This window comes from Somniosus microcephalus, chromosome 9, assembly GCF_052327205.1.
Source record: "Somniosus microcephalus isolate GS21.2 chromosome 9, FLI_Smic_1.0, whole genome shotgun sequence".
NCBI classification, from domain to species: domain Eukaryota; kingdom Metazoa; phylum Chordata; class Chondrichthyes; order Squaliformes; family Somniosidae; genus Somniosus; species Somniosus microcephalus.
The window spans coordinates 33,032,664-33,176,842 of record NC_140995.1 but is presented as its reverse complement, the minus strand read 5'-3'; the positions used below and the strand labels follow the sequence as shown (position 1 = coordinate 33,176,842).

The 144,179-nt window shown below is 46.7% G+C and overlaps 1 protein-coding gene across 2 annotated transcripts; it reads left to right on the top strand.

Moving 5' to 3' along the window:
- Nucleotides 1-55,289: 55,289 nt before the first annotated feature.
- Nucleotides 55,290-118,537, top strand: elovl5 (ELOVL fatty acid elongase 5). Of its 2 annotated transcripts, XM_085996474.1 has the most exons (8): nt 55,309-55,377; nt 60,051-60,165; nt 86,536-86,723; nt 95,416-95,493; nt 101,916-102,087; nt 103,895-104,019; nt 110,492-110,626; nt 114,776-118,537. In XM_085996474.1, exons 3-8 carry the CDS (start codon nt 86,634-86,636, stop codon nt 114,899-114,901), a joined length of 726 nt encoding a protein of 241 aa, XP_085852600.1. In that variant the 5' UTR covers nt 55,309-55,377; nt 60,051-60,165; nt 86,536-86,633; the 3' UTR covers nt 114,902-118,537. The 2 variants fall into 2 exon arrangements, with proteins under 2 accessions (XP_085852599.1, XP_085852600.1); XM_085996473.1 differs by lacking the exon at nt 60,051-60,165 and having other exon boundaries at nt 55,290-55,377.
- The last annotated feature ends 25,642 nt before the right edge of the window (nt 118,538-144,179 follow it).

Sequence of the window (144,179 nt, the reverse complement as noted above, 5' to 3'; positions counted from 1 at the left end):
ACTGACATAAAAAACTTCTACAGTAATAGTACTGTTTTCCTTTGGGTATCTAATAATGTCTTTCAGGAGTTAGGACTGAGGGGTCTAGAAATTTGTTTGTGCTCGGATTCAGGAACGAACCTAGCGATGGCAAAACCACGCCGCACCTGATACACAGGAGGACCACACAAAATATGGTCCCTTGCGTCATCAGTAAGCGACCGGCGGGCTGGGTGGTGCCGGTGGCGAAGAGGAGGAAGGTTGTTCGGTAGGGATGCTGGCACCGGGCCCACAGTAAGTCCGTTGGGGGGAGGGAGGGGTTGGCGATCGGGTAGGGGTGAGCTGTGGCAGGCAGCGGGCCGCAGTTTCAATGTTGAGCCAGGAGGAGCACTCCCGCTTCACCTGGCTCCACATTCAGGCCAGTAAAATATTTTTGCTGGCAGCCTCCGGCGGTCCCATTAAGGACCTCTGCTTTTGCTGCTTTATGTCTGAGAATACTGACGTGCACGGCGCATACTGCGGTCAGTCCCCATCCAGATTTGCAAAGGGACCTGAAATGGGCGTTAGGCCCCCCGTAACATAGGCAATGGGCCTAACACTAGTTTCAGACGGTTGCCCTCGACAACTCCAGTTGGGCCCAACCAATTTGACATGCAGTGACCTCGCAGTGAGGATTGAGTGCATACACACACCGCACACCATTTGATCTCCCAGTGAGGATTGAGTGCACACACACACACCATTTCATCACCCAGTGAGGATTGAGTGCACACACTGCACACCATTTGATCACCCAGTGAGGATTGAGTGCGCACACACACCGCACACCATTTGATCTCCCAGTGAGGATTGCGTGCGCACACACACCGCACACCATTTGATCTCCCAGTGAGGATTGAGTGCACACACACACTGCACACCATTTGATCTCCCAGTGAGGATTGAGTGCGCACACACACCGCACACCATTTGATCTCCCAGTGAGGATTGAGTGCACACACTGCACACCATTTCATCACCCAGTGAGGATTGAGTGCACACACTGCACACCATTTAATCACCCAGTGAGGATTGAGTGCGCACACACACCGCACACCATTTGATCACCCAGTGAGGATTGAGTGCGCACACACACCGCACACCATTTGATCTCCCAGTGAGGATTGAGTGCACACACACACTGCACACCATTTGATCTCCCAGTGAGGATTGAGTGCGCACACACACCGCACACCATTTGATCTCCCAGTGAGGATTGAGTGCACACAGCGCACACCATTTGATCACCCAGTGAGGATTGAGTGCACACACACACTGCACACCATTTGATCACCCAGTGAGGATTGAGTGCACACACACACACCGCACACCATTTGATCACCCAGTGAGGATTGAGTGCACACACACACACCGTACACCATTTGATCACCCAGTGAGGATTGAGTGCACACACACACACTGCACACCATTTGATCACCCAGTGAGGATTGAGTGCGCACACCACACACCATTTGATCACCTGGTGCGCACACCATTTGAACCTTTACTGCCTGTTTTTCTAGGCCCTGGGAGTGTGTCAATATTTTTAGAAGTCCCCACAAAGAAAGCTTGAGAATCATTTGTCTTTGTGCATCAGTCTGCCTTTGTGTGCATGTATCTTTATTGTCTCTCCCTTTTTGTTTAAGAGCAAGCTTTTTTTCTTGTTTCCTTTATTGCTCCATCCTTTTTCTTCATCTCTCTTTTTTCTCTCTCTATTTTGTCTATTTTGTTCACTTTTTGTCCTTGTTCATATCCTTCTAATCTTTCTCCCTCTGCTTTGTCTCTTTTTCTGTCCTTACCTCACATTTTGTCCTAATTTTCTGTTGCTATCTCACACTATTCAGTTTTCACATTCTTCCTGTCTCTTGCATCTCCAGCTTTGACTCTTTGCCTTTTCCATGTGCTTTCCAGCTCTTTTTCTCACATTTCTCTCTCCTTGTTTGTCACTCGTTAATCCCAGCCTCTTGCTCTTTTTAACCTTTTTCCTCTGTCACACTTTATCTTATACCCATTATCACTTGTTTATCAAACTTTTTTCCTTTCTCTGTTTTCTTCCTCTCCCTACTTAAAGTCATAGAATGGTTACAGCACAGAAGGAGGCCATTCAGCCTGTCGAGCTCGTGCCTGCTCTTTGCAAGAGCACTTCAGCTAGTCCCACTCCCCCGCCCTTTCCCTGTAGCCCTGCAAATTGTCTTTCTTTCAGGTACTTATCCAATTCCCTTTTGAAAGACACGATTGAATCTGCCTCCACCACCCTAGGCAGTGCATTCCAGAACCTAACCACTCGCTGTGTATACAAAGTTTCTCCATCTCAAGCTTTCTTTCTCTCTACCTCGGTGTTTCTTTAGATCTCTTTCTGCTTTTCTCTCTTTCACCGTTCTCTTTTTTTTCTAATTCTACATTTCTTTCACTGTCTTCTCTTTGTCTCCCGCTATCTGTTTTACTGTCTCCTCTATCTCACACTTTTTCCTTCAGCCTCCATATTTTTCTTTCTCTCTTGCTGTCTTATCCCTTATTTTGCACGCTATAATGCAAGCTATCACTTTCTCTTTCTGTGATCCTAAATTAGGGGCCTTCTGGTTTCCCCACTGTACCAAGATTGGATCTTTGGGTTCGATATTTTCGATCGTAACTGCAGCTGATGTGAATGGAAAATAAATTTGTGTTGTAGTAGTCAAGCAGCTTTAAACAAAAGGGAGTTTTCTGCCTGTGGAAAGATTATACTTCAGTATTGATCAGGATTACTGGAACGTGATTTAGGCTATGGCTATTCACTGAATCGCGCTGTCAGCGCCCAGTACAAATTTATTTGTGGTTACATGCTTTCAGCAATGGTAATGGCCAGATTTGTGAGCTATCATTCTTTGTAGTAGGTGCATCTGGCCTTGTTGTTTGGCATCTAACAACAACAACACCAACAACTTGTATTTATCTTTTGCCTTTAACATAGTAAAATGTCCCAAAGTGCTTCACAGGAGCGTTATCAAACAAAATTTGACATCGAGCTACACAAGGAGACATTTGGGCACGTGTGGTCAAAGAGGTAGGTTTTACGTAGCGTCTTAAAGGAAGAGAGAGAGGTAGAGAGGCAGAGAGGTTTAGGGAGGGAATTCCAGAGCTTAGGGCTTAGGCAGCTGAAAGCACGGCCGCCAAGGCTGGAGCAATTAAAATCAGGGATGGGCAAATGGCCAGAATTGCAGGAGCGCCGGTATCTCGGAGGGTTGTGGGGCTGGAGGAGGTTACGGAGATCGGGAGGGGTGAGGCCACAGAGGGAATTGAAAACAAGGATGAGACTAGGGTAGTTTGTTTTGGTTTGAGGAATAATACCATTAATTGGGCTTAATTGAGGATTTTTCAGATGTGTTGCAGTCATCACTCCACAAAGTTCAGTCTGTCAGTGATCTAATGACCCTGATGCTTGCTATAAGGGGGCAAAGGCTGCATTAGAAATGCAAGTAGTGCCTCTCTCCCTAGGCTCCATATTCAAGGAAAGACCTTTAAGGCTGAGCTATGAGCTTGCCTCAATTTAAAGCTGAGTTGTGGGCTTGTCTCAATCTGCTACTTTAATCATTATTTTTACAGAATTCTTTGTTTTTTTCTTCTCCCCTCAGGGTGTGCCCCAAAATCTAGTGTCTGGTTTAGGTCTGTAAATTTGGAAGTTACCTGGACTGGAGGGCATATATCCAAAATTCTTCAAAGAAACGAGAGGTTGTGATTAGTATTTTCCAGCATTTCCATAGATACAGAGGATAAGCATGTTAGAAATATTATCCCAAGACTTTTTAAAAAAAGGATGAAGCACCAACCCAGGAATTAAAGATCCAGGAATTACAGACCAACTAGCCTAATGTAAGTGCTGGAACATGTGATTGAGAGCACTTTAAGGAACGCTATCATTAATCAGTGAAAGAAAGCAGAGGCCACAAGGAGTAGTCACCATGGATTTACAGAATAATTGGGTGCTTAACAAATCTAGAAGATTTTTGAGGAGTTAATTAACTAGGTTAGCGAACAGCCCAACAACATATAAAGTAAAGAACTTGCATTTATGTAATGCCTTTCACGATGTCCCAAAACGCTTCATAACCAATGAAATACCTCTGAAGTATAGCCACCATTGTAATGTAGGTAAATACAACAGCCATTTTGTGCAAGGTCCTGCAAACAGCAGTGAGATAAATGACTAGATTATCTGTTTTAGTGAGGCTGGTTGAGGGATAAATGTTGGCCAGGATACTGGGAGAACTTCCTGCTCTTCTTTAGACAGTTCTATGGAATCTTTTACATCCACCTGAGAGGGCGGACGGGACTTTGTTTTAAGCACCCTAAGTGAATAAGACCATATAAAAGCTCATGAAATACTGCGTTTTATCACGAGGTATAGAATATAAAAACTGAGATGTAATGGGGAATCTATGTAAAACCTTAGCAAGACCACAGTTGGTCGACACTTTGCCATTTTGGGCTCTATAGTATAGAGCAAAACTGCAAACAGTACTCCAAATGTTGAGGCAATAGAGAGGGTACAGCACAGATTCACTAGGATGCTGCCTGGTAGGAGGAAATACATGTATGAAGAAAAATTGGGCTCGTTTTTATTAGAACGATGATTACAGGATGATTTGATAGAGGTGTTTAAAATTATGAAGGAATGAGTCAGAGTAGAGAGAATAGACTCTTTCTGGAAGGGACATAGATATAAGATTAAAACGAAGAGATTTAGGACATAGCAGGAGAAATGTTTTGACATAGAGGGCTATAAGGCTGTGGAATGCACTACTGGAGTTAGGAATTGAAACAGAGACCATGTCAACATTTAAGAATAGGTTAGATAGTTGGTTGAAGGAAAGGGGGGATAAAGGGATATGGGATTAGGACTTCTGCTCGTGTAGTGGGTCGATACCAGCATGGACTGATTGGGTCGAACAGCGTGTTTCCATGTTGTAAATTTTAAGTAATTCCGTAACATCTCACCAGAAAGACGACACCTCTGACAGTGCAGCACTCCCTCAGTACTGCACTGAAATGTCAGCCAGATTATGTGCTCGAGTCTCTGGAGTGGTGCTTGAACCCATGTTCTTCTGAGAGCCACCACAAAGCCAAGGCTGACAGTTATAAGGGTAAATTTAGCAATCCTGCACTCCCAGTGGAGAGCATCACTCGAAGGGCAGGTTGGAGAATCAGCGTTACGATGTCGCAGTCTTATCTCCGACTTGCGTACTAGCAACGCAGGATTGCTGAAATTATCAATAATCCACTTGAACTTTTGGAAGGTATTTCATAACATTTCACTTACAAATAATGTGGAGTAGGATATCGCTTGTAACATTATAATATTATAACATTTGCTATGTGGCTAGATGTGTATGAGATATTGATAGCATTCAAGTCCCACTCCAGAGACTTGAGCACCATAAAATCTCGGCTGACACTCCAGTGCAGTACTGAGGGAGTGCTGCACTGTTGGAGGTGCCGTCTTTCGGATGAGACGTCAAACCGAGGTCCCATCTGCTCTCTCAGGTGGATGTAAAAGATCCCATGGCACTATTTGGAAGAAGAGCAGGGGGAGTTATCCCCGGTGTCCTGGCCAATATTTATCCCTCAATCAACATAACAAAAACAGATGATCTGGTTGTTATCACATTGCTATTTGTGGGAGCTTGCTGTGCGCAAATTGGCTGCCGCGTTTCCTACATTACAACAGTGACTACACTTCAAAAAGTACTTCATTGGCTGTAAAGCGCTTTGGGATGCCCGGTGGTCGTGAAGGGCGCTATATAAATGCAAGTTTTTCTTTTTTTTATTTAAAGAGATCTGGGCCAATTAGATGGATAGGATAAGGAATGACAGACTTTAATGCAGTGAAATATTATATGCATTGCAACATGGAATGTGAAACATGGCCATAATAAGCGTGTGCATCAGCAAAGATGGGAAATGAAATGGGTAAGATAATTGGCCATTCACCAAAAGCATTCAGTCAATGTGAAATTGTTATAAAGGAGATTAATCATGTACCAGGATGGACCTCAAGAACATGTGTTTGTAGGTGAAACAAGTTATTCTAATCTTGTCCTAGGAGAGTGAACCATTCTATTGAGCTGTACAAAGAAATGTGATTTTATTTCATCCATTTATACATTCGTCATGACGTGTGTTCTGTTTAGGCACACGACCTTGTACATTGTAGAGAGGTCAGGGAAGATTTAGGATTCTAATTTGTGAGCAGAGATTCTTAGAACGGAGACAAAAAATTCAGAGAAGACATAACCCAGGTTTTTAGAATGCTTGCACTCTGCTGTCTTAATTTTGCCGGAGGTGCGGTGGAAACCCCATTTACTGTATAAGAAAAGAAAGACTTGCATTTATATAGCTCCTTTCATGACCACCGGATGTCTCAAAGCGCTTTACAGCCAATGAAGTACTTTTGGAGTGTAGCCACTGTTGTAATGAAGGAAACGTTGCAGCCAATTTGCGCACAGCAAGCTCCCACAAACAGCAATGTGATGATGACCAGATAATCTGTTTTTTTTTTTAGTGATGTTGGTTGAGGGATAAATATTGGCCAAGATACTGGGGAGAACGCCCCTGCTCTTTTTCGAATAGTGCCATGGGAGCTTTTACTCCCACCTGAGAGGGCAGATGGAGCCTCGGTTTAACGTCTCATCCGAAAGACGATACCTCCGATGGTGCAGCACTCTCTCAATACCGCACTGGAGTGTCAGTCAAGTTTTTGTGTTCAGGTCTCTGGAGTGGGACTTGAACCCACAACTTTCTGACTCGGACGCGAGAGTGCTACCCGCTGAGCCACGGCTGGCTTGAATGTAAACAGGGTTTTCACCACATTTCTGGTGAAGCGTGGGTGATAGAGGTGAAGCAGCTCCGAGGATTTCCCAACCTATGAGGCCAATCAACGCTCACCCTCTCCATTCGATGGTGCACCCTTTCACTAATGGGTGTCTTCCCAAGTCAGTTTTGGTAATCTCTAGTTTGTATAACAGATCCAGTCACAGAAGGAAGGATAGTGCCATCATTAAGTGAGGAGGAGGGCAGGCTCTGCTCCTTACAAGGCCAAGCGGGTAATCCCAATTCGGGTCGTGATACAGCGTATCTGTGTCTTGGCCTTTGGCCTTCTGCTTGACTCCTGCTGGAGTAAGGGTAGGAGTCTGGCAGAATTGCTGAGGAAATTCAGCTGCCTTATGTTCAGATTGCCCAGACAAGTGCCTAAACTAACAAAAAGCAAATCATTGGAGTTTCTAAGAACAGGAAAAGGCCATTAGGCCTAACAAGCCATTTGTTTCTGACTGCTCTTCATGTCAGCTACATGCCTTCTTCCCTTCTCTTTCACTCCCTGTTCTCTGTTGCAGCACATAAGTGTCAGCTTGCTTCAGTTGCCACTGAGTCATAATATTCTGGATTGGAACGTCACTCAGGACTTGAGCACATAATCTAGGCTGATATTTCAGTGTAGTACTAAGGGAATACAACATTGTCAGTGGTGCTGTTTTTTCGATTGGGCATTCAACCAAGGCCCTATCTACCTATTCAGGTGAACATAAATGATCATATGGTACTATTCGAATTGCAGGGTGATATCCTAGCTAACATTCCTCCCTCAACCAAAATCGGATTAACTGGTCATTCATCTCATTTGTATTTTGGGATCTTGGTGTATGCAAATTAACTGCCATCTTTGCCTACTTAACAACAATGACTATTTGGGACATAGGAGCAGGAGGAGGCCATTCTGCCCCCCGAGCCTGTTTCGCCATTCAGTTAGATCATGGCTGATCTGTACCTTAACTCCATTTACCCATCTTTGTTCCCTATCCCTTGCTATCCTTACCCAACAAAAATCTATCGATCTCAGTCTTGAAAATTTCAATTGACCCTCAACATTCACAGCCTTTTGAGGGAGCGAGTTCCAGATTTTCACTACACTTTGTATAAAAAAGTGCTTTCTGATTTCACTCCTGAATGACCTAACTCTAATTTTACAATTATGCTTGCTTGTTTTGGATTCCCCCACCAGTGGAAATAGTTTCTCTGTATCTACCCTATTGAATCCATTTACAGGGTATTATTTTCAAGACCTTCATTCTGAATATGTGATTAGCACTAAATAAATGCCTTTTTTTAAATTCTAGTTGCTGTTGGAATCCAGTTACAATCACAGATTCTTGATTTATTTTGTGTTTACTCCTTGGCCTTCCCTGCAAACCAGGCCTACGTACCCTTCAGCATTTGCTGGAGGTCTCCCAGGGTAGATTGTGACCTCCTGCCTTACTTTGGGGGTTGTAGTCTTGCATATTGTTACAACTTTCATGGGTCTACAGTGGACATTCTCTAGGGTTTAGTGTCACTAGTCACTCCTGTAATGCAACCTTGCATCCCCTGACAGATGACGTGAGATTGCTAAAAAGACAGGACTATTTTAGCATTCATATTGTTAATGAAAGCTATTTAATGGAACTATAGGATCTCTGTTTGCATATCCGACAAACAGGTTCACTCGGTTGATTCCGGAGATGAGGGGGTTGACTTATGAGGAAAGGTTGAGTAGGTTGGGCCTCTACTCATTGGAATTCAGAAGAATGAGAGGCGATCTTATCGAAACATATAAGATTGTGAGGGGGCTTGATCGGGTGGATGCGGGGAGGATGTTTCCATTGATGGGTGAGACTAGAACTAGGGGGCATAATCTTAGAATAAGCTGCTGTTTCAAAACTGAGATGAAGAGAAACTTCTTCACTCAGAGGGTAGTAAATCTATGGAATTTGCCACCTCAGGGAGCTGTGGAAGCTGCGACATTAAATAAATTTAAAACGGAGATAGACAGTTTCCTAGCTGATAAGGGAATTAAGGGTTATGGGGAGTGGGCAGGGAAGTGGATGTGAGTCTAGGTTCGGATCAGCCATGATCCTATTGAATGGCGGAGCAGGCCCGAGGGGCCGTATGGCCTACTCCTGCTCCTACTTCTTATGTTCTTATGTGTCTAAAGAGAAATGCAGAGAAAGAAGATGGAGATGATAGTATAAGACGAGAGGAGGAGAATACATTAATGCTATTGCGGGATCCTGATAGCCTATGTGACAGTCACAGCTTGCTGCATTTAAGTATGCTTGATGTATTTGGCACAACTGGATGTATGGATTTGTTGTTCTGATAAACCTTTCACCCTGTTTGCAGGAGCATTATTAACAGAAGTTGTTTTGGCCTCTTACTTCATCTTTACCAAAAATGTTGAGCGAATGTTAAAAAAACAAAAGCAAATTAAGCCCCATTAAATGTGCATTTCTTCCTAAATAGCTTCTGAGATCAGTATTGCAACAATTCCAAATCTGAAGCCTGATTCACAGTCACCTGCACTGGGTGCTATATTTGTCAGTCATTTAAGCCAACATTGTAAAAGCTGCTAGCTTCTTGTTGACAAGTCACTTTGAATATGACATATTCCGTATGAATATGCCGTAGCTGTTCATGCACGGATGTCATCTCGTGATACTTAATGTAAGAGAAGAATATGTAGGAATCAGAGTAAAAAGGACATTTCGCCCAACAAATTTGACCCTTAACGATTGATTTGAACCCTCACCTGCCGTTACTATAGTAACTGAGGATGGTTGCAGCCTTCAAGCCACCTCTGGCTCCAGTTGGCAATGATCCAAGGTTTCAGAATGTGTGGCTTGAGTATACTGTAGTTAACAGCTGCTGGATATTCAGAGGAGGCTGCTTTCGTTATTCTGTCCTGTCTTCTGGAGGAAATTCCTATATGGAGCAACTTAGTCTCAAGGGCTAATTCTTTCTCTTTTCTTTCCCTCTCCCTACTCAAAGAATTTTTATTTTTGGTAAAGTCATAAGTTCACTCTTTTAGAGACTATTTTAAATTGATACACAACTCAAAAGATTAGGTGGTGATTTGCCGTTATATTTAAATCTGGCGACTAGGTGATGCGCTTGGACAACCCGGGTTGATTCATCCTCTGATCTTCCCTGCTGCCCTGTGGGAAGTACCTCACCTCTTCTCAGCACCTCACCCACAGTGATATATCTGAGATCGGTGTTCCAACTTGTGGGAGAATGACAAATATAAATCCCTGGGCTGGTGCTAATTTACTGTGCCTTTCAGAATTCTTCAAGAACCAGGGCCCAAATGGATTGATGTGGCCTCTAACATCCTTGACACTGGGATAATCCCATAAATCTGGCACCATTCCAAGGTCATTGCCACCCTTAAGCCAGGAAAACCACCAACGATCCCAAAAGCTACCACGCCATTGTCCTTCTGTCTTTTTGGCTTATAAGGTGGTCAACTGGCTCATCCTTAACCGGATAAAACCAGCTTTAGAAGCTGCCCTCTCAAACGAGCATGTGGGCTTTAGAGAGGGAAGAAGCTGCTCTGACCAGGTCCTTGCACTCACTACCAACACTGAGGCAGGGTTCTGTTACGTCCATGTATAATAAGAAACGGACTGCGGAGAACGGTACAGCAGGTGTTTACTCAACGTGGTTCAAACTGCAACTGATCTGTACAGATCACTACTCAGCGTTATGTACAGGTGTGGTCACTGCCGGTACTACAGTATACATGAGCTGTACAAAGTAGTTCCCCCCTTAAAGGTACATACATTACAATTCCTCCCCTTTTAGATTAACAGTACCATAACACTCATTTAACAATTAAATATCAAACTAATTACAATTAACACTTTTAACATGCAACATTAGCTGAAAATAGTCTATTTATATATTCAGTCTTTGGGGAGGCTTCCTGATCCTTTCTGGATAGCGCCTTTCCCGAGTGTCTTGCTCTTGGTGCGGAGGCGATTCTGGCCCCCTGTCGTCGGTTGGTTCATCAGCTTCCGATGCTACTGTTTCTGGGGTAGATGCTACCTGTACGTCGGGTTCATCACCAGGTACGTATGGGCGAGGCATGGGGTTGACTTGTTTCTGTGACTCTAGGATCTGGTCAGCATGGCGTCTCACGATGCTCTCCCCAACATCCACTGTGTACATTAGTGGGCCCTGCCGTGTGCATATCGTTCCTGGCTGCCATTTTTCTGTTCGGTAGTCGCGGGCCAAGACTGGTTGCCCTGCATTGAAGCTCCTTTTTGGCTTCTCATGGATGTGCTGGAATTGCTTACTCTCAACATCTCTTCGTACGTTTGGTCTGAGCAAATCCAGGCGAGATCTTAACCTTCGGTTAAAGAACATCATGGCTGGGGCCTGGTTGGTGACTGCATGTGTCGCATTCCGGTAGGCGAACAGGAAATTGTCCACCTTGTGCTGCAGCGGAATGTTGTCATTGTACATAGCCTTTATTGCCTTCTTAAAGGTTTGTACGAACCTCTCAGCCAATCCATTTGTGGCTGGATGATATGGGGCGGATGTGTAATGCCTTACCCCATTCTTTTTCAAGAACCTCTGGAACTCTTCGTACACAAACTGTGGTCCGTTGTCGCAGCAAATCTGTTCTGGCAAGCCATTCCTGGCAAAAATGGTCCGTAGGACTGCAGTAGTTTTCTCCGTGGTGGTGGAGGACATTTTGATGACCTCAGGCCATTTCGAGTGCGCATCCACGGCTATTAAAAACATTGAGTCCATGAATGGACCAGCAAAATCAATATGCACCTGTTGCCATGGAGATGAGGGCCACTCCCATGGGTGTAGAGGGGCCTGTGGTGGTGCATTTTGGACTTTCTGGCATCCTGAGCAGCTCTTGGTCAGGTCCTCGATTTGTTTATCGATTCCCGGCCACCACACATAAGCCCTGGCTAGGCTTTTCATTTTTACCCCTCCCAGATGACCCTCATGAAGCTCATTGAGCACTCCATCCCTTAACTTGGGTGGAATTACCACTCGGGATCCACACATCAAGGTCCCCCGGCACACTGACAGCTGTTCTCTCCTTGTCGAGAATGCTGGCAACAGTGAGTCGCCATGTGCTGGCCATCCCTTCACCGTCAAATCATATACCCGAGATAGTGTCGGGTCATTTCGGGTTTCCTTTTCGATACAAGCGTTAGTTACCGGTAGGTATTCAACTATAGTCGAATGGAATATTTCGACAGGATCCACTGCTGGTGCTTCCTCCGCAGTAGGCAGTGGCAGGCGTGATAGCCCATCAGCATTTCCATGCTGTTTCGTGCCCTTGTATTCAATCTCATAGTGGTGCGCCCCTAGAAAAAGTGACCATCTTTGTAGTCGTTGCGCAGTCATCACCGGAACGCCCTTCTTCGGATTAAAAATGGAGACAAGAGGCTGGTGATCAGCCAGCAAGGTGAATTTCTGCCCGTGCAGATAGTGATTGAACTTTTTCACTCCCCACACTAGGCTGAGGGCCTCCCTGTCAATATGGGCGTAGTTACGCTCGGCTGAGGTTAGTGATCGTGACGCAAAGGCTATTGGCCTCTCTGAGCCGTCCAAGAATTTGTGCGACAGCACCGCTCCAATGCTGTAGGGTGACGCATCACATGCCAACTGAATTGGTAATGCTGGGTTGTAATGGGCCAATACCTCTTTCAATGTGATTAGTGTTTTGCTCTTCTGGAAAGCTCGTCTACATTTGTCACTCCACTTCCATGGCACCCCAGTTTGCAGTAAGGTGTTCAGTGGGTGTAGTATTGTAGACAAATTTGGCAAGAACTCATGGTAGTAGTTTACCAGCCCGAGGAACGACCTCAGTTGTGACACATTTTCCGGTGCTGGAGCCTTGACTACTGCCTCAATCTTCTCTGGGGACTTATGTAACCCCTCTTTATCGATAACGTGGCCACAATACGAGATCTGTTTTCTAAAAAACTCGCATTTGGGGCGGTTAGCTCGGAGCCCATATTCCTGCAATCTAGTGAGCACCTGCTCCAGGTTGGCAAGGTGATCACTGTCATTTTTGCCCGTGACCAGGATGTCGTCCAAATAACACTGGGTCCCTGGGATCCCTTGCAGGACTTGTTCCATTGCCCTCTGCCAAATAGCCGGAGCTGATGCTACCCCGAATACCAGCCGGTTGTATTGGTAGAGACCTTTATGGGTGTTGATTGTGAGGTATTTTTTTGATGCTTCTTCTACCTCCATTTGCAGATACGCCTGGGCCAGATCAATCTTAGTGAAGCGTTTCCCTCCAGATAGCGAGGCGAAAATATCTTCAATCCGCGGAAGTGGATATTGTACGGTGTGAAGGACCGGGTTCACTGTTACCTTAAAGTCCCCACAGATGCGAACCTTCCTTGGTTCCCCAGGCGTGCTGCTCAACGACTTTTTCATCACAGGGACGATGAGTGTAGCCCACTCGCTCCAGTCTACTTTGGACAGTACACCTGAACGTTCCAGACTCTCCAGCTCTGCTTCGACGGCTGGGCGGATCGCATAAGGTACTGGTCTGGCCTTAAAACATTTTGGGCTTGCGTTTTCTTCAATTTTAATCGTCGCTGTCATGCCTTTTAGTGTTCCGAGTCCTTGCTGGAACACTTCTTTCGCGTCAGTTAGGATCTTTGACAGTCGCCCAGGTGTGACGTCGTCATCCTTTTTGTCAGCCACAGTCAGTGCCTGTATGGAATGCCAATCAGTTGTATTTTCCGGATCCATTCACGTCCCAGTAATGGTGGTCCTCCATCTTGCAATACATACAGGTCTAGCTTTGGTGCTTCCTTACCGTTATATATAACGGTCACCCTTATTTTTCCTTTGGGGTAGACTTTTTGCCCCGTGTACGTCTTCAGAATAATTTTTGTGTCTCTCTGTGTGAGAATAGCTGCTCGTAGTCCCGTTGGTTTATGACTGTTAGGGCTGATTCTGTGTCCAATTCCATCTTTACCTGGACTCCTGCTATCTTGAGAGTGACCCAGATGGTTCGGTGATCCTCCGTTGTGATCACATTATGTAGTTTCAGACAACTCAGTTCCCTGCTTCCGGAGTCGTTATCACTCTTTTGTTCGTCTGAACTATTCTCCGTTATCTTATGTATCTTCTTGTACTTCCCTTTGGTCGGTTTCTTATTGCTGGTTTTCTTTCCCGACCTGCAGACTCGTGCTATGTGTCCTACTTTTCCACACTGTCTGCACACTTTGTCTTTGAACCAGCAATCATTCTGGTCGTGTGTTGTTCTGCCGCAGCGATAGCACTTCTCTGTTCCATATGACATTTCGTTTGTGCCATATTCTTGCGGTCTCTGTTGTATCTCTGCAGCGCCCTGTGCTGCTGCTTCATATGATACCGCAATGCTGAAAGCCTTTTCCAGCGTAAGGTCCTTTTCAGATAAAAGCCGTTTCTGGGTTCCTTCACTTTGAAGCCCACACACAAACTTGTCCCTTAAGGTATCTGCCAGTCCCGCTCCAAACTGGCAGTGTTTTGATAGTTTGCGCAGTTCTGTTAAATAATCAGCATTGCTTTCATCCTTATGCTGGTTCCGTTTGTGAAACTTGAATCTTTCTGCTATCAGCAGCGGTGTGGGGTTTAAATGTTCCTTTAGTATCGTTACTATGTCTTCAAAGCTCTTTTCCATTGGCTTCGTTGGGGTTACTAGATTTCGTAATAAACCCATTAAATTTAACAATACCGACGCTTTCTTGTCATCTAACACCTCATTTGCCTTGCAGTACACCTCTATTTGTTCGACATATGTAGTCCAATCTTCGACTTCATTGTCAAATGCGATGATACTGCCACTCTTCGGCATTTTGGGTGTGGTTTAAAATGGCGTCTCCCAATGGCTTGAAATGGCGTCTCCCGCGCTTTCCTTCCTCCCCCGCTGCTGTCGACGCCGCTCCCGGCGGTCCTCGTGGCAATGGTGGCGCCTCGCGGGTTTCTGCGCGTCTCTCTCTCTCTCTCTCCGTCGACGCTGCTCGGCCCTTTGCTGTGCCGCTCGGTCGGGATCTAGCCGACCGCCGTCCGGGAAGGGTCTGCGCACTACCTGTTGCCAGCCCGTTTCGCCTGACCACCTCGACTGGAAAGCCAAGCCTGGCTCTCGACAGCCTCCCCTGCAATTCTCGAGTCTCTGCTGGATGACTGGGCGGTTGCCCGTGGTCGACGCCCGAGTCTCTGGCCATGACCTCCAATCCACTGATCTCCAGGAATGAATCCCCGGGAGGTGATGCAGAGTTGCAGGTAGGTTCGAAGCTGCCTCGTGGCCAATGTTACGTCCGTGTATAATAAGAAACGGACTGCGGAGAACGGTACAACAGGTGTTTACTCAACGTGGTTCAAACTGCAACTGATCTGTACAGGTCACTACTCAGCGTTATATACAGGTGTGGTCACTGCCGGTACTACAGTATACATGAGCTGTACAAAGTAGTTCCCCCCTTAAAGGTACATACATTACAGGTTCCAGAAACAGCTGAAGACTGGAGCTGCCTTCATAGACTTGCCATCGACAAGCGACACTGTCTGGCGCGAAGGCCTGCTACTGAAGCTTTCAATAATCATCCAATGCCGCAAGACTCTCAGGCTTATCAACACCCTAATGAGCAACCGGAAGTTCCGCGTCTATCTTGGTGACAAGGCCAGCCGAACACGGGCGCTCAACAGCGGTCTGCTGCAGGGGTTGGTGCTCGCACTGGCCTTTTTCAACATCTACACGGCAGACAAGCCCTTTACCAAATCCTGGAAGTTAGCCTCTGCCGAGGACGCAGGCGTCAACACTGGAGGAAGCAAGTCGGACGCTCACAAGCGACCTGGACCTCCTGGAATACTACAGCCTGACCTGGCGCCTCCGCCTCAATCCAGAGAAGACAATTGTGTCAGCGTTCCATCTGAACAAAAACGTCGCTGGGAAAGAACTCCACGTTTCCTTCTGCGAAAGGCCACTTACCCATGAACCCCACTCAAAATACCTGGGGGTCGCCCTGGACAAGACTCTTACCTATCGGTCTCATCTCACCAACACCAGCCAAAAATAAAAACCAGGGTGATCCTGGTCCGGAAACTCGCTGGAACGTGATGGGGGAGCACAGCCAGAAATCTTCACACCGCAACAGTGGCCCTAGTCTATTCGGCTGTAGAATACTGCTCTGCCTCATGGTCCTGTAGGCGCCACACAAAGATCGTGGACGTGCAGCTAAACACCGCCATGAGGACAGTGTCAGGGACGCTTAAGTCCACTCCAGCTGAGTGGCTCCTGGTGCTGTCCCACATTGCCCCGCCTGCCATTCGCCATAATGCCACCGTGCACCGAGAGATGGGAAATATCATGAACAACATCGACCTTCCCGTTCACAAAGACTCGAAAAACCCACCACGAAACTGCTTAAAATTGCGCCGGCCTTTCTGGGAAACAGCAGCCAATATTCATGCAGCTGGTATCGACCCAATATCCAGATGGATGGCATCGTGGGACACATGCAACATAAAGAACCAACACCCCATCACTGACCCAACAGCAGAGGTGCCTGGCTTTGACCTCCCTCGAATATAGTGGACAGCGCTCAACCGAATCCACATGCCTGCTCCACAAGTGCAAGATGAAGGATGACCCAAAGTGCAAGTATGGCCATGAGTATCAGACCATGGAACACATCACACTAAGATCTGTTGCGGGAGGCACTTCATTTCTCCACTCGCCATCGAATGGTTAGACAAACTAGACATCCCATTGTAAGCTTTTCCCGCCATATGAAAATAGTAGTAAAGGAAACTCTCTTAACCGGCAAAATTCCGGAGTAGGTTCAGGTAAGTTTGACTATATATTAGTGGCCGTGTAACCGGGGCTCCTGGATCTGTGGCCGTGTAACCGGAGCTCCTGCACCTGTGGCCGTGTACGGGGCTCTCGTACCTTGGTAAGTATACCTCTCTGTAATCTGGACTTTTTGATCAACCGGCACCACGCTGGTCCCGTCGGTGCCGGATAAAAAAGAGTTTCCTGTACTGTGCCTTTTTATTTCCACCTTCTCCCCAGATTTTCTTCAATCTCTATATCGTCCCCTTGTAAAATGATCTCCTTTTACATATGGAGCTGGCTATAATGCATGTTTTTTGTTGTTGCTGAGCGAATTAGCAGCATCTATGTCACTTGCTAACCCCACCAAAACTGCAGTGGACCTTTTAACCAGTTGTGCCAGCTTGATTGCAATGTAGTGCCGATACTGTGTCAGAAAGCAAAATTCATGATGTGTTCAAAAGGATAATTATGCAGATGTTACCTTGTGTTGTGCATACAGTGTATTGCAATTAAGTAACTTGGTGTGTATGTCTTTGCTGTTTTGTACAGGAAGATAGGAAAGTAATTATGAATAGACTCTTTTATTCTGTTCATTAGCAGTGCTGTATAATCTTTCAGATGCTTTCCACATGTAACTTTTTACTGTAAATTTATATGTCCTTCAAAATGCATTTGGCAACATTTGTTGATAAGAGCATTGTTGGTGTGTCTTTATTTTATATTACATATTAGGAACCGATAGGAAAAAAATGAAAAGTTTATAGGGTGAAGTAGGTTATAGTTTTTTTTAGTTAAGGTACCTGGCAGGAGATAGTCTGTGGTGCTGTATGTTACCGTACTAATTGTTGTGTATGTAACCTGTTCCACCTTAAGAGATGTACTACTTTCTCAGGCTGCTGTAGACGTAATACCGGGGGTGAACACACCGGTATATAAGCACTGTGCAGTAATCTTGTATTCAGAATAGTCCCTACCTCCAACCAGTAAAGACCTGTTTTTGATTGTTATTAATTAGTCTGTGTCTTAATTAACTAGATAACTCACAGATTTAACACTGGCGACGAGTCTGATTCGGACCCTACGGCAGTCACTCCACGGCAGCTTCGTCCACAGCCAGGACGTTGCAGAGAGGTTTCCACCCTCTCCACCCCACTGGAAGACATCCTGACCTCGGAGCCTCCATCGGCGACCGTCAGGTTCTTCTCCAGCTTGGTGGTGGGTAAGCCGTTGTCTGAGCCGGGCAGCGACGCGACAGGCAGTCGACCGCGTTGGCCGCACGAACGGGGCTGGGGGAGCCGGAGGAATAGGGCGCGAGAGCCGCTTCGAGCGGGAGGCGTTTCAACAGAGCGATCGCATCTCCTGATAAGGGCCGAGAGCCGCGAGAGCGATCGCATCTCCAGATAAGGGCCGAGAGCCGCTTCGGTCGGGAGCCACTTCGCGATCCAGCGATCGCATCCGCTGATAAGGGCCGCACTCGGGCGATCGCGGCGAAGATAAGGGCCGCACTCGGGGGCTGAAGGGAGACGGCGTCGGGGGACGGGTGAAGACCGCCAAGCGCGGGAAAACCGCCATTTTGTGGGCGGAGGACGACGGCAAGAGCGGGAAGCCGCCATCTTGGATAGCAGTAAAAAAAAAAAAAATCTGAGAAATTGCAAATCTGATAAAGTACTACAATGCCTAAACACGGGAATATTAGCAACTTTGATAGTGACATCGAAGATTGGGCCATATACGTTGAACGAGTTAAAAATTATTGTAAGGCCAATAAAATTCGTGAGGCTGATAAAGCACTAACATTATTAAATTTAATGGGTGCGAAGACATACGGGCAATTGAAACACCTGTTATCACCAGATGAACCGGCGGATAAGACGTTCGATGAGATTGTTACTGTCCTGAAAGATCATCTAAACCCCACGCCGCTGATGCTAGCGGAACGATTTAAATTTTACGACAGAAGGCAGCTACAGCATGAAAGCAATGCTGAATATTTGCTGGAATTGCGTAAATTAGCGAAATATTGCCAGTTTGGAACGGGACTGACAGATGCACTACGAGACAAATTTGTGTGTGGTTTATTTAAACAGGATACACAAAAGCGACTGCTCGAGGAGAATGAGCTGACGCTTGAGAAGGCGGTCACTATGGCAGCAGCACACGAAGCCGCAGCGAGAGGCACGGCAGTAATGCAGCTACGGTCACCGGAGCTCAGTGCACACAAATTGGGTGTGAGTTCTGGCAAATGTTATTGTTGTGGAAAGACAACGCATGATCAGAACCAGTGTTGGTTTAAAAACCAAGAATGTAGAACTTGTGGTAGGCTTGGACACATAGCTAGAGTATGCAGGTCAGGGAAGAAGACCAGCAACAAGAAGTCACCGCAAGGAAAATACGCAAAAGTACACAAGGTGGCCGAACAGGAGTCCGATTCAGACGCTAGCAGTAATGAACTGGCTGGCTTAAGCAGTATTGAACTGGCTAGCTTAAGGGTACTCAACGTTGGTAAGGGTGCAGACCTCCAGACAATTTGGGTTACTCTTCAGATAGAAGGAGTCCAAGTAAAAATGGAATTGGACACTGGATCGGCATTGTCGGTCATGAATAAGAAAGATTACAGAAGGTTATTCCAACATATTCCCCTACAGGATACGGAGATTATATTGACAACCTACACGGGGCAGAGAGTGTACCCCATCGGGACAATAAAGGTTGCAGTGGCCAACAAGGGCGAAGGAAGTCAAATAATGGACTTATATGTGCTACCGGGGGGAGGTCCACCACTACTAGGCCGGGAGTGGTTTAGAAACATAAATATGGACTGGCATTCGCTAAAAGCCATAAAGAGTGAGAACTCGGTGCAGATAATCAGCCCAGACGCTAGAACTGATGATGGTAAGACCAACCCATGTGCAAAAGACAAAGTTTCAGCACAGAATTCCACTGAGCAACAACAACATAGTTTAACAGAGAATTCTGAGTCTGTCAAGTCTACTGATATGCACATTTTTGAGGGACACTGGGCTCGAACTCAACTCCATTTCAAACTACAACAGCAATTAGAACAAATGATTCGCCGTTTTGAGCAAGAGATGAATGAAATAAAAAAGTTCTTTGTTACAGAGTGGGAGAATCTGGAAAGGCAACAGAAGCAACTGATGGAGAAAATGGAGCAGGAGCACACCAACCATCTGCGTGAGGAGGCCGAACGAATCAAAGCTGATTCAGGTTCTGAAGGTGCGTGCCATAATCTGGTGTCAGAAGAGTTAACGGTCAGCCAACTCCTTCATATGCTGAGGGACAAGACTCTGAAATGGGAAAAACTTGAACACGAGCTGCGATCTTCAAAGGAAAAGGGTTCAGAGCTCTCAAAAGTCATTGAGATGGCTGATGTGACGACACAGACTGAAACGACTGCAACAGAGCAGCCATTGGATGCCAAAAGTATGCTGACTCACGTCAATGTAGAACAACAGACCGCTGAAACAGCTGCTCCGGTAGAGGGATTGCATAGTCCGATCAATCAATCTCCAAAGGAAGTTGAAGTATTAAAATCACAAATGAGGTCACTAGTAAACGACTTGCTGAAAGCCCAGAAAAAGCTGGAGGCAGAGGTACACATGAAGAAGTCTCTTCAGGAAAGATGTCTGGATTTGGAACAAGAGCTGGCTAACGTCCAGCTGGGTATGGAGGAAATAGACGACCCTCTCGCTGACCTGTCGGACGACTCCGAATATTACTATGTCCTGTCCTGCCCAACTTGTAACTTCGACTCCCACCATACAGAAATCATGGAGGAGCACCGAAAGTCTACGGAACATCGGGAGAAGGTGGCTCTACTACAAAAAAAAGGAGGAAGAGAAGGAGGAACTGCGCATGCAGCTGGCAGCTGTGGCAGCTGACAATGGAGCCCAGAGAGTCTCCAAGAAGCAGAAAAGGAAAAGTAAAAACAGAAGATGACCCATCTGAACCATTATCACCTCTACCAGATCACACACGTGGTCCCTCCGAACGGAGCCAAATCAGTTCGGAAGTTCAAGCTGTTAAATCCATGAAAGGACTATTGAATGAGTAACGTGAACCGACTACACCACAGAGATTGAATCTGTGAACTGTTTTCCGCAGAGACTGAATCTGTGATATGTTACGTTAAACATGAAGTTATATATGTATATATGTTATTACGTTATGTTAAATGGGGGGATGACTATAAAGCTAAGAAGGGAGGAGTGTTGTGTATGTAACCTGTTCCACCTTAAGAGAGATTAAGCCTGTTCCACCTTAAGAGATGTACTACTTTCTCAGGCTGCTGTAGACGTAATACCGGGGGTGAACACACCGGTATATAAGCACTGTGCAGTAATCTTGTATTCAGTGTAGTCCCTACCTCCAACCAGTAAAGACCTGTTTTTGATTGTTATTAATTAGTCTGTGTCTTAATTAACTAGATAACTCACAGATTTAACACTAATCACCTGTTGAGATTAGGACTTGGGCTTGAACCCCCAATTTCCAATACAGAACATTTCCGATCTAGGCCTAACTGGTTGAAGCAGCAAGTCAACTGGTCCCCATAGGAATGGAGGAAAATTTGAAGGTCATTTACCCTGGGTCACTTCTGTGCTCCCGTTTTTGTGTCTGGTATCTTTCTGATGATGCATGACGAGGGAGAAAAGTCACTGTTATAAAAATGGGAGTTGAACAAACGAAAAGCCGGCAGTTGGCTGGGGCAGTTAATAGCTGAGCCATTCAGAACAGGAAGGTTGCAGGCTCCATCCATGCTCTTGCTCAGGGGCAGTGATAAGGGCGATTAACATTGGCCTCAGCGTTCCTGGGTTAGAGAAGGGCAAATCACCAAAGGGTACTGCTCCGAATACCGGCTGAAGGTACACATTTGTGGGCATCGGATGACGACTGGGAATTGAGCTTGGCTCTGATGCCCTCTGCAGTAGAATTGACCTCTGACACTCAATGTCTAGGGTCACACATGAGCACTTGATCGCGGTGTGGGGGGAACTCTGGTGGACCCAGCAAGGAGTCAGGGCTTTCAGGAGGGCAAGAGAGAAAAGTAGCTGTAACTTTGTCGGAAGTGCAGCGGAGAGTCTGTTTGCACGCATAAACAGGGCTTCCGATACACTTCCGACAAAGTTATGGCGGCACAGCGGCAGGAATTCAGGGCCATGATCCTTAATGCAGTAAACTGCTTTCTTAAAAAACACTGCGGTTCAAAGATGAAACATTTGAGGAACAGGCATGAATTTAATTCCTACCTAATCCCTTGATGTGCGGTTTCTATTTGAGCGGGATTGTGAAAGGCAGTTCTTCTGAGAAAGACAAGGGGGGAAAAATTCAGTTGTTTGCACCTCCTGTTAGCGCCACGATCTCCTGTGCCGACAGATTGTGACGTCAGTCGAGTGCGCAACGCCCTGTTCGCGCCCCGGACCGGATATTGAGTGGCGCCCCCTGCCTTACTGCCTGCCGCTAGCAACGACAGGTTGAGGGGAGCATTATGCTGTCAGAAAGGGACTAGGGGTGCGCTATTTAAAGGCGACCACTTCCTGCCTTTTTTTGTCGGTGACATTTTTGCACCACGCATTCAGAGAGAGAGAGAGAGACTTCTGGAGAGATTCAACACTGTGTGAAGGAGTTTTGAGTACTGAGCAGCACTTTGCAGGTTTATTTTGATTTGCCCTTCCTTCGCCAGCGCTCTGAGGTAGCGCCTCGCTCCTCGGCCTTTGCACCTTAAGACAGGTGTGAAGCGCCTGATTTAGCACTCCAATCACCTCCAGGGGCGATAAAAGCCAAGTTTGCTGTTGGAGGCGATAATTAGCGCCAGGCGCTAAACTTTGCGCACGGCCGATAATGGCGCCCCAAACAGGGCGATACTGAATTTTTCCCCCAAGAACTCTTGTACTGGTAAGCAGTCAGTTTTGCAAAGGATGAAAGAAAAAAAAACACCTTCTGTCTGTATTCTATTCCCAGTATTGGCCCTGAAATTAGGATCGGGAGCTTGCCGCGCGTGCAAGCCCCCGATGTGCACTCTCCCGGCGCGCCGACATCTGTAGCCCGGGCCTGCTTGCATTTCCTGTCACAGGCCCGGTTCAGATGTCGGCGCGATGTGCTTACCTGATCCAGCTGCGTAGTTAGTGCGATGTGCCGGCTGGGATCAGGTGAGCACTGTGCAGGTGAGCACTGTGCAGCCAATCAGTGGAGGGGAAACTTCATTCATTTGTTTGAGTGTAAGAACTGTCAAACTCATGAAAAGTATGGGCTGCCAAAACACTACTTAAACTTTAAATAAAATTTTAAAAAACATCCCACTGATTATATTAACTATAAATAAGTTTAAAAAAATATTTTAAACAATTAATCAAATTTGAAAAAAATAAATTTTTAAAAAATAGGGTCTAAAACTAAACTTACCTTACTGTAAATTCTTTACAAATAATAAACCTGTGGAAAAAATTTTTCTAAATTGTACTAAAAGACCACTTACCTGTAAAACTAAGTACTTACGTCTGGTTTTTCCACGCGTAAAAACCGGAGGCCTTTACACTCGGGTATCTCTGGGGAAAAAAAAAAGGAATTTCACTGCGCACGCGCTGCCTGTGCAGTCGCACGCGTTCTGCCTCTTAACCCCTTGGGTCAGAGGACAGGAAATGCCGGTTTTCAGCGCATGCGCTGTGCATGCTGAAAACCGGCAATTCCTCCGGGCACACGTGTGAGTACCCCGTCCTTACGCGTTGTGACAGGAATTACTGGGCCATTATATTAGATAAAGAGGAAATCTAGTATCTCAGAAACTTTGTTTGGCCCAAACAGTCAGCTCCTACCAGACCTGACTGCTAGAGAGTGAGCTTGATTGTTACATTACTTATTTTTAAAAGTATGCACATTAAAAGATGAGTTTTGACCCACCTTTTCTGTCTATTCTCCCATTGTATGTTTCACCCACACCCAAAACCCCCATCACTTCCGAAAGCCTCTTCATCTGTGCTTTTGGTTCCCCCTTTAATTGTTTCTGTTATCTGCTCGGCGTCGTCTTCTCCCACTTTATAAAATGCTCCGACACGTTCTACGTGAGTGGTATTATACAAGTGCAAGATGATGTTGTTAAGCTGTGAAGAGAAATTTAGAATATTAGCAAAGTGCTAGCTGGATGGTGCAGTGTTGCACTATTAGCCTGCTGAGAAGCTTTAATACATAGGGCCACATGTTCTTGGTGAAGCCAAGCAAGCTATTGGCAGACACGTTTGACTGGCGTCCAAGTGCAAAAAGCTGACTTTCTGCTTGAGTACAGGGGATTGACAAGTGATTATTAATAAGGGATGCAAATCTGCTGCTGCACATTGGAGCATATTTTGCAGTAAGTGCCAGTAAGATCAGATGTGTGAAACGTTTCTCCAGCAAATTACAATGGACAAATGGTTTTTATTTTATCAGATTTCAAGCCTCACTCCGTTGCCTGGGCTATTACCCAATAGAGACACAAGTCTGCTGCCAGCTTTAGACTTTTTTGTGACTGTCAAACAAAATCATAGAATCATAGAATAATACAGCACAGAAGGAGGCCATTTGGTGTCTGCGCCAGCTCTTTGGAAGAGCTATCGGGTTACTCCCACTCCCCCGCTCTTTCCCCATATCCCTGCAATATTTTCGCCCATTAAGTATTTATACAATTCCCTTTTGAAGGCTGTTATTGAATCTATATCCACCATCCTATCAGGCAGTGCATTCCAAATCCTAACCACTTGTTGCCTAAAAAGGCTTTTCTTCATGTTGCCTCTGGTTCTTTTGTCAATTACCTTAAATCTGTGCTCTCTGGTTCTCGAACCTTCAGCCATTGGATACAGTTTCTCTTTATTTATTCTATCTAAACCCTTCATGATTTTAAGCACCTCTATCAAATCTCTTCTTAGCCTTCTCTGCTCTAAGGAGAACAACCCCAGTGATGTAAGAAAACTCACTAAGCACTTGGTTGAGTATAAAACAAGGCTTTAATCAACTGTTTCACAACCATGAGATTCTAGTTACATCACTAGTTCCTGGTTACAAAAACGTCCTGGGCAAGCTGGGCCCACGCCCGAGTATTTATACTCCTTGGATGGCGCCACCAGCTGGCCGCCCAGTGTTATTTCATGAGTCATTTCTTCATGAATGATAAGATTCATGACATTCAGCTTCTCAAGTCTATGCCTGTAACTGTAATCCCTCATCCCTGGAACCATTCTAGTAAATCTCTTCTGTATCCTCTCCAAAGCTGTCATGTCCTTCCTAAAGTGTGGTGCCCAGAAATGAACACAATACTCCAGCTGGGACCAAACTAGTGTTTTATACAGGTTTAGCATAACTTCCTGGCTTTTGTGCTCTATGGCCGCGATTTTCCTTACCTCAGTGGGTCCGGGGTGGGTGACGTTGGTGGCGGGTCCCGATCCTGCTGCTGGCTACATCCTGCTGTCTGGAATGAATTTCCCCTGATTGGGCTTGTTAAGCCTGCCCAGCATGTTTGCTGGCCAATTAGAGGAAGCGAGTCTGATGACGTCATTTGATGACGCGTCATCAGCCGGTTTCCTTAAAGGGACCATGGCCAAATTTATTTTGACATTTGTGCTGTCAGTGTTCTGCAGCATTGAGGTGCTGCAAACACTAACAATGACTGAACAAAGGCACAGGGCTGCACCCAGGCTCTCCCATGGCTCCCTCCATATGCTTATGGAGGGAGTCAGAGCATGCAGGGAAGTCCTCTTCCCTTCCCATGGGCAGAAGAGACCTCCCCAGGATATCAACACAGCCTGGTTGCACATTGCAGAGGAGGGCACAAGCAGGGATGTGGTCAGGAGGACCTGGGTGCAGTGCCGCAAACATTTCAATGATCTCAATAGATCACGAAATGTTAGTGCAAAGCCACACTCAACCTCATCCTGCTGTGCCTCTCATCACATCCCCATCACTCTGCCTTCTCTACCCTACTCCTGCACATCCTTACTCATACCAACTTACCTTTCACCTCCACCCATCCCTCTCTATCTATATTATCACATCCCCATCACACTCACCACCCATCACATTCACCCTCATCCTAGTGCAATCATACCAACTAACAACACACAAGGGTAGGCACTTGAGTGTTTTATGCAATGTTCATGTAAAGTTTCTGTTAATGTGGTGTCAAACATTGAAACCTTTATTTTCAACACTTTGCGTTCTTGGACAGATTTGTATGCACCTTTGGAAGTGGCTTAGTGAGTTGCAGTGAATGGTGAGACATAATGGTACCCCCCGCAATGGTGATGAGTGTGAAAGGAATGGCTTGGGCATTGTAGGGATGCTTTATGGTGTTGGTGTGGGGTGGTGCCAACCTGGCGCATCATGTGGCAGCCAGGGTGTACACCGTTAAGTGAAGTAAATCTGGCCATGGTGAGGCCATCCCTGGCCTCCTGGGCAGCAATGTGGTCAGGAGCTGATGCCCTGTGTCCTGTGCAGCATCAGTTGATTGCGGAGAAGGTTGGTGTTGTTGTTGGTGCTGCTGGTGTGCCTGGTGATGCTGGTGTTGGGGCTGATTGTGGTCAGATTCTGAGGACCAAGGTGAGAGAGTATAAAGGGCACTCATGCTGTTGGAATAGATGGCAGCTGAAGTAGAGGTGACAGAAACGATCTGTCAATGGTGAGAGAGATAATGAGGTCAGACTGGATGGAGACTTGTGTAAAGACTTGCAGCATGGTGCATCTGTTGTGGAAATGCAGTGGCTGAGGGAAGATATCTCTAAGGTGGGAGCTTTTACTTGACATTTGAAGCTGTCAACTCATCAGCTGATTCAATGGCCACTGACCTCCCACCTCAGCTTTACAGATGTGGTCTAGCAACAGCGTGAAACCCGTGGGCGAGCTGTCAAATTCAAAAGGTAAGTTTAAAACCATTGTTAAGTGGTTTTAAACAAGCCACTAATCATTTAAATTGCGCCCCCCACCCCCCCCCCCCCCCCGCCGCTGCCTGTTGGGTCTGCTCAGCGCTGGCAGACCCGACATCGGGAAAGGCAAGTGTGCGCGATTTGACAGCGGGTTCCCGACCCGCTGTCAATCAATTCACATTTAATGGCCAACCTGCCACTGATCCCGCCCGCTGAGCACCGGCAAAACCCGGCCAAAGTCTCTGTTTATAAAGCCCAGCATCCCATATGCTTTATGAACTGCTTTGTTCACCTGTCCTGCCACCGTTGGAGATTTGTGCACAAGCTCTTCTTGCACCCCCTTTAAATTTGAACCATTTAGCTTGTATCGTCTCTCATTCTTCCTCCCAAAATGTATCACCTCACACTTTTCTGCATTGAATTTCATCTGCCATGTGTCCGCCCGTCCACCAGCCTGTCTATGTCCTCTTGAAGCCTGTTAAAATCATATAGGGACAATCTGGGACTTTTTTTCTAAATAATTTGATCCTAGCTGCAAGTTAAAAAATTATGTGCAAGCAAAAAGGCCATCATTCTTCTTTTCTATATAAAATCATTGCATGTGTTCACTATTAAAAGAAAAATACATTCCAAATGTCCATATGCCCATGGAACAAAAATATGTGTGGGGATTGTGGTTAGTCGTGGGGAACTGAAACTTGTGTACCTAAGACAGATGGCACATTACATCATCTTTATTCAGTTGATTTTGTTTTGGCTGGAGAACATTTATAATCTGCTAGATTAACATTTTGTCGACATTAGTGCAAAGGTTGAAACTGACATCTTTTATGGCAAAACATCATTGAAACTGTTCCAGTTTACCTGCTGGGCAATGTCAGCTGCAGTACAAATTGTGTTTCAATTCTCATGTAGCTTGTTTAAGTTTGTTCAAATTACATTTTTAAGCACAGATTTGATCGGTAACCCCACGATGTACTTTGACGCCTTGCTGTTAAAGTGACCTTTTACCAGGAGAGAATGGTGCCTCTTTAATCTGGGTCTGCACAATGATCAATCTGAGGCTGTCGTTGTACCACAGATGCCGGTCTCAGTCTGGTACCTGTATAGTGTGATGTGCAGTCAGCAGGCTCGAGTTACGCTGCTGCTGCGGATCGGGCTGAGATAAGCGATAAAAGAACACTTGCACATGCATACTTAGATGTGTGCACCGAACTCTCTCTTCCAGATGCTCTCATAACATAGCATCATAGACTTTTATAGCGCCGAATCTTATTCACCCATCATGACTGTGCCCGCTCTCTGAAAAATCCATCCATTTATTCCATGTCGCAAATTTTGGGTCTGCCCTAGATATTCCCTTGGATTCAGTGCCAACACTGTCTCCTGTAAGTAAACCCCTGCATCTGGGGAGTTTCTTTATTACCTAATATCTAGACATGCGATAGTGTGACCCGGAGCCATATCAGTAAAACCCCTCAAGGTGAGTGCTGGATTCTGTGATTGCACATGTGTCCCATGTGTGTTTCTCCTAACCTCTGGAAGGCGGACTGATAATCATTATAGTGAGGTGAGGCCAATTGTTAGCCAACATACTAATTTATTTTACCTGTAATACAGGATTGAACAGAGTACAGTTTTCAGTGAAATTAAATCTTATTTCCTGTCACTTCTTATAACATCAAAAATAGTAAATGGCACAATTATGTAAACTTAGTCCATGATATGAGTCTAACTTAAGCTGCAGCGTGCAGCAGCAAGTGCACAGACAGTCCCAATTTCACCAGTCATTTGCTATTCCCTGAATATAAAGTGTCATTAATTGTACTCTCATCATTGTTAGTGCACCTGCAGGCCTTTCTTCCCATTTATCAACAGAACAGCTTACTTCCCTTTCAACATTCAGATGTTTTGCAACCACCAGCAAAAAATTCCTGCCAGCGAACACACATTTTCTGGGCTGCGCTCACCATGCACACATCTTGAGGGAATCAACGATATTATAGGCGTTCTCAACTCCTAACGAAAGTACTGAGATTGAAACTAGCGGTTAACCAAACGTGGTTTAATGCACTGGTAAAAGTTACAAACAAAAACGCAGGAGAAACTCTAAACAGGTCTGTACAATACTTGGTTCCACGAGGACTGAAAGGACACGCCTCTCCCCCCTGACGTCATGACGTCATCACGTTTCCCGCCGTTGGGAACGTCACGTGACCTGCGTGATGACATCATCGCGCTGGATCGACATTTTACCGAACCCGCGCTATTTATACAGAGCAAACATTTAAAGGTAACAAACCCCTGTTAAAGGCAATTATATACATTACTGCAAGAGTCTCTTGGTGGCTTTGCCACATACGCCCCCCCAGAATTGTCTTTAATAAGAAAAGTCAATCGCCGAGGAGGTCGGACGAGCCTGTTGGAATGACTCCTAAATTCCCGGAGATGAAAACGCTGAGCAGGCGGTGAGCTGGCGGGTGTAGCGGCTCGGTCAGGGGCGGCAACAGCCGGTGGTCGGCCCCGGCGCGGCGGTTGAGCAGGCACGACTGGCTGTTCTAGGTCCAGGTGCGCGTGCTTGAGGCGATCGATGGAGATGTGGTCCGGCCGGCCCTCGAGGTCGACCAAAAAACTTTTAGCCCCCATCTGTAAAACCCGGAAGGGACCCGTATACGGAGGCCTGAGCGGGCTGCGGTGGACGTTGTGACGAACAAACACGAATTTGGCCTTCATCAACTCCACTGGAATGTGGGAGGCAGGAAAACCGCGCTGCGACGTCGGAACCGGCCTGAAGCACTGAGCCGCTTCCCGCTGACTGGCCGCAGACCACGGCTGTGTAGGGAACGGCAAGAATTCGCCTGGAACCCGGAGTGGCTGGCCGTAAACCATCTCCGCGGCAGAAGACTGCAGGTCCTCCTTCGGCGCCGTGCGCAACCCCAGCATAACATACATAGAAACATAGAAGATAGGAGCAGGAGTAGGCCATTCGGCCCTTCGAGCCTGCTCCGCCATTCAATGAGATCATGGCTGATCATCCTAATTCAGTACCCTGTCCCTGCCTTCTCCCCATATCCCTTGATCCCTTTAGCCTCAAGAAATATATCCAACTCTTTCTTGAATATATTTAATGAACTGGCCTCCACCGCCCTCTGTGGCAGAGAATTCCACAGGTTCACCACTCTCTGGGTGAAGAAATTCCTCCTCATTTCTGTCCTAAATGGCTTACCCCTTATCCTTTGACTATGACCCCTGGTTCTGGACTCCCGGGCCATCAGAAACATCCTTTCTGCATCTAGTCTGTCCAGACCTGACAGAATTTTGTAGGTTTCGATGAGATCCCCTCTCAATCTTCTAAACTCCAGTGAGTATAAGCCCAATCGACACAATCTCTCGTCATACGTCATTCCTGCCATCCCAGGTATCAGCCTGGTGAATCTTCGCTGCACTCCCTCCATGACAAGAACGTCCTTCCTCAGGTAAGGTGACCAAAACTGCACACAATACTCAAGGTGTGGTCTCACTAAGGCCCTGTACAACTGCAGCAAGACATCCTTGTTCTTGTACTCGAACCCTCTTGCTACGAAGACCAACATACCATTTGCCTTCTTAACCGCCTGCTGCACCTGCATGCTTACCTTCAGCGACTGGTGCACAATAACACCCAGGCCTCGTTGCACTTCCCCTTCTCCCAATCTATTGCCATTCAAATAATAATCTGCCTTCCTGTTTTTGCCACCAAAGTGGATAACCTCACATTTATCCACATTATAGTGCATTTGCCATGTTTCTGCCCAATCACCCAACCTGTCCAAATCATACTGGAGTTTCACGACATCCTCCTTACAGCTCACCCTCCCACCCAGCTTTATGTCGTCTGCAAATTTGGAGATATTACATCCAATTCCCTCGTCCAGATCATTAATATATATTGTGAACAGCTGGGGTCCTAGGACCGATCCTTGCGGTACCCCACTAGTCACTGCCTGCCACTCAGAAAACGACCCGTTTATTCCAACTCTTTGCTTTCTGTCCGCCAACCAGTTCTCTATCCAAGTCAATACCTTGCCACCAATCCCTTGCGCCTTAATTTTGCACGCTAATCTCTTATGTGGGACCTTATCGAAAGCCTTCTGAAAGTCCAAATACACCACATCCACTGGTTCTCCCTTATCTATTTTACCAGTTACATCCTCAAAAAATTCCAGTAGATTAGTCAAGCATGATTTACCTTTTGTAAATCCATGTTGACTTTGTCCTATCCTGTCACTGCTTTCCAAGTGCTCTGCTATTACATCTTTTATAATCGACTCTAGCATTTTCCCCACTACCGATGTCAGGTTTACCGGTCTATAATTCCCCGCTTTTTCTCTACCACCTTTTTTGAATAGTGGGGTAACATTAGCTACCCTCCAATCCATGGGTACTGTTCCAGAGTCTATCGAATTCTGGAAGATGACCAGCAATGCATCTACTATCTCTAGGGCCACTTCCTTAAGCACCCTGGGATGTAGACCATCAGGCCATGGGGATTTATCAGCCTTCAGTCCCAACAATTTTCCTAACACAATATCCCTACAGATACTGATTTCTTTCAGTTCCTCCCTCTCATTAGACCCTATGTTCCCCGGCATCTCTGGGAGGTTATTTGTGTCCTCCTTTGTGAAGACAGAACCAAAGTATGTATTTAGTTGGTCTGCCATTTCCTTGTTTCCCATTATAAATTCCCCTGATTCTGACTAAGGGACCTACGCTTGACTTCACCAATCTTTTTCTCTTCACATATCTATAAAAGCTTTTACAGTCAGTTTTTATGTTCCCTGCTAGCTTACTCTCATATTCTATTTTCCCTTTCTTAATTAATCCCTTTGTCCTCCTTTGTTGACTCCTAAACTGCTCCCAATCCTCAGGATTATTGCTTTTTCTAGCCAATTTATATGTCCTCTCCTTGGATCTTATGCTATCCCTAACTTCCCTTGTTAGCCACGGTTGAGTTTAAGGTAGTTTATCGACCCATGCCACGTCCAGGAGGCTAGCTCTGAGCGACGCCTTCAACCCCCGCCAGATGTGCGGAGAAATCTTGTATGTGCGGTATGGGATACCGGTCAGGAGTCGTGACATCATTGAGGCGACGGTAGTCACCGCAGGGCCGCCATCCGCCCCCCCCGGGCTTGGGGACGATGTGGAGAGGTGAAGGCCAGGGACTATTCGACTGGCGAAGAATCCCCAACCTCTCCATCGCGGCAAACTCTGCCTTAGCAGCCGCGAGCTTACCGGGCTCGAGCCGCCGTGCCCTGGCGTAGACGAGAGAGCCGGTCATCGTTATATGGTGCTCCACCCCATGTTTGGCGGTCGAAGCCGAAAAGGTGGGCTTGGTCAGCTTGGGAAAGTCCCTGAGGAGGCGGGAGAAGTTGTCGGGAGGTGGCCGAGCGCAGGAGACCGAGTGCGGCGCGACCGTGCCGCGTACACATGGAATACAGTCGAACGTGGCGGCGTGAATGAGCCAACGATTTTTTAAATCAACCAGCAGGCCGTTGGCGCATAAAAAGTCGGCGCCTAGGAGTGCCTGTGAGATGCTGGCGGTGACAAAATCCCATATAAAATGTTGGCCACCGAAGCAGACCTGGACCCGGCGCGTCCCGAAAGCACGAATTGCGCCCCCATTGGCAGCTTGGAGGGGAGAACTCCGCCTGCCGGACCGAAGGTCGAGGACCGACGCGGGAAGGATGCTGCATTGCGCCCCTGTGTCGCACAAAAAACGACGGCCCGAGATGAAGTCGGTTAAGTAAAGTAATTTCCCGGAATCGCCGACCGCCATCGTGGCACGCCCCGGATCTGGTACTCTTGACGCGCAGGGGTCTGTTCGTTGCTTTGGGCGCGAAACTGCAAGGCGGACGGCAGCATCTGGCCTTCACGCCAAACCGAGCGTGGTAATAGCAGAAACCGGTTGGAGGAGGCGTCGAGGCAGGGCCCTTTGGGGCGGGGCGTCCCGCGATGGCGCAGTATTGCTGTCGGACCGCGTATATTTTATCCGCCTCTTCGGCGAGCGCTATACAATCCCCGGCGTCCGATCTGGCGAGGGCCGCTTGCACCTGTTCGCAGTTGAGTGAGGAACAGTTCACGGAACAGGAAACATTGCGGCTCCGACCCCAAGAGAGTGAGCATCTGGCTCATCAACTCCGACGGTTTGGAGTCACCCAACCCGGGCAGCGTGAGTAGGCGGCGTGCGCGCTCTGCTTTCATATGGCCGAATACCTGCATGAGCCGAGCCTTAATGGCGACGTACTTGTCGGTAACCGGGGGGTTTTCCAGTAGGCTGATGATCCTCGAAGCTGTCGAGTGCGGAGACCACGCAAAGATAATGGGTCTGATCCTGCACGACATTGCGGAGCTCGAACTGCGCCTCCGCTTGTACGAACCAGGAGGCCGCCTGTTGTTTCCAAAATTGGGGGAGCTTCAGAGCCACTGCGTTGGCGTCCATCATGGCCTGCATTCTGTTTCCGCCGTGAAAAACGTCCGCGAGGATTCGGGGTCACCAATGTAGGACTCCTACCGAAAGTACTGAGATTGAAACTAGCAGTTAACCAAACGTGGTTTAATGCACTGGTAAAAGTTACAAACAAAAACGCAGGAGAAACTCTAAACAGGTCTGTATAATACTTGGTTCCACGAGGACTGAAAGGACACGCCTCTCCCCCCTGACGTCATCACGGTTCCCGCCGTTGGGAACGTCACGTGACCTGCGTGATGACGTCATTGCGCTGGATCGACATTTTACCGAGCAAACATTTAAAGGTAACAAACCCCTGTTAAAGGCAATTATATACATTACTGCAAGAGTCTCTTGGTGGCTTTGCCACAATATCATAGTTGTTGGGTAACTTGAATGGGGAAGACCAAATGCATGAATTCCCTACTCCACACTGGCAGATTACACCTCTGTAGAATCCCCACACCAATGTTCCCTCTAATTTTTATTTTGGGTGCGCAGTCCCTTTAAATTTGCCGCGCGGTATCTTTTCCAGAGTTGCAACTGATGCGTGGCCTGCGTGGGACCTCCTGATCACTGCGCGGCCGGGCAGCTTAGGGGGGAACGTTGTCCCACACCACATAAATGTTATTTAATATAACAGAAATAACAACAGAAAAATGCTGGAAATATTCATCAGGTCAGGCAGCATCTGTGGAGAGAGAAACAAAGTTAACGTTTTAGGTGGATGACCTTTTATCAGAGCTGGAAAAAGTTATCCTGAGACTATGTCCCCTAGTCGTAGACTCTCCAGCCATGAGAAACAACCTCTCAGAATCTACCCTGTCAATCCCCCTCAGAATCTTATTTGTTTCAATGAGATCACCTCTCATGTTAAACTCCAGCGAGGTTTTAAGCAAGTGCAGAGGCAAGTGCAGAGGCAATGAAAGGGGGGAGGGGAGGAAAGGTCTGTGATAGGGCAGAAGGCAGGAGAGATTAAATGACAACAAGGATGATGGTGCAAGGCAAAAGGGGATGGTAATGGGGCAAGTAAAGAAACAAAAGATGGGTTAGAGGAGGTGTAAATGGCAAGAGAATCATTACCAGTTACTGCTGTCCAGAACCTTGGGTCTGAAAGGTCAGCGACCTGAATCTTTAACTCTGTTTCTCTCTCCACCGATGCTGCCTGGCCTGCTGAGTGTTTCCAGCATTTTCTGTTTTTATTTCAGATTTCCAGCATCCGCATTATTTTGCTCTAATATAATAGATGTCATTTCCAATGTTTTGACGACTCTAATGGTGTCTTGCAATTTGAGCTGAGTGACGCACAATATTACTATTGAAAAAGCAACGCTTGCAGAAAAGAGCTGGAGGAAGGAAGGCTCCAGGCTGGGGATTAGGGGATCTCCTGCAGCCTACCAGCCAGTGCCCCGAGTGGGACAGATGTGACAGACATTGATTTAACGTTTTTGTTTTCCTCTGAGGCCTGTACACTGGTCCATTCTTCAAACAGAACAGAATGCAAAACTTAGTACTGTACATACATCTTAACTAAAATTGCCTGGTGGATTTTTTTTGGACACAAAGCCAAGCGTTGGTTCAGTACTCGCACTTACTGAAATTATACAGATGAATCCCAACCATTAACAACAACAACTTGTATTTATATAGTGCCTTTTGTTGTGTATGTACCTTTAAGAGAATAACTGGTCTCAGACTGCAGTACCGGCAGTGACCACCCCTGTATAAAAGGCGCTAGTGAACCTCTGTTTTTAGTTTCACTATTGACTTCCACCAGTAAAGACTTATTTTGTTCCACTCCTGCAGTCCGTGTCTCAATTATTCACGGACGTAATACTGGCGACGAGTAAGAAACGAACTTACCTGCAACTCGGCAGCACCTCGGATGACGTTTTTGAAGGTCGAAGCCAGAAGAAAGAAAAAAAATAGAATCCAAAGAAACTCGAGAAACGGGCGTCGACCGTGAGCAACCGCCCTCCAAATTGGCGGATTGAAAACTTGCAGGAGAGACTGTCAAGAGCCAGGCTTGGTTCCCCAGTCTGTGGTTTCCCAGCTAATCGGGCTGGTGGCAGGTAGTACACTGATCCTTCCTGGGCTGTGGCGGGCTAGAGCTCGATCGGGTGGCTCTGTAACAGGGCCGGGCAGCGAGTCGGGAAGCAAAGTGAGAGAGAGAGGGTGGAGCACATAGGGCGCGGACGGTGCTTCGAAGCCGGGCAGCGTTCGGACCTAAGAAGAGGGAGGGAAGTGTCCCAGAGGGTCCACTCCACGACGGGAAAATAATTTTAAAAAATATTAAACGCGCAAGAAACCGTGGAAAGCAGCGCTAACAACAGCGGGGAAGAAGGCGAAGCGCGGGAGGCGCCATTTTAGATTTGCAAGATGCCGAAGACTGGCTGTATCACTGCTTTTGATAATACAATAGAGGACTGGACCACGTATGTGGAAAAAGTCGAGTTATATTTCGAGGCAAACGAAATAGCGGAGGAGAAAAAGGCATCGATATTGCTAAACTTAATGAGCGCTAGAACGTACGGCCTATTGCGGGACCTGATTACTCCAGCCAAACCGAAGGCGAAGAGTTTTAACGAAATTGTTGCTGTCCTACAGGAACACCTAAACCCTGCACCGCTGTTGATAGCAGAAAGATTTAAATTCCACAGGAGAACTCAGCACAAAGATGAGAGCAATGCTGAGTATCTTACGGAACTACGCAAGCTATCAAAGCACTGCCAGTTCGGAGCAGGACTGGCAGATACCCTACGGGACAAATTTGTCTGTGGACTCCTGAGTGAAGGAACACAGAAGAAGTTACTCGCAGAGAAAGAGCTGACGCTAGATAAGGCTTTCAGCGTGGCAGTATCGTATGAAGCAGCAGCCAGGGGAGCTGCAGAAATTCAACAAAAACCACAGGAATACGGCACCCACGAAATGACACGGGGATTTGCAAAATGTTATCGCTGCGGCAGAATTAACCATGACCAGAAGGACTGCTGGTCCAAAGACAAAATATGCAGGCAATGCGGGAAGATGGAACACATTGCACGAGTTTGCAGGTCTGGGAAGAAGACCAGCGACAACAAAAAGGCTACTAAGGAACCGTACAAGAAAGTACAAAAGATGACGGACAGTAGTTCCGAAGACCAGATGAGCGATAGTGAATCCGGGAACAGGAGACTAAGCTGTCTCAAACTTCACAATGTAATCGCAAAAGAGGATCACCGAACCATTTGGGTCACCCTCACGATAGCAGGGTCCCAAGTTAAAATGGAATTGGATACAGGATCAGCGCTAACTGTCATGAATCGACGAGACTACGAGCGGCTATTTTCACACATACCCTTGAGAGAGACATCCATCGTCTTGACGACATATACGGGGCAAAAAGTATACCCCAGAGGAAAAATAAGGGTGCCTGTCGAATACAACGGCAAGAAAATACGGAAATTGTATCTCTACATACTGCCAAATGGTGGACCACCGTTATTGGGACGGGAATGGATCAGGAAGATAAACTTAGATTGGCACTCCATTCATGCAATGACGGTGGACGGTAAAAAAGATGAAGACGCCACTCCTGGACGATTGTCAACAATCTTAGCTAACGCCAAAGAGGTATTTCACCAAGAACTGGGCACGCTTAAAGGCGTAACCGCCTCGATAAAAATAGAAGAGAATGCAGTTCCCAAGTTTTTCAAAGCAAGACCGGTACCATATGCAAGTCGCCCAGCCGTCGAGGCAGAGCTGGAGAATCTGGAGAAGGCGGGCGTGTTGTCTAAGGTCGACTGGAGCGAGTGGGCGACACCCATCGTTCCTGTCATGAAGAAAACGTTAAGCAATAAGTCCGGGGAGCCAAGGAAGATTCGCATCTGTGGGGATTTCAAGGTGACGGTGAACCCAGTCCTTCACACAGTACAATATCCTCTTCCAAGGATAGAAGACATCTTCGCCTCACTGTCTGGAGGGAAGCGTTTTACAAAAATTGACCTAGCACAAGCATATTTGCAGATGGAGGTTGAAGAGTCCTCTAGGAAGTATCTCACGATAAACACTCACAAAGGTCTTTACCAGTATCATCGATTGGTATTCGGAGTAGCATTGGCTCCGGCGATATGGCAAAGAGCGACGGAGCAAGTCCTGCAAGGGATTCCGGGGACTCAGTGTTACTTGGACGACATCCTTGTGACAGGTGAAGATGACAGTGAACACCTTAACAACCTAGAACAGGTGCTCACTAGACTACGGGAACATGGGCTGCGAGCCAACCGCCCCAAGTGCAAATTTTTTACGAAACAGATATCGTATTGTGGCCACGTGATTGATGAAGAGGGGTTACATAAGTCCCCTGACAAAATTGAAGCGGTTGTTAAGGCCCCAGCGCCTGAAAATGTGTCGCAACTGAGGTCATTCCTCAGATTGGTGAATTACTATCATAAGTTTTTGCCGAATTTGTCGACAATTCTGCACCCACTGAACGCCCTGCTACGAACGGGGGTAGCATGGAAATGGAGCGATGATTGTAAGCGTGCTTTTCAGAAGAGTAAGGACTTAATCACTTCAAGGGAAGTATTGGCTCACTACAACCCAGCACTGCCGATCAGACTGGCGTGTGATGCGTCTCCCTATGGCATTGGGGCGGTACTGTCACATAAATTGCTGGTCCCTTCATGGACTCGATGTTTTTAATTGTGGTGGATGCTCATTCAAAGTGGCCAGAGGTAATAAAAATGTCCTCAACCACCACGGAAAAAACTATCTCAGTTTTACGAACCATATTCGCCAGGAATGGGCTGCCTGAACAGATTTGCTCTGACAATGGACCACAGTTTGTGTCTGAAGAGTTCCGGAGGTTCTTAAAGAACAATGGTGTTAAGCATTACACATCTGCCCCATATCATCCAGCCACTAATGGACTGGCCGAGAGGTTTGTCCAAACATTCAAGAAGGCTATCAAGGCAATGTGTAATGAAGAGATACCCCTACAACACAAGGTGGACAACTTCTTGTTTGCCTACCGGAATGCGACACATGCGGTTACCAACCAAACTCCAGCCATGATGTTCTTCAATCGAAGACTACGATGCCGCTTGGATTTGGTTAAGCCAAACGTCCGAAGAGATGTGGAGAACAGGCAGTTTCAGAATATGAATGAAAGGCCGACCAGGAGTTTTAAGATAGGTCAACCAGTTTTGGCCCGGGACTACCGCACTGAGAAATGGCAGCCAGGGACGATTTGTACATGACAAGGACCTCTCATGTATACCGTGGACGTTGGGGAGAGCATTGTAAGACGCCATGTTGACCAGACTCTAGAGTCACTGGAAAACGTCAACTCCACACCACGATCTGATACACCTGGTAATGAAATCGACGTTCCAATTGCAGCTACCGCAGAACCGATAATATTGGAAGCAGATGAACCAAACAACAACATTGATCCCGACTCAACATTGCCAGAAGAACCTGATACCCCAAAGAGGCGTTATTCAGACAGAATCAGGAAGCCTCCTCAAAGACTGAACTTATAATTGCTTAAACTTAACCAATGTATCTAGCAACAGTAATTGTGATTGTAATTAGTTATCATTTAGTTGTTAAATGAATGTTATGTACTGTTTACCTAAAAGGGGAGGAATTGTTGTGTATGTACCTTTAAGAGAATAACTGGTCTCAGACTGCAGTACCGGCAGTGACCACCCCTGTATAAAAGGCGCTAGTGAGCCTCTGTTTTTAGTTTCACTATTGACTTCCACCAGTAAAGACTTATTTTGTTCCGCTCCTGCAGTCCGTGTCTCAATTATTCACGGACGTAATACCTTTAACGTAGTAAAACGTCCCAAGGCGCTGCACAGGAGTATTTATAAGACAAAAAATTTGACACTGAGCCACCTAAGGAGAAATTAGGGCAGGTGACCAAAAGCTTGGTCAAAGAGGTAGGTTTTAAGAAGCGTCTTAAAGGAGGAATCTATCCTTGGCCCCCTCCTATTTCTCATCTACATGTTGCCCCTTGGCGACATCATCCGAAAACACAGCGTCAGTTTCCACATGTACGCTGACGACACCCAGCTCTACTTCACGACCTCTTCTCTCGACCCCTCCACAGTCTCTGTCAGATTGCTTGTCCGGCATCCAGTTCTGGATGAGCAGAAATTTTCTCCAATTAAATATTGGGAAACCGAAGCCATTGTTTTCGGTCCCCGCCACAAACTCCATTCCCTCGCCACTGACTCCATCCCAATCCCTAACATCTGTCTGAGGCTGAACCACACTGTTCGCAACCTTTAGTCATATTTGACCCTGAAATGAGATTCCGACCACATATCCGTGGCATAACTAAGAGCGCCTATTTCCACCTCCGTAACAGCGCCCGTCTCCGACATTGCTTCAGCTCATCTGCTGCTGAAACCCTCATCTATGCCTTTGTTACCTCTAGAATTGACTATTCCAACACACTCCTGGCTGGCCTCCCACATTCTATCCTACATAAACTTGAGGTCATCCAAAACTCGGCTGCCTGTGTCCTAACTCATACCAAGTCCCGTTCACCAATCACCCCTGTGCTCGCTGACCTACATTGGCTCCCGGTTAAGCAGCGCCTCGATTTCAAAATTCTCATCCTTGTTTTCAAATCCCTCCATGGCCTCGCCCCTTCCTAACTCTGTATTCTCCTCCAGCCCCACAACCCCCTGAGATATCTGCGCTCCTCTAATTCTGCCCTCTTGAGCACCCTGATTATAATCACTCAACCATTGGTGGCCGTGCCTTCTGTTGTCTAGACCCTAAGCTCAGGAATTCCCCGCCGAAACCTGTCCATCTCTCTACCTCTCTTTCCTCCTTTAAGACGCTCCTTAAAACCTACCTCTTTGACCAAGCTTTTGGTCACCTGCCCTAATTTCTCCTTATGTGGCTCGGTGTAAAATCTTTTGTCCTATAATACTCCTGTGAAGCACTTTGGGACGTTTTACTACGTTAAAGGCGCTATATAAATACAAGTTGTTGTTGTTGCAGAATAGCTTGCACTGTATTGCGCAGCGAGGAAAATAATTTAATCTTCTTGTGAAGGATCCTCCATAAGTGGCCCTTCGAGGCCGGAATCATGAATTGATTCAGCCGGACCTGTGTTCACGCTGCATCTTCACACACTGACAGACAGCCCTCCTTCATCCACTTCTGTGGCCCCTTCCTCACCTGCGATCAGTGACTCACCCTTGGGTTGCTTCATCAAGCTCACCGAACTGTTTGTGGCTGGGCTGGCATTTGCATCAAGTGACTTGGGTGTGTTTGGGTGTGAATATGTGTGTTCGTCGGCCACAGTACTGATGTCCTTATCCTGGGATTGTTAACCTTCCTGTAAAAAAAAGGATGGCCAGGACATTGGTATTATTGACATTGTTATTACAGCGACGGTACTTTTTATGTTTCACAGCAGGGCAGAATCTAATTAAAGCAAAAATCATCGCCACAGTGAGCATTTACAATTATCACAGAAGCCAGGAATGTTGTTGCTACAAAGTTCAGCACTCTGTGCCTTTAAGGCAGCCTAGCCTATAACATCCATAATTGCCTGCTTGCAGTGGGTAAGGAGTTTTATTTGTAGTGTGCCACCACCAGTCCCACTAGGGTGTGACTGCGTTGCTCTGTAAAGAGTGTGGATTGTTTGAGATGTCATTTTGTAATGAGATACAAAGCCTGTACACTAGCGTACATATTTCCAGGTCTGGTAAAATTGTGCCAGCTGAAACTGGAAAAGTGAGTGCTTTTGCGTAGTCAGTTCTATCTCTGCTCTCTGCTTAAGGCTAGTTTGTGAGTAATCTTTCTCATTTATTGGTAAACCGTTTGAGAAACTTAGCCTGTTGTAATGATTGAGAAACATCTTCATTACCTCACTCTGGTGTTTCAGTTTCAGCAAAATACATGGCTAAATTCAGGTTAACAATATTCCGATGTGAAACTGTTAAGGTAAATAAATGTAGCTGACTCTTGTAACTTGCTTTGATAGCTCCTTCAACTAGTGTGAAATAGCTGACATGAACACTCATGTAGAAACGTAAGATCATAAGGTCAATTACAGTTGTACCCACAAAATTGCAGGGCCACAGAATTAATCGTGTTGTTTTTGCTTAACTTGGCTCTTTCTTTGAAATTGGACACCTTCTTCCACATCTCTCCAAATAAGGCGGCTTGTGGAGACTGCATTGATCTCCCTTGTGATTTCCTCCTACGTTGCTGGACTCTGTGTGTGTGTGTTTGTGTGTGTGTGTCTCTGAGTGTGAGTGAGTGTGAGTGAGTGTGTACCTGAGTCTGAGTGTGTGTGTGTGTGTGTGCGTGTGTCGTGTGCGTGTGTCTGTGTGCGTGTGTCTGTGTGCGTGTGTGTCTGTGTCTATGTGTGTGTGTGCGTGTGGTGGCGGATTGTCTCTTTCTTATATGTAGGGGGCATTTCTCCATTTTCTCATCCACAATAATCCAAAGGACCTATTCAGTAAAACGGATCTTTCTATGCCTTACACCCACATTTAGTGGTCCAAATGGCATGCTCCACAGCTGGGATGATGCACTGAGCGTTATTTGTACCATTATTTGTGTCTATTAAAAAGCTAACAGGTGATTTCAGCACCATTATTGCAGCTTTTTCTAATTAGTTGCTTAGCTCTGCATGACTCGCAACACTCAATACAATACAATACAATACAAATCGCTTTATTGGCATGATAAGGTACATCTTATGTTGCCAAAGCATCAAAATACATTTATGGTTGAACACATAAACGCGGTTCCATTCATACAGTGTATAAACAGGTATATCCCTGAGTTTATAAATATATTTTCGCCTTGTTTATATATACTCTTGTCTTAGTTTACTGGTTGTTCCTCTGTTCATGGCAAGCTGTAACATAGTGTGCCGCCAGTGTTACACAGCTTCTCTCCTCCCCCAGTAGGAATGGGAGTTTTTGGTTGTCAGTCAGATTTCTGAATTCAGGGCATATTTGTGAGAATTTTTGATAGAAATTCTCTCTGATGCCCTGATATTTTCCACAGGCTGTGAGGAAGTGCATCTCTGTCTCAACTACTCCCTGACTGCAGTGAGAGCATATCCTGTCTTCTCTTGGCAGCCTGGTCTGCCTGTGTCTGCCTTTTTCGATCGCTAGGCTATGTTCGCTAAGTCTGTACCTTGTCAAGGTTCTTCTCAGTTTGTTATCCTTTACCATGGTCAGGTAATCAGCTATGTTGTATTGTCTGTTTAGGGCCAAGTAGCAATTGAGTTTGCTTTGGGTTTTTGTTGTTTCTGCCCAATATGACAGATATTTTTCCTTTTGCTTAGCGACGATTGTGTTGGGTCGAATTCTTTGTGTTACCCTGTCACTGTCCTGGGGCTGGTTATTGTTAGTATTGTTATTAGTTACTTTATTGAGTCCCAGGACTAGTTGACTGAGGGTATTCTTCTTTATGGTCAGCTCTTGGCATTTCAGGGCGTCGTAGTGATAGCATTGGGGGTTGCTCATTTGTAGGTGATTCCAAAATTTGGTGGCTCTTTTTTGGATAGTGATTATTAATGGGTATTGGCCTAGTTCCGCCCTGCATGCGTTGTTTACTGTTTTCCTTTGAGTCCGGAGGATACTTTTACAGAATTCCGCATGTAGGATCTCAATTGGGTGTTTGTCCCATTTTGCAAAATCTTGTTGTGTTAGTGGTCCCCAGACCTCACTGCCATAGAGTGCAATTGGTTCAATTACTGATTTGAAAATTTTGAGCCAAATGCTAATTGGGATTTCTATTTGGATTGATTTTTTGATGGCATAGAAAGCCCTTCTTGCTTTCTCTTTCAGTTCATTCACAGCCAGTTTGAAGTTTCCCGTAGAACTGATTTTTAAGCCCAAGTATGTGTAGTGAGTGGTTTGTTCAATTTTGGTTGTTCCTACTGTGAAATTTATTGTGGGTCCATGTTGTTTGGATCTTTGCTGGAACACAAGGACTTTGGTCCCTAGCTGCAAGATTATATTCCCTCTTGTTGGAACCCTGAAAACCATACCTAACACCTTTCCTTGCGCGCCATGACTTACTGCCCACCCTGCCGATAGCGGACCTAATTAGGTTTCTCTGGTGCCGCGTTCGTATTGAATCTCTCAACACACTAGCTGTTGTCTTGCTTTAAACTGTTGATTAGCTTAATCTTGTCTCAGGTGTTTGACTGTTATGATCTTGTACTGAAATTTGTTATTGTTGCAATATTGCTTTCCAGCTGTCTGTGGTGTGATGATGACCTCTTTTATCTTTTTTGCTGGGTTTTTGCTCATGCATGTTGCAGCTATTGCTGTGAAAGACACAATTCCAAAAGCAAAATAAAAAAAAAATTAGCAAATTAGAAATGAGAGAAGACACGTGGAATGTTCTAACCCAAAGGGTGATAGAGTTGTGAGATTACAAGGGAAGGTCACTTAAGCAGAAAGTGTTGAGTCTGTGTGTTCCAGATATACTTATTTTAAATAACTGGACACAGACAACAGGAAAAACTTAAACAGGTCTTTACTACTTGAAGGTCAGGGCTGAACTGCTTTACAAATTACTACACAGAGCTTATATACCGGTGTGGTCACCACCGGTACTACAATATACAGTAGCAAGAGAAAGTAGTCCATCTTCTTAAGGTAGTTCTCTTAAGGTGGTACAGGTTACATACACCACAATTCCTCCCTTTTTAGCTTAACAGTGTACACCCCAATTTAAACATAACATGGATAACATATATACAATTTTCATGCAACTGTTCAAAGATTCAGTCTCTGAGGAGGCCTCCTGATCCGAGTTGGATAACGCCTTTCAGGGGTCTCTGATTCTGGTTGCTGGGGTGACTCCTCTAATTGATCTCTTATGGATTGAACATCCTCATGTACGTTCGCGTTTGAGGTAGATGCTACAGGTTCAATAATTTCTTCCACTGGTGTCTCTGCCGTAGCCATGGGTTCGACCCTTGTTCTCGATTCTACAAGTTGGTCAGCATGACGTCTTATTACGTTTTCACCAATCTCTACCGTGTACATCAGGGGTCCTTGTCTGGCACGAATTGTTCCAGATTGCCATTTCTCATTCTTATAGTCCCGGGCTAACACTGGTTGTCCTATTTCGAAACTCCAAGTGGTCTTGTTATTTACATGCTGGAACTGTTTGTTTTCGACTTCCCTACGCACATTTGGTTTTAACAAATCCAACCTGGACCGCAACCTCCTGTTATAAAACATCATGGCAGGACTTTGATTTGTCACTGCATGTGTGGCGTTTCAATATGCCATTAGGAAATTGTCCACCTTGTGTTGTAGTGGAATATGGTCTTCGCTCATGGCCTTTATCGCCTTTTTGAACGTTTGTACAAATCTCTCGGCCAACCCATTTGTAGCCGGATGATATGGGGCAGATGTATAGTGTTTCACCCCATTCTTTTTCATGAATTTCTGGAATTCTTCTGACACGAACTGCGGTCCGTTGTCTGAACATATCTGTTCTGGCAATCCATTTCTTGCAAATATGGTTCTTAGAACTGCGATCATCTTTTCCGAGGTAGTGGTCGCCATCTTAATCACTCCTGGCCATTTAGAATGTGCATCTACCGCTATCAAAAACATGGAATCCATGAATGGACCTGCAAAGTCGATATGTACACGCTGCCATGGGGTTGAAGGCCATTCCCATGGATGCAGCGGTGCAATTGGAGGTGCATTTTGAACTTTTTGGCACCCTGAGCAGCTTTTAGTCAGATCCTCTATTTGTTTGTCGATACCTGGCCACCACACATAAGCCCTAGCAAGGCTTTTCATCTTGACTCCCCCCAGATGACCTTCATGCAGTTCCTTTAGAACTCTCTCCCTTAATTTAGGAGGAATAATCACCCTTGTTCCATACATCAATGTTCCTTGACAAACGGACAGCTGTTCTCGTCTGGCTGAGAATGCCAGTAACAGTGGTTCGCCATGTGCTGGCCATCCCTTCACTGTCAATTCGTAGACCCGAGACAGTGTCGGGTCGTTCCTGGTCTCTCTCTCAATACTCGCATTGGTGACTGGTAAACATTCGATGATGGTCGAGTGAAATAACTCAACAGGGTCAACTGTCGGTGCCTCTTCCGCTGTAGGTAGTGGCAGGCGCGACAGCCCATCAGCATTACCATGTTGCTTTGTACCTTTTGAATTCGATCACATATTGATGTGCCCCTAGGAAAAGGGACCATCTCTGGAGCCTCTGCGCTGTCATCACCGAAACACCCTTCTTAGGGTTAAAAATGGAAACCAACAGCTGGTGGTCTGTCAGCAGCGTAAACTTTTGGCCTTGCAGGTAATGATTAAATTTTTTTACTCCCCACACGAGGCTGAGAGCCTTCCTATCTATCTGAGCATAGTTGCGCTCAGCGGAGGTCAATGATCTGGATGCGAACGCGACTGGTCTTTCCAAGCCATTTGGCAACTTATGTGATAGCACTGCCCCAATACCATATGGAGAAGCATCACAAGCTAAACGAATAGGCAGCGTTGGGTTAAAGTGAGCCAACACTTCCTTAGAGGTGATCAATGCCTTGCTTTTGTGAAAAGCCCGCTTACAGTCCTCGCTCCACTTCCATGGCACTCCCTTCTGCAAAAGAGCGTTCAGCGGGTGTAGCACCGTGGATAAATTTGGCAGAAACTTATGGTAATAGTTAATCAACCCTAGGAACGACCTCAACTGGGATACATTTTCCGGAGTGGGAGCCTTCACAACAGCTTCGATCTTGTCAGGTGACTTGTGAAGCCCCTCCTGGTCAATGACATGACCACAGTACGAGATTCGCTTCTGAAAGAACTCACATTTCTGGCGATTAACTCGAAGTCCATACTCTTTCAATCTGGTGAGCACCTGTTCCAAATTAGCAAGGTGTTCCTCATCATCATCTCCTGTAATAAGAATGTCGTCCAGATAGCATTGTGTGCCAGGAATTCCCTGTAATACCTGCTCCATGGCCCTTTGCCAAATCGCTGGAGCCGATGCCACTCCAAAAACCAGTCTATTATACCGATATAAGCCCTTATGCATGTTGATCGTGAGATACTGGCGTGACGCTTCATCAACTTCCATCTGTAAGTACGCCTGCGCCAGGTCTATCTTGGTGAAGTGTTTCCCGCCAGACAACGAAGCGAAGATATCCTCAATCCGCAGAAGCGGATATTGCACCGTGTGAAGCACCGGATTAACAGTGATCTTGAAATCGCCACAGATGCGAACCTTCCCCGGTTCCCCCGGCTTGTTGCTCAATGAACGCTTCATGATGGGAACAATGGGCGTAGCCCATTCGCTCCAGTCCACCTTGGACAGTACTCCTGAACGTTCTAGCCCTTCCAGCTCAGCTTCCACAGCAGGTCGTATCGCATAAGGTACCGGTCTGGCTTTGAAAAATTTCGGGTTTGCATGTTCTTCAACCTTGATGTTTGCCGTAATTCCTTTCAGTGTTCCCAGTCCCTGTTGGAACACCTCCTTAGCATCGTCCAATATTCTGGACAGTCGTTTAGGTTTGACATCGTCCTTTCTACCGGAATCTACAGTTAGTGCTTTTAAGGAATGCCAGTCCATATTTATTCTCCTGATCCATTCCCGTCCCAGTAGTGGTGGACCTCCCTCAGGTAACACATACAAGTCCATTCCTTTGCTTTCTTTACCCTTGTGGACCACCTTTACTTTTATCTTTCTGATGGGGTACACTCTTTGCCCTGTGTATGTTTTCAATACAATCTCCGTATCCCTTAGGGGAATGTGTGAGAATAACCTTTTGTAATCTTGCTTATTCATGACCGTCAATGCCGATCCCGTGTCCAATTCCATCTTCACTTGGACTCCTGCTATCTGGAGTGTAACCCAAATAGTTTGGTGGTCTGCTGTGTTACCCACATTATGTATTCTTAGACAACCCAGTTCCTTACTGCTGGAGTCTGAATCCGTCTTCTGTTCATCCGAACTGTTCTCTGTCACCTTGTGTACTTTTTTGTACTTCTTCTGTGGTGACTTTTTGTTGCTGGTCTTCTTTCCTGACCGGCATACTTTCGCTATGTGACCGAGTCTGCCACATTTTCTGCATTCTTGATCTTTGAACCAGCACTGGTTCTGATCGTGCGTTGTCCTTCCGCAACGATAGCACTTTACTGCACCCAATGCCATTTGATTGGTGCTGAGTTCCGATGGCCTTAGCTGCATTTCCGCGGTGCCTCGTGCTGCCGCCTCGTGCGATGCTGCAATGGTGACAGCTTTATCTAGCGTAAGGCCCTTTTCCTCTAGCAGTCGCTTCTGAGTTCCTTCTTTTAATGGTCCACACACGAACTTATCTCTCAGAGCATCTGCTAGTCCTGTACCAAACTGACAGTACTTTGATAGCTTGCGCAGTTCAATTAAGAATTCAGCGTTGCTTTCCTCTTTCAGCTGCGTTCTTCTGTAAAATTTAAATCGTTCCGCTATCAGCAGTGGTGTGGGGTTTAAATGCTCTTGCAGGATAGTAACAATATTCGCGAAAGTCTTATCCGCCGGTTTATCTGGTGTTACAAGGTGCCTTAATAACCCGTACGTCTTCGCACCCATCGAGTTTAATAGGGTTATTGCTTTCTTTTCAGCCGGTATCTCATTTGCTGTACAATAAACTTCAATACGCTCCACATAAGTGGCCCAATCTTCGACATCGCTATCAAAAGCAGTGATGTTACTGTTTTTAGACATCCTTGTAAGTTTCTTTAAGTATTTTATTTTTTTCCAAAATGGCGGCTTCCCGCGCTTGGCGGCTTTTCCCGCGCTTGTCTTCTTCCTGCGCCGAATAAAATGGCGGCTTCCCGCGCTTGGCTTCTTCCCCCGCTGGCTACAATGGCGATTACCGCGCTGTTGCCGTTCTCGCCTCCCAACGGTCCTTAATTTCCCCCGACGCTGCTGCTTTTACTCCCCGCTGTCCTCGTGGGTATTAGCGCTTCCTTTCTTGCTGCGCGTCTGTTCCGATTGCAGCCCGGCCCTTTACACCGGCTGCGGTCGAGTTCTCCGCCCTTTTTCCTCCGGTCTCGCCCCCCCCTTCTCCACTGACAACGCGGCCGACTTTCTGCCCATGTCGCTAGCTCGGCTTACCCACCGCCGTGCAAGAAGGATGATCATTGCCTGTCGCTGATGGTGGACTTCGTGGTCAGCAATTCCAACCCGGGTTCTCGATGCCTCCCGTGCGAATGTGGTGCGCAGCAGGATGATGAGGGCGGATGCCTCTTCTCGACGCCCGTTCTGGGGACGAAGCTGCCTTGGATGCAATTGCCGCTGGGTAAGATCGACTCGTCGCCACTGTTGAGTCTGTGTGTTCCAGATATACTTATTTTAAATAACTGGACACAGACAACAGGAAAAACTTAAACAGGTCTTTACTACTTGAAGGTCAGGGCTGAACTGCTTTACAAATCACTACACAGAGCTTATATACCGGTGTGGTCACCACCGGTACTACAATATACAGTAGCAAGAGAAAGTAGTCCATCTTCTTAAGGTAGTTCTCTTAAGGTGGTACAGGTTACATACACCACAGAAAGTATGAAAGGATTCAAAACACTTGTATAGAACCATAGTTATACCACACAACTGTGCACAGTTCTGATCTTCATCATATTATAACAAGGATACAGAGGCACTGGAGTAGGTGAATTTTTTTAAAAGGATGATACCAGAATTGAGAGGTTATACCTATCAGGAAAGTTTGAACATGCTGGGTCTCTTCTCTAGTAAAGGGAAGGCTGAGCGGTGACCTAATAGAGGACTTTAAAATTATGAAGAGGTTCGATAGGGTAGATGTAGAGAAAATGTTTCCACTTGTGGGGGAGCCGAAAACTAAAGGTCATAAATATAAGATAGTCACTAATAAATCCAGTCATGAATTCAGGAGAAACCTTTTTACTTGGAGAGTGGTTAGAATGTGGAACTCGCTACCACAAGAAGTAGTTGAGGTGAATAGCATAGATGCATTTAAGGGGAAGCTAGATAAGCAAGTGTTCAGGCCCACCACCACCCCTGGCCTGGTACTCCCGCCCGCTCGTTGCAGTATCGGCATCGGCAATTGGAACCAAATTCGAGTGCTCCTCTTCGATCCCCTCTCCTCCCTCCCCCCTTCGATCCCCTCTCCTCCCTCCCCCCTTCGATCCCCTCTCCTCTCCCCTCACCTTCGATCCCCTCTCCCCTCCCCCCCCCTTCGATCCCCTCTCCTCCCTCCCCCCTTCGATCCCCTCTCCTCCCTCCCCCCTTCGATCCCCTCTCCTCTCCCCCTCCCTTCGATCCTCTCTCCCCTCCCCCTCACCTTCGATCCCCTCTCCTCCCTCCCCCCTTCGATCCCCTCTCCTCTCCCCCTCCCTTCGATCCTCTCTCCCCTCCCCCTCCCTTCGATCCCCTCTCCTCCCTCCCCCCTTCGATCCCCTCTCCTCCCTCCCCCTTCAATCCCCTCTCCTCCCTCCCCCTTTGCTCCCCTCTCCTCTCCCCCTCCCTTCGATCCCCTCTCCTCTCCCCTCCCTTCGATCCCCTCTCCTCCCTCCCCCTTCGATCCCCTCTCCTCCCTCCTCCCTTTTGATTCCCTCTCCTCTCCCCTCCCTTCGATCCCCTCTCCTCTCCCCCTCCCTTCGATCCCCTCTCCTCTCCCCTCCCTTCGATCCCCTCTCCTCTCCCCTCCCTTCGATCCCCTCTCCTCTCCCCTCCCTTCGATCCCCTCTCCTCTCCCCTCCCTTCGATCCCCTCTCCTCCCTCCCCGCTTCGATCCCCTCTCCTCTCCCCCTCCCTTCGATCCCCTCTCCTCTCCCCCTCCCTTCGATCCCCTCTCCTCTCCCCTCCCTTCGATCCCCTCTCCTCTCCCCTCCCTTCGATCCCCTCTCCTCTCCCCCTCCCTTCAATCCCCTCTCCTCTCCCCTCCCTTCGATCCCCTCTCCTCTCCCCCTCCCTTCGATCCCCTCTCCTCTCCCCTCCCTTCGATCCCTCTCCTCTCCCCCTCCCTTCGATCCCCTCTCCTCTCCCCCTCCCTTCGATCCCCTCTCCTCTCCCCTCCCTTCGATCCCCTCTCCTCTCCACTCCCTTCGATCCCCTCTCCTCTCCCCTCCCTTCGATCCCCTCTCCCCCTCCCTTCGATCCCCTCTCCTCTCCCCCTCCCTTTGATCCCCTCTCCTCTCCCCCTTCCTTCGATGCTCTCTCCTCTCCCCGTCCCTCCCCATCCGATTCTCTGACCTGTGCATGGAGCCGAGGAAAACGCGGCGGTGCAGGCCGCAGCTGCTGCATCGTTGGGTACTGCGCATGGGCGACTGGATCGAGTGCGGATGCGTGGTACCAAACGTGCATGTGCAGAGCCAAAAGTGCGGTGCAAATAATCACTGTGTTTCTTTATAGACAATTGCATTCAATGGTTTGTACCAGAGGGTTAATTTTCCAAGTGTTCACTCCCAGTGTGGAGCCTTTGTCTCCGGGAGCATATATTGGGGAAATTGCATTTGTGCAGCCCATAACTTGCTGTCTATTAACTTTAATAGCTGGAAAATCATGGACTGCATACTCACAATTTCCTGATACATGCTGCTCCTGATGGGCAAAGCTCTGTGCTGGGAGCATGCAATCAAGAAACATACTTTCAAGATTTTTTTTTAACAGTTAAGCTATACAAAATGTCAGTGCTTTTTTGGGTGATGATACACTAGAGAACATGGCGTTCCATCCATGTGTGGAGGGCCAGATACGTTTCAGTATCGCTCACTGATACGGTTGAAGCCATTCCCTAGTAGCAGGCCTAAGTTGAGCAAGTAGAACAGGGACTAGGTTTGGATGACACATGGTCCCTGTGGGAAGGATATTAAGGGCTAAAAATTGAGTAGCGCCGGAGCGCTAAAAGTAGTGCCCCGGAAAAATTTGCGTCCCCCGCGCCGGAACTTGAGTGGTTGCGTCCCAAGAGGGAAGCGGGGCACTCCTGGAAGCGCCCCGCATCCCTCTTGGGGCGCTGTGAGTCAATATTGCAGCATTATGTGCCGCAGCGCCACATGCTGCGGCACGTCGCGCTGCGGTATTGCAGGCCTTGCTCCCCTTAAAGGGGAGGGGCCTTGTGCAGCGCGACCTGGGGCCCAGCTGGGCCCCCGGGGATCGGGAGTGCAGGCACAAGAGCCCGGCACTCAAGAGAAGTGCCGGGCTCTTGGAGCGCAGCCAGCACTCCGCGGGGGGTGGGGGGGGGGGCGTTTCAGGAGGTCTGGGATGGGGGCGCAGGCAGGTGCTGGCAGGCGGCCAGCAATAAAAATGGCTGCCCCGCACCTCGTCTTTTTAAATTGCGCCTCCCCGGTCGCAGGTACACCCCCCTGACCCCGTCGGACATAGCACTGCAGGGCGCTACCGGTTAGCGCCACCACTAACCAGCCGCTGAATTTTGCGGGAGGCGTGGGCAGTGCCACACCCGGGCGCTAATTGCGTTGCGTCCCGTTAGCGCCCTCTTAAGGCGCTAATGGGAGGCGCAACCAACTGAATTTTTCCCCCTAAGAACCTTCCATTCATTCGGTGGTCACAGGCTCTCCTGTAGTGGGGCTCGGAAGTTAAGTAGAATACACTTACAGGAAAAGGCCCACATTGCCCTGTTAATTTCCCAGTTGCAAGTGGAAGAGTTTTTATTTACATATAAGATATATAATCCTGAGAATCTGCAACACGTTGTTCTATCATTCAGCAGATTGGCACTTTCCATTCTTTGAAGCCTAAGCAGGATATTTGGAAATCAATAAAAGGAGACTTTATTTGTCCTAAATACTCATTTGATTGTTGTAACAATCAATACTTACAGGAGTAATGCAGTGGCATTTAAGCGTGGGCATTAAAAGGACCAAAATAGAATTGAAAATGATCAGATAATGCTTAGATTAATTTCCTTTCCTGCTCATTTTTGTGATTTTTTTTTTCTTCTCATTCGCAAAGTGCTCAATGGCAGCAACCTAGAAATTACTGCAGGTGAGCGGCATTCCTCAGTCCCCTGTTTTTTTGGAGGTGTTCACCCTCTTTAAAATAAATGGGTTAATGCCGACATCGACATGGGAGACGGGGCAATATTACATGGACATGCCACCAGCAGGAATTTCTACATTCATGCGTTTCCTGATTTAAACAAAGTCTGAACTGTAGATTTCATTGCCACTTCATGACTATCTGGCGAATGGTTCATTTCCAGTCGGGACAATTGAATGATAGCAAGGTGGTGTTCATCTCTTCCCGAGATAGATTACCTTGCTTTCATGTGACATTTTATCTAATGATCCAGCCAAGAACTAATGGAGTGCAGTGGGTGTGTCTGAGTCACAGTTGGCGATGCAGCTTGAACCCACTCGACCTCTGGTTGAAAACCAAGCACTGAACTGCTGACACGACTGGACTGCAACCATCATTTGCGTATTGTCATTTTGGGTTTCCTTCCCTTTATATAGGAATAGTTTAACAGCCTACCTGCGATCTGGTGTAGAAACAGAAGGGTACACTTTTGTCTTCGGCTAATCTGGCGGAGTGGACCGCCCGCCTCCTATAGAAGCCGCCCAACTTTCATTGCTTTGCAATCAGTGGGATGAAAATGAGGCGGTTTGTATAATGCGCGGCCGATTCACTCCGCCAGATTACTGCCCATGTGACAAGGATGAACATTTATTCCAGAAATGGGTAGAAACCTGCAGAGCTGTTAGCATCTCACAGAAATCACAGAAACCCCCACAGTGCAGATAGAGGCCATTTCGGCCCATCGAGCCTGCACCGACACATATCCCACCCGATCCCCGTAACCCCTACACCAACACCAACACGTATCCCACCCTATCCTCGTAACCCCACGTATTTAATCCCCCTAACACTAAGGGTCAATCTGAAAGAGAAACGTTCAAGGCTCCCACCTACATACCTTAACCAATCTTTTGCTTTCGGATTCTGACTAATATAGTTGGTTGTATTTTCTATTTTTATTTGCTGTTCCCACATTCACAGTTTTATTTTCATGTCTACATATTATTTGCTTTTCAGTTGGGGAAAAGCATAGTTATAGTTAAAAGGTCACAGATTATTGTAGTCCTTCTACTGTTGCCATCTGATTACTCCGCGCAAACAATTGTAGGCTTCATGAGTATAAAATCTGTTGAATGCTCACGTGATTAAATACCAGGAAGCCCTTAATTCACACTGTATAAAAGGTTATTCTGTCTGGTTTGTATACAGATCTGAAGGGCAATTTGTTAACCATCTTGAAGCTTAAAAAAGAGATTTTGATATAATTATTCATCATTCATTGGAAGTGTGAAACTATTATTAATCATGGTCCTCAAATACTAGATCTTAAGGGCGTTTGAGTATAAGCTGATTTCTAACATTGCATAGATAATTGATATGTCTATGTTTGAAATATTAAGAGTGATTCCATGATCTAGCGGGTCCCAGCTCCCCGCAGTGCTCACAGAAAGCAGAACTTTTCTGCCACTTTTATTGGGTGTCCAGGCTGTCTTGATACTGGGGCAGATGCCCACCAAAAATATGAAAATTGCCTCATCCTGGGAAGGCTAACGGGGTCAGGAGCGCAATGAAAGTACCACTACACCCATAGCTATGGCACAAGAGAGGGATCTTGGGTTTTCGGGACCTAGTCTCACTATATGGCAATAGGTATACAATAAAGTCCCTTCTACAATAAAAACAGAAAATGCTGGAAATACTCAGCAGGTCAGGCAGCATCTGCAGAGAGAGAAACAGAGTTAACGTTTCGGGGCGATGACCCTTCGTCAGAACTGGAAAAAGTTGGAGATGTAACAGATTTTTAAGCAAGTGTAGGGGCAGGGAGGAGAGGAAAGAACAAATGGGAAGGTCTGTTATAGGATGGGAGGCAAGAGAGATTAAAAGACAAAAGGGGTGATGGTGCAAGGTAAAAGGAGATGGTAATGGGACAAGTTAAGAAACAAAAGATGACTAGATGAGGTGTAAATGGCAATGGCAGAATCATCAACAGCTGCTATGTGAGAAAGAGAGAAAAAAAGATGGGGGCGGAGGTTATGGTCTGAAATTGTTGAACTCGATGTTGAGTCCAGAAGGCTGTAAAGTGTCTAATCGAAAGATGAGGTGCTGTTCCTCGAGCTTACGTTGAGCTTTGTTGGAACAGTGTAAGAGGCCGAGGGCGGAGAGGTCAGAGTGGGAGTGAAGCGGAGAATTAAAGTGACAGGCGACCGGAAGCTCGGGGTCCCCCTTACGGACTGAACGGAAGTGTTCCGGAAAGCGGTCACCTAATCTGCGTTTGGTCTCCCCAATGTAGAGGAGACCGCATTATGAGCAGCGAATACAGTATACTAAATTGCAAGAAGTACAAGTAAATCGCTGTTTTATCTGGAAGGAGTGTTTGGGGCCCTGGACAGTGGGAAGGGAGGAGGTAAAAGGGCAGGGGTTGCATCCCCTGCGCTTGCACGGGAAAGTGTCGTGGGAAGGGAAAGTCCCTTCTATGTCCATCCTGAATAGAAGTTCCAATAATACAGGTAGGAGAGAGGGGAGAGGACTTATTATTATATCATATAAAGTCATATGAAAACCAACTGAGCACAAATGCTATCAGTTTATTTGATTCTTTATTCTAGTTAAAAATAAGTATTTGCACAAATGAACAAATATGTGAAAACCTTGTGGAGCCAAAACACAATGGCATATATCAATGCTCTTTGGACATCTAATGGTTACTGTTACGTCACTTATTCAGCTACTTTTCAAAAGCTGATTCGTGGGTTAGTTGAACTGCTGAGGAAATGTACTCTGTGTGGTGAAAACATCCCATAAGTTTCCAAACCTAAATGAAAACTCTGGGGGATGACATCCTGTGCAGTAGGTGTAGAGTTCTTAAACTCATTATTGATATTACAGTTTCGGTACATCTAGCACACAGAGGAAATCTCTTCCTCCTCCTTCCCAGATGCTCAAATTTGGAGACCATGAATGTAATTCAGTGTAAAAAAAATGTGCATTTCATTTGAAAGACATGCTTCTCTTTGTTGGGAAACCTAGATGGAGGGCTAAAACTCCTAACAGTATCGCTGTTCTTAAACTGCAGTATCCTCCATTTAAAACTTCAGAATATAATTTCTAACATCATGCACGGTCAGGATATGATGTAGAAAATGAGGAATTATATTGAATATACTGACAGTCATTGAAACATCACCAAATTGTCTTGTCCGTTGCATTCTATTTACTCTGTTATTTTGCTTAATTACCACAGATTTTAAAAATGGAAGCTGTGGACCAGACGCTAAATTACTATTTTGTTTCATGGTTTGGACCAAGGGGTAAGTAGGAATTTTGATATGATGCATATATAGGTTATTTTGTAATGTAAGTGATTCAACAGGAATGTGATTTAATATTTCACTGTACATTGCAAGATGTATAACGTCATTATGTGAGCATTAATCGAGCTGGTGGCACAGTTGGCGACAGTAATGTACATATTATGAGTGCAGTTATTTTAATGGGTGACCCTTCAGTTGTCCAGACATTTAGCTGTACTAAGTTTGAAACTCAAATAATGAACTAACAGTGGCTGGGAAGAATTATGCTGGGCATACTAATTGGCATGACCCTATGAACTTTTTTTAATATGGCCAGAAATTCCAGGCAAGTTTTTTATTAAGGTGGATAACACATTACAATATTGTAATTGTCCAATTTGTCTAAAACTATTTTGCACATGCTTTTTATTTGCAGATAACAGTGTTAACTGTCCATGGAACTTTGGGCAACATCTTCAGTGGAGGTGCCCTCTCATTAACCCCAGCATGAAGTAGTTTATAAGCCATTGTATCATGGGATAATGCCCTGTCATACCTCAAGGTGACCTGCAGATGACTTTATGGGCATCTGAATGGCAGAATCTAAGGGTGGTACAAATGGGAACTGCTGGATTGGCATAAATGTGTGCAGCATATCAACAAGAGGGATGAGCTGTGCCCAGCAGAACTGTGAAACATTCTACAGTGCATGCACGCCCCTGTGCAGGTGGTGGAGTTCATTTTGCACATCCTCCACAAGCTTATCTAATCTCTGATGTATGAGGCTAAATATTCCCTCTTGAGAATTATGAGATTGTGACGGGAGACGCTAAAGGGACAGCACCGAGGAATTCTTGCTGCCGCTTGCTTTCCACACAAGAGATGTCTCGAGGAGCTATCCCTGCATAGACTTCATTGTTGGTCTTGGGTCTCAGCCCCGATGCTTACCTTGGAGTATGCAGAGAGTTACCACTGTACCATAGTAAGACAGTTTTGAACATCAAACGAGACTGTCTTGAGTTTTTATATGAGAAAAAGCAAATGATCCTAGACTAAGGACAAGTGCTTGATGAGACATGTGTGTTATATATTACTGCCATATATATTAGGGGATGAAGACAGTCTTAGCTTTTATCATTCAAGAACAAAGCAATAGAGGATGGTTTGATAGATTAACATAACCGTCACTAGTATCAGTACAGGTGCTGGGCCTCTGTTCCACAAGGTGGATTGTCGAAGCCCTTGTTTCCTCTGCCCATATTATTTTTCTTCTTTGGCACCTTGGCCTAGAAATTGGGTTGGGGCGCAAAAGTCGGCGGAGCGCAGGATTTAGCGCAGCGATTGGAGTGATACCGATCGCCAGAAATTCAGTTTCAGTGCCCCTCGAGGGACACGGGGCAAGGCGCGAGGCGCTCCACGTCCCTCTTAGGGCGCTGAAACTGATAATCGCAGCGCAACGTGCCGCAGCGCCACATGCTGCGGCACGGCACGCTGCGGTACTGCAGGCCTTCCTCCCACTGTTAAGGGGGAGGTGCCTGCAACAGCGCGAGCCCCGATCGCGAGTGCCAGCAAATGAGCCCGGCACCAAGGAGAAGTGCCGGGCTCTCGGGAAACAGCCGGCAATGCCGTGGGGGGGGGGGTTTAGGAGGCCGGGGACGGAGGTGCTGGCAGGCGGCCGCCCCGCACCTCCACCTTAACTTGTGCCGCTGCCGGCACAGTAAGGCCCCGGGAACCGGGCGCGGGTAGCGAGCGGCGCAACTGCGGCGTTCGATACCAAATATCGCGAACGGGGCACGAATGGGGCGCTGCGCACACCGATGACGTCATCGGTGGCGGCGCAGCGCAAATGCCTAACGCCACCATTAGCGCCCCTACTGAATATCGCCGCAGACGCAGCCAGTGGCGCTACAGCCACTGACTGCCTCTTTAGGCGCTAACAGGTGGCGCTACTCACCCAATTTCTCCCCCCTTGTGTCTTTCATTGTTGCTATTTTATTGTGCTGTTAAATGCACTCTTTTTCTGTAGCGACACAGCAGATTGTTCATACAATTTCAACAGCCCTCAGCTGTACATGAAACTTCTGAAACCATTGTTTTTGTTGTTGCGTTAGCAATAACTTGCCAACCATTTTAATTGGCCTGTATGGTAGGAATCTCATTTGTGGTGTCTTAAAAATAAATGTTGTCATTTAAGATTTGTTCTACAAGAGTTTTTAGAACCATTGCGGAGAATATAGGTTTCAGTCTTGTGCCGTGTGTTTCATTTTCTGTTGTTTTACCACCTTTGCCGAACGGGAAAAAAGTCATGGGCATTGATCAGGTGCTGTAACTCTGCAGTGCTTAGGTGATCATTTAAAATAATTACAACTGGGTTCTGATGGGATATCTTATTTTCCCACCAGCAGAAAACAAATTTCCACCACCAGAATCTCCAGTCTCCTCAAATAATACAGCAGAGAATGCTGAACGGATTCTTTAAAGCCTAAATTGTCTTAAAACTCTGTCCAAAGTGCCTTCTTGTCTGCCTGGACTACGTTTTCCAGATTCTCTGTCTGCAGATCAGCATTTATTATTTTGGTGGTTTTCCTGTAAACGCTCGTGTGTAAGTCCGCCAAGAGAATTAAAAGAACTATTGATCTGATAACATTCAAGGTTATGTAAGAACATAAGAAATAGGAGCAGGAGTTGGCCATTCGGCCCTTCGAGCCTGCTCCGCCATCCAATAAGATCATAAGAACATAAGAAATAGGAGCAGGAGTAGGCCATACGGCCCCTCGGGCCTGCTCCGTCATTCAATAGGATCATGGCTGATCCGAACCTAGACTCACGTCCACTTCCCTGCCCGCTCCCCGTAACCCCTAATTCCCTTATCAGCTAGGAAACTGTCTATCTCCGTTTTAAATTTATTTAATGTCGCAGCTTCCACAGCTCTCTGAGGTAGCAAATTCCATAGATTTACTACCCTCTGAGTGAAGAAGTTTCCCCTCATCTCAGTTTTGAAAGGGCAGCCCCTTATTCTAAGATTATGTCCCCTAGTTCTAGTCTCACCCATCAGTGGAAACATCCTCACCGCATCCACCCGATCAAGCCCCCTCACAATCTTATATGTTTCGATAAGATCGCCTCTCATTCTTCTGAATTCCAATGAGTAGAGGCCCAACCTACTCAACCTTTCCTCATACGTCAACCCCCTCATCTCTGGAATCAACCGAGTGAACCTTCTCTGAACTGCCTCGAGTATATCTTTTCATAAATATGGAAACCAAAACTCTACACAGTATTCCAGGTGTGGCCTCACCAGTACCCTGTACAACTGAAGCAAGACTTCCCTGCTTTTATACTCCATCCCCCTTGCAATAAAAGCCAAGATTCCATTGGCCTTCCTGATCACCTGCTGTACCTGCACACTAACCTTCTGTGTTTCATGCACCAGGACCCCCAGATCCCTTTGTACTGTAGCACTTTGCAGTTTCTCTCCATTTAGATAATAACTTGCTCTTTGATTTTTTCTGCCAAGTGCATAACCTCACACTTTCCAACATTATATTCCATCTGCCAAATTTCTGCCCACTCACTTAGCCTGTCTATGTCCTTTTGCAGGTTTTTTATGTCCTCCTCACTCACTGCTTTCCCTCCCATCTTTGCATCATCGGCAAACTTGGATACGTTGCACTCGGTCCCTTCCTCCAAATCGTTAATATAGATTGTAAAGAGTTGGGGTCCCAGCACTGACCCCTGCGGAACACCACTAGTTACTGATTGCCAACCCGAGAATGAACCATTTATCCCAACTCTGTTTTCTGTTAGATAGCCAATCTTCCACCCATGCCAGTATATTACCCTCAATCCCGTGATTTTTTAATCTTGTGCAGTAATCTTTTGTGTGGCACCTTGTCAAATGCCTTTTGGAAGTCCAAATACACCACATCCACTGGTTCCCCTTTATCCACCCTGTTTGTTACGTCCTCAAAGAATTCAAGCAAATTTGTCAAACATGACTTCCCCTTCATAAAACCATGCTGACTCTGTCCGATTAAATTATGCTTATCCAAATGTCCTGTTACTGCTTCCTTAATAATGGACTCCAACATTTTACCAACCACAGATGTTAGGCTAACTGGTCTATAGTTTCCAGCCTTTTGTCTACCTTCCTTTTTAAATAAGGGCATTACATTAGCAGTTTGCCAATCTGCTGGGACCTTTCCTGAATCCAGGGAGTTTTGGAAAATTACCACCAATGCATCCGCAATCCCTACCGCTACTTCTCTCAAGACCCTAGGATGTAAGCCATCAGGTCCAGGGGATTTATCCGCCTTAAGTCCCATTATCTTACCGAGTACCACCTCCTTAGTGATTTTAATCGTGTTTAGCTCCTCCCCCCATAGCCCCCTGTTTGTCCAGTGTTGGGATACTTTTAGTGTCCTCTACTGTAAAGACTGATACAAAATATTTGTTCAGCGTTTTTGCCATCTCCATGTTCCCCACCACTAATTTCCCAGTCTCGTCCTCTAAGGGACCAACATTCACTTTCGCCACCCTTTTTCTTTTTATATAACTGTAGAAACTCTTGCTATCTGTTTTTATATTTTTTGCTAGTTTACTTTCATAATCTATCTTCCCTTTCTTAATTAATCTTTTAGTTATTCTTTGCTGGCTTTTAAATGCTTCCCAATCTTCTATCCTCTCACTAGATCATGGCTAATCTTCTACCTCAACTCCACCTTCCCGCACTATCCCCATATCCCTTGATTCCACTAGAGTCCAAAAATCTATCAATCTGTGTCATGAATATACTCAACGACTGAGGTTTGTAAATACTATAAAATTATGAAGAAAGTGTACAGGACTTTTTTCAATAATGTTTTTACATGATAAAATATTTTTGCTTTTTATTCTGTGTGTTTGCTTTTTGCTTGTTCTGTTTTGTTTTTCAGATTCTGTTTTGATTTTTCCTGGTTTTTTTGTTTGATTTTTTTTTTAACCACTCCCATTGTCTTTTACCTTGCTGTCATTCTTCTTTATGCCCTAAATTAAGTGCAATTAAAGGTCGCCCATTTATAATAACTTATGCCAGTCCCAGGAAAAAATGTCTAGATAAGAGAGTCAGAGTGTCCATCTTTATTAAAACCACTTGAAATTTCAGAAAGCTTCACCCCATTGTGGGATTTTAATTTTTTAAGTGGTAGGAGGAGAGTTTAAAAAAAAATGGTTTCCAATTCAATATAAATTGGATGAAAATCCACTAATGTAAACAAAATTGCACTAAATTGGCTGCTTAACCTAACAAAAAAGTAGTATTTTGGGATTGAGAGGATGGCACTTAAGTAGGTAGTAAATTCTGTGTAATATCATAATAATAACTGCTGATGCACTGCGAACATTGCAAAGCCCACAGTAGTAGCTTCGATTTATTTTTATTTGGGACCACTGCTTTCTTCAAGTGTTACTGTCATGAATGAGATTGATTGCCAATGCTGCTTGTGTCTGCTATTGCTACTGTTTCGGTGGTTGGCATTCCTGTCCTGTCCCTTGTATTCTCTCGATAAAAATAAAACTACAAATGCTGGAGATCCAAAATATAAATATATACAGCCAGTCCATTAGCATCTGAAAAGGGAAAAGACAGCTTAACTTTGCAGCTCTATAGCCAAAATGTTATCTGGCGTTTCTCGTTTCAGATGCTATGTACTTGAAGGATTTTCTATTTTTATTTCCTTCTATCATCCAGCTATCTTTGCTTCAGTCTTCCTCTTTGTCTTTAGCTTTTCATTTCTCCCAGCATTATCGCCTTGACTAGGTGGTCTCCAATCCCTTGGGCTCTATGCCCAAAGGACTGGAATTTCCTATTCTAGAACCTGTTAGGCATTGTTCTCATGGATCTTAGGGGGAGAAATTCGGTGGGCTGTGCCACCAGTTAGCGCCTAAAGAGGGCACTCAGTGGCTTTAGCGCCACTGGCCACGCTTCCCGCGATATTTAGCTGGGGCGCTAATGGCGGCGTTAGCCTGTTGCGCTGCGCCGCCAACGATGACGTCATCGGTGTGCGCAGCACCCCGCTACCACCCCGATCGCGATATTTGGCAGCGACCGCCTCTGTAGCGCCGCTTGCTAATCGCGCCCGGTTCACGGGGCTGACCTGTGGCGGCAGTGGCGCAAATTAAGGTGGAGGTGCGGGGCGGCCGTTTTTTTCGGCGGCCGCCTGCCAGCACCTCTGTCCCCGGCCTCCTGTTCTCCCCCCGCGGCATTGCCGGCTGTTTTCCGAGAGCCCGGCACTTCTCCTCGGTGCCGAGCTCTTTTGCCGGCACTCGCGATCGCTCATCGCGCTGGTGCAGGCCCCTCCCCCTTAAGAATGGGAGGAAGGCCTGCAGTACCGCAGTGCGCCGTGCCGCAGCGTGTGGCGCTGTGGCACGTTGTGCTGCGATATTCAGTTTCAGCGCCCTAAGAGGGACGCGGAGCGCCTCGAGCCTCGCCCCGTGTCCCTCTTGGGGCGCTCAAGCTGAATTTCCGGCGATCGCTGCTGCTCCGATCGCAGCGCAAAATCTGGCGCCCAGGCGAGCTTGGCGCCCCGTTTGCAGCTCCACCCAATTTCTCCCCCTTAGTCTTTCAGGTATCCATTCATTTGTCATCTGTGGGACTCTTAAGGATCTCTGTACATCCTCACATCTCAAAGATTTGTAGCTTTTTGTGTCCCAATTTTTTAGTGCCCATGTTTCACATCCATCAAGAGCTGTTGGTCAAATCATCCTTTTCAGCAGTCTCATACTCATTCGGTAAGACATGCCCCCATCCTTCCAATTCTTGTTCTATCTTCCAATCACCTTTCTTACCCTGGGTAGTCTAGTTTTTACCTCTTCTGAGCACCGTCACCCAGCATCCCTACCGGTGGAATTGTTCAAACCTCTCTCTGTTTATTTGAGTGTCCACTTCTGTTCATCCCTTGCAATGCTCGTTTTTGTGGATTCACTCTGGCTTCCAAAGAGCTGCTTATGGAGGGTAGTCTAAGATCTTTCTCTTTTTTTCTGATAAGAGTATTGTGGTAAACCACGTTCACTATCGTATCACTGTTAGTAGTTAGCACTGTTCACCACTGTTCGTTATAACTGTATCACTGACCACTATTGTATCACGGTACGAGGTCGCCTCTTGCCACACTGCTATACCTGGGATGACCACTGCCGACTCCGCCTTGGCTCCACCCACCAGGCCAGGTATAAAGGTGAGCGACTGGCTGGTATTCCTCCTGCTTGGATCGGATCACCCACGAGAGTGGGCTCTGTTATTTAGTCAATAAAAACCTTTAGTCACCTTCGTAACACTTCGCCTTTTATTGGAGGAATTGATAGGTATATCAATTTTATTGACTAAATTTAATGATGTCCGACAACGAGTCATAACCGGCGGAGGAGCCACCAGCGCAGCTCCCAGGAGCACAGCCACACCAGCCAGCTTGGCTGCGAGCCCTCAGACCGCCGTACCTGGACCTGAACCCACGAGCAGCAAACTCAGCCGCAGACTTTAAACACTGGCTGGTCTGCTTCGAATCATACCTGAGAGAATCCAGCGTCCCTCAGGCATCCAAACTAAGTGTCCTGCAGGCACAACTGAGCCCGAGAGTATACACTCTCATCGAGGACATGACTACCTACGAGACCGCCATCAACCTGCTGAAACAGAAGTACCGGACCCCGGTAAACTACATGTACGCTAGGCACCTCCTAAGATCACGGCCGCAACAGCCAGGAGAATCAGTAGCCGAATTCTCACAGGCGCTATATGCACTCGCCAGGAACTGTGAGTTTAAATCGGTGTCGGCAGCCGAAAATACTGAAGATAATATCCGCGACGCATTCCTGAAAGGCCTACGGTCCGAGTACTCACGGCAAAGACTGCTGGAAGCTAAAGACCTCAGCATGGAAAAAGCTGAAGCCCTCGCTATCTCCCTGGAAGTGGCCCACCAAGATCAGGAAGCATTCACCAGGTACTGCTCGCGACCCTGGGACTCGGGCCCGACCCCTACCACAGCACCCTTCCCAGCGCCGCCCCCGGGACCTACCTCTGCGTCGGCGTCCCGGACCCGACCGGCCCCGCCACCCCCGGCACCGGCCCCGACATCGGGCATCCGCGATCGGGCCGCCGGCTGTTTTTTTTTTGTGGCCAGGAGAAGCACCCGAGGTCGCGCTGCCCAGCCAAGAACTCCATATGTAAAACCTGCCTGAAGAAAGGCCACTTCTCCAAGGCCTGCAGGAGCGGATCCTCAGAGGCCAGCAGTGCCGCATGCGAACTATGGGGGCGGCCATCTTCGTTTAGGGCAACTGAGGCCAGCATCCCCACACATGAGTCATGGGGGCGGCCATCTTTGTTTAGGGCAACTGAGGCCAGCATCCCCACACATGAGTCATGGGGGCGGCCATCTTTGATTAAGGCAACCGACCCCAATAGTGCCTCATGGGGCCCTACCTCGTGGGAGACGCCATTTTACTCACCACGCCCGACCGCCTCGCCCGCAGATGACAACGACTCGCTCAGCTACACACTAGCTTCCGTCACCCTGGACCAAGCCCGCCCGCACCATCTGTCCAAGTCAATGATGGACATCAAAGTGAACGGCCACGCCACGACCTGCCTGTTCGACAGCGGAAGCACGGAGAGCTTCATCCACCCAGACACGGTGAGCCACTACTCCCTCTCTGTCCTACCAACGCGCAGCCGAATCTCGATGGCATCGAGGTCCCACGCCACGGACATCAGCGGCTACTGTGTCGTGACCCTGTCGGTTAAGGGCACGGAGTATAAAAACTTTAAACTCCTCGTCCTCCCCCATCTCTGCGCTGCCGTCCTACTAGGGCTGGACTTCCAATCCCACCTCCAAAGCGTAACCCTAGCATACGGTGGACCCCTCCCCCCACTCACAGTCAACAACCAGCAAACGTTAAACCGCCCACCGCGTAACACCTGCAGCCTCTCCACCCTCAAGGTCCCGCCACCCTCTCTGTTTGCTAACCTTACCCCTGACTGCAAACCTGTCGCTACCAAAAGCAGGCGGTATAGCGCCGGGGACAGAGCCTTCATTAGCTCTGAGGTGTGGCGCCTCCTGAAAGAGGGCATTATCGAGGGGAGCAGCAGCCCCTGGCGTGCCCAGGTCGTAGTCGTAAAGACCGGCGATAAAAACCGCCTGGTCATCGACTACAGCCAGACCATAAACAGATATACCCAGCTGGACGCATACCCCCTCCCCCGCATATCTGACATGGTCAATCAGATTGCACAGTATAAAGTATTCTCGACCATCGACCTGAAGTCGGCCTACCACCAACTCCCTATCCACCCTGAGGACCGCCAGTATACCGCCTTCGAGGCGAATGGGCGCCTATACCACTTCCTTAGGGTCCCCTTCGGTGTCACTAATGGGGTCTCGGTCTTCCAAAGGGAGATGGACCAGATGGTTGACCAGAACGAACTGCAGGCTACATTCCCCTACCTAGATAACGTCACTATCTGCGGCCGCGACCGGCAGGAACATGACGCGAATCTGGAGAAATTCCTCCGTACGGCCCAACGGCTGAACCTCACCTACAATAAGGAGAAATGCGTGTTTAACACCACGCGCCTTGCCATCCTCGGCTGCGTAGTGGAGAACGGAATCATCGGCCCCGACCCAGAAAGAATGCGCCCCCTCATGGAGCTACCCCTCCCCCACTGCCCTAAAGCACTTAGGAGAACCCTGGGGCTTTTCGCCTACTATGCCCAATGGGTACCCAATTACGCGGACAAAGCCAGACCCCTCCTGAAAGCCACTTCCTTCCCCCTCACGGAGGAGGCGTGCGAGGCCTTCTCCCTCATTAAGGGAGACATAGCCAAGGCCACGATGCACGCAGTGGACGAGTCCATCCCCTTTCAGGTGGAGAGCGACGCATCCGACTTCGCCTTAGCCGCCACCCTAAACCAGGAGGGGAGGCCAGTGGCCTTCTTCTCAAGGACCCTACAGGGCCCCGAGATCCGACATTCGTCGGTCGAGAAAGAGGCCCAGGCGATCGTGGAGGCAGTACGGCGCTGGAGGCACTACCTGGCAGGCAAACGATTTACCCTCCTCACCGACCAGCGTTCGGTGGCTTTCATGTTTAATAACAAGCTGAAGGGCAAAATCAAAAATGACAAGATTTTGAGATGGAGAATCGAGCTCTCCACCTACGATTATGAGATCTTGTACCGGCCAGGCAAGCTGAACGAATCCCCTGATGCCCTTTCACGAATGACATGCGCCAGCGCGCATATCGATAGGCTTCAGACCCTCCACGACCAGCTCTGCCACCCCGGAGTCACCAGACTCTACCATTTCATTAAGGCCCGCAACCTGACCTACTCCATCGAGGAGGTCAGGACCATGACCAGGAACTGCCAGACCTGTGCGGAGTGCAAACCGCACTTCTATAGGCCGGACCGAGCAAGCCTGATCAAGGCCACCCGCCCCTTCGAGCGCCTGAGCATCGACTTTAAGGGGCCCCTCCCGTCCTCTGACCGTAATGTGTACTTCCTCAACATCGTTGATGAGTACTCCCGTTTCCCCTTTGCCTTCCCCTGCCCCGACATGACCAGTAGCACGGTCATTAAGTGCCTGAATGCCCTCTTCGCCTTGTTCGGGTTCCCGAACTATATACACAGCGACCGGGGCTCCTCCTTCATGAGCGAGGAACTCCGGCAATTCCTCCTAGAGAGAGGTATTGCAGCAAGCAGGACCACCAGCTACAACCCCAGAGGTAACGGTCAGGTGGAAAGAGAGAACGCGACGGTATGGAAGGCCGTCCTCTTAGCCTTAAAGTCTAAGGGCCTCCCAACCTCCCGCTGGCAAGAAGTCCTCCCGACAGCGCTGCACTCCATCCGGTCATTACTTTGCACGGCCACTAACACCACCCCCCATGAACGAATGTTCGTTTTCCCCAGGAAGTCGACTACGGGAACCACTCTACCAACCTGGCTGACCGCCCCGGGGCCGGTCTGGCTGCGGAAACACGTGAGGACCCATAAAACGGACCCCCTGGTCGAGAGGGTGAACCTCCTGCACGCCAACCCCCAGTACGCCTACGTGGCGTACCCAGACGGGCGGGAGGACACTGTCTCCCTACGAGACCTCGCACCCTCAGCCGATCCGGAAACACCGCCACCACCCCCCCCAACCTCAGTCCAGGTAGACGGCATGCCGGAACCCCACGAGCCCTCGGCGACCACGCAAACACCAGCATCAACACCGGATAAGGCACCAGCACCGGATAAGGCAACACCACCGCTGCGGCGATCGGAGAGGCTTACGAAGCCTCCGGACAGACTGACCTACCAGAATTGGTAGTACACTTCACCCCGCCGGACTTAATTCTAAACAAGGGGTGAATGTGGTAAACCACGTTCACTATCGTATCACTGTTAGTAGTTAGCACTGTTCACCACTGTTCGTTATAACTGTATCACTGACCACTATTGTATCACGGTACGAGGTCGCCTCTTGCCACACTGCTATACCTGGGATGACCACTGCCGACTCCGCCTTGGCTCCACCCACCAGGCCAGGTATAAAGGTGAGCGACTGGCTGGTATTCCTCCTGCTTGGATCGGATCACCCACGAGAGTGGGCTCTGTTATTTAGTCAATAAAAACCTTTAGTCACCTTCGTAACTCTTCGCCTTTTATTGGAGGAATTGATAGGTATATCAAGTATAATGTTAGTTCCAAATCTCAGATTATTAGACTCTCTGGGCTGAATCTTAACCCCAAAAACTGGGTGGGTTGGGGTCAGGTGAGATGTTACAACTAAAAATCTCAAACCTGCCCACTTCCGAGTTTAAAAGAGGCAGGACAAGGGGCAGGCAGTCAACCTGCTGACCGAAGGCGGGTTAGCCAATAAAATATTTTAATGAGGCAGGCAGGCTCTGATTTAACTTGCTTTGCAGGTTTAATCTGTGGAATTCTCTGCCCCAGAGAGCCGTGGAGGCTGGGTCATTAAATACATTTAAGGTGGAGATAGACAGATTTTTGCAAGATAATGGAGTGAAGGGTTATGGGGAACGGGTGGGGAAGTAGCTTTGAGCCCAAGGTCAGCCATGATTTTATTGAATGCCGAAGCAGGCTCGAGGGGCCAAGTGGCCTATTCCTGCTCCTATTTCTTATGTTCTAACCCTAGCTGGCCAGGTTTCCCAGGGAAACCCGGCGGATGAAGGGAGGTGAAGACAGTGCCTGGGAGAAGGTAAGTGCTTCCCCCCCAGCATCCCCAGCTCCCCCTCCATCAGACACCGCCCCCACCCCAGGATACACCCGCCAGGTCCAGAAATGGACCCCCGTGGGGTCGGGGATCTCCCTCCCGCTCCCACCAGCAGCAGCAGGCGACTTACCTGAGGCTGTGGCCTCGTCCGGAGTGCTCCCCACCCGACTGGAAGCCACGGCTGTCAATCAGGCTGACTTACGGGTGGGGAACCTGTCAAAGCAAAACTTCACGCGCTGTGGAGTCAAAACTCCACGGCATGCAGGGAAACACGAACTTCCAGGTTTCCCGACAGAAATTCCCCCCCGCCTACGCAGCCCGCCCGTCAAGATCGGGGCCTTTGTTTCCAACTTTTGTGTCTCCTTGAGGTCTGCCGTTGTAATTTATTTCTCAGTAATTTTCACCTTCGCTGTTTTGGGCAGTAAATTGGTGTAATAGAGCGACCGCCCATTATAGAACCCGCCCGAAATGAAAATCGTGAGGGTTCTACTACAGGTGGGTGATCCACTTCACCATTTTACCGCCCAAGCAGCGAAGGTGAAAATTACCCCCCATATCTCTATTCCTCCCTCTTCTATCTATCTCTTTCTGGATCACACACATGTTTGGTGTGGGGGAAAATGGCACTTTCTGGACTTCTTATTGGACTTGGAGCAATTTGAAGAATTGAATGAAAGCTTGGCCTATTGATTATAAGTCCTAAGCAGGCATTGTTACTGCTTTCCTGTAGGCCAGAGAATCTTTAATGCAATTCAGTTTCTTCTAAATTTATTAAATGGCTGTTTAAGAAATACAATATCGGCTTAGTTTTGTCAACTTCATGTTAAAACATTGTTTTTGAAACCAGAATGATTTATATATTGGAACAAAGAAATGATGCTGACTTACAGAAGCTTTTATAGCTTGCGTTTCCCTGTCTCTTGTGTCAGTACGAAGCCAAAATTGGCTCAACGATAAACAAGGAGTATTATAGGCTGAGCTGATTCCAAGTTAAGTGGAGTGGGAGTCTCGCTCCACTTTGTTCTGGTGTCAGGGTGGGCCTTGACCTATAATCAAAAGGGCAGGTTTTCAAATAATCTTTCTAACTGCTCCAGGTCCAGTAACAACTTACGTTTCTCTAGCACCTTTAATGCAGAAAAACGTCACAAGGCGCTTCACAGAACATGGACGCCGAGTCAAATAAGGAGGAATTAGGAGGGGTGAGCTTGATCAAAGTGGCGGGTTTTAAAGAGGGCCTTAAAGGAGGGTAGGGATATGTAGAAATGGAGGGGTTTAGGGATGGAATTCCAGAGCGTGGGGCCCAGGCGGCTGAAAGTAGAGCCACCAATAGAGGTGCGAAGGATGGGGTGGGGTTAAGCACAAGCGGCCAGAGTCAGAGGAATGGCGAGTTCGGGAGGGAGGCTGTTGGGCTAGAGGAGCTTACAGAGATAGGGAAGGGAAAGGCCATGAAGGAATCGTAGAATTTAAACACATTGATGAGAATTTTAAATTTGAGGCACTAGGGGACCGAGAGTCAATGTAGGTCAAGAAGGACAGTGGTGATGAGTGAATGGGACTTGGTGCGGGATAGGGTAAGGGCAGCAGAGTTTTGGATGAGTTGACGTTTACAGTATGGCGGATGGGGTGCCAGCAATGAGAGCATTGGATTAGTTGAGTCTGGAGGTGCTAAAGACATGGGTGAGAACTTCAGCAGCAGATGGGCTGAGGTAGGAGCGAAGGCAGGTGATGTTATGGAGATGGAAGTACTGTACGTGGTTTTTGTGATGGCAAAGATATGAGGCCAGAAGCTCAGCTTGGGCCAAGTACGACTCTTATAACAACAGCAAGTGGCAATTTTCTCACCAAACCTACAAATTCAGGCTGTGCTTAAACTAACTGCAGGATTGGTGCAAAGGCAAAGCCACCATACACTGATACTACAGTTATAACGTGAAGGCTTTTACGTTACATTTATAATTGAACAATGAACTTCAAAGAAGATATTTATTAACTAAAGCAAAATACTGCGGATGCTGGAAATCTGAAATAAAAACAGATAATGATGGAAATACTCAGCAGATCAGGTAGCATCTGAGGAGAGAGATACAGAGTAAATATTTCAGGTTGATGACCCTTTGTCAGAACTTATTAACTAGATGGGTTTCATTTTAAAACTAAATATAACTCATATAACTCCTGATCTGCTTTTTTCTTTTGACATTCTGGGGGAGAAATTCAGTACAGCCCCGTTAGGGGCGCTAACTTCGCCGGGGCGCTAAAAGTAGCGTCCCGGAAAAATTAGAGCCCCCGCGCTGGAAATTGGTCAGTTGCGCCTCAAAGGGAAGCGGGGCGCTACTGGAGGCACCCCGCCTCTCTCTTGGGGCGCTGTGAGTGAATATCGTGGTGCTATGTGCCGCAGCGCCACACGCTGTGGCACGACGCGTTGCGGTATTGCAGGCCTTCCTCCCCTTCTTAAAGGGGTGGGGCCTTGTGCAGCGCGATCTGGGGCCCAGCTGGGCCCCCGGGGATCAGGAGTGCAGGCAAAAGAGCCTGGCACCCAAGAGAAGTGCCGGGCTCTTGGAGCGCAGCCGGCACTCTGCGGGAGGGGGGTTCCGGAGGCCGGGGATGGGAGCGCAGGCAGGTGCTGGCAGGCGGCCAACAACAAAAATGGCCGCCCCGCACCTCGCCTTTAATTTGCGCCTCCCCGGCCGCAGGTACGCCACCCTGACCCTGTCGGACATAGCGTCCGGCGGTAAATCAGGGGGCGCTCCCGAAGATCGCGGCCGGGGCGCTGCGCACACCGATGACGTCATCGCCAGCGGCGCAGCGCTAACAGTTAGCGCCACCACTAACCTCCCGCTGAATTTTGTGGGAGGCGTGGGCAGTGCCGCGCCCGGGCGCTAGTTGGTTTGTGCCCCACTTAGCGCCCTCTTAAGGCGCTAACGGGTGGCGCAACCAACTGAATTTTTCCCCCTCTGAATTCTGGCCTTGTCCAGAGGTTGGGATTCACTTCATGACTCAGGACTATAACCACCATGATCTCAGTATTAAACTTTTGGAAAGAAATAGGATAAACCTCATACATATAAGAGGATTTGCTGTTTTTCGCCCGTATATGTACTCCCAATACACATACAGTTATTCATTAAAGGGATGAATTTGCAAGCCAGTGCTCTCAGTGGATAGCAGCGCTTGCAGTGGGCGCATGATGGACAACTGCCAGTGTGCAGCTCGTGATTTCCCATGCATTCATTTTAATGGACAGAGGATTGCAGGCTGCACGCCGATAATTTCCTGTGACGCACTCCCTGCGAGTGCAGCTCCCTTCTCTGACCAGCAGACCACAGAATCATCCCTTCATAAATTAATCCTCCGGTGGTCCTTTGAAAGGTTATTGCCCCACCTGGGGTTTATGTTTAAGTTTATGCCTCCAGGAAAAGAAAAGGCCATCCGGCCTATACATCATTCCACCCACCCCCTAAAAAACTGTTAAAAAACATCGGCCTAGAAATTCAGTGCCCTTAGCACCGATTTTGCGGCGCTAGAGGGCCTAGCGCTGCAATTGGCGCCGGTTCCTAAATTGCCTGGGGCCCTTCTGCGGCGGTAGACTGGTAGCGCTGCGCCGGCACCGATGACGTCATCGGTGTGCGCAGCGTCCCGGTTGCCGTGGTAACCCGGCCCCAAGCCGAAATTCAGTTGCGCCCGCCTCGCCCGTGGCAGGCGCAACTAAGACTCTGGCAACAGAGTCTTCCCCCAGTGTGCGCCGGCGCATAAAGGTGGAGCGGCGGCCGGCCGCGTTCCCGGCGGCCGCCTGCCCGCACCTCCCTTCCCGGACTCCTGCATTCCCCCCCCCGCGGCCCTGATCAGTGTCTCATGCGAGCCCGGCACTTCCCCGAGGTGCCGGGCTCAGATGTCGGGTCAATCCGCCGGACAGTTGTCGGCTGCAGGCAGCTCCTCCTTAACAGGAGGAGGAGGCCTGCAGTTCCCCCGCCTGCCGCACCGCATCGGGTGCCGCAGCGGGGGATTAGCGCCGGGAAACCCAAGTTCACGCCCGTTTTGAGGCGCTAAAGGAGGGTTTTAGCGCCCGCCGCCGTCTGGGCCCGGCGCACCCGAATTTTCGTCGGGCGCTGCCGCATTACCGCTGGCGCAAACTTTCTGGCGCTACAGCCCTGGCAGGACCAGAACCCAATTTCTAGGCCATCCTCTCTGATCCTTTATAGTCAATCAAGCAAGACCCATGGATTGGAGGGTAGCTAATGTTACCCCACTATTCAAAAAAGGTGGCAGAGAAAAAGCGGGGAATTATAGACCGGTAAGCCTGACATCGGTAGTGGGGAAAATGCTAGAGTCCATTATAAAAGATGTAATAGCAGAGCACTTGGAAAGCAGTGACAGGGTCGGACAAAGTCAACATGGATTTACAAAAGGTAAATCATGCTTGACTAATCTACTGAAATTTTTTGAGGATGTAACTGGTAAAATAGATAAGGGAGAACCAGTGGATGTGGTGTATTTGGACTTTCAGAAGGCTTTCGATAAGGTCCCGCATAAGAGATTAGCGTGCAAAATTAAGGCACATGGGATTGGGGGCAAGGTATTGACTTGGATAGAGAACTGGTTGGCGGACAGAAAGCAAAGAGTTGGAATAAACGGGTCGTTTTCCGAGTGGCAGGCAGTGACTAGTGGGGTACCGCAAGGATCGGTCCTAGGACCCCAGCTGTTCACAATATATATTAATGATCTGGACGAGGGAATTGGATGTAATATCTCCAAATTTGCAGACGACACAAAGCTGGGTGGGAGGGTATGCTGCGAGGAGGATGTCATGAAACTCCAGTACGATTTGGACAGGTTAGGTGATTGGGCAGAAACATGGCAAATGCACTATAATGTGGATAAATGTGAGGTTATCCACTTTGGTGGCAAAAACAGGAAGGCACATTATTATTTGAATGGCAATAGATTGGGAGAAGGGGAAGTGCAAAGAGACCTGGGTGTTCTTGTGCACCAGTCGCTGAAGGTAAGCATGCAGGTGCAGCAGGCGGTTAAGAAGGCAAATGGTATGTTGGCCTTCGTAGCAAGAGGGTTCGAGTACAGGAACAAGGATGTCTTGCTACAGTTGTACAGGGCCTTGGTGAGACCGCACCTTGAGTATTGTGTGCAGTTTTGGTCGCCTTATCTGAGGAAGGACGTTCTTGCCATTGAAGGAGTGCAGCGAAGATTCACCAGGGTGATACCTGGGATGGCAGGAATGACGTATGAGGAGAGATTGTGTCGATTGGGCTTATACTCACTGGAGTTTAGAAGATTGAGAGGGGATCTCATCGAAACCTATAAAATTCTGTCAGGCTTGGACAGACTAGATGCTGGAAGGATGTTCCCGATGGTTGGGGAGTCCAGAACCAGGGGTCATAGTCTAAGGATAAGGGGTAGGACATTTAGGACTGAAATGAGGAGGAATTTCTTCACCCAGAGAGTGGTGAACCTGTGGAACTCTCTGCCACAGAGGGCGGTGGAGGCCAGTTCATTAAATATATTCAAGAAAGAGTTGGATATATTTCTTGAGGCTAAAGGGATCAAGGGATATGGGGAGAAGGCAGGGACAGGGTACTGAATTTGAATGATCAGCCATGATCTCATTGAATGGCGGAGCAGGCTCGAAGGGCCGAATGGCCTACTCCTGCTACTATCTTCTATGTCTATGTTTCTATGTTTCTATCCCAGACCCACCGACTATTTTTCAGAACCATTTACTGTTACCTTCCATATGGTGTGATCACCTATTTTTTCCAGAAATCCATCTAAGATCTTCTTGAAGGACTGTAGGGAATCAGTATTCACTACTCCTCCTGAATCCTGTTCCACAAGACGAGTACCATCTGGGAAAAGTAAAATTTCCAGTCTCACCCCTCCTTCCTCAGTTTGAATGGCCCTTATTTTTTCTTGACCTCATCACCTCATATGCGGTATCTACTTACATAATATCCATGCCTGTAGTAATCTTAAACAGCTGAATGACAGCCCCTCTAAGTCTTCTCTCCAACAGGCCAATACCAGGGCCTCAAGTTTGTCTTCATAGTTCAATGATCTCAGAACATAAATGACTCTTGTCCTTCTCTGTACCTTCTCCAGAGTCACAATAAGAACATAAGACGTAGGAGCAGGAGTAGGTCATTTGGCCCCTCGGGCCTGCTCCGCCATTCAGTAAGATCATGGCTGATCTGATCTTGGCCTCAACTCCACTCCCCATAACCCTTGACTCCCTTACCATTCAAAAATCTGTCTATCTTCACCTTAAATATATTCAATGATCCAGCCTCCACAGCTCTCTGGGAAAAAGAATTCCAAAGATTCACGACCCTCTGAGAGAAGAAATTCCTCCTCATTTCTGTTTTAAATGGGTGCCCCCTTATTCTGAAATTATGCCCCCTAGTTCTAGATTCCCCCACGAGGGGAAACATCCTCTCGGTATCTACCCTGTCAAGCCCTTTCAGAATCTTATTTGTTTCAATAAGGTCCCCTCTCATTCTTCTAAACTCCAATGAATATAGGCCCAACCTGCTCAACCTTTCTTCATAAGACAACCCTTTCATCTCCGGAATCAACCTCGTGAACCTTCTCTGAACCACCTTCAATACAAGTATATCCTTCCTTAAATAAGGAGACCAAAACTGTACACAGTACTCCAGGTGTGGTCTCACCAACGCCCTGTACAGTTGTAACAGGACTTCCCTACTTTTATACTTCATTCCCTTTGCAATAAAGGCCAATACTCTGTTTGCCTTCCTAATTGCTTGCTGTACCTGCATGCTAACTTTTTGCGATTCATGTACAAGGACCCCCAGATCCCTCTGTACCTCCCTGAGTTGGTGGACCAGTTCTAGACATAGTACTCCAAATGAAGTTGTACTGAATCCTTATATAGCCCTATTATTGAGGTCTAGTTTTTGAATTGTTTGGGAAATGTAGACCAGAGCCCCGTTTTCTTTGGCTGCAGCTGCTTGACACTGAGCTTGAATCTTGAGGGAGTGGGCAATAATCACTCCCAAATCTTTTCCCTCTTATTTATATTTACTCCAACACCCACTCAATGTATTCCATGTCCTTATTATGAGTACCTATGTGTATAACTGCACACTTGTCTACGCTAAAGGACGTTTACCAGTCTTGGGCCACTTCTCCAATCTATCCAAAACCATCTACAATCTATTTCCCTCTTCTAGGTTACTGACTCTGACATGATTTGGTATCATCTGCAAAGTTACTAACTGTGTTGCGTATGGCCACCTCCAGATCATTAATGAATATAATAAACAGGTGGGGACCCAGCACTGAACCCTGGGGCACCCCACTTATAACCAGACCCCACTGGGATGCAAACTCATTTAAAGTCTCCCTTTGTTTATTGTTCCTTAACCCTGTTCTCTGATCTTGGGCACGGTGGCATTGAGGCATTATAATTGGTCACATTGTTCCTGGGGTAGGGAGGGGTAAAACCAAGCTAGCTCTACATTCATGCTTGTTATTCAGTGACCTCCCATGTGGAAAGTGCACTTGTGTGGTTGCTAAGGAGTTTGGCATCAAGTTCAGCTGTGATTTCTATCCCACGGTCTACCTGTTGATGACACTCACTGCAGGTTCATATGTAAAGTATGGCCATTTGGATGATGTATCATAAGAACATAAGAAATAGGAGCAGGAATAGGCCACTTGGCCCCTGGAGCCTGCTCTGCCATTCAATAAGATCCTGGCTGATCTTGGGCTCAAAGCCACTTCCCCGCCCATTTTCCATAACCCTTCACTCCCTTATCTTGCAAAAATCTGTCTATCTCCAACTTAAATGTATTTAATGACCCAGCCTCCACGGCTCTCTGGGGCAGAGAATTCCACAGATTTACGACCCACTGAGAGAAGAAATTCCTCCTCACCTCAGTTCTAAAAGGGCGACCCTTTATTGTAAAATTTTGCCCCCGAGATCTAGAATTCCCCACAAGGGGAAACATCCTCTCTGCATCTACCTTGTCGAGTATCGGAGGTGTGTCGCCCAACAGAGTCACTGCTTTCGGGATAAGAGAGATTTTTGTTTTGGTGGGGAGCTATATAATTTCTCACAGATCTAGAAACACTGTTCTTGATACCATGATGTGAGGCTATATACTCAGCTATCTTCTGTATTGCCCTTTCACCTATATTAGGGATTCACCCTCATTTAAAGTCTTATGAGATCAAGTCATGCTTTAGCTGATACCAGTGACATTATACTGATTAGCATGTAAGCCACTATAGGAGAAGAGAAATGTCTAACCTTATTAGTGCCTATTATAGGCTGCCGTGTAACTTCAGGTTGCATGTCCCAGTTGGCTTCAATACTTATCCAAGGGACGCAGACTTGAACGTGGACAACTGGTTTAGCCATCCGTCGCCAGATCTGGCTGGACCACATTAAGCACTATCGAGTCCTGCCCTCCTCGGTTAAAACTGCTCACCGCATTTCAGGATCACCCTGGAATAAAGATAACACCCGGCTTTTTTTCTTTACTGCAAACCATCTTCTTAAACCCCTCTCCCTTGTCTCCTCCACCCTCACCTCCAATAACAAGTGCGAGGAGCTCATTGACTACTCTGTCACTAAGATTGAGACCATCCGATCAGCTGCCTCTGCCACTTCACTTCCTTCCCTAGCCTACTGGGCCAGACTTCCTCTAAGGTTCCCCCCCGCCCTAGCCCTGAACTTACATCTTTCTCTGGTTTCTCTTCTATCTCCTCTCACGCTCTCTCCGAGCTCATCTTGTCCATGAGACCCACCTCCTGTTTCCGCGACCCTATTCCCACTAAACCGCTGACCACCCAACTTCCCGTCCTGGCCCCCATGTTAGCTGATATTGTTAACGGTTCTCCCTCCTCAGGTACTGCCTCCCTCTTCTTCAAATATGCCGTCATCACCCCTCTCCTCAAAAACCAACTCATGACCCCTCTGTCTTTGCAAACTGCTGCCCCGTCTCCAACCTCCCTTTCCTCTCCAAAGTCCTGGAACTTGCTGTCGCCTCCCAAATCCATGCCTATCTTTCCCAGAACTCCATGTTTGAAACCCTCCCATTAGGTTTCTCCCCCTGCCACAGCACCGATACGACTCTTATCAAAGTCACAAATGACATCCTTTGTGACTGTGACAAAGGTAAACTATCCTTCCTTGTCCTTCTTGACCTGTCTCACGGTTGACCACACCATCCTCCTCCAACGCCTCTCTGCCGTCGTCCAGCTTGGTGGGACTGCCTTCGCCTGGTTCCATTCCTATCTGTCCAGTCGTAGCCAGAGAATCACTTCCAATGGCTTCTCTTCCCGCTCCCGCACCGTTATCTCTGCTGTCCCCAACATCTATCCTTGGCTCCCTCATGTTTCTCATCTACATGCTGCCCCTCGACGACATCATCCGAAAACACAGCGTCAGGTTCCACAGGTACGCTGACAACACCCAACCTCACCACCACCTCTCTCGACCCCTCCACTGTCTTGTCCAACATCCAGTACTGGATGAGCAGAAATTTCCTCCAACTAAATATTGGGAAGACTGAAGACATTGGGCTGGATTTTCATTGAGGAGTCGGGTAGGAGGCGGGACTACAACTTTTGGGGTTGTAGTCCCGCCTCCATCGAGTTCTAGCCAACCCACACAATTTTGACTTGATTGACCTTGTTGAGCCCGCCCAGCGGGCTCAGCAGGCCAATTAAGGGCCACCCGGCAACAGGTGACGTCACAGATTGAAATTTCATCTGTCAAGAGCTTTTGACAGATGAAATATCAGCATTTCACAGCTGTTTGAAGCTGTCAAACACTGACAATCTGTACTCCAGGTTAATTCCTTCCTCTCAGGATGATTTAGAGATCTCCCCGGAACAGAAAGCAGAGGCTGCAGATTTTGACAGCTGGCGGCCATTCTGCTTTCTGTGTCGGTGAGATGAGGGAATGAGGGACTCCCGAGACCTGAAGGAAGGAAGGCTGTAAAGGTAAGTAAAGGTTAGTAGAACTTCTTTAAACACTTTACACAGACCAAACACACTTACCTCTGCACTCATGCACCCATCACTCACCTGAACACAGGGCATCTCGACCCCCCAAGCCCTTCATCCCGACAGCCCGCCTCGCTAACTTGGTATGGTTTGGAGCCGTCGGGAATCCCACATTTCACCAATAAAAATAGGGATTAGGCTAAAAACTGCCTGTTAACTACCTGTTAACAGGCAGTTAATTGGCACTAATCCCCTTCCCGCCTCGGGTAGGCAGGTCCCAGTGCGGGGTGGGTACCCGCCTCCTTTGAAACTGGCATGGAGGCGGGTTGGGGGCGGGATGGGGTTGGGACCCCCGATTTCGGGATTTTAAACCCCCACACGCCTCCAATCCCAACTCCACGGCCCAATGAAAATCCAGCCCATTGTCTTCGGTCCCCACCACAAATTCCGTTCCTTAGCCACCGAATAATCGCTCTCCCTGGCAACTGTCTGAGGCTGAACCAGACTGTTCATAACCTTGGTGTCATATTTGACCCTGAGATGAGCATCTGTCCACATATCCGCGCCATCACTAAGACCGCCTATTTCCACCTCCGGAATATCGCCCGACTCCGCCCCGCCTCAGCTCATCTGCTGCTGAGACCCTCATCCACACCTTTGTTACCTCGAGACTTGACTATTCCAACGCTCTCCTGGCCGGCCTCCATCTTCCAGCCTACATCAACTGTTAAATTATGTTTCCAAAGAATATACTTGTGCTTTAAAATGATTACGCTTTGGGTATAGTTTTTTGATTCATGACTGGGTGTTTTGTTCGGCTGGCATGTGCCGAATAAGCTAAAAGGGCTAAAAACTGCAGAGCAAGTGTAAAGAAAGAAACATTTGTGTTTAGTTACCAGAGTGTAACAGCTGTGCAAATTGGCTGAAACCACAGATTTAAAGGCTGAATAGTTGCAGTATATATCATGCTGGAACAAATGACCTCGAAGCTATCTATGTCTTAACCTAGACAATACTCATTGTCTTAGGGTTTTTTTACATGAAAAAACTTTAGGTGAAAAAAATAAATACTTTAGTGAAGCCTTACAAAGACAGCAGTTTAAGAGGTCAGAGAGCAGCGTTACCTATTGTAGTGTTGGAAAGCAGGCTCTGCAGTGAAATATGCTTACACAATTTACAATAATCCTGCTGTAATATAAACACTGGCTTCTTTATACCACTATCTCCATTTATGGAAACGTTACTTCAATGTTACATTTTGCTTTACAGGATGACTTTTCCTGTCCTATACTCCCTCGCATGCAGGAAATTATACAAGTATAACTGTGAAACCAAAATATAAAACGCAATGAAATTTCAACCCTTTTTTGCTCCTGTTACTGTTTCTATCGATTAAAACCGTTCATTTACTCTATATTACTTTAGATGTATTTTTACTGAGTTAATTGTCTCAATCTGGTGTTCTGAATGCCGAGTGAAACCCACACTGCCGCTGCCTTCTCACATGACTGTGCTAGCAGCTGGCTTTGCTCAGTGTTATGCCAGTTTACATTTTCCATTGATACTGGTTGTTCCCCCGTGTGCTGTTCAGCACTGTACTCTGGAGATAAACAACCTTTATCTGTTTGCTGCCTGCTTATTTAATGTTTTATAATGTACCTGGAAAACAATAAAGGCCGTTGACATTCAATCAGTGGTGGTGCTCTGCCATGCACAAAGTCCCATTGCCCTCCATAAAGGATTTCAAAGTCCACTAACCCAACGTCTAAACGAAGAAAGTTGGAACGAGTGACTATTTACATCTTTTGATGAGTAAAATTGATGTAAATTAGTGACCAAGTATTGTGACGTGCAACGAATATATGCAGAAATAAGGGAGGGAGCAGGTAGCCAAGCGCATTCGTACTCAGAGTGCAGTCATGGGGCCAACTCCCCCTCACCTGTGGTCCTAAAGAGACGAGGTGTCGCCTGGCTTCCATTTATAGCTTGCCAGCAAGGGGCGGAGGTGGGATATATATCAGCCTTTGACAAAGAGTTAGTGAGAATTCCCGAGCTAATGCTTTCAGTCCGCTAGTTCCAACAAACCGCCTGCATATTCTTTTACTATAGCCAATTAGAAATAAATAATTGATCTCCTGTGACATTGTTCATGGATAAAAATAACCCTCTTTCTGTAACTGTTTCTTTGCTTGCCTCTCACTCTGTCATTTTTTTATGGTTCCTCTTGGTCTCTCTGTTCGTTTTCCACTCTTTCCATCTCCCTCCTTTTTCCATCTGTTTGCCTGTATATGTCTATATCTCATACACGTTCATTGTCTTATACTTCTATCTTTCTACCTCTTTTCTCTTTCTTTTTCAGTCTGTCTGTAAGTCTCTCCTTCCCTCTGTCTCCTCATTCTTCTGTATGTCTCCCAATTGCTCTGTATGCCTCTCGTACATAGCTAGTTATAAGTAACCTAGGCTTCTGTGCTTCTGTGGTGCACAATACATGGAACTCTAACTTGATGGTCAAATTGGGTTTTAATTCAATTTTAATTCAACCACTGAGTAGCTCATTAAATCATTTAGGAAAGTACAGGAACGGAAAAGGCTCTGTAGTCCATCTGGTCTGTCCCAGAAACTAATACCTCTCAATTGCCCACACCCTCAAGTATCTATCCAATTCTTCCTTAAATGTTTCCATGCTATCTGTCTCCCTGGTGGGTTCATTCCACATGTTTACCACCCTTTGCATAAAGTTGTTAAATCTAACTGCCTCCACACTTTTACTAAGCTTGAGCCTGGATTCCCCAAGTACCAGAGTTCATAAGAACATAAGAAATAACAGCAGGAGTAGGCCATACGGCCCCCCGAGCCTGCTCCGCCATTCAATAAGATGGTGGCTGATCATCGACCTCAACTCCACTTTCCCGCCCGATCTCCATATCCCTTGATTCCCCTAGAGTCCAAAAATCTATCTATCATGACAACCTCAAACATATCCGGGTTCATTTTATCCATTCCCTTAAGAATACTTGAATAATATGTGCCCTGAGCCTTCTCTTCTCCAAGGTAAACAACCCCAAGCTCTTAAATGCTCCTCGTAGCTCAGATGCCTTAAGCTAGCTATCAGTTTCGTTGCCCATTTTGCACTGCCTCCACTTTCTGAATATTCTTACTGTACAGCAACCAGAATTGTACACAGTACTCCAGGTGTGGCCATACAAGTGACTTGCGCAGGTTCATGATCACCTCCTGGGACTTGTGCTCAATCCCTCTGGTTATATCTCCCAAGATTGCAGCATGTAGAGTTGAACCCATGCGTCACAATTTGCCAATTGCTCTGTGCCCCTTTGATGGTGGTTTCTGAAATTGCACATTCCCTCATTCCTCGTAGCTGCCATTTCTCTCTCTCCCCCCACCCCCCTGCCCTAATTGCCTGGTAAAGAACAAAAACTTTTCACTGTATTCTTCACTAAAGCTTTCTGTTACTACATCCACAAAATTCAGCAGCACCAGTATTTCATTAGGATTCTATCCACCTTTCAGAATGGATCCCTTGGGTGGATACCATTTGTTAGTTACTGATATAGATTTATTTTCTGCTATTCTAGAGGTCAGCCAAAGCCCAGTTCAAGAGGGGTGGCTACTTTGCAGATTGATTTGAGATATTTATCAAATAGCTTGGATAGTTATTCCTAGTGAGAAACCATGAGCCAAATGCTCCTGTTTGACCAACATTTTGGTACAAAACCCATCCTCGTTTTAACACGAGTCCAGCACCAAGTTGTAGTATGTACTTAGGATATACAGTCATCACTGTTTCCCACCTTGCATCCTCTATAACTAAAGGTCTGAGTACGCTTTCATGTAGTGTTAGCTCTAGTACGATCTTATTGCCAGCGTGAATCCAAAAGAGACACCCCAACGTGTTTGACTCAACACTAACAACTTGCATTCATATAGCGCCTTTAACGTAATAAAACGTCCAAAGGCACTTTACAGTAGTGTTAGCAAACAGAACTTGACACTGAGCCACATACGGAGATATTAGGACAGGTGATGAGGTAGATATTTTTACATAGAGATTTTATAAGGAGCGCCTTAAAGGAGGAGGAGAGAGATAGAAAGGCAGAGAGACTTAGGGAGGGAATTCCAGAGCTTAGGCCCCAGATAGCTGAAGGCACGGCCACCAGTGGTGGAGCAATGAAAATCGGGGATGCGCAAGATGCCAGAATTGGAGGAGCGCAGAGATCTCAGAGGGTTGTAGGGATGGAGGAGGTTACAAAGTTAGGGAGGGGTGAGGCCATGGAGGGATTTGAAAACAAGGATGAGAATTTTAAAATTGAGGCATTGCTGGACCGGGAGCCAATGTAGGTCAGCGAGCACAGGATGAAACCTTTAAAGACAATAATTAGGGACCAAATTAATTGTCATTTGGAAAAATATGGGTTAATAAATGACAGCCAGCATGGATTTGTTAAAGGCAAATTGTGTTTGAATAACACGATTGAGTTCTTTGATGAAGTAACAGAGAAGGTTGATGAAAGTAGTGAGGTTGATGTGTATATGAACTTTCAAAAAGCATTTGATGAAGTACCACATAATAGACATGTTAGCAAAATGAAGCTCATGGGATTAAAGGGGCAGTGGCAGCATGGATATGAAATTGGCTAAGAGACAGAAAGCAGGGAGTAGTGGTGAACAGTTGTTTTTGAGACTTAAGTGAAGTATACAGTGGACGTATACAGTTCCCCAGGGGTCGGCATTAGGACCACTGCTTTTTTTGATATATATTAATGACTTGGGTATACAGGGCATAATTTCAAAATTTGCAGATGACACGAAACTTGGAAAAGTAGTAAATGGTGAGAAGGATAGTAACAGACTTCAGGACTGGTGAAATGGACACACACATGTCAGATGAAATTTAACGCAGAGAAGTGTGAAGTGATGCATTTTAGTAGGAAGAATGAAGAGAGGCAATATAAACTAAACAGTACAATTTTAAATTGGGTGCAGGAATAGAGAGACCTGGTGCTGGATTTTCATTGCGGAGGCGGGACTACAACTTTCAGGGTTGTAGTCCCGCCTCCATCGAGTTCTAGCCAACCCACGCAATTTTGACTTGATTGACCTGTTGAACCCGCACAGCGGACTGAGCAGGCCAATTAAGGGCCACCCGGCAACAGGTGACGTCACAGATTGATATTTCATCTGTCAAGACCGTTTGACAGATGAAATATCAGCGTTTGACAGCTGTTTGAAGCTGTCAAACACTGACAATCTGTACTCTAAGTTAATTCCTTCCTCTCAGGATGATTTAGAGATCTCTCCGGAACAGAAAGCTGAATGCTGCAATGTTTGACAGATCGCGGCCATTCTGCTTTCTGTGCCGGCGAGATGAGGGACTCCCGAGACCTGAAGATAGGAAGGCTGTAAAGGTAAGTAAAACTTCTTTAAATACTTTAAACACTCCAAACACACTTACCTCTTCACTCATGCACCCATCACTCACCTGAACACCGGAGATCTCGAATCCTCCAAGCCCTTCATCCCGACGGCCCGCCTCGCTAACTTGGCGTGGTTTGGAGCCGTCGGGAATCCCACACTTCACCAATGAAAATAGGGATTAGGCTAAAAACTGTCTGTTAACTACCTGTTAACAAACAGTTAATTGGCACTAATCCCCTTCCCGCCTCGGGGAGGCGGGTCCCAGTGCGGGTTGGGTACCCGCCTCCTTTGAAACTGGCATGGAGGCGGGTTGGGGGCGGGATGGGTTCATGCCCCCCCAATTTCAGGATTTTAACCCCTCACACGCCTCCAATCCCGCCTCCACGGTCCAATGAAAATCCTGCCCCTGATCTTTGAAGGTGGCAGGACAAGTCGAGAAGGCTGTTAAAATCATATGGGATCCTTGGCTTTGTAAACAGAGGCATTGGGCTGGATTTTCATTGAGGAGGTGCGTAGGAGGCGGGACTACAACTTTTGGGGTTGTAGTCCCGCCTCCATCGAGTTCTAGCCAACCCACACGATTTAGACTTGATTGACCTTGTTGAGCCCACCCAGCAGGCTCAGCAGGCCAATTAAGGGCCACCTGGCAACAGGTGACATCACAGATTGAAATTTCATCTATCAAGACCTTTTGACAGATGAAATATCAGCGTTTCACAGCTGTTTGAAGCTGTCAAACACTGACAGTCTGTACGCCAGGTTAATTCCTTCCTCTCAGGATGATTTAGAGATCTCCCCAGAACAGAAAGCAGAGGCTGCAGATTTTGACAGATTGCGGCCATTCTGCTTTCTGTGCCGGTGAGATGAGGGACTCCCGAGACCTGAAGGAAGGAAGGCTGTAAAGGTAAGTAAAGGTTAGTAGAACTTCTTTAAACACTTTACGCAGACCAAACACACTTACCTCTGCACTCATGCACCCATCACTCACCTGAACACCAGACATCTCGCACCCTCCAAGCCCTTCATCCCGACGGCCCACCTCGCTAACTTGGCGTGGCTTGGAGCCGTCGGGAATCCCACATTTCAACAATGAAAATAGGGATTAGGCTAAAAACTGCCTGTTAACTACTTGTTAACAGGCAGTTAATTGGCACTAATCCCCTTCCCGCCTCGGGGAGGTGGGTCCCAGTGCGGGGTGGGTACCCGCCTCCTTTGAAACTGGCATGGAGGCGGGTTGGGGGCGGGATGGGGTCGGGACCCCGATTTCGGGATTTTAAACCCCCACACGCCTCCAATCCCGACTCCATGGCCCAATGAAAATCCAGCCCTTGGATTACAAAAGCAAGGAAATTATGCTAATCCTTTATAAATCACTGGTTAGGCCCCAGCTGGAGTATTGTGTCCAATTCTGGGCACCATACTCTAGGAAGGATGTCAGGGCCTTCGAGAGGGTGCAGTGGAGATTTACTGGAATGGTACCAGGGATGCGGGACTTCAGTTATTTGGATAGACTGGAGAAGCTGGGTTTGTTCTCCTTAGAGCAGAGAAGGTTAAAGGGAGATGTAATAGAGGTGTTCAAAATCATGAAGGGTTTTGATAGTGTAAGTAAGGAGAAACTGTTTCCAGTGGCAGGAGGGTCAAAAACCAGAGGACACAGATTTAAGGTAATTGGCAAAAGAACCAGAGGCGAGATGAGGAGAATTCTGTTTGCGCAGCGAGTTGTTATGATCTGGAATGCACTGCCTGAAAGGAGGCAGATTCAACAATAACTTTCAAAAGGGAACTGAATATATACTAAAAGGGGAAGAATTTGCATGGCTATGGGGAAAGGAAAGGAGAATGGTACTAATCGGATAGCTCATTCAAAGAGCTGGCACAGGCATGATGGGCTAAATGGCCTCCTTCTGTGCTGTATCATTCGATGATTCTATGATTTAAAATGCTGGAATTGCACCGATGCTCACAGCTCTTTATACTTGAGAATGCTTCTGCTGGCTGTGTCATTTGCATGAGTCAAAAATGTTAGGGTGTCACTTTTGGACTCATACTGGTAATTTAATTGCCTATTTCTCTGGTGTTATATAGTATGGTTTCCGGCCCTGCTGTCGCAGTCTCTGAATAGTTTTAAGCGTGCATACCCTCTACTGTGTCTTATAATACACAGGCCAATGGAGCACTATGGCCGTGGGCTGTTTTAAAGTAGGGCAGAACTGATAAATCCAACATTATTGAAGTGACAAAAGGCAACTGACTATAAAAAAGGAATTACCACTAAGTTGTAATAAAATGGGGAGGAAGGGTAGAGGCACATATCCAGGTGCTTAGGACATTAATATACAATCCTACGAGTGTACGTGCAAAGAGGGGATGGATAAGGTAAGAAAAGATTACTTGGCAGTAACTCTCATTCTTCCAAATCATGGCTTTTTTACATTTTACTCCCTCCTTATCCTCTATTCACTCATTCTATTTTATTGCACACATTTTGTATGTTTCAAAAATTGCATAGGGTAGGATTGTTAGTGACATTTTATTGTGGCCCAATTATTTAAGCATCTTAATAGCAGTTAAAGACTTAAATTGCGGTCCAGTTTCCCTCATTAGGACTGGGTGGTAACTGCAGAAGACTGACTGTGTAGAGAAAGCATTGTACCTTTTCCGCCGCATCCAGTAAGGTATCTTCGCCACCGATTTGAAATGAGGGCTCACTTTGCAACCTTAACAATTATTTAAACCTTCGTTTTAACCATAAAATGCAATGTGATGTGCAAGAAATTAGAAAATGTCCCACTCATAGGGAGAGAAAGACAGATTGTTCCCACTCTGATAATCTGCATGGCTTCATCCAGTCTTGCCACTAAAGTGCATAGTTTATGTTGGAATCTTTTGAGCGATTGAAGACAGTTTATCAGAAAATGTTGCCTAATCGCTTCTTCACTTCCTCACTTATTTGAGATAGTCTTATCAATGTGGCATTCTCTCCCTATCTGAAAGCTTTCTCTTCAGCTGGCTGTGCGGTGCATGTGAACAACTTGTTGCCTAGCTGTGCTTTGCAGTGCATTGAACCGAAACAATTTGCTTAATGCTGGGGAATTAAGGCTTATTCAGTTTGTAGCTTAGATAATGACTATTTTTCAGTCCATTAAGAGTGTAATACAAAAAGTGATTTCAAAAATGTAATTTCATTCGAGATGCTTTCACTCACAGTGTGCCATTTTTTGTAATGCAATCAGCATTTATTTTGGAGTAAAACATTTTTATTAATTTGGTTTGTATGTTTTTCCACATGGTTTCACAATTCTTGGGCAAGATAATGATGTGTCATAACTTATTTTCTACATGTCATGAAACCTGCCTGATGTATACTGTATCATGCATCATCTCAAAACTGACTAGAGGTTAAGCACTATTTCTGGAATACTCATTTATTATTTATATATATATAGTTGCAGATTGAAAGCATTTTTGTTCTTGAAGAGCTGTTCTCACATTCATTTTTCTCTTATTCCAGATCCCAGAGTTGAGGGTTTTTTCCTTCTAGATAAGTATCCCCCTACTTTTATACTTAGTCTCCTGTACCTCTTTGTGGTCTGGGCTGGACCAAAGTACATGCAGAACAAGGCACCTTTATCTTCTAGGGGAATACTAGTGGTCTATAACATTGGATTAACCCTCCTTTCCTTATACATGTTTTGTGAGGTGAGAAGTATGAATATTTTTGTCAGTTTTAACGAATGAATGAATTTTTTCCCACAGTTTTGTTATGTATTGCTCTCTCTCTACCTTGTAGTCTAGCAGTTTCTCATTACAGTTTGTGCTTAGTAAGAACAGTTTGGAGGCAAATGCGCCAATTGGCTTGGTGCTGAGCCATATGGGCCAGGAGGACCCGGGTTCAATCCCTGCTCTGTGCTGGGTCTCTGAGCCAGTGAGAGAAATAAAAATCAGCTAGCATTCTCATTCCTTGTCACTATCCAGTAACCCAGCTGGAAAGTGCAGATGTGAGCATCAGATAAGTTCAAGATCAGCCCAGCTGTGATGCCCCTCTGGTAGATTTGCCCATTGGTACTCAGTGTTCAGGGTCTCCTATGAAGAATGACCACCCAAACAAGGTATTAGTAACGTGCTGGTGTGTGTTACTGCCTTCAGGAATGAAGCAGTAAGGAGAGGAAATTGAAAAAATGCAATCACCTAAAGTATATATAATCTTATTATACAGCATTTCTCTGTGCTTATGTATATTATATAGATGTGAAATGTAATTGTGCTTTAATCATGTCCTGGTTATAATTATAGAGTCATATTATACAGAGAAGTGTACAGAGAACTAGTAATGTTTACACTGAGCCATTCCCTTGTCCTACTTCAACGTGTCAAGTAAACAATTTTCAGATTAATCCTGCTTTAATTCTTTGTGTAGATGCAAAGAATTTTTAGTTCCCCACCTCATCCAGTCTGATCCATCAGTCTGTGTCTGTGTATGAGTGTATGCATTTATACTACACTGCAGCACCTCGCCAAGACTTCTTTGACAGCACCTCCCTAACCCGCGACCTCTACCACCTAGAAGGACAAGGGCAGCAGGCACCTGGGAACACCACTACCTGCAAGATCCCCTCCAAGTCACACACCATCCTGACTTGGAAATATATCGCCGTTCCTTCATCATTGCTGGGTCCCTCCCTAACAGCACTGTGGGAGTACCTTCATCTCACGGACTGCAGTGGTTCAAGAAGGAGGCTCACCACCACCTTCTCAAGGGCAATTAGGGATGGGCAATAAATGCTGGCCTGGCCAGCGATGTCTACATCCCGCGAATGAATTAAAAAGAACCATTTGGCTAAAAGAGTACTGAACACCTGCAATGCAATACCTGAGCACTGCCATTTTAAAAACCTATATTTATTTGTTTTAATTTCATTTTGTTACATCAATATATACTCTCTATTAAGCTGCTGAAGAAATGATTGAACTTAGTGTACAGAGAGGGAATACAAGAAAAGGTTGTTTCCACCAAGCCTGTCTTTGCAGACTGTGTACTAAAAAAAACCCTTGCATTTATATAGTGGCTTTTCATGTCTCTCAAAAATATCTCAAAGCGCTTTGCATGCATTGAATCACTTTGAAGGGAGCGTTGACTGTTATCGTGTAGGCAAATGTGGTAGCCATTTTGCATGCAGCAAGATCCCACAAACAACAATGAACTGAATGACCAGCTGATGGTTTTTTGGTGGTGTTGGATTAAGGAAGAATGTTAGTCAGGACACCAGGAACACAACCAGTTCTGTTTTGAGTAGTGCCATAGGATTTTTAACATATACCAGAGCAGGGAGCTGAGGCTATAGTTTCATTTCTCATTCTGACGGTGCAGCTTGGCACTACACTGCAGAGTTAGTCTACGATTGTGTGCTCAAATTCTGGATTGTGGCTTGAACCCACAGTCTTTTGACTCAACCAAGACGATACAATTTTAACCTAACACGGATTTATTTAAACAAAAGCCGAGTACTGCGGATGCTGAAAATCGGAAATAAAAACCGAAAATGCTGGAAACGCTCAGCAGGTCAGGCAGCATCTGTGGAGAGAGAGAAACAGAGTTAACGTTTCAGACCGATGACCTTGCATCAGAACAATTCTGACGAATGGTCATCGGCCTGAAATGTTACCTCGTCTCAAAATGTTGTAAATCGTATTTGAACATTTGAATGACCTTAAATTGATGACATTCAGATTAATGTATTGTGAAACAGACATGAACAATTTCAACTTGCAATCTACGGTGGGCAGACACATGAAAGATGATTGGTTAACCTAACCTTGTCTGGGAACGTAATGATTTTTGTGTTTGAGTACTGTCTAGGTGATGATACTTTATTATTGAATCGTTGATCATTACCAAAAATGGATTTAATTAACATGGTTTACGTAAAAGTAGATTTGTACATTGGACAGGCAGTAGAGATTTTGAAATTTCTTGGCTTCATTTGCACCTATGGCCAATATTAGTGGAAATCTCTTTTGAACTTTGGTAAATTCTGCACAGAGTTAAAGGTAAAGTGAGGACAAATTTCTCCAGACCTGAGTGTGTTGTCACAATAATTAAAAAATGACCAATAATGTAAATCATGGCAAGACATTAAAACAAACGCTAGACTCGTTTGTTAAACATATTTATGAATTCTCAAATTTAAATATGAAGTAAAATGAAGTGGGTGGATTGGGTGGAACCAAAATCTAACTCCAAGGTGACTAGAATAGGACAACTTGGATTAGGTCAGATTCTTTAAAAAAAAATCCAATGCACAGCTGTGAATGTTATTCTGTGCTTGTGCAGCGTCGTTGTGCAAATCTTGTCACTACTTACCCTCTGCCATGAAGGGCGGTGGAGGGATGGCGACTTTCTACTCATTCTGCCCATAACTAGAAATATAAAATCTACTGACATGCCTCTCACCATTGGAAACATAGAAACATAGAAGATAGGAGCAGAAGTAGGCCATTCGGCCCCTCGAGCCTGTTCCGCCATTCAATGCGATCATGGCTGATCATCCAAATTCAGTACCCTGTCCCTGCTTTCTCCCCATACCCCTTGATCCCTTTAGCCTTAGGAAATATATCCAACTCCTTCTTGAATATATTTAATGTATTGGCCTCTACTGCCTTCTGTGGTAGAGAATTCCACAGGTTCACCACTCTCTGGGTGAAGAAATTCCTCCTCATTTCTGTCCTAAATGGCTTACCCCTTATCCTTAGACTGTGACCCCTGGTTCTGGACTTCCCCGCCATCGGGAACATCCTTCCTGCATCTAGTCTATCCAGTCCTGTCAGAAATTTATAAGTTTCAATGAGAAGTTGGAAGTGCCAAATTGTAGAATGACCCCTTACGTATACTTGCTAAGGTTCTTGTTTCTTGAATGTTTTGTTGCCTCCTAGCTCTGTGCCCATCTCTCTCAAAGCTCCCTGTTTTAATCCCTCCAGTCCAGTTTATGCACTGTTCACATCACCACCGTCACAAAGTCCAAAGTCACCAATTGCATGCTCTGTTACTGTGACCATGGTGTGCCATCCCTCCTTGTCCTCCTCCACCTCTCTGCAGCCTTTCATACGGTGGACCATGCCATCGCCTCACCTCCTTTGTCCAACTCTCTAAGGCTGCCCTTGTGCGGTTCCATTCCTATTTTCCATCCACAGCCATGCAACCATACGGGATCCCGGGCTTCATCAATAGAGGCATAGAGTACAAAAGCAAGGAAGTTATGATGAACCTTTATAATTATGAGATGCAGAGGGATCTGGGTGTCCCAGTGCATGAATCACAAAAGGTTACTATGCAGGTACAGCAAGTAATTAAGAAAGCTAATAGAATGTTATTGTTTATTGCGAGGGGAATTGAATACAAAAGTAGGGAGGTTATGCTTCAGTTATACAGGGCATTGGTGAGACCACATCTGGAGGACTGTGTACAGTATTGGTCTCCTTATTTAAGGAAGGATGTAAATGTGTTGGAAGCAGTTCAGAGAAGGTTTACTAGACTAATACCTGGAATGGGCGAGTTGTCTTATGAGGAAAGGTTGGACAGGCTAGGCTTGTATCCGCTGAAGTTTAGAAGAGTAAGAGGTGACTTGATTGAAACATATAAGATCCTGAGGAGTCTGGACAGGGTGGATGTGGAGAGGATGTTTCCTCTTGTGGGAGAATCTAGAACTAGGGGTCACTGTTTAAAAATAAGGGGTCGCCCATTTAAGACAGAGATGAGGAGAATTTTTTTCTCAGAGGGTCGTGAGTCTTTGGAACTCTCTTCCTCAGATGGCGGTGGAAGCAGAGCCTTTGAATATTTTTAAGGCAGAGTTAAATAGATTCTTGGTAAGCAAGGGGGTGAAAGGTTATCGGGGGTAGGCGGGAATGTGGAGTAATCAGATCAGCCATGATCTTATTGAATGGTGGAGCAGGCTCGAAGGGCTGAGTGGCCTACTCCTGCTCCTAATTCGTATGTTCGTATAAAACACTGGTTCGGCCTCAACTGGAGTATTGTGTCCAATTCTGGGCACCGCACTTTAGGAAGGATGTGAAGGCCTTAGAGAGGGTGCAGAAAAGATTTACTAGAATGATTCCAGGGATGAGGGACTTCAGTTACATGGATAGACTAGAGAAGCTGCAGTTGTTCTCCTAAGAGCAGTGAAGGTTGAGAGGAGATTTGATAAAGGTATTGAAAATCATGAGGGGTCGAGACAGAGTAGATAGAGAGAAACTGTTCCCATTGGTGGAAGGGTCGAGAACCAGAGGACACAGATTCAAGATGATTAGCAAAAGAACCAAAGGCGACGAGAGGAAAAACTTGTTTGCACAGCGAGTGGTTATGATCTGGAATGCACTGCCTGAGAGGGTGGTGGGGGCAGACTCAATCGTGGCTTTCAAAAGGGAGTTGGATAAATACCTGAGGGGGAAAAATTTGCAGGGTTACAGGGAAAGGGCGGGAAGTGTGAATAGCTGAAGTGAGACTAGCTGAAGTGTTGTTGCAGAGAGCTGGCACGGGCTCGACAGGCCGAATGGCTGCCTTCTGTGCTGTAACCATTCTCCAGTGACGGCTTGTCTTCCCACCCCACTGCCGCCCGGCACTTCCCCCGCACTCTCATCTCCAGAGATCCTAAAGATTTTACCCTTGGTCCCCTTTTCTTCATCATCCAAATGTTACCCTTTGCCGACATCATCTGCCTCCACATGTACGCTGAGCACATCCAGCTCTACCTCTCAAGGGATGAGGTGTTTCAGTTATTAGGAGACACTAGAGAAGCTGGGACGGTTATCCTAACAACAACAACAACTTGTATTTATATAGTGCTTTTAATGTAGTGAAATGTCCTAAGGCACTTCACAGGAGAATTATAAAACAAAATTTGACACCAATCCACATAAGGAGAAATTACGGCACATCACCAAAAGCTTGATCAAAGAGAGAGGTTTTAAGGAGCGTCTTAAAGGAGGAAAGAGAGGCGGAGAGGTTTAAGGAGGGAATTCCAGAGCTTAGGGCCTTGGCAGCTGAAAGCACGACCACCATTAAAATCGGGGATGCTCAAGAGGCCAAAATTAGAGGAGCTCAGATATCTCGGGGGTTGTGGGGCTGGAGGAGATTACAGAGATAGGGAGAGGCGAGGCCATGAAGGGATTTGAAAACAAGGATGAGAATTTTGAAATCGAGGCGATGCTTAACTGGGAGCCAATGTAGGTCAGCGAGCACAGGGGTGAGTGATGGGTGAAACGGACTTGGTGCAAGTTAGGACACGGGCAGCCGAGTTTTGGATGACCTCAAGTTTACGTAGATTAGAACATGGGAGGCCAGCCAGGAGTGAGTTGGAATAGTCATGTCTAGAGGTAACAAAGGCATAGATGACGATTTAACGACACCAACACCTTGGCTGCCCGTACTTGCAAACATCGCACCACCGCACCTACACCGCAAATATGCAGTCTCCAGAGAAAACAACCGCTACACCAGCAAAGACAGACCAATCCAGGCCGACTTGAACAACCTACTACCAACCTGTCTCAAATCTAGAAGACCATGTTGGACAGTCGCCGAAGCCCTTCAGCGATCTCCCCTCAGCCTTGATGATAGATGGCGAAATGCTTGGAAGAACTGTGACGTACGGAATGGATTCCTTATAGAGGACCCCACAGTACAACCTGAAGGATCAAACCTTCCTCGCAAACAGTGGACAATCATCAGCCACCTCAGAATCGGTCATGGTAGATGCTGCCACCTTCTCCATAGATGGAAGATTAAAGCATCCCCATCATACGACTGTGGAGCTCCTAATCGGACCCTGGGGCGCATCATTGAGCACTGCCCTCCTGAGGAAATTCGCAGGCAGCCTACACGATATCCACGCTGTTACACCAGAAGCTTTGGCCTGGATATCTGACTTAGATATTGACATTTGATATGAAAGGAGAAGAAGAACGGTTTCAGCAAGAGATGAGCTGAGGCAGGGGTGGAGTCGGGCGATGTTCCAGTTATAGTCTTAGTTATGGCGCGGATATGTGGTCGGAAGCTCATTTCAGGGTCAAATATGACACCAAGGTTGCGAACAGTCTGGTTTAGCCTCAGACAGATGTTAGGGAGAGGGATGGAGTCAGTGGCTCGAGAACGGAGTTTGTGGCGGGGACCGAAGACAATGGCTTCGGTCTTCCCAATATTTAGTTGGTGGAATTTTCTGCTCATCCAGTAAAGGGTGTCGGACAAGCAGTCTGACAATTTAGAGACAGCGGAGGGGTCGAGAGAAGTGGTGGTGAGGTAGAGCTGGGTGTCGCCAGCGTACCTATGGAAACTGACGCTGTGTTTTCGGATTATGTCGCCGAGGGGCAGCATGTAGATGAGAAATAGGAGGGGGCCAAGAATAGGTCCTTGGGGAACACCAGAGGTAATGATGCGGGAGAAGGAAGAGAAGCCATTGCAGGTGATGCTCTGGCTATGATTAGATAGATAAGAATGAAACCAGGCGAGTGCAGAGAAGGTTATGGGGAGATTTAATAGAGGTGTTCAAATTTACGAGTGGTTTTGATAGAGTAGATTGGGAGACACAGGTTTGAAGTAATTGGCAAAAAAGCCAGGGGGAGATGAGAAGAATATTTTTTACGCACTGAGCTGTTATGATCTGGAATGCACTGTCTGAAAGGGTGGTAGAAGCAGATTCAATAATAACTTTCAAAAGGGAATTGGATCTCTACGTAAAAAGGAAAAATTTGCATGGCTATGGGGAAAGAGCAGGGGAATGGGACTAATTGGATAGCTCTTTCAGAGAGGCAGCACAGGCATGATGGGACAAATGACCTCCTTCTGTGCTGTATGATTCTATGACCCCAAGACCCCCTCAGTGCTGTCAGACTGCCTGTCCAACATCAAGTCATGGATGATCGCAGCTTCTTCCAACTTAACTTCATGAAGACTAAAGCCCCACTATAAATTCCACTCCCTTGGCGCTGATTCAATCTCCCTCACGGACACTGGCTCAGACTGAATCCGATGATGCCAGACCTTCAACCCCTGTTTGACTCTGAGCTGAGCTTGAAACTTTAACCCTAAGCCATCTTTTCAACCAAGCTTTTTACCCCTCCTAATCGGTTCCTGCATGGCTTATTGTCCCGTTTCCTGTGTATTTTCATTTGTGAAGCCCCTTGGGACTTTTTACACTGAAGGTTTCTTTAAGTGCAAGTTGTTGCTCTATAAAACCTGGAGGGGAAGAAGAGAAGGCTCTCTAAGATAAGTCAAAAACGTTCCTTAATGCGGCCAAGAGGAGCAGAAGTGCTCCTCCTAGCCCCACAAGGAAAGTCTGTGCCTCGGCTGGCCCCCGGTCCCCTCACGGATGAAACGGCCCCAATCTCCCCCCCACATCCTGCAACTTACCTTGGGGCCGGCGGGCGACCTCTGGGCCCCATGATTTTGCTGTGCCCGAACCCGGCCAGCTGTCTCCTAACTCCTGTTTTGGGCGGGCAGTCGGCTGGCAGGATGCAAATGAGGCCCGGGAGTTAAAATGGCCACCCCATCCCGTCTAGATTAACTTGGCGTGACATTGCCATTTCCTTTTCTGGATACATTTGGATCATGTTGCTTGGCATGGCTGCGCCAATCCTAAATTAATCCAGTGTGCAAAGCTCTGGGTGTGTTCATATTGTCTGCATTTGTTTTTTGAGGATGACAGTATTTGACAGTGGATTAGGAGGGAAATAATTGACCCTGGGGTGGAGAATGCCATGACTGGGACATTGTGTACCAGATCAAAAGTAACGCAAGATAAATCATTTTGTCTGGCATGATTAGTTGTCTAGCACAAGCTTCAAATCTTCATTCATCACTTCCCATGTACAAATAAGATTTTATATCATCTTCACAAGGGAAAACAACCTAGGAATGCTTCTCCATAAAGAGCTTTACATCACCTCCCCAGGTACCCTCTCTCCCACTCGGCCATAGATAAAGAACTCACTCTGGTAACATCCTCAGTTCTTTTTCTCCTGTAGTTGGCCGTAGTTTTTTTTTAGCAAATCACAAAAAAGCCTTCATCACGCGTTCAGTAATTCACACACAATGCTCCTTGCTGTTCCACACTTTCTTGCTTCGCCAAGGTTTCAAGATTTCCTTTGAATGTTATGGAGAAACTTTAACCATTCGCCAGGAAATGAAATTAGTTGGGTAGAATCCATGTCGGATTGGATTGCCTGTGATCTGTGAAGAGACAAGCTTGCTGGAACAAATTTCCTTTTCTTGTTAATGTGGTTCTTTTGCATATGTTGGATGGTTAGGATTTTTCCTTATAATCATTTGAAAACGACCTTTTCTTTGTTAATTTTGTCAGATAAACTACCAATAATTACAAAATAAGTCTATTTATTTCCTCAGCTGTTGAGAGGTGTTTGGGCTGGAGGATACAGTATTTTCTGTCAGGACACTCATAATGCCGGTGAAGCTGATTTGAAGGTAAAATTGCATACATTTGTGCTGTACAAGTACGGAATTGGTGCTGGAATGACGACTTGGTAAAACCCTGAGGCTAATATTGTGGCAGTGCTTGCTGCTTTTTTGAGGTTTTCTTTTTTTAACCTTTCAAATTTTCCACAAAAACTTCCGAATGTCTTTTGTACTTAACAGTGCTGTACAAAAAAGTTCCAGTACGTTCGCAGGTATTGTTTTCAGTACTTTTTTTTTTCTTGCTGTTCCGTGACAAAATAACTGGATGCTCTTGAAGCTAGTCTCTATTCACCTGATAACCAGATGATCACAAATGCGCCTAGAGTTTCGTCCAGGATTGTATAACCTTGTGAAAGGATGTTTGTGTCTCCATTTTGTAATCTCTGAGAGTGGGATTTCGTTGAAGCCCTTGGGGGCTATCATGTGGAGATAGCATAAGCAGTTACTGTTCTTTATTATGATCGGCAAATTATGAAATGGCTTCTCTTATGGTTGCATGTTAGTAGAGAAGGTAAAAGGCATGAATTTAATCTAAAACTGATAAGGAAGTTATGATGAAATGTTATCTTTTTCATTTTCTTTTCACACTGCTGCAATCTCAGTATGAAAGTGTAATTTGCATCTTTGCCGACCAGAATCTAACGCCTTCAAATTGAATTCCCCACCTTTCAATTTAGCAGTGGAATGCTCTTTTTTTTGTTTGTTGCAAAAAACCACATCCCTGCTCGAAAAATAAATCACCGTAAAAGATACTTTGCTTTACATACCCTGCCATTTTAGAAAAATGCATCCAGTGGATTTGATTCGTTGAAAGGAGAAATGAACATTATTGTAAAATGTGTTGGGTTTTTTCGGATTTGTTCAGCTATTCGTTTGAATTTCCACTAAGGCCTAGAAATTACTCTAGTCATTAAGCTTATCACGTGCGTTAATTGTCTGTCGCCACAGAGACGTTTCAGTAATGCAGTATTACACTGATTTCCCCCCCCCCCCCACCCACCACCCGGTTTTATTGCTGCTTCCAAACATCCTCCCAGTATGGAATCGGTGTTCCACTTTATAACAGAACTTCTGCACATAAATATTCTTCCGCTTGCTAAATTGGTGATAATTGCCTTTTGAAGGCACCTCAAACACTATTCCCTACTTCGTAGGTGTGATGCTCCTAGATTACGCATTTATGCTCCTGTGAACATTTCTGTATTATATCATTTTTATATGACTTTAAATGAACAGAGTAATTAGAAGTTGATTTTAGTTTGTTGATACTATGAGGCTGCATTGATATATATATATATTGGCCGCTGACTCCCTGCGTAATGGGACACTGAAGCCTCAGGCCTGCTCACCGCCCCTTTCGCCAGGCATTGGAAATGCCCCAATACTCTCTGCTTATTATGATGCTGACTTTAATGTAGTTTATAGATCCTCCCCATATTGCAGCTGGAGCCCCTCGGCAGCACCCCAGACGCTCAGTGCCCAATTTGAACGGATGCTTTAGGGGAAGCCATTATTTAAAAATTGCTTTGCTTCCTCCGGGTGGGCTTCTCCTTGCTGTACAGCCATCCTTAGTTTCTGACCCTCACTTCTTTGGCCGCCAAAGGCCAATGTGTTGAAGAGGTCATTCTGACCCAAACCAGGAGCTCATCAACTGCCTCACAAGTTCTTTGTTTATGTGGCTCAAAGGCTCGGCAGTACACCAACCTCTTTTAATCCAGCTGACTTTCAATAAGAGTCATCTGTCCTCGTTGGTTTCTTTTGATGTTGTTGCCTGTAAACACAGTTAATTGCTTCAGAGGTTAGTTGATGTCTGGGGGAACCTGAATTCAACAATTTCAGACTGTAACCTCGACCCCCTATGTTTTCTTTTCTCTCTCACATGGCAGCTGTTGACGATACTGCCATTGTCATTTACACCTCACCTAGACTCACCTTTTGTTTCTTAACTTGTCCCATTACCATCTCTTTTTGCTTTGCACCGTCATCCCTTTTGTCTTTTAATCTCTCCTGCCTTCCATCCTATCACAGACCTTCCCTTTTGTTCTTTCCTCCCCTCGCCCCTCTCCCCGCCCCTGTACTTGCTTAAAAATCTGTTACATCACCAACTTTTTCCAGTTCTGACTAAGGGTCATCGACCTGAAACGTTAACTCTGTTTCTCTCTGCTGCCTGACCTGCTGAGTGTTTCCAGCATTTTCTGCTGTGTCAGATTTCCAGCAGCAGCAGTATTTTGCAATTGTGCCTGGGTCAACCTCCTTGGATATGTTAATCAATGAATGTTTGCAGACCGGGGCAAAAGTTGAAACTCATTCTCTCTGAATTGAACCCTGAGTTGTCCATTGATCAAAAGCATTGCCAAGTATAGGGGAACTAGAAATGGCTAAGATCTCAATTGCCTGACTATTGAAAAGAATCAGTCAACTTTTGGAAGCTCCCTTTTTATTGTGAGCATGTTCAAAGCGTTGGGCGAGAGCCTGCACTGTAACAGCCTCTATAGTTTTGAACATTCGTAAGAGGTGCTCCAACTTTGCTTAAGACCTTTATCACGAAGGTCTCCACTGCAATCTCCAGTTATGTTGCTATTGTTCTGTGGCAGAGTGCAGTCTAGACAACCGCTTGTCCATAACAGAGCTAATTTGAGTGGTTGACTCTTAGAGCTGGCAGTATTTGTTCCATGGACAATGGTGACTTGGTGGACGATCCTCCTGAGATAGTAATCTCTATTTATAAGCAGGTGTTGTGAGATCTGAATCCACAGTTGCTGCGGCAGGGCCAGTAATAGTCCTCTGCCCAGCGGGTGCCTAACCTTGTGTACTCAACACCACATGCTCTTCATTGGCCGTGCACTATGAGTCACCTTCTGCTTGTATAACACGGTGATTCTAGCTCAGGATTCTGTAGTGTGTGGCACACTCTTTTCCTTTATTGCTGTGAATAAAGAAAGTAAATCTTCAGGATTAATCAATCAGAATACAGCAGCACTATCCCTGCTTGCTATCCTGTATTGTGTTGCATGTATACCAATGAGGCAGCATTACACAATGAACATTATAATATAACCATGATCTCACGTACATCCTCCAGCTTAGCGTCCACCACTCCATCTCTGTTCTCACTACCAGTCATTTCTGATATGATGTCTGGAAGAGGATAATGAATTTGTCCTGGCTGGTATTGCTGTCAGTGTCTCTTCATACACTGAGAATACGTAGAGCACAGAGAATATCAAGAGCAGTCTTGCCTGTGTGACATACTGGGTCTTTAAAGGGAATTGGATGCATCTTGCTAAGTTCAATTACTATCCAAAATGACTTTCTGAATTCATGCTGTGTGCATAGGTTTCTATGAACTTGATACAATAATCTACTTGTCCCCTTCAGGGCCACCTCTTTCCTGTACTTGGGCCTAGAAATTGGAGCCTTTAGCACCGGCTGTTAAGGCTGATTTTGAAGAAAAAATGGCGGCCGCCTCGCTTCTGCCCACTTTCGGCATGGAACGCAGCAGCCGCCATATTGGGCAGGTCGGCAGTCCTGCCGTGGCCTGCCCTCACCTCAAATATTTTAATAATGATCAAGAGCATGATGTCAATCGATGTGCAACACCGAATTGATGCACGCTGAGCAATTTTAGACATCGCCGCTCCTTTTAGCGCCCCCACCAAAGCATGCCTGTGCGTGCAGCTGTTGCCAGCGCGTAGAGTGGCAGAGATCTATAGATCACTGAGAATAACTTCAATAATTATGCAAGGTATGTGCAGCCCTACCGAACCCAGGCTCTGTGACAGGTTTGCATTCCTCACTGATCACTGGTTCAAATAATTTTGCCATTGTTTGCACTAGATGGTGTAATCAGAAATTTTATGACACATGTAGCACGAGTTTTTATAACTTCAAATATTTGGAACCTCAAACGGCTAAAATGGTTCCACCCGAATTGCAGTCATTTAATCAGTTCATGATGACTTTTTTTGATTAATAATTGTACTTGACAAATTAGCCGGTTAAATATTTGAACAGTTGAATTAAACATAGAATTCAGCTAAACTGCAGGTTGCACTCTTTAAAATCTGACAGATTAGTGTATTTTTAGGCTTTCATTTATTTTGCATACCCTCTCTGTCAATCTACGAACACAACCGGGTAACATTGCACTTCATTTTCAAAAATCGCAATTTCCACCGATACTTTAGACCCGACCTACGGCCTCCTGCTGATCTTACTGCCTGAAAGAGCGCGCATTGCATGGGAGATTCTGCGCTGCACTCATTTAAATTAGCAGGCAGCGCCTTTTTATGGCTAGCCGTTAACCTTGGCCCGCGGTGGCACTGCCCGTTTTTGGGCTTTATCGAATTTCCAGGCCATGATCTTCACGTTCATCTCATTGTTTCCCTTGGTTATCTCATCGGACCAATGCACTTGTTAACTTCCTCATAATGTTTTTCATGGATAAGCAGCTCAACATAATCAGTTTTTCAAGGCTGAGTTCTTTTCATTCCCATTTATGACAAGCGCACATCAATTTTTTTGGCAGGTGCCTCTCCTGCATATTAATTACCTTTGTAGACTATCTTCACATCCGACAGCTTCTTGCAGACATCCTCCCAGGTTCAGCAGGTTTGCCACACAGTATTTACTCTCCGGCTATTTCCTGTCTTGCATGATCAGCCTCTTCTTCGGGGAGGGGTGGGAGCGATGGTGGCTCACATTTTCTTCTTCTTAGGCAGTCCCTCGGAACCGAGGATGACTTGCTTCCACATTAAAAATGAGTTCTCGGGTGACTGATGAGTCTAATGCGGACCTACAGTCTCTGTCACAGACGGTGGTTGATGGGGCGGGTGGGTGGGGTGCTTGGGTTGACGTGCGCTCCTTGCGCTTGGCTTCCGCTTGCTCACGGCGAAGAGACTTGAGGTGTTCGGCGCCTTCCCGGATGCTTTTCCTCCACTTTGTGTGGTCTTGGGCCAGGGATTCCCAGGTGTCGATGGGGATGTTACACTTTTTCAAGGAGGCGTTGAGGGTGTCCTTGAAGCATTTCCTCTGCCCACCTGGGACTCTCTTGCCGTGCCGGAGCTCCGAGTAAAGCACTTGTTTTGGGAGTCTCGTATCGGGCATGCGGACAATGTGACCCGTCCATCGGAGCTGATTGAGCGTGGTCAAAGCTTCGATGCTGGGGATGTTGGCCTGAGCAAGAACACTGACATTGGTGCAATAGCAAAATACTGCGGATTCTGGTCTGCTGAGTATTTCCAGCATTTTCTGTTGTTATTACTGACATTGGTGCGCCTATCCTGCCAATGGATTTGCAGGATCTTGCGGAGCCTGCTGTATGCCTCAGAGACATGGACAATGTACAGCAGGCACCTCAAAGCACCGGAGAGGTACCACCAACGCTGGCTCACATACTGTCAGGCCTTCTACCAGATACTCAAAAGGCCTGAATGTTAAATTGGCATTTCTTTCATTGCCCACGTTCTGCTGCCACACCCAAAATGCTCTCCGAACAGCTGGATTTGTCTCATCTACACAGTTTGAAAGGCTAGTTTGTGCTGTTAGCATGTGCTGGTCAGGATTATTGGAACTCTGATGTGATTAGCTCCTCCGTCATGCAGGAGTCACATTGCACAATATGACATGTTCATGAGTGAGCTTTATTGTCCAGATAAACATAAATTATGCTAATTTGGATTTCTGTTACTGCCAATAAAGTAATTTCTAGGCTTCAATGAATTTATAGTAAACTGTGCTAAACTTCCTGTGTTGTGGTACAGGGCCTGGTTTTAGTACTGGAAAATCTTACAAGTTGTTTTTGTTTTTAATTCCATTTAAATGGAATGGAATGACCCATATGTTGGTGCAATAGTATAATACAAGCTCTGGGGTAAATACTTGTAATCACGCAAAATTATGCCCGCACGTGAAATGATTTAAATGCTCATTTTTGGTTTGATGCCGAGTGCCACAAAAGCCTCTTGCGGATTTTTGGACAAGGCTGTCGGCAGCTCCGGGAGGAATTAGTACACCATACACCTGGTAGGTAGCATAGCCATTTTTACCTCCAAAAATCTAGAAGCCGCCAACGTGAAATGGGCAGTTATTCCCTTTTTGTTTCTTCAAAATATAAATCCTCTGTTTGTGATTTGGTTGTAGTCAAAAAATTTCACTCGAACCTCTTGTGTGGTCAAACTGACACATCCTGGAACCACTGCTGAAGACTTCCATTTAGTGTCCTCAGTAAAGCACAGTATTTGCCAAATGGCACAAAGAATAATAACATTTGTCCCCTGATGTTTTGCAACCTACTTCATCAAATGATTTCCCTTTAGCCAACAGATAAATTGATGCACTTATAGACCCTGTGCGAGCTATTAAACAGATAGTTTTTATGGTGATGCATCCATGATAAACTACATTTAAGCTTTATTCCCTCTTTTTCACAGATTATCCGTGTCCTATGGTGGTACTACTTCTCTAAAGTCATTGAGTTCATGGACACTTTTTTCTTCATTTTACGAAAGAACTACCATCAGATCACTGTTCTGCATGTCTATCACCATGCCACCATGTTCAACATCTGGTGGTTTGTTATGAACTGGGTGCCCTGTGGTCATTGTAAGAGAGATAACGGTCTTTCCTTTGTTAGGAGATTTATTTTAATTTTCAACGAGCAACTAAACCTAAACATGTTTGTATCTTTTATTTTAATTTTCTGCTAAGTGCATTATTTTGAAACTTTGGCCCTGAATTTCTTTGAAACTTCTTGCCAATGCAGCACGTAACTTTGCCAGCAGTGCGGCGATAACCTTGTTTACGTGCGTAAGCAGCAGCACAATGTCCAAGGATATTCAGGGGCTTTAATATTTTGCCTGCATTTATTGGGATGGTTTACTAGGACAGTGCCTCTTTACAAGGGGGTGTGGATGCTTATGTTATTTATGTGTGGTGCACCATTTGGGTACTGGTCAAGGCAACCTGTACATCCCCTACTGTGTGACATCTACTGCGATTGGCTCGGATCTGAATTATTGTGTCCATGTTCAGTATTAAACACCAGGCAGTGACCCTGCCTGTCAAGTGTGCTGTATAAATGCAAGCCATTCCTAAGTCACGAATGCTGCAGAGGAACTGAAAATTTTTTTTTAATGCTGAGTTATTTTGGGTTTAGTTGCTCTTCAGAGCTTCCTTTTCAAATTGACAGCTTTGTCAATTTTACAAATTTAACAACCAGGCATCTGTCCTTTCAAGGCCTAATATTTTGAAATAGTTTACTTGAAAATTACTGTTTGATTAGATTTTAATTTTCTTTGAATTGAAAAACAGGCCTGCTTGAAAAGGGATAAAGCATCCTTTTAAACATAAAATACTATTGACGATTACTTTTGCTTAAATCATGGATCAAATGGAGGTTGTTAAATTTTTATTGCCTCTTTATGTAATTGAGGTATCTCTTGATAAATGAATAATGTCCTTTAGCCCACGTGGTTAGGATGAGCAATGAACTAAATTGACTCGGATTTGGCCCAATTCTGACCAGTTTAGATTTAGATGTACATAGCCTTTTAAAAAAGAACAATAGTGTACAAAAGCAGAAGCACAAAACATCCTGCACGTGCATTACTTAACGTTTGCTGTTCAGCCATTGCTAATTGTAAATGAAAAGTCATTTTTCATACCTTGTCACATTTACTGTTATCTGTTAATTGAGAGGAGTTTCAAATTGCCCTGGCAGTGTGGTGGGGCCTGTCAGATTCTTCGCAATCTGTTGGTAAAATATTCATTTGATGCTTGTGATCCAGTGATGGGTGCTAATTTATGCTTCTGCCATGTAGGCAATCCAGTTGATGGTAGATAAACGTCTGACCCAGGGAAATTAAAAAGAGGCTTGAAGAGTGGCCCCTGTGACAAAGCTGAATCTGAAGGCTCGTCCCTAGCATTTGGCCTATGGTGCTTTCTGCTATGTACTTATAAAATTTAAATTCCAGTTTAGTAATCCATGTACCTATATATCTGATGCAGAATGTGCTGTGTTTGATCACCAAACTCTATACAAGTTTCTTATTTGAGAGCCCATTTAGAAGGAAACCCATTGGAACTATGTAACTTCCTGACTGTGTGATTGTGCTTTTATTGTGTTACTAGAGCTTAATGTAGCAACAAGAAAACCGAATGCCTTTGAAAATTTTGTAATATCACTTCCTAAATGTAATCTCTACCCTTTCAGAGTTGTGCATATGTGGCTCTTATCTACAGAACTCAGGAGGATGAGTATGCAGATTGGATCCCTTTAATAGAATTACTACATACACTGCTTTTCAAGACCACTGTTTTTGGTTTTCATATTTTCCAGATTTTAGCATTAATGTATTTTCTTGTCTGTATCTCCATTGTGTTCAACTGACACGCCCATGTTTGTTTGCAGCCTTCTTTGGGGCCACACTTAACAGTTTCATTCACGTGCTGATGTATTCCTATTATGGCCTTTCTGCTATCCCAGCCATGCGACCTTATCTTTGGTGGAAGAAATACATTACTCAAGGGCAGTTGGTAAGTGTCATTTTCCTCAGATACCCGGAAACGTGTGAGCAAAGACCAAATTTCCAGCATTGCTATATTTTGTCTTGTGCATGGTTTTTGATGGATATCTGTCAATAGCGGAGAGCTGATGTTGAAGTTGTCATTTGCACTGGAATACAAAGTCTGCAGTTTTTTTTATTTTGTGCAAATATTTAAATGTAGCTTTCTTCCTCCTCCTCCATGCCTGATTTCCTTGCTGGTATGCCACACAGCACACTTTCCAATTGGTAACTAATATGATTTTGTATGGTCTTTACAACTTTTGGATGGTGAGCAAATGTTAATTATCATTGTACTGGCCTGTGATAAGATGGCAGTGCCATAACTTAGAAAATGTCTGTGGGAAAGGGGGAAAATGGAGGGTTCTGTCAGTGCGTTACAAAAATCCTGAAAAGGAACGTAGTGAGGAGGAAAAAAAATCAGTCAGGCTCAGCAGGGTTCATGGGTAGAAAAGTATTTGGACCCTATCCAGGGTAAGGGAGAATTGTGACATGAGGAACTCTTTGATTCCCAAAATTGAGAAGTGAGTTGGTGAAGTTGGATATGATCTTTCAGGGAAGAGAATGTAAAGTGGTGGTCGTGGAGCCTGGACTTTACTGGAATGTGTAGATTACTTTTTGTTAATTATTGAGAAAGCTCAGTGAAGGGCCAAAGTCCACAGTGTAGGACACCAAGAAGGTTGAAGAAAGTAGGAGAGATGATGCTTTCCTTTTAAAAGTCTGTAGATCGTAGGAGGGTCTGATGACAAAGCGGGGTGATGAGGTTAGCATTTAGAATGACATATTTGGAGTTTAGGTGAAACAAGAGGAATGTCCAGAGGAGCAATAATCATATCAATATTGGTAAAATAGAGAGACAGCTACAATGGAGAGAAGAAGATTGGAGGTGAGAGAAAGATTGCTTATCCAACGACAAACTTTATCTTGTATTGTGTCCAGAAGTATGAGAGAGGTGATAAAAGAACCTTCCCAGATATAGATGTATTCAAGTCTTGGGGTTTATGGAGACTTGAGATTTAGCGAAGAGGAAAGAAGTGTTTGGCAAAAAAGGGAAACGAAATTTCTTTGAAAAAAAATATTGAAGAGATTGAAAGTTCAATTCCAAATCAGTGAAGATTGTGAACCTGAGCATGTCGATCGATGAATGACTAAGGGTGGGGCCATCAAAGACGAGAAGTGAAGGACTTGCAAAAGTAAATGTGTCTTTTGAAGAATTGAAAGAAAACAAGATTTTCATTGCTCTACCAAAGAGCATGGAGGAGATCAACATGGAGGGATTCTGCTGTTGCACCATGAAAAGGATGAAGGCTTTGTGCACTGTGGACATGCAGTCTGAAGAAAGCTGATAAATGTAGAGTGGAATCATCAGTAGAGGTAGAGATAGGCTTGGATGATGAGCGGGAGAAGATCTTCTGCAGAGAAAAAGAGCAGAATGGGCAAGAGCACAGAGCCCCAGGGAACCCCTGAGTTAATGCAGAAAGAGACAAATGACGAGACAACTGCAGTGCAAATAAGGATATGAAAGGAAACCGGATAGCCATGAGCATAACTTAAGAAGTCCACATTGTCAGATTGCAAATAGTGTAAATGAGTGGTTAAAGAGGTGGTATGGAGGGAAAAGGTTTAACTTCATTAATGATCGAGATCCTTTTGGGGTAAGGTTTTTGTAATAAAGATTGAAATAAATAAACAAATGCAAGAAAACTAGCGAAATGCATTAAACATAATGAAGAAAGATTTAAAGAAGGTACAAATGGGTAAGGATGGTCACGTGGAAGAAATACATATTGGAGCCTGGAAAGAAAGACCTAATGTAAAGCAGGGTAAAGTAAATTACAGTCAAGCAAGCAGATGGATGACGAAGGATTTTGCGTTGAGAATAACAGCGAGGCTAACAGCACCCACTGTTAATATGGAGTAAATCGGACAGCAACTTCCGCAGTACGCACACGTGCAATAAAACACGGAAATCTGGAAGTTGCAGTCTGAGTTACCCTGCTCCTCCATAGGCTGTGCTATAACAGTACCTCGCCGATAGACTTTGCATCGAAATCAATGTAAGGGCATGAAGCTGCGGTATTTACCCACTAAACTCGCCAGAAAAAGTAAGGGCTGGTGCATTCAGGTGTAAGTGAATTTTTAGCAACGCGATAAGTCATAATTACTGCCAAACAACCTTTTTGGCCCTGAAAATTTAAAATTTTACAAGTTTGGAGTCTCATTCCTTCAGAGTTTAATTAGTGTAGGAATTAAAAACATTTTTTTAACTTTTTCTGACTTTCTCTTTTAACGCTCTCTCTCTCTTAAACCTACCTTTCTTTCCTAATCTTTATTTCACTTTTTGTACATGATGTAAATCTAATTTATAATTCCTGGCTTATACTTCCTGGTTTAGACTCTGCGTGTCTCAGTGAGGATACTTCAATCTGATTGGTTGAAGAGCCGCACTGTTCTTTCCCAGCTCACACAGGCCACAAATCCCCTGTAGAGGGCGCCGCGCTAGATCAGATGCTCGATGGCCGCACGTCTTCGCTCAAAAGCCCGCAAAAAGTCTGTGGGCAGCTGCCAGCATAGTGAACGGCGAGTGCCGTTCTTTTGCCGCTGACCGCAAAATCCGGGCCACTAGTATTGTTTCAAACCAGATATTATTTGAGGGCAACTTGAGGTGGGAAGAGAAAGAGTCAAAGTAAGCAGTTTTTATACCAATTGTTGGAATAAATAAAATGGTGGGACTAAAGTATTCAACGTGAAGTAAGATTTGGATATAATTGGAATTTTAGATATATGGTTCAAATTTCCAAAAGAGTGACACACTGCAGAATATGAGATGCTTTAAGGAAGGCAGAAACAGTGGGGGTGGGGAAGCGATGAGGGGGTAATTTTTAACTTCTCCACCTGGGGGTAGTCTGCTGGAATGGTTCGCTTGCCCGTTGTAGAACCTGCCTGATTTTCATCTCATTCAAATCCACGGGCCAGCGATCTGCTCCGAGAGATTACCGCCCAGGCAGAGAAGTGGAAAATTACCCCAAAAGTTTCACCTTATTTCAGAAGGATGTGAATTTTGAAAAGGATCTACTTATTGAAGTGGGATAAATTAGAGTTAAAATTGGGGATGGTGGGGGGGTGGGGCGAGAGATGTCCTATGGTTGCTATGTTCCTAGAAGTAAAGGGAATTAAGGGTTACGGGGAGCGGGCAGGAATTTGGACATGAGTCTAGGTTCGGATCGGTCATGGCCCTGTGGGTAGCGGAGCGGGCCCAGGGGCCGTGTAGCCTGATCCTGCTCCTATTTCGTGTGTCTAATTCTGTTCGATTCAGGAGATGGTTCTGTGATAGTGGATTGGCGGTTAGGATCAGATCAGCCATGATCTTATTGAATGGCGGAGCAGGCTCGAGGGGCCGATTGGCCTACTCCTGCTCCTATTTCTTATGGTCTTATCATAAGCATAGCGGGAACATGTTCTCTGATTGCTATTTCCAGCAAATTGTTCTAAAAGAATGCATTTTCAATTTAACTAGAAATAGTGATCAAAGAAAATCTTCCACCCATTTTGTCCAGGATTGTGGCGCAAACGGGTGGCGGTAAGTCGCTCAATTTCTGGGCCAAAGTAAAATACCAGATACGTTGATAACACACTGTAGCCTGGGAATTCTCCCTTCCTCTCATGACCAAGTATGGGCAGTAGATAAAGTGATATTGCATTGTATGGTTCAGTGAAAGATCTAATATCGGATATTTAAACAAGAAATACATTGGGAATCTAGATCTGTGTTAAAGTAGGAATTTGAATTGTAGCAAGTTGGGCTTAATGTAGATACTCAAAAACAGATAAAATTGCAGTTTGACATTTGGTGTATGAAAATAGTGGAAGAAGTTGTCAACAGTGCTAACAAGCAGCGCTTACTCACCAATAACCTACGAGCAGAACTTTGCCGGAAGTGCAGTGGAAACCCCGTTTACACATGTGCTCCAATAAAATTCCCCCCCCCCCCGCCCCCACCAAGAACTCCAGCTTTAATTATCACGCTGAACCCCCAATATTGCACATGCACATCCATTATTGTCAAATTCATAGAAGGGACCAAAACCTCTGTATTAATGTGGCAAGTTGAAAAAATAAATTAAAATTGCCCTGTCAGTTCACTAGTTTTAGGATGATACTCCGTATCTGGTATTTTACTTTGGCCCAGAAATTGAGCGACTTACCGCCACCCGTTTGCGCCACAATCCTGGACAAAATGGCGGCCACTGCTCTTAGTGCCTGCCTCTGGCATGGGACTTGGCGGCTGCCATTTTGGTTAGGGTCTTAGCGCTGCTGAAAGCAACGCTGGCCCTGGAGATGCAAATATGGAGAGCGTGATGTCACACGCCGACTTAACGTCATGCTCTGCGAACTTGGACCTTTGTGCTCAGGTTAGCGCTGGGTCCTAAGCTCGCTCTGAAAAGCGAACGTGCAGCAGACTAACAGAGACGCTGTCAGCACTTCTTAAAGGAACACACACATCTTTCAGGTAAGTTTGCATTTAAGCTTTTGGACTAGATTTTTTATATTTTACTGAAGTAGTGGCTTGGTGCAATACATGGTAAAAGTTTTTAAAGTGTGCAGGGAGTACTGCTGGATGCTTGCAAGGCCACGAATGGTAAAGGATGGCCTCTGAGAAGACACAAAATGCTGGAAATGCTCAGCAGGTCAGGCAGCATCTGTGGAGAGAGAAACAGAGTTAACGTTTCAGGTCGAGATGCTGCCTGGCCTGCTGAGTATTGCCAGCATTTTATGCTTTTATTTCAGATTTACGGTATCCGTTCGCAGAGGGAAGAGGAAGACACAGAAGAGGAAGACACAGAAGAGGAGGAAGTAGAAAAGGAGAAATCAGAAGAGGAGGGAGCAGAAGGAAAGATGCAAACCAGACAGCCCCTTTCTGGCCGGGATATCCGGGATGGAATCATCCTCCTGTGGTACCAGTGACCACACCCCCAATTTCCCTTTCAACATTTGCCCCACACCTTACCATCCCTCTGTTACTGACCATCACAATGTCCTCTTGGCCACAATGATGAAATAAAAGCCACCACAAAGCAAACTTTCCAATCCAACTTTATACATCAATCCATCCAATATGACATCAAGAAATCAACTAATCACTCTTATGCATTCCCTTAGTGACTGTCTTGTGTGTGCCTTTGCCTATCCTACTAATGTCACGCAGTGCTACCTCAGTGGCTGCAGTATGGCTGGTGGAAGGCTGCTGACTTTCAGTGGGGGACACTGCAAATGGCCTTGCTGGTCAACCTTGAGGAACTGGTGGCTGGGAGTGTGAAATCGAGTGACGGTGTTTCTTCTTCTTCACTCTCCTCTCTCTTTGGTCAACCACTGGCTGGCCAGGCTGCATTTCTTGTGTGTGTGAAATGAGAAAGGCACAATGGTGGAGTTGTGCTGAGGGGAGGGCGGGAAAGCAAGAGGTGCAAGTGAGAAGGAGGATAACATATGAGGATACCAGCATCTTGTATCCTTTCAGCCCTGCCGCTGGCCAAGGGCTCAGCCATACCCCTGCCAAGAATGGCCAGCACCGTCTCCTCCAAGGGGGTGAGATGAAGCCAGGAATGGGAGGTGTGCCTCATGTTTGGTACAGATTGTTGGTTGGTGAGTTATTGGGGGGTGGGGAGTCATACATTAAGAAGTGTGTGAAGCTAGTGATGCAGTTGGCAGGAGACGGCTCTTGAAGATGCATTCACTGGCCTGAGGTCATGAAGCTTCTTTGGGCACTGGAGCCTAGTTGTGGGGGAGACACTGCTGGCAGCGACGGCCTCGATGATCTGGTCCCACATCTTTCTGGTGGGCCTCCTGACCCCTGTGGGTGGAGGGCCTCTCTTGCAGTGTTGACCCCTGCACAAAGCTGGAGTGTTGCGTCCGAGACCCTGGGTGCCCCTTCCCTGGATTGCTGAGTCATTTGTGTTAGTGCTGAAGCACTTTTCCCATTTTTTTTAGGTGTGGAAGGGAATTCAGCTTTAAGAGTTGAAGGCTCCGATTTGGGAATTCTTTTTAATGTTAATTTTTTTTCAGACGGCAGTTGAGTTAAAAACTGCCTATTTTTACATGATTTTAATTTTTTTAATTTTAGAAGGCAGTTCCCCTTTAATGAAATGACAGCCTTGCTTTAAGAGAAGGCTGTTCGTGCTGTAATGATGCTACGGCCACGCTACATTGGGTCTCCTGCCGGGACTACCGCCACGAAAGTGGCCTTTCATGATAAGTTTAGCGCTGGGCTAATGTTAACTAGCCACCAGCACCAATACCCCGGTCCTGCCAGCGCCATCAATTTTGGCGGCCACTATCACAGGCCCGCAGTGGCACTGGCAGGTTTTTAGTGATCTCGAATTTCTAGGCCTTTGTCTTTGCTTATAAGTTGTTCAGATACAGATCCTAAATTTTTCCAATGTTTTCAGCTCCAGTTTGTTCTGACGATAATTCAGACTAGTTTTGGTGTTTTTTGGCCGTGTGGATTCCCAAGTGGCTGGCTGTATTTCCAGATTGGCTACATGATCTCTCTGATTATCCTCTTTTCTAATTTTTATATTCAGGTAAGTGATAGCATTAGGCAGCTGTTTAAATAATCTGCTCTCATTGCTTCGTTTTTGTGCATTCTGTATAACATATACCATTTAGTACTTTCAATTTTATTTGAAAATCCCTGTGTAGGGTATGCGTATGGAAGCACTGCTTTGATGATTTGTGAATATGTGTATTTTTTTTTTAATCGAAGCGGCCTATTATCTAGATGCTTGACAGATATTGGGCTATTTTGGGGGACATAGTCTGCAGTTTTCCTCCACTGTGTCTCCCACCATTACCACATTCTAATCTGCACCAACTGAGAAATAAGTTGCTAGTCAGTTCTATTTCTTCCAACTTATCACCTTAATTAGTGTAAATAAGCCACTTGGCAAAATCACCAAATAATTAAGGATAAGGAAAGCTATTTGACCCATTGTAGAGAGGCCCTGAAGTCTCCATTGCAGCATCCAATTGTTTCTGAAATGATTCCAGGGTTTCCGCCCCTAATACTCAACGCATGGAATAGACTCCTGAAGTGATCAGTCTTTGTGTCAAGAAGAACACTCTGATATCGATCCTAAATTTGCCTTTTACTAGTTTGAACCTGTGCTTCCTTGTGCTACTCTCACAATGTAATTTAAAGTAATTTTCTGGATTTACCTTTTCCATTCTGTTAACCGTTATATAAATACCTCTGTAAGATCAACTCTCAGGCACATTCTTTTTGATGTTGAAAAGCCCAAGTTGCTCCAATCTTTTCTCATAACTCCGATATTTGACGCTAGAGATCAAACTTTATGGCTATTTCCTGCAGTGCTTCCAACCATTGAAGAACATCCTGATATCAGTCCTTTGTGTCTTGGTGCACATTGTGCTCAAGCTATGGTCTGACGAACGCACGGTGCGGTTTGAGCATGGCTTCCTCTGACTGCTGTTCTGGCTATAAACATTCCATTGGTTTTGCTGTTTGCTGCTCTGCATCGATTGAACATTTTGAGCATGAAGTCTACTAAACAACTTTAGCTTTAACATCGTTCAGGGAGCACTTGTGCCGACCATTATTCTTTCTTATGAGCAGTACTTTACAGTTGTTTGCATTAAACTCCATCGGCCATTGTTCTCTCCACTTAAATATTTTGTGCAACGTATTTATTTAATTTCTGATCATAGAATTGAACCATAGAAATTTACAGCACAGAAGGAGGCCATTCAGCCAATCGTGTCTGTGCCGGCCGAAAAAGAGCAATCCAGCCTAATCCCACTTTCCAGCTCTTGGTCTGTAGCCTTGCAGGTTACGGCACTTCAAGTGCATATCCAAGTACTTTTTAAAATGCGATGAGGGTTCCGACCCCCACCACCCTCTGGGTGAAAAAAGCTCTCCTGAACTCGACTCTAATCCTTCTACCAATTACTTTAAATCTATACCCCCTGGTTATTGACACCTCTGCTAGGGGAAATAGGTCCTTCCTATCCACTCTATCTAGGCCCCTCATGATTTTATACACCTTAATCAAGTCTCCCCTCAGCCTCCTCCTTTCCAAAGAAAACTACCCCAGCCTATCCAATCTTTCCTCATAGCTCCTTTGGTTCCACTGCCCTTCCTACTTTGGTATCATCTGCAAATTTGACCAATTTGTATTGGGTTTACGAATCTAAATCAGTGTTGTAAATTAGAGACTGTAGTAATCCCAGTACTGAGCCCTGGGGCACTGCACTTAGTACTCCCCTTCCACCCTGACATTAACAACAAGTACTTGTTTTCTGCTCTTACACCAATTCCTTAACCATTCCAAAGATTTACCCTGAATCTTCACAGCCTTGAGCTTAACTAACGGCCTTTCATCCAGAACGTTGTCAAAGGCTGACATGAATCAACTGAGTGGCCTGCGGGTGGCGCTGTCCAGGGAGAGTATAAATACTCGGGCACGGGCCCAGCTTGCGCAGGACATTCTTAACAGGAACTAGTGAAGGACACAACTAGACCTCCATGTTGTAAAACAGTTGGTTAAAGCTTTGTTTAACGCTTAGGCCAAGTGCCTAGTAGTTTTCTTACGTCAAAGGCTTTTTTGGAAGTCGCGGGACATCATGTCCTAGGCAATGTTCCCTCTCATTTTTCTTTTGGTGCGCGGTACCTTTAAATTTGCTGCACGGCCGTATCTTTTCCAGCGACAGCAGCTGGCGAGCGGCCTGCGCGGAACCTCCTGATTGGTGTGCGACTGCGCACCTTAGGGGGAGCATTGGTCAGGGGGCTTCTCAGCCCACTTGGGATGGCACTTCATCAGAAAAGTCAGAGAGGTGGGTAATGCAGAATCTTCCCCTTCAGAATCCATCCAAGAGAATTTCCCCCCACTTCACGCAGGCAGTAAACAGCAGAAAATGGCAGCAAGACTTGCTGCAGAAACACAATGGCTTCAAAGCTTCATGTCAAATCATTTTGGAAATTGCAGTATTTACTTGTAGGCAATGTTCTCGTTAAGCCACGCGGCTGCGCAGCTACCTGGAGGTCCTGCGCAGGCCGCTTGCCGGCTTCACAATGGAAAAACTGCGCACGCGTGGAAATTTGATTGGGCCGCACAGCCTCTTAAAGGGGCCGCGCAGCCAAAAAAACAATTGGAGGGAACATTGCTTCTAGGTCCTAAAAAATAAATGTCTACCATACAGGCCCATTGATATGGCAAATGATTGGTTAAAAAGTCACACAAGTACAGGTCATGATTATTAAAAACACACTGGCCCTGAACTTCTGTGGGAGGTCTTCCAGCGTAACTCTGAAAGCCCAAAAAAACGCAGCGTAGCCCAGTTATGCTGGTCCCTTTCGCTTTTTTGGCAGTTAAGCTGGTGTCACGGCAGGAGAGCAGAAGGTCCCCTGAACAATTTCACAGCCATAACGGCATGCAATGTGTAGCCTGGCAGAGAATCACTGCCATGAAAATAAAGAAGTTGTATTTTTACTTAGTGCCTTACCACATCCCAGGTAATCTCAGAGGATGTCACATCCACATTGTGAGGAAAGGTTCCAAATTACCAGGTCTGTTTTCAGACCTAGGTCGGGGAAAAAATGCCCTTCTTTCTCTTTTTTTTAATATAGTTTAGGCACTTTGAAGTGGAGGTCTTGAGGGAGAGGGGCGCTCTCATAGTTTTTATATAGATAGCGAGTCAGGCCCACTTGCTTGCTACCCCGACTTACCCATAAAATACACACAAGCAGGATTAACTGCTGTGGTATAATATTTGTGCTCCTACTATTTCCTGCTTATTCACTTGCTGTCCAAGTGAGAGAGAGTTAGGCCCCGATTTTAACTGCTTGGCGAAAACCAGGCGGTGGTGGCGGGGCAGTTAAAATAAGGCGAGTCACTTACCCTCTCTGATCCCTCTGCCTTCCCGCCCTGTCCAGATCTTAACCTTCCTCTTTTGAGCCGGCAAGCGGGACACCCGGAGGAAGAAAGCGGGATCCGTCTTTAATTATGCAGATTGGGTCCGATTAGGTCACCAGGACCCGATCTGCAATTTCAGTTGAAGGTCTGAACGGGAGGGGAGGGGTCAGTGACAGCTTCCCCGTAAGGCAACCCTGTAGGGAGCCAGTTCCAGGGCCAGAAGAGGTCCAGGAGGTAAGTTTTAAAGTGTTATTTTAGGTTTACTTGTGGGCCAGGAGGGGCAGGAGTGGTCCTTGGGCCTCCCTTGCTACCCCCTCCCGATCATGCCCAGAACCTTCCCGCCTCCACTGACTGCTGGGGACCGTTCCCACGGTGGCCTGCCGCCAGGTGCCCACCCTCGCCCGCTGGCCAGGTAGTCAATCTGGCCGGGTGTCGGGCAGAACTTTGCAGAGATTTATTTAAATGAGGCACTGCTATTAAGCACCCTTCCCTGGTAAACTCGAGGCCTTAGATTCACTACGGAATACTTTACTTACCCATGGTCCTGAGCCTGTATATATAGATATATATATATAACTATATACCACTATATAAAATACAAGAAACCGGGGGAGGGACAGAGTTGTTCTTTGTGTGTTACTGGATTGCATACAAATACACCTTTATCCAAGGCTTTAAGAAGAATTGCCTGTATACAAGATACTCATTCATTAGAATTGCCTACAAGTGGGCTCACTGTGCTATGCTCTGCAAAAGAACCCACATTCATTTCTTTTCTCTTTTGTGTTCGGACAATTTCAGACCTACAAGAAAAAGAGCGCTTTCAAAAGGAAAGATTGTCTAAATGGTTCTACAATAGCTGCGAATGGACACACAAATGGCCTCTCTACACAGATGGACCACTATTCAGCAAAGAAAACCCACTAAGATTCCAGGGCTAGAACTGCGTTTTGTCAGCACACTAAGATTTTTGTGATGTTCTAAGGCAATTTCAAAAGTTACCAATGTGTTAACTATGTCCAGTCCTGCGTTATCTAGCCATATAGGGTAGGAATTTGGAACTGAATATTGTTGTGATCAATAGGGAAAATAAATTTAGAGAAACTTCCTTATACAAAAAAGTTCCTAAGTCTTAGCAAGGTAGGGAAAATCATATCAGCCCTATATAGTTTTAAAAATGTTAGATTATTTTCTGAACGAGTGCAATGGACCCCAGTGTGAATCAGGTAAAATGTGGTTGATTTTAGTTTACAACACTGTTGTTGCCTTACTGCTTATTTGTGTGTTAGGTACTGTCTTGTATTCACTTTAATCTTAAACCATATTTATATGTTTCAACTGAAATGTAATTTGGCACAGGGTGTTGACCCACATGCCTTAGCTCTTATCTAAAGTTGCAATGCTGCATAATTTTATGTTTTAAATGTTTCAAGAATCCTATACCTCTTTCTTGATTATAAATACTTGGCTTGCTGGTTTTAATAAAATAGGATATGGTTGTGTTGGAACCACAGTGTAGAAGCAGATGATTGAGTGCGTCATAGATGTGTTTCACATAGTCAATTCCTCTAGTGCAAATGACTATCCAACAATAACAGCCTGCTCAGCCTATCCATCCTCTTCCTTCTACTGATTATGTCCAGTTTGACTGGTCAATAATGGTCAACAATCATACACAAATCTTCTGTTTCCACTTTTGCTAGCGGGCGCAGTTCCAAATTAGTCCCTCTTCATCCTGTGTACCTTGTACTTGCCCAAAAACTCCAATCGCTCTTCTCAGGAATTTCCATAATTGTTGTTTGTCAAAGGCTTGATGCATTGAGATAGTCTGCTCTGTTACCACAGACTTTAAGCTGTAGTTTATCAGGTACCTGGACCGCCTACATTTGAGGAGGAGCTGAAAGCCGTGGCCCTATGCGGTGTTGAGGTAAAATCAGAAAATGCTGGAAATACACAGTAGCCCAGTGGGGATCTGAAAGAGAAAGGACAGTTACTGTTTCAGGTGCTGACTGACCTTTGTATCTTCAACATTTTCCGTCTTTTATTTCAGATTTCCAGCATTCATGGTTTTTTTTTAAACCTGTGCGGTTGAGTTAAGCCGGCACACACATCTGCTTATGTTACAGGGGTACTCACCTATTTTGAAGTGTTGGTTGGGTGCCTATTTGTGGCGCACAATATGAAAAAAAAAGGATATGAGGTAACTTAGTCTGTTGTTACCTGTCTTGTGTGAGTGAGGTGAATTAAATAATTGTCCCATAGTTGCTATGGCCAGGTTATGCAGAGTACACATAGTGCTGGTCCCATTACTTCCAAAATGCAAATCATTACTGCGCATATGCAGATGCTTATGTGGTGCATTGTGTATGTGCGGCGGCACTGCTAGTTTATGAGGGAGCCAAGCCCCCGAAAGTGTGACCCGGCTGCACACGCGTTGAAATTATTTGCTGGCGTGAGTCCTTCAGCCTTTGTGTGGGGGTGGAACTTACATTGGTAAGTAGATAGGGAGCTTTCAGCGCAGGGCAGCATCTTGATGTGCATTGGATTCCGGGGCAGCCCAACGGCTTTTTAATTTAATGTTGCGGGTGGGTGGAGAAGAGGAAAGTGTTCTACACTTGCCGGAGGTGGACTCTGCTCCAAGTGTAGCAGCCCATACTTGTAGCACACGTTGGAAAGCTGACTTTGCCGTCTAAACGATTTTATTTTATAATTGCAGTGAGAATTGGTATTTATTAAGATAACTTAATGTTTCGATGAGGTATCCAGTGATTTTAAAGTATAACTGTTATGCAGCAGTGTCGCATTAAATAACTCGTGCAGTTACACGTATGCCTTAAAAATAAATTGCAGGGTCCAAAGCTTTGCTGCAGGGTTACCCGATGTGTTGGTGAACTCTGTGCAAAGAAAGAAAAAGTCCATGCAGTTTCTAATTTGCATTAATCAGCAGTGTGATGACCTTAATTCTCTTCCATATTTGAATTAAATGTTTGTTAATAACTAGCAAGTCTCAAATGCTTTAACATTACATTAACAGGTACTGCGATATACTTTTAAACAAATGGCATATTGTCCTTTATTACTAATGAGACAGTGTCATACCTAATGAAATATTATCCCTAACTATTATTTAAAAAAAATCCCTGCTCTCTTTAAGTGGACACATCATTTTTGGTGGTGTTGTAAACTGTGAGTAATTCAGTGACTCTACCTGCGACTATCTCACTGTAATTACTGCTCTTTGGCCAACCCATACAGAGAATGCATTTGATTGATGGGGAGCATCATCCAGTTTCCTTATCCCTCCCCATGGAGCAGGGTTTACATACCCCACCTAAGGTATGCCAGTATGTAAACATCAGTTAAGACTGGAAGTTGCACCTTGTCAGTTAATACCTAAAATGAAGCACGACAGCTACGATTCTGCGTACGTTAATAGTGGACTTGAAAATTCAGTCAAAAAAGACACAAAGAACCCAATATGCATTAATGAAGCTGCAATCTTTTTTTAAATAAAGTTGAGTTTGTAGAAAGGTATAATCAACATTCTACCTGAATTTTAATCATTTGGATATAAGGTACTGAAACTGTACTTGAAAATCCCAATATTTATCCCTCAATCAACATCACTGAAACAGGTTATCTGGTCATTATCACATTGCTGTCTGTGGGAGCTTGCTGTGCGCAAATTGGCTGCCGCGTTTCCTACATTACAACAGTGACTACACTTCAAAAAGTACTTAATTGACTGTGAAGTGCTTTGGGACGTCCGGTGGTCATGAAAGGCGCTATAGAAATGCAAGTCTTTCTTTTCTTCATAGTCAATCACTTTGTGGAAAAATCCTGAAAAGCACTCGCTTGATCAGGTGACAATACCTTTCACTGGCCTTACAGCAGGAGAGTAGCCAATGCACATTTTCCAACTCCACTTTTAAAGTTTATAATGGGAGCAAAATGTTTGAATATAATTATCAAAGTTAGACTTGCAAAACAACCAGGTTCTCCTACAAATGTAGGGTTTGTGATTGTTTTAACTGCTGCAAAACCAAGAGCAGAATCCCGACTGTGAATGTTTACACAGTGCAGTGCTGAACGAGAAAGCACGGACTAACAAATTGAAACAGGAAATATCAAAGAACAGTCTTTAGCTGAGCCAGAATATGTGACCATAGTGGAGACTTGCTAGAACTACTGAAGCATTGTCTTTTTTCAGTTTTAGTGGAGAGTAAATGCCAAGGGTTCTTCAAAATGTTACATTGGTTTCCCTAACTTCTCTCAAAACAAAAGTGAACACTTGGTTTGTGGGATTTAATCGAAGGCTACAGATTCTAAGCAAAGCTGTTCTGATCGTCTTAATTAAGTGTGACAAACTGTATCCTTTTTTCTCATACAGGCACTGAATTTTTCAGTTAATGCTGCTCTCAAATGTCAAATCACATTTTTTTTGTTAAACTTTAATCATGAGTGTGCTGGTTTAACCTGTGTCTGAGTAACTTGTACATTCATCAGTTGTAACATCTGCAGATGGACTCGAAATACACAGAATTAAAATCTTTACTAAACTTATACCGTTGTCCTAGTCTATTTATAATTCAGCGATATGCATAACACACATTCAAGGACAGTTTACTCCCACTTAAATGTGACTCTGTTATCACATACTGGCCTCTTATCGTACTGCTGCTGATAGCGGTCCTGACTTCAGTGAAAGTGCTGTACAATAAATAAGGTTCTTCCAGAGACATAGAAACATAGAAGATAGGAGCAGGAGTAGGCCATTCGGCCCTTCGAGCCTGCTCCGCCATTCAATGAGATCATGGCTGATCATCCAAATTCAGTACCCTGTCCCTGCCTTCTCCCCATATCCCTTGATCCCTTTAGCCTTAAGAAATATATCCAACTCTTTCTTGAATATATTTAATGAACTGGCCTCCACCGCCCTCTGTGGCAGAGAATTCCACAGGTTCACCACTCTCTGGGTGAAGAAATTCCTCCTCATTACAGTCCTAAATGGCTTACCCCTTATCCTTAGACTATGACCCCTGGTTCTGGACTCCCCGGTCATCAGAAACATCCTTCCTGCATCTAGTCTGTCCAGGCCTGACAAAATTTTATAGGTTAAGATGAGATGCCCTCTCAATCTTCTAAACTCCAGTGAGTATAAGCCCAATCGACATAATCTCTCCTCATACGTCATTCCTGCCATCCCAGGTATCAGCCTGGTGAATCTTCGCTGCACTCCTTCCATGGCAAGAACGTCCTTCCTCAGGTAAGACCAAAACGGCACACAATATTCAAGGTGCGGTCTCACCAAGGCCCTGTACAACTGTAGCAAGACATCCTTGTTCCTGTACTCGAACCCTCTTGCTACGAAGGCCAACATACCATTTGCCTTCTTAACCGCCTGCTGCACCTGCATGCTTACCTTCAGCGACTGGTGCACAAGAACACCCAGGTCTCTTTGCACTTCCCCTTCTCCCAATCTATTGCCATTCAAATAATAATCTGCCTTCCTGTTTTTGCCACCAAAGTGGATAACCTCACATTTATCCACATTATAGTGCATTTGCCATGTTTCTGCCAAATCACCCAACCTGTCCAAATCATACTGGAGTTTCACGACATCCTCCTCACAGCATACCCTCCCACCCAGCTTTGTGTCGTCTGCAAATTTGGAGATATTACATCCAATTCCCTCGTCCAGATCATTAATATATATTGTGAACAGCTGGGGTCCTAGGACCGATCCCTGCGGTACCCCACTAGTCACCGCCTGCCACCTGGAAAACGACCTGTTTATTCCAACTCTTTGCTTTCTGTCCGCCAACCAGTTCTCTATCCATGTCAATACCTTGCCCCCAATCCCATGTGCCTTAATTTTGCACGCTAATCTCTTATGCGGGACCTTATTGAAAGCCTTCTGAAAGTCCAAATACACCACATCCACTGGTTCTCCTTAATCTATTTTACCAGTTACATCCTCAAAAAATTCCAGTAGATTAGTCAAGCATGATTTACCTTTTGTAAATCCATGTTGACTTTGTCCGATCCTGTCACTGCTTTCCAAGTGCTCTGCTATTACATCTTTTATAATGGACTCTAGCATTTTCCCCACTACTGATGTCAGGCTTACCGGTCTATAATTCCCCGCTTTTTCTCTACCACCCTTTTTGAATAGTGGGGTAACATTAGCTACCCTCCAATCCATGGGTACTGTTCCAGAGTCTATCGAGTTCTGGAAGATGACCAGCAATGCATCTACTATTTCTAGGGCAACTTCCTTAAGTACCCTGGGATGTAGATTATCAGGCCCTGGGGATTTATCGGCCTTCAGTTCCATCAATTTTCCTAACGCCATTTCCGTACAAATACTGATTTCTTTCAGTTCCACCCTTTCATCAGACCCTATGTTCCCTGGCATCTCTCGGAGGTTATTTGTGTCCTCCTTTGTGAAGACAGAACCAAAATATGTATTTAGTTGGCCTGCCATTTCTTTGTTCCCCATTATAAATTCCCCTGATTCTGACTGCAAGGGACCTACGCTTGACTTCACCAATCTTTTTCTCTTCAGATATCTATAAAAGCTTTTACAGTCAGTTTTTATGTTCCCTGAAAGCTTACTCTCATATTCTATTTTCCCTTTCTTAATTAATCCCTTTGTCCTCCTTTGTTGAATCCTAAACTGTTCCCAATCCTCAGGATTATTGCTTTATCTGGCCAATTTATATGTCCTCTCCTTGGATCTTATGCTATCCCTAATTTCCCTTGTTAGCCACAGTTGAGTCACCTTTTTTGTTTTATTTTAATGAACAAATTCTGTAGCTCATCCAGTCGGTCTTTGAATGTTTGCCATTGCCTATCCACCGTCAACCCTTTGAGTGCCATTCTCCAATCAATCCGACCCAACTCGCTCCTCAGACCATTGTAGTTTCCTTTATTTAAATTGAGGACCCTAGTCTCTGAGTCAACTACTTCATTCTCCATCTTAATGAAGAATTCGATCGTATTATGATCGCTCTGACCCAAGGGGCCTCGTACAACAAGATTGCTAATTAATCCTTTCTCGTTACATAATATCCAGTCTAAGATGGCCTGATCTCTGGTTGGTTCCTCGACATATTCGTCCAGGAAACCATCCCGTAAACACTCCAGGAATTCCTCCTCCACAGTATTGTTACTTATTTGGTTGGCCCAATCTATATGTAGATTAAAGTCACCCATGATGACTGCTGTGCCCTTATTGAACGCTTCTTTAATTTCCCTTTTAATGCCATCCCAACCTCCGCCTTACTGTTTGGAGGTCTATATACCACCCCCACTAATGTTTTTTTCCCCTTAGTATTTCTCAATTCTACCCATACAGATTCCACATCATCAGAGCTAATATCCTTCATTACAATTGTGTTAATCCCTTCTTTAACCAGTAAATCTACCCCACCTCCCTTTCCTTTTTGCCTATCTTTCCTGAATATCGAATACCCCTGGATGTTGAGTTCCCAGTCTTGGCCATCTTTGAGCCACGTTTCTGTAATCCCAACCAAATCATATTCGTTTACCTCTATTTGCGCAGCCAATTCATCCACCTTATTACAAATGCTCCTCGCATTAAGACACAAAGGCCTAGAAACTCAGTATAGCCACGTTTGGGGCGCTAAAGTCGGGCGGCCGCTAAAGTTTGCGCCCGGCGCAAAGTCGCGCCACCTTCGCCGATATTCAGTCGCATCGCCCCAAGAGGTTGCTGCTGCGCTAAAACAGGCGATGCACGACTATCTTTAGGCGCTAAGCCGGCGGTGCTGAGCAATACCCCCGAGGCCAGGCGCAGCGCAGGTGCGGCGAGTTGTTGATTGACGGCAGACACTCTGGCGCCGGTCAGCTCTTAAAGGGGGAGGGTGGATTTGTTTGCCTGCCACGCCCTGCACACTGCAGCCCTCAACCTAGGCCTGACCACTTCTGCTTCATCTGCACAACGCCCAGGGCTATGGAGAAGGCCAGGGAGAGAGCACAGCGCTTCAGCGACGGTGACCTGAGGGTGCTGGTTGGCGGAGTGGAGCGCAAGCGGCATGTTCTGTTCCCAGAAGGTGGCAGGAGGCCGCTGCCCAGCGCCTACCGGAAAGCCTGGAGGGAGGTCTCAAACAGGGTGACTTCCAACACCGTGGTTGCCAGGACTCCTGTGCAATGCCGGAAAAAGTTCAACGACCTCACTCGGGTTGTCAGGGTGAGTACCCTTTCCAGTGTCTTCCTCATCCCTGCATGTGCACCTCAGTTTATGGGCAAAGGGACCTGAAAGCCCTAATGGCCAGCCCTCATCCAGCAGCTATGGGACTGTCATGAAAATCACTTGCACATTCAGCACTTTACACACTGTACAAGCTATTCGACCATGGGAGGCATTGCAGACAAGATCAGGGCTTCACACTGTCAGGGCCAGTCCACCATGGGAGGCATTGCAGACAAGATCAGGGCTTCACACTGTGCAAGCTATTCGACCATGGGAGGCAGTGCAGACAAGATCAGGGCTTCACACTGTACTTAGAGGCCGTCCTTTCTCTTGCAGGCCAAGGTGGCACACAACCGGCGGAAACTAAGTGAGGCCGGGGGAGGCCGTCCTGACGTCAAAGAGCTCTCCGACCTCGACCAGCATGTGGAGCGCATTATGGCAGGCCGGCTGATTGGCCCCGTCGCCAGTGGAGATGCCGACCCTGTTCTGGGCACCAATGGTAAGGGCATCACCTTTTTGACCTCTCTCTTTCCACTTGCGCCTCAGATCAGCATCCTTTGCCACTGTCCGACCAATGCAGTGCATGGCAGCACTCATGCCTCCCTCGCTGCCGCCCTGTCCTCACTCTAAAGCTACTCTTGTGCCTTCCTGCTTTCAGATGGTGAATCGCCAGGTGAGGAGGCGGGCCCTCAAGCTGCCACTGTCAGCACTTCCGAATTAGAGGAGGAGGAAGAGGAAGCCGGCCCATCAGTGCCACCCTCAGCCGTGCCAGCCCATGGCGATGAAGGGGACACGTCTTCCCTGGAGGGGAGCCGGGGGGAAGGGTCGGAGGAGAGTGAAGCTCCGGGGCCCAGCGGCCTGCAGCAACACGGGAGGGGTGGGGAAGCTCGGCGGACTTCTCCGCAGAGGGTGAGTGCGGCCTCCAGTCCTGCGACGGTGAGCGCAGAGGAGGTGCGGCTCCTGGAGGAAATGGCCGTCCAGGCTGAGCGCAGGCACACTGAGCTCATGGCTGCAGTGGTAAGGATGCCTGACTCCATTGAGTCTCTGTCAAGGAGTGTGCAGCAATTTGGAGCAGCACAGGCCAGGAGTCTACAGGACTTTGCGGCAGCACAGGCAGCTTCGAGCCAAGTGCTCAGTCGTGCCGTCCATTCACTGGCTGTTGTCATGCGGACACAGACCAGGGCCACACGGGCACTAACTGCTGCCACCCTCGCTGGATCAGCCAGGCATCGCCAGGGCACTCGCCGCACAGCAGCAGCCCAGCAGTCTGTTCTTCAGCTGTTTGCTGCGCATGCTGCAGTGCTGGCCCGTGCGAGTGCCAATGCATCAGGCGACCAGGGAGCACCTGCGATCTGTCGGGTTGGCACCATTCCTGCAGCCGACACTGCCACTCCGCCATTGCAGCTGCCACGAGCCGCTGGACAGACTGCTGCCGCCCAAGCAGAGTTGGAGCAGTCAGCAGCCGGCCCCTCCAGGGCCAGAGCTGGTGCAGGCCGACCCCCAAGGGCATCTGCCGTCTCGCCATCTGACCCTCAGCAGCCTTCCCCCAGCCTTGCTGCAGCCACTGGGCTCCCATTGAGGAGGAGCTGCAGGGCGGGCAGGGGCCAGGCAAGGATGTGAAAGGCATCGCCCTCGCAGGGCAAAAAGTAGAAGGTCTGCACAAATGCTTTGTGTTTGTTGAAAGGCCGAGACTGGTGTAGTTGTGTTTTTGTAAGGCCGAGACTGGTGTAGTTGTGTTTTTGTAAGGCCGAGACTGGTGTCTTTCTTTGTTTTTGTAAGGCCGAGACTGTTAGTTTTGTGTTTTTGGAGGGGGCTTCTCAACATGAGGTTGTAATGTGGGAAGGGCAGAGGTTTGCAATAAATTAATGTTCTTAAATCGCACTGTGCATGGTTTTTTCTGCAAGTCCTGGTTGCCCTGCTCGGCTGAGGGCTTGTGGAGCGGCTACATTCATCTGCTGACATTGGCACAAGCCATTCCCTGAGAGGGGGCCTAGAACCGACGTTCAATAAGCCAGCGACGGGCGGCCCTTGCACTTTCTGCCTCCCTCCTGTGCTGGTCCTCCTCCTCCTCCTCCTCCTCTTCCTCCTCAGGTGGTCCTCCAATCTCTGGTGGCAGTGGCTGAGTCCTGCGGATAGCCAGGTTGTGCAGCATGCAGCACACGACCACGAAATGGGAGACTCGCTCCGGCAAATATTGTAGGGCTCCACCGGAACGATCCAGACAGTGGAACCGTTGCTTCAGGACGCCGATTGTTTGCTCAATGATGTTCCTGGTCGCTTGATGGCTGTCGTTGTATCCCTCTTCAGCAGGGGTGCTGGGCGCACGGAGTGGGGTCATCAGCCAGGTACACAAAGGATAGCCTTTGTCCCCGAGAAACCATCCTCGTGGGTGAGGCTGGGCCTGGAACATGTCTGCCACAGAAGTCTGGTGCAGGATGAAGGCATCGTGGCTGCTGCCTGGAAAGCGGACATTGACAGCTAGGATGAGCTGCCTGTGGTCACACACCAGCTGGACGTTGAGCGAATGGTAGCCCTTCCGGTTGCGGTAATCCTCGGAATTCTCCAGAGGTGCCCGCAAAGCCACATGCGTGCAGTCAATGGCGCCCTGCACCATGGGGAAGCCCGCGAATGCTGCAAAGCCCATTGCACGCTGTTGCTGCTTGGCACGGGCCATGGAGAAGGAGATGAACTGACGTCTCCTTTTGAAAAGGGCATTGGTCACCTGGCGGATGCTGCAATGCACGGCGAATTGGGAGATGTTGGAAATGTCCCCAGTAGCGGATTGGAAGGAGCCGGTGGCATAGAAGTTGAGAGCCACCGTCACCTTCACTGCCGCCGACAGAGATGTCCTGCTCCTCAGATGTGGCTGCAGATCACCGCCAAGCAGGTGGCAGATCTCTGTGACCACCTCCCTTCGGAATCGCAGCCTCCGAACACACTGCGCGTCAGACATGTTCAGATAGGAGAACTGCTGGCGGTATACCCTGGGTGGGTAAGGCCTCCATTCCCGACGCCTGTTGCCCCCTCTGCGTCTAGCCAGGGCTGCCACTCTCTCACGGCGTCTGTGAGCCCTTTGGATGCAATGGAGAAGGCCAGTGTTTGCACCCATTGCAGCCCCCATTATATGTTAGCAAACAATGATATGTCAATGAAGGCAAAGACAAGTGGAAAGCTGTGGCCTGAAGCCACAAGTACCTGTCCAAGTGTTGAGCCAAAGCAGAAAGCTCTCTACCTTGGTCTCTCTGCAAAGATCCGTCTCTCAAGAAGGAGTGCTGCGAAATGGCAGCCTTTTCTAGTGCAGGAGGAGTGCCCTTTAATTTGCGCCCCCCGCATCGACTGAGAACCGTTCCCCTCTACCAGTCGCTAGGGGCGCCAGGCGCACAATAGGGCGTCACGACTGAATTTCCGGTTTGGGGCGCACAAAGGGCGTTGCATGAGGAAATGACGTCAGGATCTGCGCGCGCAGCTGAGCGGCGCAAAGACTTTGCGCCGCCGCTAAATCGTGAGTGAAGTTGGGGAGAGGCGCAGATCACGCTGCGCCTGGCCGCTAGCCACCTAGCGCCCAACATCTACTCCTCCTAAGGCGCTACCGGCTGGCGCAAGCAACTGAATTTCTAGGCCAAAGCCTTCAGGCTTGTTTTTTTAACACTCTTAGACCTATTAGAATTATTATTTACTGTGGCCACGTTTGATTTAAACTGTTGATTTCTCTGACTGCCACTTTTGTTTTTCTCCTTCCTATCTTTTGCTTTTATCCTTGTTTCCCTTCCCTCTGTCTCCCTGATCAGGTTCCCAACCCCCTGCCATTTTAGTTTAAACCCTCCCCCACAGCACTAGCAAACACTCCCCCTAGGACATTAGTTCCAGCCCTGCCCAGATGCAGACCGACCGGTTTGAACTGGTCCCACCTCCCCCAGAACCGGTTCCAATGTCCCAGGAACTTGAATCCCTCCCCCTGGCACCATTCCTCTAGCCACGTATTCATCTGAAGTATCCTTCTATTTCTACTCTGACTAGCATGTGGCACTGGTAGCAATCCTGAGATTACTACCTTTGAGGTCCTGTTTTTTAATTTATCTCCTAACTCCCTATATTCCGCTTTTAGGACCTCATCCCGCTTTTTACCTATATCGTTGGTGCCTATATGCACCATGACAACTGGCTGTTCACCCTCCCCTTCCAAGGTGTTCTGCAGCCGCTCGGAGACATCCTTGACCCTTGCACCAGGGAGGCAACACACCATCCTGGAGTCTCGTTTGCGGCCGCAGAAACGCTTATCTATTCCCCTTACAATAGAATCCTCTAATACTATAGCTCTACCCCTCTTTTTCCTCCCATTCTATGGCAAATTGGACTAGATTCTGCCAGTGGTGCAGAGCCTTGATGGTGTCAGATACAGGACAGAAAAAGTTCAGTTGTCCTCTAAAAGCCAGCAGCTACCCTTTACGAGCTGCTGCCTGGCTGTATTTTCACCCCTCAACCAATAGCATTTATGACCAGTTACCCTGCACACGTTTCCAACATGTAGAGAGCCTATTTAAATGTAGGGGAGGAACAGGACTGAGAAAAATCCGCGAGGCCAGCACCCCCTGCTGCTAGCATGCTGCACCTGCAGCACGAACGAGCACAGCCTCAATTTTGCCAGTCTTGCAAAATGGGAGCTTTCTATGTGCCACGCCACCTGCTGGCTTGGCCACCTCCCAGTAAGTTTGAGAGACAATCACTAACTTGGGAATACATATTTGCATCCAGTTATCCTGATGGATTTTGGGTGATGACCTGTTTCCCTTCACAATATTTCTGCATTTTACTACCCAACACGAGCTAGACTCCAGGGTCCAGACTCTCAGTATCGTTCCTCTCAGCTGTTCTTTCTGTCTGTCTTCTTTTTAAGGTACTTCCACTCCTTCCTATTTCTTCAGAGTCCTGTGCCATTCATCAGTTCTGGTCAACCTGTTCCCAGAGTATTTCCAATGTTGACCTGAAAGCAGGAGGAGTGCCAAAGAGTCATGGAGTGACTTTTCCTTTTTAGGCTCCCTCACTCCACATAGAGAAGAGCTTGGCCAATGCTTGACACTGCGACACTTGCTGAAATGAAGGAACTTAGCAAGTGGAATGTGGCAGTCCCAAGCCCACATCCTTCCTATTGCGGCGCAGTGTTTTGGAGCTTCAATGCATTGTACTGTCATGCTGCGTTTTAGTTTCTTTAAAATTACAGTATTTGCTAAATTTCAGTACTCTTCCATAAGGACAGGAGTAGGTCATTCAGCCCCTCAAGCATGTCCTGCCATTAGATCATGGCTGATCGGTATCTTAACTCCATCTGCCCGCCTTGGTTCCGTAACCCTTAATACCCTTCCCAATTCTCAATCAACTATGTAATACTTCACTAACGCTACTTATTTCAAAGGTCTACACTGCTGTCCCATGTCTGAATTTAGAACTACAGGAGTACACTTTCCGAGTAAGCAGGTGACAGTGAGGTACCTCGGCCACCTCCAGTTCATGTTGGGTACATGAAACAAGAAACAGCATTTAGTCAATCAGTCTCCTTCCTTCCACTGGCCATGTGCAATGATCTCTATAAATTACTCAACCCAATATCATCTAATGAAAGGTTTTGAAAAGTTTGTCTCTGACCCTACCCCAATAATAAGGGCAAAACAAATGAAACTCCAAAATACCTATCTGACTTTCTCACTATTTTTAAAAAATCACAGGCAATACACTTGCAATTTTCTGATATGTGCTGACAGCAGAAAATTACCCAGTATTATTTAATTTACTTGCAATTAAGTAGTGTCATATCACATCAAAGTATGTTTCTGGCCCAACGAGGAAGGAGACATTGCTGGATCTGGTTCTGGGGAATGAGGTGGGTCAGGTGGATTAAGTTTCAGTAGGGGAACATTTAGGCAACAGTGATCATAGTATCATAAGGTTTAGATTAGATATGAAAAAGGACGAAGAGCAATCTAGAGTCAAAATTCTTAATTGGAGGAGGGCAATTTCAGTGGGTTGAGAGCAGACCTGGCCTGGGTAAATTGGAATCAAAGATTGGCAGGCAACAGTGTAATTGAACAATGGGCTGCCTTTAAAGAGGAGATGGTTCGGGTACAGTCGAGGTACATTCCCACGAGGGGGAAAGGTAGGGCAACCAAAGCCAGAGCTCCCTGGATGATGAAAGAGATAGAGAGAAAGATAAAGCAGAAAAAAGGGGCGTATGACAGATGTTAGGTTGAGAATACAAGTGAGAACCAGGCTGAATACAAAAAGTTCAGAGGGGAAGTGAAAAAGGAAATAAGAGGGGCAAAGAGAGAGTATGAGAATAGACTGGCAGCTAACATAAAAGGGAATCCAAAAGTCTTCTATAGGCATTTAAGTAGCAAACAGGTAGTAAGAGGAGGGGTGGGGCTGATTAGGGATCAAAAAGGAGACCTACGCATGGAGGTAGAGGGCATAGCTGAGGTACTAAATGAGTACTTTGCATCTGTCTTTACCAAGGAAGAAGATGCTGCCAAAGTCATAGTGAAAGAAGAGATATTAGATGGGATAAAAATTGATAAACGGGAGGTACTAGAAAGGATTGCTGTACTTAAAGTAGATAAGTCACCAGGGCCAAATGGGAGGCAGCTAAGGATGCTGAGGGAAGTAAAGGTGGAAATTGCGGAGGTATTGGCCATAATCTTCCAATCCTTCTTAGATACGGGGATGGTGCCAGAGGACTAGAGAATTGCAAATGTTACACCCTTGTTCAAAAAAGGGTGTAAGGATAAACCCAGCAACTGCAGGCCAGTCAGCTTAACCTCGGTGATGGGGAAACTTTTAGAAACGATAATCTGGGACAAAATTAACAGTCACTTGGACAAGTGTGGATTAATTAAGGGAAGGCAGTACGAATTTGATAAAGGCAAATGGTGATTAATTAACTTCATTGAATTTTTTGATGAGGTAACAGAGAGGGTTGATGAGGGCAATGCGGTTGATGTGGTGTACAGCGACTTCCAAAAGGTGTTTGATAAAGTGCCACATAATAGGTTTGCCAGCAAAGTTGAAGCCCATGGTATAAAAGGGACAGTGGCAGCATGGATACAAAATTGGCTAAATGACAGGAAACAGAGAGTAGTGGTGAATGGTTGTTTTTCGGACTGGAGTAAGGTACACAGTGGTGTTCCCCAGGGGTTGGTACTAGGACCACTGCTTTTCTTGATATATATTAATGATTTGGACTTAGGTGTACAGGGCACAATTTCAAAATTTGCGGATGACACAAAACTTGGAAGTATGGTGAACAGTGAGGTGGGTAGGGATAGACTTCAAGAGGACATGGACAGGCTGGTGGAATGGGTGGACACGTGACAGATGAAGTTTACGCAGAAAAATGAGGAGAAGAACGAGGAGAGGCAATATAAACTAAAGGATACAATTCTAAAGGAGGTGCATGAACAGAGAGACCTGGAGGTAGATGTGCAAAAAACATTGAAGGTGGCAGGGCAGGTTGAGAAAGCTATTAAAAAAGCATATGGGATCCTGGGCTTCATAAATAGAGGCTTGTACAAAAGCAAGGAAGTGATGATGAACCTTTATAAAACACTGGCTCAGCCACAACTGGAGTATTGTGTCCAATTCAGGGCACTGCACTTTAGGAAGGATGTGAAGGCTTTAGAGAGGGTGCAGAAAAGATTTACAAGAATGGTTCCAGGGATGAGGGACTTCAGTTACATGGATAGACTGGAGAAGCTGGGGTTGTTCTTCTTAGGTGTCAGCTGTGGCTCAGTTGATAGCACACTTGCCTCTGAGTCCAAAAGTTGTGGGTTCAAGTGTCCACTCCAGGGACTTGAGCACATAAAGCTAGGCTGACACTCCAGTACCGTACTGAGGGAGTGCTGCACTGTCGGAGGTGCCGTCTTTTGGATGAGACGTTAAACTGAGGCCCTGTCTGCTCTCTCAGGTGGACGTAAAAGATCCCATGGCACTATTTCGAAGAAGAACAGGGGAGTTATCCCCGGTGTCCTGGCCAATATTTATCCCTCAACCAACATAACAAAAACAGATTATCTGGTCATTATCACATTGCTGTTTGTGGGAGCATGCTGTGTGCAAATTGGTTGCTGCGTTTCCCACATTACAACAGTGGCTCCACTTCAAAAGTACTTCAGTGACTGTAAAGTGCTTTGAGACATCCGGTGGTCTTTCTTTAGAGCAGAGAAGATTGAGAGGAGATTTGATAGAGGTGTTCAAGAGGAGGTGGAGGCAGATTCAATCGTGGCTTTCAAAAGGGAATTAGATAAGCACCTGAAGGAAAAAAAATTGCAGAGCTACGGGGAAAGGGAGGGGGTGTTGGGACTAGCTGAAGTGCTCTTGCAGAGAGCCGGCACGGGCTCGACAGGCCGAATGGCCTCCTACTGTGCTGTAACGATGCTACAATTCCCCGAAAGTACCGCAAAGCACTCCACCCAATCAAGCTGATTTTAACTGGCTGAAATCGGTGTTAAAAGGCAGGTACTGGCCACAAAATGGGTTTGATAGACTTACAGCACCGTTAACGCTGACCCTCTGGCCGCCACGATTTTGAAAGGAGCCTTCCCTTGGGTGGCTGGAGCTGTCATCTGTTTCAGGCAGTAGTCATCTTGATTATTCCAATCAGGGTCCTATGACAAGTTAGGACCCTGATTTAAATTTTATGGGGCACACAGAGCAGCATTTATCCTGGAGTTGAGCGACCTACAAAAGCAGTCCTTAAAGGGCCCCAAAACCTTTTCAACTTTCTATTTTTGTGGAGCCAGAAGGAGCAGGAGTGGCCCTCCCAGTTCCACAAAAATACTGCTGGGCCTAGCTCGGCTCCCCCTACCTCGCCTCCCCACCTACCCAGGACTTATCCGTGGGCCAGCTTGGAGTAGGAGCCAGCCAAGATTCCTCAGGCCCCAAAACCGACGAGCTGCCCGTTTGGTGCCCGCAGCTCGCCATTGAAATGAGGCCTGGGCCTCAAAATGGCTCCGGCCTCTTCACTCCCAGAACGGGCGGCCAGCTCCCTCGGTCAGCCAGCCAAAAGTTGAAGTCTCCCCGAATGAAGTGCTTTTGCAGCGACTGTTGTTATGTAGGCAATAAAGCAGCCATTCTGCACCAGCAGCGTCCTTCAAACAGCAATGAGCTGAAAAGCCAGTTAATCTATCTTTATGGTGTTAAAACCTTACGAAAGGAAAATAAATGTTCTCGACTGGCTGTTTTGATTGGCCTATATCCACGGTCTCAGTGGCTCAAGACCATCGTGTTTCACATAGTATTTGATTATCTCTATCTGTAATTATCCTTACAACCCTTAATCCTCTTCCTAACCAGCTATTCATTTAGCTCTTTTCTAAAGGTTATAATTGACACAACATTAACAGCTTTAGTTGGCAGTTTATTGTGTATATTCACTGCTTGCGGAGAAAAATGACACTGGTTAATTTAATGTTAATTTTATGCTCATCTTCTCTAGTTCTGTGCTCACAGCCTACATTTTCTCTGCAGCCCAGAAACCGAGAATATGGCTGCTCACGATATTATTATTTGTAATAAAAACGAGTTGGCCCAGAACTTCCGAATGAGGCCTTTTTTTGGGGGTGGAGCTTGGGCAGAGCAGATCGTCCGCTCACCGACCAGCTGTGCCACTGGCCTGTGGCCACTGTACATCAGGCAGATGCCCAATCCATTAATGCCAGATTTGGGGTGCCTGGCTCAGGAAAGCTGCTGGTGAGGCAGGAGGGGAAAGCTGGTTGTAGCATTAGTGGGTCGGCCTGTAGACTTCCAAATAAATATTTGGTCCGTTTATCCGGATTCCGTACCGCAGCACCGTGCTGTGCATCCATCGTCTGTGGAGCTCTTGCATGTCCATGGCAACATGGCGCTGAAATTGATTTCACTGGTAAAGGAAGTCAGACGGAGTGTAAAACGGGCTGCCGATTCGCTATCGCCCATTTTGCGCTGCTGCACAATCTCCACCCGCATTTCTCTACCAGTGTTTAATGGGCCATTTAGTTCATCAGGGTGACATTTTCATTTCATGATCTTTCGATGAGAAATTGCCCAATTAGAATTGAATTTTTATGCTAAAGCCTCAACTGAGAGCAAGTGAAGTGAAATCAAGGCCCGAAGTTGAAATTCCAGTTGTGGGGAGCAGCACAATTCCAGCTGTGGGGCTACAATGTCGGGCGGAAATCAGAGCCACTTGGTTGACCTCAATTATAATGTCCCCAGTGCTCTGAGGGCTTCTTAAGACTGCCCTTATTACGACACTATTGAATTTTTGGGGGTGTTTACGGGCCTTCCTGGGTTACCCGAGGAATTGTACCCAGCTTGTCCCAGCAGAGCAGAGGGATCAGTTACCTTTATAAAGCTGACCCTATGCTCCCTGATAAATCTTTTTTAACAACTACTCTTTGGCCTGTTGCAGGCCTGGTGCTCCCCCTTTCAGAGGGACAGGGATCTGCTCCGACTTCTGCCTCTTCAGCAGGGCAGATGCCTCTGATCCGTAGCTACACGCATGGGTGTCCGGATCGAATATTTAAAAAAAACCTGACCCGGGGATTTGAGGCAGGCACCACTGCGAGCTGGAATCCCACCCGGTTCCACGCGGGCTGGAATCCCACCCGGTTCCACAGCGAGCTGGAATCTCATCCGGGTCCACAGAGGGCAGGAATCTCCCTGGATCCACAGTGGGCTGGAATCCCCCTGGACCTACAGCGGGCAGGAATCCACCCAGATCCACAGCGAGCTGGAATCCCACTCAGATCCACAGCGGGCTGGAATCCCACCCAGATCCACAGCGAGCTGGAATCCCACCCGGATCCACAGCGGGCTGGAATCCCACCTGGATCCACAGAGGGCAGGAATCCACCTGGATCCACAGAGGGCAGGAATCCCACTCGGATCCACAGTGGGCAGGAATCCACCCTGATCCACAGTGGGCAGGAATCCACCTGGATCCACAGAGGGCAGGAATCCCACTCGGATCCACAGAGGGCAGGAATCCCACCTGGACCCACAGTGGGCAGGAATCCACTCGGATCCACAGTGGGCAGGAATCCACCCGGATCCACAGAGCGCAGGAATCCCACTCGGATCCACAGAGGGCAGGAATCCCACTCGGATCCACAGAGGGCAGGAATCACACTCGGATCCACAGCGGGCAGGAATCCACCTGGATCCACAGTGGGCAGGAATCCCCCTGGATCCACAATGGGCAGGAATCCACTCGGATCCACAGAGGGCAGGAATCCCCCCGGATCCACAGGGGGCAGGAATCCACCCGGATCCACAGAGGGCAGGAATCCACCCGGATCCACAGAGGGCAGGAATCCCCCCGGATCCACAGTGGGCAGGAATCCCCCCAGATCCACAGAGGGCAGGAATCCACTCGGATCCACAGAGGGCAGGAATCCCCCCGGATCCACAGTGGGCAGGAATCCCACTCGGATCCACAGAGGGCAGGAATCCCCCCGGATCCACAGCGGGCTGGAATCCCCCCCGGATCCACAGTGGGCAGAATCCCCCCGGATCCACAGTGGGAAGGAATCCCCCCCGGATCCACAGACGGCAGGAATCCCCCCGGATCCACAGGGGGCAGGAATCCCCCCCGGATCCACAGTGGGCAGGAATCCACCCGGATCCACAGAGGGCAGGAATCCCCCCGGATCCACAGGGGGCAGGAATCCCCCCGGATCCACAGAGGGCAGGAATCCCCCCGGATCCACAGGGGGCAGGAATCCCCCCGGATCCACAGTGGGCAGGAATCCCCCCGGATCCACAGCGGGCTGGAATCCCCCCCGGATCCACAGCGGGCTGGAATCCCCCCCGGATCCACAGCGGGCTGGAATCCCCCCCGGATCCACAGCGGGCTGGAATCCCCCCCGGATCCACAGCGGGCTGGAATCCCCCCCGGATCCACAGCGAGCTGGAATCCCACCTGGATCCACAGCGGGCAGGAATCCCCCCGGATCCACAGGGGGCAGGAATCCCCCCGGATCCACAGTGGGCAGGAATCCCCCTGGATCCACAGAGGGCAGGAATCCACCCGGCTCCACAGTGGGCAGGAATCCACCCGGATCCACAGCGGGCTGGAATCCCCCCCGGATCCACAGTGGCCAGGAATCCCCCCCGGATCCACAGGGGGCAGGAATCCCCCCCCCGGATCCACAGTGGGCAGGAATCCCACCCGGATCCACAGCGGGCTGGAATCCCACCCGGAACCACAGGGGGCAGGAATCTCCCCGGATCCACAGTGGGCTGGAATCCCACCCGGATCCACAGGGGGCAGGAATCCCCCCGGATCCACAGGGGGCAGGAATCTCCCCGACCCACAGTGGGCAGGAATCCCACCCGGATCCACAGTGGGCTGGAATCCCACCCGGAACCACAGGGGGCAGGAATCTCCCCGGATCCACAGGGGGCAGGAATCTCCCCGGATCCACAGCGGGCTGGAATCCCACCCGGAACCACAGGGGGCAGGAATCTCCCCGGATCCACAGCGGGCTGGAATCCCACCCGGAACCACAGGGGGCAGGAATCTCCCCGGATCCACAGCGGGCTGGAATCCCACCCGGAACCACAGGGGGTTGAAATCTCCCCGATCCACAGCGGGCTGGAATCCCACCCGGAACCACAGGGGGCAGGAATCTCCCCGATCCACAGCGGGCTGGAATCCCACCCGGAACCACAGGGGGCAGGAATCTCCCCGGATCCACAGTGGGCTGGAATCCCACCCGGAACCACAGGGGGCAGGAATCTCCCCGATCCACAGTGGGCTGGAATCCCACTCGGAACAACAGGGGGCAGGAATCTCCCCGATCCACAGTGGGCTGGAATCCCACCCGGAAGCACAGGGGGCAGGAATCTCCCCGGACCCACAGTGGGCTGGAATCCCACCCGGAACCACAGGGGGCAGGAATCTCCCCGATCCACAGTGGGCTGGAATCCCACCCGGAACCACAGGGGGCAGGAATCTCCCCGATCCACAGTGGGCTGGAATCCCACCCGGAACCACAGGGGGCAGGAATCTCCCCGGACCCACAGTGGGCTGGAATCCCACCCGGATCCACAGCGGGCTGGAATCCCACCCGGAACCACAGGGGGCAGGAATCTCCCCGGACCCACAGTGGGCTGGAATCCCACCCGGAACCACAGGGGGCAGGAATCTCCCCGATCCACAGTGGGCTGGAATCCCACCCGGAACCACAGGGGGCAGGAATCTCCCCGAGCCACAGTGGGCTGGAATCCCACCCAGATGCACAGTGGGCTGGAATCCCACCCGGAACCACAGGGGGCAGGAATCTCCCCGATCCACAGTGGGCTGAAATCCCACCCGGAACCACAGTGGGCAGGAATCTCCCCGATCCACAGTGGGCTGGAATCCCACCCGGAACCACAGGGGGCAGGAATCTCCCCGGACCCACAGTGGGCTGGAATCCCACCCGGAACCACAGGGGGCAGGAATCTCCCCGGACCCACAGTGGGCTGGAATCCCATCCGGAACCACAGGGGGCAGGAATCTCCCCGATCCACAGTGGGCTGGAATCCCACCCGGAACCACAGGGGGCAGGAATCTCCCCGATCCACAGTGGGCTGGAATCCCACCCGGAACCACAGGGGGCAGGAATCTCCCCGGACCCACAGTGGGCTGGAATCCCACCCGGAACCACAGGGGGCAGGAATCCCACCCAGATCCACAGCGGGTACAACTTAAAAACAGAACTACTCTGAATTCCACACAGCAAGTATTCAGTTATTTATTAAAAGATGGAAATTTGTTTCTCAGCCTCAAAAGGGAACAGAAAGGTTCGAGGTCAAAGTAAAGCACAGGTGAACTCTCGAACTGCAAAGTGGTGAGGATTAAAAAGCCTCTTTTAGTTTAGTGACAGAAGAATGAGAACCACTTTTTTGTAATGACACTCTTTCCGTGCTGTGCAGCACGTATTTTCTTTCCTGCGTTTTGGACAGGAAGGACCTCAGGCCTGGTGCAGCTGCAGTTCCAGCCAGATTTGTCACTGCTTCTCCCTGCAGCCCTGCTTAAACTTTTCTGCACTAAGAGTGTCCTTTGTTTTGTGAATCCGTTCGCTTGACAGCCTTGGCTTTATCTCCAGTGCATGCGAAACATTGTTTTAATGTGGTTTGAAACAGATCATTTTCTAGTTCTTCTTCCTAATCCTGTGCAGTGGTTCCCAGTCGGTTTCTCTGGTATAATACTTCCCACTTCCTCTTTTTAATTTTTATGCATTACATTTTGTCAGTTTAGTGGTAGAATGGTGTAACTTTATCAAAAATAACCTGTCGTCAAAGCTTTGGTCTGGTTTAAAATACACCGTTACACTTCGCCATTGATTATCCTCTGTAATTAGCTTTCAGTTTGAAGGCTGGAACTGTGGGACTTCCGCCTTCAGTAAATTTTTATTCATGTGAATGGCCACATTTTTCATGAAAGTAACTTTTTATTGGTTCTTATCAGACATTGTCCCTTTGTCAGACACCTGGTCCAAGATCTGTTGAAATAATGTACACCATTTCTTCTTTTATTTTTCGCTTCGGTGTCATTTACAGTTTACATTCACATACATACTTTATGAACCTTTGTAGGGCTGATTTTCCTCTGGTGAGCATCTGGAGAACGCTCAATCCCTGAGCACAAAGGAGAAGAAAAAGGGGAGGAGAGTCCGTAGACCTGAGATGGTAGGCCTCTGCCCCCTTTACATTGCCAGAGAACTTCTGGGGGTTTTCCTGAGGGAATGGCGAGCGCTCACACCTACAACTGGTGCAAGCATTGAAATATTGGCCCAGTAATTCCGGTCCCAACGCGTGAGTACGGACGGGGTACTCACGCGTGGGCCCGTTGGAAATGCCGGATTTCAGCATGCACAGCGCATGTGCGGAAAACCAGCATTTCCTCTGCTCTGAACCAAGGGGTTAAGAGGCGGTTCCCTAGCGACGTTTGAGGCAGCGCGTACGCGTTCAACTTTGTTTTTTTTGACAGGTTTGTCCGTGCGTGAAGGCCTCCACTTTTTACGAATGTAAAAAGCAGACGTAAGGACTTAGTTTTATAAGGTAAGTGGTCTAATAATTAAAGTTAGAACATTTTTTCCACAGGTTTATTATTTTTAAAGAATTTACAGTAAGGTAAGTATTTTTGGACCCGATTTCTTGAAAAAAAAATTTTGGCAGAAATTTGAACAATTGCTTAAAATAGTTTTTTAAAAGTTATTAATAGTTAATTTAATTATTGGAATTTTTTAAAACTTTTATTTAAAGTTTAAGTAGTGTTTTGGGCGCCCGGACTTTTCATGAGTTTGACAGGTCTTATGTCTAACTCATGAATGGACTTTTGTGAACTCCCATTGGTTGCCCAGTGCTCACGTGATCCCAGCCGGCTCATCGCACTAAGTACGCCACTGGATCACGCACGCACAGCGCGCCGGGAGCTGAACCGGGCCACAGACCGGAAATCCACGCAGGCCCAGTCTTCAAATGTCAGCGCGATATGTAAGTGTAGCCCCCGACCCGAATTTCTGGGCCAATATGGCAATTAGGCAGGGGTGACATCATCACGCCTCACACATCATTTTCCTGAGGCTCCGCTTGGTCGACCCCCAGTGTAGCGTCGCCCACTAGTAGTGGGCCTTATTCCTTGTGCCCAGCCAGCTCAGATCCTCCAACATGAGTACAGACTGGATGCAAACTATTGGCCCCAGCCAGAAAGTAAGTTCTTTCTTTCCACATGGCCAACAGGACATACTTAGACACACCCAGCCTTCTGGCTGCTTTCAGACTTGTAGCGCAGGGAGAGATGTGGGAGCCAGTCCTGTGCCCTCTTACAAACATGAACACACACACACACGTACACACACAAGCGCACATGCACACACGCACAAACATGTGTACAGGCGTGCAAACACTCACGCACACATACAGACACAAACACGCGGACATACGCACAAACACACATACACACTAGGGTTGCCAACTCTGGCTGAATGTATTCCTGGAGACTTCATCGCAAGACTTCCCTTCTCCAACGGCCCTGTACAGCCAAACAGCTTTATTTCCCATTTCCAATATTTCTATAACTAATAACAGAAGTGTTCAAAAATAATGAAAAAAACAATCATTTTATTGTAATGCTGCTATGCTTTTTCTCCTGGGTTGTGTCCAGGAGTTTACTCTTCAATTCCAGGAAACTTCAGGGAAGTCCTGGAGGATTGGCAAATAACCCCTTATTTAAGGAGGGATATACTTGCATTGGAGGCAGTTCAGAGAAGGTTCACGAGGTTGATTCCTGGGATGAAGGGGTTGTCTTATGATGAAGGGTTGAGCAGGTTGAGCCTATACTCATTGGAGTTTAGAAGAATGAGAGGTGATCTTATTGAAACATAAGATTCTGAGGGGGTTGGACAGGGTAGATGCTGAGAGGACATTCCCCCTCGTCAGGGAATCTAGAACGAGGGGGCATAGTCTCAGAATAAGGGGTCGCCCATTTAAGACGGAGATGAGGAGAAATTTCTTCTCTCAGAGGGTCGTGAATCTTTGGAATTCTTTACCCCAGAGTCAGCTGAGTCATTGAATATATTCAAGGCTGAGATAGACAGATTTTTGAGCAACAGGGGAGTCAAGGGTTATGGGGAGTGGGCAGGAAAGTGGAGTTGAGGCCAAAATCGAATCGGCAATGATCTCATTAAATGGCGGAGCAGGCTCGAGGGGCCGAATGACCTGCTCCTGCTCCTATTTCTTATGTTCTAACCTGAATACACACACACATATTTACACACCCACAAATATTTACACACCCATGCATATTTACACACCCACAGGTATTTACACACCCACAGGTATTTACACACCCACAGGTATTTACACACCCACAAATATTTACACACCCACAGGTATTTACACACCCACAGGTATTTACACACCCACAGGTATTTACACACCCACAGGTATTTACACACCCACACACGCACATGATGTAGGGCGGGTGGAAGGCAGCTCAGGAGCAGAAACAAACCGGCAACAATTTGGAAGTGAGTGAGTCACTGAGCGTTCAAGAGGTTCCTGCTTTTCAGGTTCCCACATGAACAGCTGTGCTCCAAAAGTGGACAATTGGGCACACAGCATATGTGAGACCTTTGGGTTTTGAGGTTTCACAGAAAAATAAACTGAATTGCAGAATCTAATTCCACAGTGCAACAAAAATTCCTGAAATCCAATGTAATATAAAGGGATTTAACTTATTTGGTTGTCTTGAAGCAGACACCTTGGTTAGAGGCCTTTACCCTGGACTGTTTTTCAATTGTATGCTGTTTTTTGAGGCTGTGTCAGCTGTTTTGAAGCTGTTATCAGCTTCTCATTTGCAACTTGGTGTATATGCAGTTATCTGGTAGGGAGTGGTGAAATTTCTGGAACTTGTATGGGGTGCAGTGTGTTCTGTGTATGACCTGGAGTTGGCCCTCGTGCTTTTTGTGATGCAGAGTGACACTGAAGATCTGCCTCTGTATCAATATTGGCATAACTTTATATCCATAGTCAGTACAGGACGTCCCTTACTGTTCCCTCTGACTTGGAGGTGTTTGTATTTTTTTTAATTCATTGATGGGATGTGGGCGTCGCTGGCTGGCTAGGCCCGCATTTAGTGCCCATCCCTAATTGCCCTTGAGAAGATGGTGGTGAGCCGCCTTCTTGAACCGCTGCAGTCCATATGGTGTAGGTACACCCACAATGCTGTTAGGAAGGGAGTTCCAGGATTTTGGCCCAGCGACAGTGAAGGAACGGCGATACAGGTCCAAGTCAGGATGGTGTGTGGCTTGGAGGGGAACTTGTAGGTGGTGATGTTCCCATGCGTCTGCTGCCCTTGTCCTTCTAAGTGGTAGAGGTCGCGGGTTTGGAAGGTGCTGTTGAAGGAGCTTTGGCGAGTTGCTGCAGTGCATCTTGTAGATGGTACACACTGCAGCCACAGTGCGCCGGTGGTGGAGGGAGTGAATGTTGAAGGTGGTGGATGGAGTGCCAATCAAGCGGGCTGCTTTATCCTGAATGGTGTCGAGCTTCTTGAGTGTTGTCAGAGCTGCACTCATCCAGGCAAGTGGAGAGTATTCCATCACACTCCTGACTTGTGCCTTGTAGATGGTGGAAAGACTTTGGGGAGTCAGGAGGTGAGACACTCGCCGCAGAATTCCCAGCCTCTGGCCTGCTCTTGTAGCCACAGTATTTATATGGCTGGTCCAGTTCAGTTTCTGATCAATGGTAACCCCCAGGATGTTGATAGTGGGGGATTCAGCGATGGTAATGCCATTGAATGTCAAGGGGAGATGGTTAGAGTCTCGCTTGTTGGAGATGGTCATTGCCTGGCACTTGTGTGGTGCGAATGTTACTTGCCACTTGTCAGCCCAAGTCTGAATGTTGTCCAGGTCTTGCTGCATATGGATACGGACTGCGTCAGTATCTGACGAGTCTCGAATGGTGCTGAACAGTGTGCAATAATAAGCGAACATCCCCACTTCTGACCTTATGATGGAGGGAAGGTCATTGATGAAACAGCTGAAGATGGTTGGGCCTAGGACACTGCCCTGAGGAACTCCTGCAGTGATGTCATGTGATTGAGATGAATGACCTCCAATAACCACAGCCAATTTCCTTTGTGCTAGGTATGATTCCAACCAATGGAGAGTTTTCCCCTTGATTCCCATTGACTTCAGTTTTGCTGGGGCTCCTTGATGCCACACTCGATCAAATGCTGCCTTGATGTCAAGGGCAGTCACTCTCACCTCACCTCTTGAGTTCAGCTCTTTTGTCCATGTTTGGACCAAGGCTGTAATGAGGTCAGGAGCTGAGTGGCCCTGGCAGAGCCCAAACTGGGCATCAGTTAGCAGGTTATTGCTGAGTAAGTGCCGCTTGATAGCACTGTCGACGACACCTTCCATCACTTTGCTGATGATTGAGAGTAGACTGATGGGACGGTAATTGGCCGGGTCGGATTTGTCCTGCTTTTTGTAGACAGGGCATACTTGGGCAATTTTCCACATTGCCGGGTAGATGCCAGTGTTGTAGCTGTACTGGAACAGCTTGGCTAGGGGCGCAGCTAGTTCTGGAGCACAAGTCTTCAGTACTATTGCCGGAATGTTGTCAGGGCCCATAGCCTTTGCAGTATCCAGTGTCTTCAGCCGTTTCTTGACATCACGTGGAGTGAATTGAATGGGCTGAAGACTGGCATCTGTGATGCTGGGGACCTCAGGAGAAGGCCGAGATGGATCATCCACTCGGCACTTCTGGCTGAAGATAGTTGCAAATGCTTCAGCCTTGTCTTTTGCACTCACGTGCTGGGCTCCACCATCATTGAGGATGGGGATATTTTTGGAGCCTCCTCCTCCTGTTAACTGTTTAATTGTCTACCACCACTCACGACTGGATGTGGCAGGACTGCAGAGCTTTGATTTGATCCGATGGTTGTGAGATCGCTTAGCTCTGTCTATCGCATGTTGCTTCCGTTGTTTGGCATGCAAGTTGTCCTGTGTTGTAGCCTCACCAGGTTGACACCTCATTTTTCGGTATGCCTGGTGCTGTTCCCGGCATGCTCTCCTGCACTCTTCGTTAAACCAGGGTTGATCTCCCGGCTTGATGGTAATGGTAGAGTGAGGGATATGCCGGGCCATGAGGTTACAGATTGTGGTTGAATACAATTCTGCTGCTGCCCCACAGCGCCTCATGGATGCCCAGTTTTGAGTTGCCAGATCTGTTCAAAATCTGTCCCATTTAGCACGGTGGTAGTGCCACACAACACGGTGGTGGGTATCCTCAACATGAAGACGGGACTTCATCTCCACAAGGACTGTGCGGTGGTCACTTCCACCAATGCTGTCATGGACAGATGCATCTGCAACAGGTAGATTGGTGAGAACGAGATTAAGTAGGTTTTTCCCTCTTGTTGGTTCCCTCACCACCTGTCGCAGACCCAGTCTGGCAGCTATGTCCTTTAGGACTCGGCCAGTTGTGGTGCTACCGAGCCACTCTTGGTGATGGACATTGAAGAGTCCCACCCAGAGGACATTTTGTGCCCTTGCTACTCTCAGTACTTCTTCCAATTGGTGTTCAATATGAAGGAGTACTGATTCATCAGCTGAGGGAGGGCAGTAGGTGGTAATTAGCAGGAGGTTTCCTTGCCCATGTTTGACTTGATGCCATGAGACCTCATGGGGTCCTGAGTCAATGTTGAGGACTCCCACGGCTACTCCCTCCCGACTGTATACCACGGTGCCACCACCTCTGGTGGGTCTGTCCTGCCGGTGGGACAGGACATACCCAGGGATGGTGATGGTGGTGTCTGGGACATTGGTTGTAAGGTATGATTCGGTAATTACGACTATGTCAGGTTGTTGCTTGACTAGTCTGTGGGACAGCTCTCCCAATTTTGGCACAAGCCCCCAGATGTTAGTAAGGAGGACTTTGCAGGGTCGACCGTTGTCGTTTCCGGTGCCGAGTGGTCTGTCCGGTTTTATTCTTATTGTTTTTCGTAGCGGTTGTTTACAACTGAGTGGCTTGCTAGGCCATTTCAGAGGGCATTAAGAGTCAACCACATTGTTGTGGGTCTGGAGTCACATGTAGGCCAGACCAGGTAAGGACGGCAGATTTCCTTTCCCTAAAGGGCATTAGTGAACCAGATGGGTTTTTGCAACAATCGACAATGGTATCATGGTCGCCATTACTAAGACTAACATTTAATTCCAGAATTGAATTGAATTTAAATTCCACCAGCTGCCGTGGTGGGATTTGAACCCATATCCTCAGAGCATTTGACTGAGCCTCTGGTTTACTAGTCTAGTGACAGAACCACTACGCCACCGTCTCCCCTTGTATGATTAACAGTGGCATTCACCAGAATGATACCGGGGCTAAAAGGGTTTAAATTATGAGGACAGGTTGCATAGACTAGGCTTGAATTCCCTTGAATATGGACAAAGAGAAACTATTTCCCCTGGTGGCGGGAGCCCAGAATTAGAGGGCATAACCTTAAAATTAGAGCTTAGCTGTTCAGGGGTGATGTCAGGAAGCACTTCTTCACACAAAGGGTAGTGGAAATCTGGAACTCTCTCCTGCAAAAAGCTGTTGAGGCTGGGAGGGTCAATTGAAAATTTCAAAACTGAGATTGATAGATTTTTGTTAGGCAAGGGTTTTAAGGATTATGGAACCAAGGCGGATACATGGAGTTAAGATACAGATCATCCATGATCTCATTGACTGGCTGAACAAGCTCGAGGGGCTGACTGGTCTCCTCCTGTTCCTATGTAGTTTAATTGAAATGGCTGATCAATAAAGAACACAATTTTAAGCCCTGAAGTCTTTTCTTATTTGTTACCAACATTACTTAATGACAAATGCCCCATGATCAGAATTGGAAGTAATTAGCTCTGAATCTACCAGAATATTTGAAAAAAAAAAGGAGATACAGAAGGAAAGAATCAGAAAATCCAGCTGCTTACGTCCCCATGTGCTCTTCAGCTAGTCCACCTTGTGTGGTAGTGCAAAATGAGTGGGACTGCATTGGCCACCTGTTATACTCCCCATTGACTTCAATAGAGCTGGATATTAAGCGGGGCGTATAATGGGCGGCCCGTGTGATACTGCCTGTTTAGCATTCCCACCCAATTCGAAATTCACCCCCAATTGCTCTAAACTGGTCAGATACATTAACTCTTATTCCCTCTCTCCACAGATGCTGCCTGACCTGCTGAGTATTTCCACCATTTTCTGCTTTAATTTCAGATTTCCAGCATCCGCAGTATTTTGCTTTGGTCAGATACCATTTTTGTTTGGCTGTATCTTGCTCTATGAAACTGTAAACAGCCATAACAGTCAAGACACAAATTGAATTGTTAGTCGTTGGACATGCAGCCACCGTACAGCTCTGTGAATCTGTTATTCAAAATGTGCCATTTTCAGCACAAGTTGTCTGTTGGAAAAGCTTTGGGAGAATTTGGA

Excerpts from the sequence above, each read along its gene's own strand:
- elovl5 (XM_085996473.1), top strand. The coding sequence starts at position 55,320 with ATGGAAGCTGTGGACCAGACGCTAAATTACTATTTTGTTTCATGGTTT. Across the intron at positions 55,378-86,535 it reads TTCATGGTTTGGACCAAGGG|ATCCCAGAGTTGAGGGTTTT; the intron begins GTAAGTAGGAAT and ends CTCTTATTCCAG. Across the intron at positions 86,724-95,415 it reads CCTTATACATGTTTTGTGAG|CTGTTGAGAGGTGTTTGGGC; the intron begins GTGAGAAGTATG and ends TTATTTCCTCAG.